The 110,663-nt window shown below is 34.1% G+C and overlaps 9 protein-coding genes across 21 annotated transcripts; 2 read left to right on the forward strand and 7 right to left on the reverse strand.

The window, feature by feature from the left end:
- The first annotated feature begins 16,191 nt into the window (after positions 1-16,191).
- Positions 16,192-17,855, forward strand: LOC110630578 (lysine-rich arabinogalactan protein 18). Its single transcript, XM_021778118.2, has 2 exons — positions 16,192-16,853; positions 17,453-17,855. Exons 1-2 carry the CDS (start codon positions 16,257-16,259, stop codon positions 17,534-17,536), a joined length of 681 nt encoding a protein of 226 aa, XP_021633810.1. The 5' UTR covers positions 16,192-16,256; the 3' UTR covers positions 17,537-17,855.
- Positions 17,856-29,099: 11,244 nt separating this feature from the next.
- LOC110629901 lies at positions 29,100-34,744 on the forward strand. Of its 4 annotated transcripts, XM_021777104.2 has the most exons (11): positions 29,100-29,319; positions 30,062-30,128; positions 30,460-30,713; positions 30,902-31,517; positions 31,620-32,267; positions 32,754-33,194; positions 33,492-33,686; positions 33,767-33,823; positions 33,949-34,123; positions 34,221-34,359; positions 34,608-34,744. In XM_021777104.2, coding segments are annotated over exons 1-11 (2,658 nt in total). In that variant the 5' UTR covers positions 29,100-29,254; the 3' UTR covers positions 34,609-34,744. The 4 variants fall into 4 exon arrangements, with proteins under 4 accessions (XP_021632796.1, XP_021632795.1, XP_021632797.1 ...); XM_021777103.2 differs by lacking the exon at positions 34,608-34,744 and having other exon boundaries at positions 34,221-34,598; XM_021777105.2 differs by lacking the exon at positions 34,608-34,744 and having other exon boundaries at positions 29,105-29,319; positions 34,061-34,123; positions 34,221-34,598.
- LOC110629902 lies at positions 34,547-35,861 on the reverse strand. The gene is made up of 4 exons (XM_021777107.2): positions 35,591-35,861; positions 35,321-35,435; positions 35,013-35,073; positions 34,547-34,890 (listed from the first exon to the last, which is right to left on the reverse strand). Exons 1-4 carry the CDS (start codon positions 35,625-35,627, stop codon positions 34,594-34,596), a joined length of 510 nt encoding a protein of 169 aa, XP_021632799.1. The 5' UTR covers positions 35,628-35,861; the 3' UTR covers positions 34,547-34,593.
- A 541-nt stretch (positions 35,862-36,402) lies between these two features.
- On the reverse strand, positions 36,403-38,998 carry LOC110629632. Of its 4 annotated transcripts, none has more exons than XM_021776694.2 (7): positions 38,767-38,998; positions 38,547-38,661; positions 38,287-38,344; positions 37,670-37,937; positions 37,438-37,580; positions 37,188-37,370; positions 36,403-37,114 (listed from the first exon to the last, which is right to left on the reverse strand). In XM_021776694.2, the coding sequence occupies exons 1-7, from the start codon at positions 38,795-38,797 to the stop codon at positions 36,500-36,502; spliced, it is 1,413 nt and encodes a 470-aa protein (XP_021632386.1). In that variant the 5' UTR covers positions 38,798-38,998; the 3' UTR covers positions 36,403-36,499. The 4 variants fall into 4 exon arrangements, with proteins under 4 accessions (XP_021632386.1, XP_021632385.1, XP_021632388.1 ...); XM_021776693.2 differs by having other exon boundaries at positions 38,287-38,347; positions 38,767-38,997; XM_021776696.2 differs by lacking the exon at positions 38,547-38,661 and having other exon boundaries at positions 38,767-38,997.
- A 1,399-nt stretch (positions 38,999-40,397) lies between these two features.
- On the reverse strand, positions 40,398-52,880 carry LOC110629905 (U-box domain-containing protein 4). 5 transcript variants are annotated; one of them, XM_021777109.2, is made up of 5 exons: positions 52,746-52,880; positions 44,535-44,815; positions 43,078-43,194; positions 40,750-42,840; positions 40,398-40,648 (listed from the first exon to the last, which is right to left on the reverse strand). In XM_021777109.2, exons 2-5 carry the CDS (start codon positions 44,808-44,810, stop codon positions 40,592-40,594), a joined length of 2,541 nt encoding a protein of 846 aa, XP_021632801.1. In that variant the 5' UTR covers positions 44,811-44,815; positions 52,746-52,880; the 3' UTR covers positions 40,398-40,591. The 5 variants fall into 5 exon arrangements, with proteins under 5 accessions (XP_021632801.1, XP_021632803.1, XP_021632804.1 ...); XM_021777111.2 differs by lacking the exon at positions 52,746-52,880 and adding an exon at positions 52,641-52,739; XM_021777112.2 differs by lacking the exon at positions 52,746-52,880 and adding an exon at positions 51,465-52,619.
- A 2,757-nt stretch (positions 52,881-55,637) lies between these two features.
- LOC110630262 (aspartic proteinase nepenthesin-1) lies at positions 55,638-77,538 on the reverse strand. 2 transcript variants are annotated; one of them, XM_021777673.2, is made up of 12 exons: positions 77,108-77,538; positions 76,878-76,998; positions 75,904-76,331; positions 75,638-75,794; positions 65,164-65,246; positions 64,967-65,063; positions 63,785-63,857; positions 63,413-63,619; positions 62,612-62,736; positions 57,210-57,311; positions 57,029-57,126; positions 55,638-56,139 (listed from the first exon to the last, which is right to left on the reverse strand). In XM_021777673.2, the coding sequence occupies exons 1-12, from the start codon at positions 77,374-77,376 to the stop codon at positions 55,971-55,973; spliced, it is 1,929 nt and encodes a 642-aa protein (XP_021633365.1). In that variant the 5' UTR covers positions 77,377-77,538; the 3' UTR covers positions 55,638-55,970. The 2 variants fall into 2 exon arrangements, with proteins under 2 accessions (XP_021633365.1, XP_021633364.1); XM_021777672.2 differs by having other exon boundaries at positions 63,407-63,619.
- A 501-nt stretch (positions 77,539-78,039) lies between these two features.
- Positions 78,040-82,666, reverse strand: LOC110629963 (FRIGIDA-like protein 3). 2 transcript variants are annotated; one of them, XM_021777204.2, is made up of 5 exons: positions 82,375-82,666; positions 82,152-82,264; positions 79,304-80,372; positions 78,918-79,084; positions 78,040-78,838 (listed from the first exon to the last, which is right to left on the reverse strand). In XM_021777204.2, the coding sequence occupies exons 3-5, from the start codon at positions 80,340-80,342 to the stop codon at positions 78,335-78,337; spliced, it is 1,710 nt and encodes a 569-aa protein (XP_021632896.1). In that variant the 5' UTR covers positions 80,343-80,372; positions 82,152-82,264; positions 82,375-82,666; the 3' UTR covers positions 78,040-78,334. The 2 variants fall into 2 exon arrangements, with proteins under 2 accessions (XP_021632896.1, XP_021632894.1); XM_021777202.2 differs by lacking the exon at positions 82,152-82,264.
- Positions 82,667-86,360: 3,694 nt separating this feature from the next.
- Positions 86,361-90,621, reverse strand: LOC110629887 (metal transporter Nramp3). Its single transcript, XM_021777081.2, has 4 exons — positions 89,930-90,621; positions 89,101-89,237; positions 88,332-88,984; positions 86,361-86,964 (listed from the first exon to the last, which is right to left on the reverse strand). Exons 1-4 carry the CDS (start codon positions 90,451-90,453, stop codon positions 86,752-86,754), a joined length of 1,527 nt encoding a protein of 508 aa, XP_021632773.1. The 5' UTR covers positions 90,454-90,621; the 3' UTR covers positions 86,361-86,751.
- A 7,334-nt stretch (positions 90,622-97,955) lies between these two features.
- Positions 97,956-100,290, reverse strand: LOC110629542 (probable indole-3-acetic acid-amido synthetase GH3.1). Its single transcript, XM_021776561.2, has 3 exons — positions 99,885-100,290; positions 99,696-99,797; positions 97,956-99,598 (listed from the first exon to the last, which is right to left on the reverse strand). Exons 1-3 carry the CDS (start codon positions 100,202-100,204, stop codon positions 98,224-98,226), a joined length of 1,797 nt encoding a protein of 598 aa, XP_021632253.1. The 5' UTR covers positions 100,205-100,290; the 3' UTR covers positions 97,956-98,223.
- Between the last annotated feature and the right edge of the window lie 10,373 nt (positions 100,291-110,663).

Genomic DNA, 110,663 nt, shown 5'->3' on the forward strand with positions numbered 1-110,663 from the left:
AAGTCCCTTTCTAAACCGAAAGCCTAGCTTTCGGGGGCAACCTTTGGCAGCCGAACTGCCTCCACAAAGGGTTCGGCGGCCGAACCTTCCTTCGGCGGCCGAACCTGGTTTTGCCCGAAGGGCAGAACCCTGCTCTGTTTCATGCAAACTTTGCCCAAACACCTACCAACATGCAGATCAACTACTCCCAACTAGCATATACACATATATATGCACAAAGGGGTCTACAACTACCCTAAAACCCCAAACAAACATAGCACATAACACTTAAACATGCTGGAACACCACAAATCACCAAAAACCACACCTAAACCTAAACATGCATATTACCCATACAAACATCATAAAACCTTCAAAATCATCAAAGAAGCTCAGGATCTTCACTTACCTCGTCAAGAACTTGAGGATGAAGGATCCTAACGTGGAGATATGAAGAAAAGCTCTTCCAAAGCTCCAAGCTTCAAAACTTGGTTCTTTTGCTCAAAACCTTCATAAGTCACCAAAACTCTTAAAACTCTTGAAAGATTTGATGCAAATCATGGCAAACATGAAAGTCAACGTGGGGAGAGGCTGAAACTTACCTCTGGCTGCAAGTGGAGGAGAAATAACCTCCTTCCACCGACCCTTGGCCCTTTTATAGGTGGCTGGCCAGACCACCTTCGGCAGCCGAACGTGAAGCCGCAACCATGCAATGTTCGGCGGCCGAAAGTGACCTTCGGCGGCCGAACCTTTGCATTTCTCCCTTGTTGCTTTTCTTTCAAAACTCAAGTCTTTTAACATGAAAACAAGTGAAAATACCTTGGAAAACATATGTATTACCCTTCTCGAGGGTTCCGACACCCGAGATTCCACCGAACTACAGGAATGCCGATGCCGGACTCGAGCCGGGTATTACATTCTCCCCCCTTAAGAACATTCGTCCCCGAATGTCTCTAACACAACATAAACACATAGAAAAGGGGAAAACTAACCTTAAAACAGATATGGGTATTGCTGGAGCATGGACTCCCGAGTCTCCCAAGTGCACTCTTCTAGGTTGTGGTGGTTCCATAGAACTTTCACCATTGGTATCTCCTTGTTTCTCAGCTTTCTGATCTGGGTGTCAAGGATTCGCACTGGCTGTTCTATATAGGTGAGATCACTTAAGATTTCCACCTCAGGTTCACTAAGAACCTTCTCTGGATCTGACACAAACTTTCTCAACATAGAAACATGGAATACCGGGTGAATGCGTTCCATAGAAGCCGGTAAATCTAGCTTATACGATACAGGCCCGATCTTCTGCAAGATCTCAAAGGGACCAATGTACCGTGGGGCCAGTTTACCCTTCTTTCCAAACCGAACCACTCCCTTCATCGGAGACACCTTAAGCAATACCATATCCCCCTCCTGGAACTCTATCTGCTTCCTACGGATGTCTGCATAACTTTTTTGTCTGCTTACAGCTGTTCTGATCCTTTCTCTGATGATAGGCACTAACTTGCTGGTTCTCTCAACTAACTCTGGCCCTGCAAGAGTTTTCTCTCCTACCTCTTCCCAGCAAACCGGTGTTCGGCACTTCCTCCCATACAAAGCTTCATAAGGGGCCATCCCTATGCTAGCATGATGGCTGTTGTTGTAGGCAAACTCCACCAGAGGTAGATGCTGCCTCCAAGAACCGCCAAAGTCTAACACACACATTCTCAGCATATCTTCAATGGTCTGGATGGTTCTCTCAGACTGACCGTCTGTCTGTGGATGGAAAGCAGTGCTGAAATCCAACCTTGTGCCCATTTCATTTTGCAGACTCCGCCAAAACCTGGAGGTGAACTGAGGTCCTCGATCTGATACTATCGACACTGGAACTCCATGCAACCTTATTACCTCGTCTACATACACCTGCGCCAACTTGTCCACAGAGTAGTTACTCCTGACTGGAATGAAGTGAGCAGATTTAGTGAGTCTATCCACAATCACCCAGATGGAGTCTAGTCTGTTAGACGTCGCCGGTAAGCCTACTACAAAATCCATCGCTATGTTCTCCCATTTCCATTCTGGAATCGGCAGTGGGTTAAGCATTCCAGCCGGCTTCTGGTGCTCTAACTTCACCCTTTGACATGTCTCGCAGGCTGACACGAACTGTGCCACTTCTCTCTTCATTGCTGGCCACCAATACACCCTTCTCAGATCTTGATACATCTTGGTGGCTCCCGGGTGAATGCTATACCTCGCATTATGAGCTTCCCTCATAATGTCTGCCTTCAACCTGCTATCATCTGGTACACATAACCTCTTACCGTGCCGAAGAATCCCCTCACTATCAAATCTGAACTCTGCACTGTTGCCCGACTGAACAGTCCTGGCAATCTTCACTAACTCGGGGTCTTCGTGCTGTTTCAGAGCCACTTGCTCTAGAAATACTGGTGTCACTCTCATCTGTGCGAGCAAAACACCTGTACCAGATAACTGTAACTGTAACCCTTCTTCCACGAGCTTGTAGAAATCCTTCACCACCGGTCTTCTCTCTACTGCAATGTGGGATAAACTGCCAAGTGACTTTCGGCTTAAGGCATCAGCTACAACATTCGCCTTGCCCGGATGATACTGGATCTTGCAATCGTAATCACTGAGCAATTCTACCCACCGTCTCTGCCTCAAGTTTAACTCTCTCTGACTTAAGATGTGCTGCAGGCTCTTATGATCTGTATAGATCTCACATTTTACCCCATAGAGGTAATGCCTCCACATCTTAAGTGCAAAGATAACAGCTGCCATCTCCAGATCGTGTATCGGGTAATTCAGCTCGTGCTTCTTCAGCTGTCTAGAAGCATAAGCTATCACTCGGTCATTTTGCATCAACACACAACCTAATCCCACTCGGGATGCATCACAGAACACTGTGAAATCTTCATCACTAATCGGCAGAGCTAACACCGGTGCTGAAGTTAACCGTCTCTTCAACTCTGCAAAACTCTCCTCACATTCCTCTGACCACACAAACTTCTGATTCTTTCTGGTTAGTCTGGTCATAGGAGCAGCTATCTTCGAAAAGTCCTGAACGAACCTCCGATAGTAGCCTGCCAAACCCAGAAAACTCTTGATCTCGGTCACCGTGGTGGGTGTAGGCCAGTTGGCTACTGCCTCTACCTTTTTGGGATCTACTGCGATACCTTCCTCTGATACAACATGTCCCAAAAAGGAAATGCTCCTTAGCCAGAACTCGCACTTGGAGAACTTGGCATACAAGCCATGCTCTCTCAAGGTTTGCAGCACTATCCGCAGATGATGGGCATGCTCCTCTGCATTCCTGGAGTACACCAAGATATCATCAATAAAGACGATCACAAAACGATCCAAGTACTCCCTGAAAACCCTGTTCATGAGATCCATGAATGCTGCAGGGGCGTTAGTCAACCCGAACGGCATCACAAGGAACTCATAATGCCCATATCTGGTTCTCAAAGCAGTCTTGGATACATCTCCTTCCCTGATCTTCAACTGGTGGTATCCGGATCTCAGATCTATTTTAGAAAAACAACCTGCTCCTGCCAGCTGGTCGAATAGATCATCGATCCTGGGTAAAGGATACTTGTTTTTGATAGTGACTTTGTTCAACTGTCTGTAGTCGACACAAAGTCTCAGAGGTCCATCCTTCTTTCTGACAAACAATACTGGAGCACCCCAGGGTGAGGTACTCGGGCGGATGAAACCCTTAGCTACCAAATCCTGTAACTGCTCTTTCAACTCTCGCAACTCTGCTGGTGCCATCCTGTAGGGAGGAATAGAGATCGGTCTGGCAGTGGGCATCAACTCAATCTCGAACTCTATTTCCCTATCCGGTGGTAGTCCTGGAAGCTCTTCAGGAAACAAATCTGGGAAGTCTCTAACAACTGGTACTGAGGATGGTTCCCTAACCTGACTGTCTAGCTCTCTCACAGAAGCTAGGAACCCCTGACACCCCTTCCTTAACATTCTACGAGCCTGGAGGGCTGATATCAAACCCCTAGGTGTCCCTCTCCTGTCTCCTCTGAAGACACACTCTGACCCATCCTGGTCTCTGACACTGACCACTTTGTCTCTACAGTTCAGGGTAGCATCATACGTAGATAACCAATCCATCCCTAGAATGACATCAAAATCTGTCAACTCTAGAACCACCAGGTCAGCTGGAAGGTATCTACCCTCTATGCACACTGGACTGAACCGACAGACTGACTCTGCCAAAGATGGATCACATTTGGGTCCACTGACCCATAGAGGACACTCTAACTCAGACACTATCAAACCCAACCTCTCTGCAGCTCTAGAAGAAATGAAAGAGTGAGAAGCACCGGGGTCCATTAAAGCATACACCTCTGAACACCCAATGATGAGATTACCTGACACCACCGTGTTCGACGTGTCTGCCTCCTGCTGAGTCAGGGTGAAAATCCGTGCTGGGGCTGACGGCCCTGCACCTTGGGAACCCATCCCTGATGAAGAGGCTGCCCCTCTTCCTCTTCCTCTGCCACTACTTGGTGGTATGGCTGAAGCTACTGGCTGTACTACACTGCCCGTACTCATCTGCTGGGATGGTGCAACAAAAGTCGCCTGAGGACATTCCCGTGCATAATGTCCCTCCTGCCCACATCTATAGCAGGCTGTGGATCCCAACTGACAAGCTCCTCTATGCTGTTTGCCACACCTCTTGCACACTGGAAAATCTGCGCCAGAACTGGAGCCACTACTCATTCCCAGACCTGACTTAAGCCTGTTCCAGAACTTGCCTCTCTTTCCTCTGAATTTCTCCCATCTCTTCTTACTTGCACTTACTGTACCCTGTGAGGAGGAACCTGGTTTAACACCAGAAGACTGTGCCTTGACTACACCTTGACTTATGGCACTGGCCTCCATCTTTCTAGCAGCATCCACAATAGAGTGGAAACTTTCCTTCTCCGCATGAAGAATCAAAGAGAAATACCTGGGATGAAGCCTTGTGGCATATCTCTTTGCCTTCTTCTGATCTGTATCATATGCCTGACCGACATATGGCAACAATTCCAGGAACTTATCTGTATAGTCATCAACACTCATCTCCTCCGCCTGTCGCAACTGCTCAAACTCCACAACCTTTAGTTCCCTGGAACTGTCAGGAAAAGCCCATCCAGCAAATTCGTTGGCGAACTCTTCCCATGTCATACTCTCAAGTCTCGGGTCCACATAGTTCTTGAACCATTCTCTAGCTTTCTTACACTTTAACGTGAACCCTGCCATCTCAATGGCTCTACCGTCATCAGCTCCTAACTCACTTGTTATCATTCTGACTGCACTGAGATACTCAAAGGGATCATCTCCTGTATTGAATTTTGGAGCATCCAACTTTAAGTACTCGGTCATCTTCACCTTACTTCCCCCTGACGAACTGGGTTGCTGTGCTTCCACAACAGGGGCTACTGGTTCAGGAGGTGGTGGTGGAGGAACTGATTCCCTCATTTCAGGTTGTACTGGACTTGGATGAACAGGTGGGGGTGGATACATGTGATATGGTGGATAAAAGGAAGGATAGGGCATATAAGGCATGTAGGGTGGATATGGGGCAAAACTGGAGTAATCCGACGTGCCTCCCATCGGATACTCTGGGCCCTGTGGAAAGGGTGGATAGCCAAACCCCGAGGCCTGCATGCCTCCCTGGGACTCCCCCATCCCTTCTTCTGACCTTCCTACACCCATGCTTGCATCTCTACTCTGATCCTCTTCCCTCACACCTCTTTCTTCTACTGACCTTCCCCCTCTGCTTACTCCTCTCCTGCTCTCGTCAGAAGACCTTCTAGGGTCTCGTGACGTTCCTTCCCTGCTTGACCTGTGAGATCTTGCCCTTGGCAAGGCAGGTGGACGAGCAGCTGTACCCTCACTAACAGGTGGGACTCCAGTCAATCTCGCGGATCGACGAGTTCCTCGCATCTTCACTCTCTGGAAAACAACAAATCACATAACACATAAGCAACACATCAAAAACATGCACATGCATAACTCAGGGCATTGCACATCAGCATAACATCCTATCCTCGTGGACATGTTTTTCCTATGGTGCTTGACCTGCTAAACCTCTCTATGAGCCCAACTCTCTCTATAGGTCCGACCATGTGAACCTAGGGCTCTGATACCAATCTGTAACAGCCCGGAAACCGAACTGCCACCGGCACTAGGATCCAGATCGACTTAAGGTCGCCGGGACCCGTAGTAAGCCTGCTATCCTGTCTGTATACCTGTGACATCCCATACATGATCATACATTTGCTGTAACAACATAAAACTTTTCTTCATTCTCAGGCTTAACCTGTGCATGCACATTCTCTGTTCTATACTAATCCCTACTAGAGCTCCTCATGGCTCTAGGCGGATCACACTCATAATGTTAAGCCTGGTTTTGCTCATAAACATACAACAATATATGTAAACATAAACTGATCATGTGAAAAGAACAAGGGATTACAACTCTTATAGTCAAGCACCATTCTATACACTGTACATATACATTATCTCTATACATATACATGTCCACACTAGCTATTACAAGACTCTGTACTCTTCCTGTACCCTGCTGAGTTCTCTCTGATCTCTGAACCTGCACAACTGAAGTTAGGGGAGAGGGATGAGCTACGATAGCCCAGTGAGTAGAATAGGCAAATACAGGTGATAAAACATGCTCTCATGGAATGCAACACATAATCACATAACCTCGGCCGGACGGATCAAAACTCCCTCTATCTCATCTGGGGTACCTAAGTACCATGTGCCTGGTCCCCGTAGGGCTGTTCCAGGTCTTTATGCCTGGTCCTCGTAAGGCTGTTCCAGGTCTTTCCTCTGAGGGCTAATGAATCCTCACGAAGTCCGTGCCGTCTCACATAAGCAATGTACAAGGAGCAGTGCCAAGTACAAGGATACATGCAATGCATCATCTTTGTGTACACTAATGCACTCACCCTAGAGCATATTCATGATGCATGAAGCATGATAAAATATCAGTTCTCATATTAAAACATTCAGTTAAATTCCACTCACCTGGTTATCTCTGAACTGACTCTGCAGGTTCTGACACTGGACTCACTGCTGACTTCCCTGATTCCTCTGGTCCGTACCTACACAGGTGGACTCAAATGAGGGACTAAACTCACTCAAGAACATCTCTACGAAACTCTCCCAAAACCCCTCTAAACAATCCTCAAACCATCACATAAAACATGCAAAGGAAAGCTGGACAGGGCACTTTCGGCGGCAGGTTCGGCGGCCGAAACCCCACTCCAGAGACGAAACTCATGCATGTTCGGCGGCACCTTCGGCGGCCGAAGGTCTCGTCCAGAGACGAAACTCACACACTTTCGGCGGCCGAACTCCCTCTTTCGGCGGCCGAAAGTCCCTTTCTAAACTGAAAGCCTAGCTTTCGGGGGCAACCTTTGGCAGCCGAACTGCCTCCACAAAGGGTTCGGCGGCCGAACCTTCCTTCGGCGGCCGAACCTGGTTTTGCCCGAAGGGCAGAACCCTGCTCTGTTTCATGCAAACTTTGCCCAAACACCTACCAACATGCAGATCAACTACTCCCAACTAGCATATACACATATATATGCACAAAGGGGTCTACAACTACCCTAAAACCCTAAACAAACATAGCACATAACACTTAAACATGCTGGAACACCACAAATCACCAAAAACCACACCTAAACCTAAACATGCATATTACCCATACAAACATCATAAAACCTTCAAAATCATCAAAGAAGCTCAGGATCTTCACTTACCTCGTCAAGAACTTGAGGATGAAGGATCCTAACGTGGAGATATGAAGAAAAGCTCTTCCAAAGCTCCAAGCTTCAAAACTTGGTTCTTTTGCTCAAAACCTTCATAAGTCACCAAAACTCTTAAAACTCTTGAAAGATTTGATGCAAATCATGGCAAACATGAAAGTCAACGTGGGGAGAGGCTGAAACTTACCTCTGGCTGCAAGTGGAGGAGAAATAACCTCCTTCCACCGACCCTTGGCCCTTTTATAGGTGGCTGGCCATACCACCTTCGGCAGCCGAACGTGAAGCCGCAACCATGCAATGTTCGGCGGCCGAAAGTGACCTTCGGCGGCCGAACCTTTGCATTTCTCCCTTGTTGCTTTTCTTTCAAAACTCAAGTCTTTTAACATGAAAACAAGTGAAAATACCTTGGAAAACATATGTATTACCCTTCTCGAGGGTTCCGACACCCGAGATTCCACCGAACTACAGGAATGCCGATGCCGGACTCGAGCCGGGTATTACAAAGTCAAACTCAGGGTCCTCACTCCCCCAGCATTCCCAGCCTTGGACAGAGTACTTCCCTGGCTAGAGATTAGGGTATTTTTCTTTTTGCCTTCTTTTAGATTTCAAACTAGCTTACTTACTTACTTACTTTTCAATTTTATACAGATATGGCTGGCAAGAAGTAAATTTGCTAAAGCTACATGTGTTGCCCGTAAAGGCAATGTTGTTGCTAGGGTAATCAGCCCCCTTTCAAAGCGTGCTCGCCGGGCAAAAGAAGTGATTATGCTTCCTCCTCCTCTTCCCCAACCTATAATAGAAGAGTCGGCTCTCTTGCAGTCGGAGTCTTCTGCCATGGGTACCTCTGCATCTGTCCCAATTCCTGAGCCTTCTATTACAGTCCCCACTTCTACTAAGCCCGTACCTATGTTTGTGGGGGTTGATTCCTTGTGGCTTCCTAGCATCCAATGCCTGTCACTGGTGATAACTTGAACGCTTTCTCTCCTTGAGGATCCCAGGCTAACTATCCTACTAACTAAGAATGCTCTAAGGCCCGGGGACCGTCGTCGCCTGAACAAGGTCGAGACAAATGAGCTTTTTGACAACATTATGCATTCTACTCTGGAGAGTGTCCTCTGTGCCTATATGGCCAACGAGAGTAATAGGGTCTTAAGATGAGAATTCGGTGCTCAAGAAACAAATAGGAGAATCCTAATTGAGGAATACTCGAGACTGAAGACTCGAGTTGACGAGGTGGAAGGCACAATGAAAGAGACTCTAGAGTCAATAGACAAACTCCAAGCAAACCTAGATGAGGCTAATGCTTCCAAACTTGCCCTGAGAATTGGACTAAAAGTGTTGAGGATCAAGTGGTCATACTTCAGCGCCAAGTTCAGGAACTGCAATTTCAGGTTGAGGAGAACCAGGCCGCCTCCAACAGAATTGCTGAACTAGAGGCCGAGCTTCAAGAGACGATGGCCTGGGAAGGAGAGATGTTGATCGAGGGCCAAGATTCTGTGAAGAATGAGCTAATGAAGCGGTTTCCTTTTGAGGACTTTGCTTGGATAGACGATATCCTTCCAGACGAGGAGGACAAGAACGAACATGAGAAGGGGAGGATTGATGAGGATGACCAAGCCCCTGTAGAAAATATAATAGATGTAGGGAGTGCTGATGTATTAGAGACTCCTGAAGCCATCTCTCTCCCTTTGTAATCTTTCAAAGTTTTTAATGAAAAATATTTTGTCATATCTTTATTATCTCTACGTGCTTTGTATGATCGATACTTGTCTGTAACCCTCTTTCATTTATTTATCAATCCAGACTTGAATAATTGATACAAATTGCTAAGGGGTCAACACCCGATCGTAATACTAGATCTTTTGATTTAACAACTGGTCATAAAATAGTTCATCCTTTTTGTAGAACGGGATCGACACCCAGACCTGTGGCATGGCAGATACCCGCCTTTTGGCATGAAATGGCTTGAAGAAATCTTCATATGGGATTATCACCCAATTGTTGAGCCTAGCTGATACCCGCCTTGTGTGTGGTCAGACAATGCCTTAGAAATATTTATATTGGACTAACACCCAATCATGGAGCCTGGTGGATACCAGCCTTATGTGTGGGCATCCAATGCCTTAGAAACATTTATATGGGACTAACACTCAGTCATTGAGCCTGGTGGATACCCGGCTTGTGGACATGGTCATCAAATGCCTTAGAACTTTTTATAAAGGACTAACACCCAGCCGTTGAGCCTGGCGAGACCTACCTTGTGGCTCTGCATGAACGCCTTGATTAGTAGGACTAATGCCGGATCTTCTGGCTTGTTAAAACCCGCCTTTTGGCCTTGTGACCTGGCCTGGCGAAACCCATCTTGTGGCCTTGATTAGTGGGACCAACGCTCATATTGTGGTCTAGCAGAACCCGCCTTGTGGCCTTAATTAGTGAGATCAATGTTCAGATTGTGGTCTGGTAGAACCTGCCTTGTGATCTGGCCTGGAGGAACCTGCCTTATGGCCTTGATTAGCGGGAACGACGCCCGGATTGTCATGAATGCTCCTTAAATTTTTGAGGAAGGCAACCCCATTGTTCCTAGTTACTGAAGAACACAATATATGAAAAAAATACATTGTTAACTATTATTCATAAAATTTCTTCAGGTTATAAGTATTATATGACTCAGCCATCTAATTTAGTCAGCCTATAAGATCCTACGCGAATAACCTTCGAGACCCTAAATAGTCCTTTTCAGTTTTCGCCGAGCTTACTAGACCGGCTGTTACATCTCTTGTGGCTTGCTTATTTTCCTTGATCATCACTATGTCCTTCCACATTTACATGAATAATCCCCACAAAATCCCTGTCAGGGGTGGTTTCAGGGATCGTTGTCTCGAGTTCAGGTCTCCTCTCTTCTCTACCCTGTTTTGGCGAGCTTTCAAAGAGTTTTGTCCCTTATCAACCTTTCGATCTCATTTTTCAGTTGCTGACACTCCTCTATTGTATGACCGTGATCTTCATGAAAACGACAGTACTTGGTCCTGTCTTGTCTTTCTACTTTCTTGGGGTTGAGATTGGGCGGCCACCTGACTTTCTTATTTCTTTCTAATCCACATTAGAATACATGTATGTGAGTCATTCAATAGAGTATAATTCTTATACTTACTTTGGTCATCCCTCTTTCGGGAGATGGGATTACTCTTGTGGTTTCCTTCACATCCTTATCTCTCCGATTTTTTATTTTATTTTTTATTCGCCCTCTTGTTCTCCCTCAATGCTTGGATTTCGTCCAGCTTGATATACTTCTGGACTTTGTCTATCAACTGTTTTTATGTTGTGGTTGGATTTTTTATCAAAAAATCCATGAACTTGACATTGTGTGTTCTTTTCTTTAGTACTTCATACGTTATCTCATTATTTAACTCCTCCACCTGTATTGCTTTAGCATTTAACCGTAAGATAAAGCTCTTTAAAGACTCGCCCTCTCCTTGGTGAATCTTCCGTAAGTTAGAGGAGAGTTTTTTAGAAGGTATATAAGTAATATATATGGATTTAAATAATATAGCGAACTGCATAAAGTTTTGAATTAAACTTGAGTTCAGATGTTGGTACTATTTCTTAATAAAACTTGTTAGTATTGATGGAAACACTCGGCACAATACAAAGTCATTGACGTCCTGAAACTGCATGGTCGTCCTAAAGATCGCTAAGTGACTTCTAGAATTTGTTGTTCCATTATATTTGTCCAAGCTAGGTAGCTTGAACTTGGTTGGAAAAGTTTCTGTCAAAATTTCTTTTGAATAGGGCAAGGCATCCTCCATGCCAATTTTCTCCTCTTATTTCTTCGGGTACCTTTGAACAGCCCGTACCAGCTTCCAGTCTATACCTTATGGAGCATCGTCTGATTCATCTTCTTCGACCTCGGCCTTCTCTTCGAACTGTCTCTTAATTGCCTCTATACGAGTCCTTGGAGTGTTAATAAGGGCTTCTTCCTTTCCCTTGGGAACTGTAACTGACGTCCCCCTCTGAGCCTTATACTGCTTGAGAGTAGCTTGCAACTTCTGGATGTATTGAAGCATCTGCTTGTTGGTCAAGTTGTTGAGATCTGCTTCATTGATCATTGAGGGCATGTTTTACCCACAACCAGGGGTGGAAGAGATGATGGTGCCCTCATTGATCACAATCTTAGCAGCATATCATGAACTACCGGCCATTTCGAGAGAAAAGAGAGAAATTTCTTTTTAATAGAAAACGAATAAGAGACTGGTTTTAATCTAAATGAACATGAATGATTTAATGAAACTCCTAGCAGTGGAACCAAATGATGCGATCGGAAAACAGAACTATGCTGTGATTGGCTAAATCTGTAAGAAAGAGAATGTGAGATGGTGGGTGTCCACAGTAGTCATTCCGACGTTTAAATCAGTAAACTGGAAAATAGGTTGACTATAAGGAATTACTTAGAATTCAAGTGTAGTTATTTAAAAATCAAGTATCTTTACCTTTATGATTGTTTCCCTTTTATACTGTAAGAAAATGAAGATAATATAATATTTTCCTAATAATCCGGCGATGATGTGGCTGGCTGCTTGATAAAGGATCTCACCGGATTAACTGGTCAGTGATCCCATAATTACAGACGCAACGAAAGTCTGTTGAATTGTGTCTGCTAACGGTAACTTTATGCTGAGACTCGACCTATTCAGAAGAGGACGAGTCTTGATGATAAATCAGAGTTAAGTTGTCTGAATTTTACTTTTCTCGGATGAAATCACATTATCTATACGTGATTCATGCCACATGATTTTGTTATACAGTAACAGTTTATAATTTATTTTGGACGATAATTTAGTAGCATAAAAAATAATTTAATATTTTTTATTCATAAAATTGTATTATTTCGCCCACTTAATATTTTCATATATTTTATTTTGTCGCTATTTCAATATAAATTATTATATAGTATTTGAATATTGCAACTAATTATAAAATTAATGAAAAAAATATAAATAATTTAATAACTAATAGTAAAAATAACGAAATAATTTAAAATAATATTTAGTATCACATAATCAAATATGTAATAAATCGTGATTACAATACAAATTTAACTACTCTGTCTGATAATGCAAATCAAATTATAATGTATTAATAATTATATAATGTAATCCATTACACTTTAAATAATCTCATGATAATTATATATACAAATGAATATAATTATAGTTACTTATTTTCATTTATTTTATTTATTATTAATTATTATTTTCATAGTCATAATAATTACTACTATTTATCACTCTTACCATTATTATTATCGTTATTACTATTATTACTATCGTGTCACTGTCTATTACGTTTAACATCACCGCCACTTAGCGATTTACTATTACTATCATCACTAACATTGTCACCGTCAAACTCTAATAGTTATTATTATTATTATTATTATTATTATTTTAATTAAAAATTAAAAATAAAAAAAAAAAATTAAAATTTCACAAATTTATTTAAATATATTTATCACTAAATTAAATATTTAAATACATTACTATTATCATTATCATTATCACTACTAATTATCACTAATATCACCGTCACATCAACAACCATAAAATTGTAATTATTATTGAATTTATTATTACATTATATTTTTATTTTTTTCAATATAATATTAATATTTACATTTATTAAATATAGCCTAATTGTGTGATATAAATAAAATTAATGGAATAAATAGTCTAATTTTTAAAATATAAAAAAAATTAAAACATGCAAAATTTCCTTAATTTTTATAATGTAATTTGTAAATTTCTTTTTAATTTTTTACGATACTAGAAAAATAATAATTTAATGTGTAAAAAAAAAAAGAGAAACAATAATTTAAGATTCTTTTGGATAAATAAAAAATAATAGTTATCCATAATTATCTTTGTTTTCTTATGTAAAACACTTGTTAGCTGTCTCAACTCTATTTTGTTAATATCCACTATATTTATCTCTTTCAATTTTATAAATCTTATCTAATTCAATTAATTATTTTCTTAAAATAGAGGTTTCTCACAGTCTCCGAAAGTGACAAAATATAATTTTTTTTTAAAAAAAATTTGAAGAAATACAATTTTGTTTTGTGCCTAATTTTTAGCCTTTTTGAAAATTGATACTGTAGATAATTATTTGAATGACTAAAATTCATTGAGATTAATATTTATTTTTTATTTATGTCCTTGTCATTTGGATTATTTAAATATTAATTTTTTAACCATTTAATAAGTCTAAAAGATTATCCAATAAAAAGAAACGAATCTAAATATATAACGAAAATTATCTTAAAATATTCTAATTACATATCTCTTATCTAATTTTTTTATGTCAATTTTAATATCTCTAAACTTTTTAATACCTTATCTTTTATTCATTTGAGGGTTAAAAAGGTCATGGTTTAAGTGTCTTAACCCACTCTTTTTTTTTCCTTCTTCTAAGATTAGTCATGTAAGTACCAAGGTGTCATTATGGATAACGGCTCATAGACAACATCATGAGTTAAAAAAAGTAAATTGTTTCTCTTACCATAGAAAAGTGAGACAGATAAGTGAAGTTTAATACTTTCTAAAACTTTAAATTTGTTAAACATTCATAAGATTTTAAAATTTTATTAATTAATTATTTTATTAATTTTAATTATTAAATATTTTATAATTTAATTAATTTTTATAATTAGAAGAAAAAATATTTAATTAGTTTTTAATTTTATAAAAAATTTATTAATTAATATTTCATATTAAATATATTTTAAATTTTTTTTATAATATTCAACAACTAAAATTAACGATGAGATTAAGTATTAAATTTTTTTTAAACGTAAGATATTTGAATATATTTTTTAAAATTGAAAATTAACTAATAAATTTTTATATATTATATGAACAGAATAATAATTTTTTTAAATTTTTTAAAAAATTTTATTTTTTAATTAAGAATATTAAAAAATAAAAAAATATTTTTTTCATTCTTAGTATAAAACATAATTAGCATAATTAACAGATTTGTCTCTTTATTTTTAAAATTTAATATTTCCATCCTGAGATTTGATTCGTTCAATTTCAAGATCCCACTGTTAAATTTTTTTTTATGCAATAATTTAGACCTAATAAAAAAAAATAAAATATTATCTCAAAAATACTCATATTCTCCTTTCTTTTTTCTTCTATCCTTTTTATTCTCCTGTTTCTCTTCTTTCTCTCAAATTAATTTCTCCTTCTTCTCCCGTACTCGTCGTCGGCTTATCATTACCATCAGCGAAGGAGAAGCCTTTGTTATTGCCACCACCAAAGGAACATTCCTCTTCGTCGCTGAGAAAAAACACCTATTCTCATTTTGACTGTCTTCATCGTAGCCGTGAAAAATCTCTTATTATTGTCATTATTATTACCATCAACGCTTCAAGAAACACCTTATTGTCTTGTTGTTTTTATTAAAATCGCGAAGTCCCATCGTCGTCACTCCCTAGTAGAAAGCGATGGAACCAATGGCAGGCAATGAAAACAATAAGTAACGAGTGATAGTGCAATGATAGTGGATGTAAGACGATGGGGAGATAATAAAATCAAATAGATAAACAAGCATTCAGATAAATATCATTGAGTAAGGATTATATGAGAAATTTTTGAATTTGGTATAATTAAATTTTAAAAATTAAAATATTAGATTTTAAAAATATTAATTTAATTATTTTTATGTCATTAATATATGTTTGATAAAAAGACATTTAATTTTAATAAATTTAAATTTTAAAGTTTAAAATATTAAATTTTAAAAATAAAAAAATAAATTTATTAGTTATGCTACATTTCAACAACAGAAAAAGTTATTTTTCTTTAAAAAAAAATACAAAGTACTGCCAAGAAAACAAAAGCTGGGGTTTGCGAGTCACGCACATCGAGACAGCTTTCCAATAGGTCCCACTTTTATGACGGTGGAACCAAAATCCAACTAAAGTTACCATACTTCCACAACAATTATTGTCAATATCCCACGTGGGCTTCAATTATTGGTTTGTCAAAATGGCATCGTCCCCACCAAAATCATCACAGCTGTATCAATTCCCCTTCGCCAAAATAACACCACACCTAAACCATCACACAGAATCCTTTTGACGCCAATGTGTGTGATAAAGCCACAGCCAAAGTATATTACTAACGTGTATCCCCTCTAATCAAATTACTCCTTAATCACATGGTACTTTCTACTGTGTCGGGCGTCACATTACTAGCTTCTCGTTTGATATTACTATTTTACGTGGGGTCCATATGTTTATGCGTTAATCAAACGGCTACTAGTGTGGTGGGTCCCTTTGATTTTAATCCATCTAGATCAATCAAACCCGTCCGTTACTCTTATTTTCTTAGCTTAAAACGGGCCTATATATACAATACCGTCACTTATGCTGAGTGTTAGCTCTCTAACTTGCTCTCACTTGGTTTCCTCTCTCTGTTTCTCTCTCTAAAAATGGATCGTAAAAGCGTGTTTACTGTAGCATTAATGTGTGTCATTGTCGCTGGTGTCGGTGGCCAAGCTCCCACGTCGGCTCCTACTGCTACTCCGGTGACCCCTGAAGCGCCTGTTGCTGCACCAGCTAAGGCTCCTGCAAAACCTAAATCACCTGCTCCAGTTACCGCTCCTGTATCTTCACCACCGGCTGCTTCACCTACTAAACAAACCGTGCCAGCTCCGGCTCAGACTCCATTGGCTACACCACCACCTGCCGCCGCTCCTGTTAGCTCGCCACCTGCCGTCACTCCGGTTAGCTCGCCACCTGCTCCAGTTCCCGTGAGCTCTCCGCCAGCTAAATCTCCAGCCAAATCTCCTCCTGCACCTGCACCAGTTACTCCACCAACAAGCTCCCCTCCTGAAACTGCTCCTTCTGTTCCGGTGGTTGCACCTACAGCAGAGGTTCCTGCACCGACTCCAAGCAAAAAGAAGCCGAAGAAGAAGCACACTGCTCCAGCTCCTGCTCCTGAGTTGTCGAGCCCACCTGCTCCACCAACCGAGTCACCTGGACCTAGCGCTGAAGCCAACTCACCTGGACCCTCTGTGGCTGATGAGGTACATTTTTGTGCCTTTTTTAATTAATTTATGCTTAGGCCACTGTATAACATGCTCTGGAGCGCAATGCACTCCCGGATCTAAAGAGATCCGCGGCGTATAATAGTGAAAACTGATTAAGTTTTCTAAAGATGAGCCGATCATTGTGCTTCGAGTTAAGCCATTGCCGAAAGGCTATAATGTCGGTCGGTGCTACATTGTCACTGAGAAATGTGAAGCATGCTTAGTGCTTCTCAAATCTCATGCTTAGTGCTTCTCAAATCTAATTTACTGGTTCTGGTAAGAGTTTGTTTGTAACGCGATTATTGATGAACGCGGCATTTCAGCGAGTGAGATGCACGCTTCTGTAATGAGGTGTTGACCATAGTCAATTCCATTGTGAATGTTGGTTCTGCATAATATGAACCCGGGTCCACTGAGTTCCCTGTGATGCGCCCGATTGTACGAGGTGATTGAAACAAAATTGACCGTTTCAGATTTCAGATCAACTATGATTAGTATTTTCCTAAATACAAATTAGAAATTCAGATGAGCTCAATTTTAATTTGGATTGCTTTTGGGTAAAATTGAAATATTGAATTTGTTGAACCAAATTGTAGAGCGGAGCAGAGACGATTAAGAGCCTGCAGAAGATGGTAGGAGGATTGGCAGCGGGATTGGCGTTGATGGCTTTGATATTCTAGAGAGAGAGATGTTTATCATGTGACACTGCTACTGCTGCTGCAGCTCCGCCTGCTGTATCATTTTAATCTCCCCCCCCCCCCCCCCCCCCCATGTTCTCTTATTTAGCACGGGACCCACATTTGATATATTTTTTATTTTATTTTACCATTGTTTGGTATAAATTATTATTATTGTGATTTTAGCGGACAGTGGTTTGTTGATTTCTGCCTGGGGATAACCACATTTGCTTTGTATTCAGTATTCTTTGAGAGTTCGTGGGGAAACTCTGTATTTTTGTAGTTTTCTTTCTATTCATCACTGTCATTTTGGATTCTTCTAGTCGGATGCTTCTCTTGTGTTTCCTTCTTTTTTTACTTCCCTCGTTCTTTTTCTTGGCAGCCTCTTCTCTTTTCTTCCCCAGTTTGTCTTTATTCCTTGATTGTTTCACAATCTTGAATTTAATAAGTGTGCTACTCTTTTTTCCACAACTCCGAAATAAAGAAAGCAAGTCACCATAAAGAAGTTGGACTTAGCACCATGTTTAAGCTAAGTCATTGCTTAATTAGGAAGGAATTTCAGACTTCACTGAACTCTTGTTACGCAATATACAATAGTAAAGTGTAGAATTATGTAATGTAGTTTGGTCTTATTTAAATATGTATTAATTTTATATATTAGAACCGCGATTATAGATATGGTCATTAATAAATAAAGTAAAATGTTGAATAAAGTAAAATGGAAAAGCTAGGATATGTTCACTTATAGAAAATTGCCAACTTTCTGAAAAATTTTTCTAAAAAAATTAGAAAAGAGAGTTTTGTATTTACATATGGAGAACTGGAAAACTTTTTTCCAGTTTTCTAACATTTAACTATGATTTAGAAAATAGTTTTAAGTTGTTCTCCACAGTTTTCCTTTATAATAAAAAAAAAAAATCAGTTATTTTAGAAAACAATAACTATTTTTATAGTAAAAAATAGTTATAATATTTCTATAACTAAAAGTAAATAATAGTTATTAAAAAATATAAAATTAGTTATATTATTTGAAAATAAATTATTTGTACATTAAAAAAAATAAAAGTAAAACTAATTTATTTTTTAAAAAAATAAATAATTTATTTTTTCATTATGAAAGTTATGAGTATTTTTTATTATTTTACTTATTAATAACATGTGAACATGTTTTCCATATCATTATTTTTCATAAAAAAATGAAAACTAGTTATATTAGAATTTAAAATATGAAAAATTGCAAATTATTTTCTATAAGTAGACATACCTTATGCTTCTTTCAAATAATAATAATAATAATAATAATAATAATAATAATAATAATAATAACTTAAGATTTAAGAGAGATTATTTAGTGTTTTATATGCTTTCTCTATATAAACGCATAAATCTTATTTTCTATAACTAAGGAGACATTAAAATTTTGTGCCTAAGGAGACAACTTAAGGTTTATTCACCAAAACTACTAAAATTAATTAATAGCCTTAGATTTTAGAAAAGTTAAATAGTCATAAATTTTAAATGATTTGAGAGCCAATAAGGATATATCCCTTCTTTTCTTTTCTTTTCTTTTTAAAATTATTATTCATTTTTCCTTTTAACATTATAGTAATATATAAATTAATTATTATAATTCTATTTATTTTATTTTATTTTTAAAATAGTATTTTATTAATTATTATTTTTCAAATGAGCATTTAAAATATTTTTAAATATTTAATAAAATTTAATGTATTTAAAATAAATATAATTAAAAAATTAATAAAAAAATTATTTTTTAATATATATAAAAAAGTAAAGTGAATAAAGAATGAAATATATAAAAAATAAAAATTAATATTACCTTAAAATTCTTAAATAATAATTAATTTAAAATAAAAAATCTCTAAAATAACAATTATTACAAGACAGATACAATATTATTTTAAAAAACATTATGATTGCTAACTTATGTAGCCAATAATAATTATTGATACACAAGAACTCGTAAACTCTTGAGTTCTATTTTTTTTTTTTTTTCTGTTTTTACCTTACTTGAAGCCTCTCTTTATAATAGAATAAATTTAATGATTTGACTATTAAGTTTAAAAGTCTAAAAAGTGTTTTTTTTTTTAAAAAAAAAAAATAATTTCAAATGTTGTTAAGAAAAGTAATTTCGAAAAATCTGTTTTGTTATTTCAGTATTTTTATAAATAAATTATATAAAAAATAATTTAAAATTGTTTTTAAATATTTTTTAAATAATATATTTAGGAATGTTTTTTTTTTCAACAACATTTCAGCTGTAATGTTAAACAAACTTTCTATGTAAATGTTTTCAGTGGTAAATTTACAAATATTTACTAGTGAAGCAATATATGCGAGTACAGAAACAAGATTAATTTGAAAGAACATTAAATATCTAATGATATAGAATTGATTAAATTTTATGAGAAATTTTAATTAATAATATTTAGTTAAAATGAAATAATAAAAATTTAAAGTTAAAAGCTGAAAAATTTTATTAAAACTTTTAAAAATATTAAAAAGTACTTTTAAAAAAAGTATTCATCATAAAAATATTTTAATACATAAAATTATAAAAATATTTAAAAAAATAATTAAAATATAAAATTTACTTTTTTAAACAGTAAAACTTTTGTCCCTAATCTTGTGATAGATTTTTGTCACTAATCTTGTGATAAATTTCTGTTTTTTTTTTATATTTTTAAAAGTTACGTGTTTTAAAATTATTTTTTTAAATATTTTTATCTCACTATCTGTTATAAAATTTAAAATTAATTAATTTGTATTATTTAATAACATAAAATTAATATTTTAATAACTGTAAAATACTATTAGAACAAAATATGTAATTAAATAAATGGGGTCAATGAATTAGATTATATTAAATGGAAACAAATCGAATAAAAATCTAAAAAGATAAGTGGGTCAGTGAGAGCACTTGCGTATTGCCCCCCACTGCCCATTGTAGATCCACCTCAGCATGTCATAGAGAACTGGGGACGAGCTCTCGTGAAGAACCCCACAACCCGCAATGTCCGACTTAGACATGATTTATTTTATGAAAAAATTATTTAAATAAATTATTATTAAATTATATAAAAAAATTTTAATTTAATAAAAAATAAATTAAATAAATTAAATTCTTACGGAAAAAAAATTATTCTAAATAGAGAGTCTCTGTTTCTATAGTTTATGATTTATCAACAGACTGCTGATGTAGGATCGAAACGGTTTGTACGAATTCAAGATTAGTATTATTATAGTTTTAAAAAATTCAAAGATCGAAATGGAATTGAAATCTCTTTAAACTGTGATAATTTTGGAACGGAAACCGTTTAGAATCGGAAGCATCTCGAATGAAAACTGTTTTGATCTGAAACATCTGTGAACCAATGATTTTAACCCGAAACCGGCTCGTGGCTGGGCCTACGTTGTCTACTGCCAAATTGGGCGAGACTTGGGTTGATTGCCAGAAGTGGACTAGGCCCAATAGGATCAAAGACAAAAGGATATCCTGTAACAGATATTCAAACACCAAATGGAAAATCATATATTTAAAATTTGAAAATTATTGTTTTATTTTTTTTTGTAAAGAGTAAATAAATTTGATCCTAAATTAAAACTTTTAAATAATTAGACAACAAAACTTAATTTTGGATAAAATAGAACATCACCTCTAAATTTGAAGGATAAAAATAAAATTTCATTCAATCTAATTATTCTACATTAATGGGTTTTGCATTTTAATTAAGAAAAATAGGAATAACAAATTTCTTGTACTTAATATAAAAACTCAATTAAAAAGAAAAATAAGAAAGCTATTTAAACCTAGGGAAACGTAAAAAAAAACTTCTTAGCATTATCTAAACACAATTATTGATTTTATAAATAGTTTGAAAATAATAAAATAATTATCTATAATTGTATAGATTTTCATTCATATATATATATATAATAATAAAATTAAATATTATTTAAAAATATTAGTCTGATCGTACGTATATAAGAATAAATAGATATCAGATTCAACTCTTTCAATTTTCGATTCCCATCTCAAAAAATAAAATTTTTTTAATGTTTTTAAATAAATCTATATTAAATTAAATAATAAAATCATTATCCATAATTGTATAGATTTTCATTCATATATATATATATTTTATAATTAAAACAATTGAAATTTTTGAGATAAGATTATTAACTAACAAACTTAAAAAATTATAAAATATATAATTAATTTTAAATATGAATTATTTTAATATTATTTTATATACTTAAAAAAATTATCATATTGTTTAAATTTTTTAACTATAAGATATATTGAAGCAACAAAAAACTTAATAGAACGCTAATTTTGTATATTTAGAAATTTTTAATAAATATATTTAAAATATTTAATTAGTATATGTAAATACTAAAAATTTAAATTTATTTCTCTAAAAAAATCAAATTTATAGCATAAAATTATTGAAATAACACATTTAGACACTAAATAATATTAAAAGAATAAAAACTAATATCTAAAATTTTTAGATAATAATTATATATATACATAAAATAAATATATACTTATAAATACAATTTGCTAGTATTATAAACTTTTTTTTAAAAATTAATATAGATTTATAAATATAATTTATTTATATTATAACCACTATTAAATATGGAACATTGTTCAATTAAAATTAATTGCACTTAGAAGTTTAATCCAATAATAAGTGTATCTGAGTAAATTTAAGAAATTTCAAATTTTATTCCTCTGATCTTCAATTTTCAAATTTAAAAAAAATTAATTAATTTCTATATTTAGATTTTGTCAATGCTTATCTAAAGCACAATTTCAATATTCAATAATAGAGATTTTGAAATTTAGGTACGCACTTAATTATTGGATATGATATTAGTAAGGCTTTAAACAATTGCAAATTGGCTAATTTAGGTCTAATATGGAGGCATTGCCTAACTATTTTATTTTATTAAATTATGCAATTTACTAATTCAACTCTTAATTTTAAGTCATCACACAACCTTATTTCTCATTTATTAAAAGAGAAATTTATAATTTAATTTTTGAATATTGCTATTATTAACAAGTCAGTCCTTATATTTTTAAAAATCTATTAAAATGTTCTTATTTTTTCTTTCCATCAACGAAATAGTATTTCCGTCTATTTCTATCATTACAAATATAGCAAAAAACCGAATTACCCTCTCTCTTCTCCTTCTCCTCTTCATTTTCATTCTCCTTTTCCTTCTTCGATTCTTCCTCTTCTTCTTTTTCGATTTTCTATTTTTTTTTTATTCTTTAAGGAAGAGGAGGAGGAGAAGTAGAAGTAGGCAATTCTTCTTCTTCATTACCATCATCTTCTTCTCTTTCTTCTTTTTTTTTTCCATCATCATCTTCGATACTTCCTCTTCTTCTTTTTCAATTTTCTATTTTTTTTTTCTTTAAGAAAGAGGAGGAGGAGAAGTAGGCAATTCTTCTTCTTCATTATCATCTTCTTCTTCTCTTTCTTCTTTTTTTTTTTTTTTTTCTTTTCTATCATCATCTTCATTTTCTTATTCTTCTTCTTTTTCTTATTCTTTTATTTTTCTTCTCTTTTGAGGAAGAAAAACTATTTAGTTGACGGAAAAAAATGATAATGACATTTTAATAGAACTGATAAAAGATAAGAAGGTTTTAATATATATGAAAAAAATAAAGACGTTTTAATATATATGAAAAAAGATAAGGGCATTTTAATAGATTTCTGAAAATATAGGAACTGATTTGTTAATAATAATAATATCTAGAGACTAAATAAAGAGTTTTATTTGAGAGCAAAATTAGATTTTAAAAATTTTCTCTTTTATTACTTATCTATTTTTAATAAAAAAAGGATGAAAAGACTATTTCGTTGGCGGAGAGAAAAGATAAGAATATTTTAATATATTTTTAAAAATATAGAGACTGATTTATTAATAATGACAATACACAGAGACTAAATAGTAAATATTCTATTATTAAATAATATTACTTTTCAACCAAACTGAGGTATGGTGTGTTCAATATTATTATTTTTTCTAGGAAAAATTATTTAAAAACTAAAAACTATTTTTAATTTTTTTTATTAATGGTTATATGTTTAAAATATGAAAAATGTAAATGTATTAAAATTGTGAGAATTAAATAGTTAATTAACAAAATAAAACGTATCAATGATTACATTAAATTTAATGTGAAAATAGAAAATTAAATTCAAAATTCATCATAAATTAAGAAGAATATGAAGAAAGAAAGATTGTGTGAAGAAAATAATTAAAGAAAAATAAAAGAAGATAAAGATTAGAAACTTTTTTTATTATGTTTAAATAAAGGAAAAACTATTAAATGAAAATTGTTTCTTAAATGATGAAAACAATTTTATTCTTAAATATTTAAAATACTTTAGAAAATAAAAAATATGTTGAAAAATAAATTTATTATTTGATTATATTAATTATATATTTTAAATTATATAATAATAAAAATAAAAATTACTAATATATATATATATATATATATATTTATTTATATATACAGTGAGATCTCGGAATTTATATTACAACTTTATAATATATATATAGGGGCGAGCAGTATTCGGTTCAAACTGAAAAAATCGATCGAACCGAATTGATTTGAAAATTTAATTCGGTTTTTTATATATTTCGATTTGGTTCGATTTTTAATTTCAGATATTTTAGTTATTTCGGTTCGGTTCGGTTTTGATCAGAAAAAAACTGAAAAAATCGAACTGAACCGATTAGTAGGGGTGAGCAGTATTCGGTTCAAACCGAAAAAACCGACCGAACCGATTTAAAAATTTAGTTCGGTTTTTTATATATTTTGGTTCGGTTTTTAATTTTAAAAATTTTGGTTATTTCGTTTCGATTCGGTTTTGATCAGAAAAAACCAAAAAAATCGAACCGAACCGATTAGTAATAATAATATGTTTTTTCAATAATATATAGAAATTAAATCATATTAAGATTAAAATATTTTAATTAAATTTTAAAATATTAAAAATAAAGTGTAAAAAATAAAAAAATTATTAAAAATCGAAATCGATTAAACCGAACCGAACCGAATCAGACCGGTTCGGTTCGATTCGGGTTCTGACCAAAATCGGTTCGGTTCAGTTTTCATAAACACTCAAATTTCGGTTTTTGGTTTATTCGGTTCGGTTCGGTTTTGAACCGAACCGACCGAATGCTCACCCCTACCGATTAGTGATAATAATATATTTTTTCAATAATATAGAGAAATTAAATCATATTAAAATTAAAATATTTTAATTAAATTTTAAAATATTAAAAATAAAATATAAAAAATAAAAAATTATTAAAAATCGAAATCGATTAAATCGAACCAAACCGAACCGAATCAGACCGGTTCAGTTCGATTCGATTTCTGACCAAAATCAGTTCGGTTCGATTTTTATAAATACTAAAATTTCAAATTTTGATTTATTCGGTACGGTTTGATTTTGAACCGAACCGACCGAATGTTCACCCTATATAGAGTGATAAAAAATAAATTTTATTTTTTATTGGGCAATAAATATTATATTATTGATTTATAAGGGATTTCTTTCTGTACTTCCATCCTGGATGGCACCACATAAGGATTGGGTAGACATCTTTAATGTTATCCAAATTTCTCTGAATATGTCCCCACATAGTAAATAAATAAATAAATAAATATTAAAATTTAGAGCTAATGGTTACGTGTAATTTTTAAAAAGAGAAATTAAATATCCAATCCCTCAATTATTGGTAAAATGTCATAGTCAACCAGCTCCAATTATTGGACCATCAATCAATTCTACTCTGGGTAAATTTTTAATAGATTTAAAATTAAATTAAATTAAAAATTTAATATTTATAGAAATTAAATTGATTTTGAATAAAAATTAATAAAAATAGAATAAAGTAATTTTTCCATCTATGGAAAAAATAAAATAGGAAAGAAAGAAATTCTGATAAATTTATCATTTTGCACTGTATATTTTAAAATAGACTTAAAAAGAAATAATAAATTTAATTTTATTATGAAAAACAATTTCTCTCCAAATTAAAGATTAATAATCAAAAGTAAATAAACATTTTTTTAATAAAAATAAAATAAATTTTATTTTCCTTCTTCCCCTAATAAGAAACTAGAAAATAATTTTCAAATATTTAACTAATATTTCAAAAACAACTTTAAGATGTTTTCCAATACTTTATTTTATAATAAAATATTGTTTTCTAATTTTTTTAAATGAAAATTAATGAATCTTTTAATAAAAAATATATTATAATATTTTTATAACTAAAACTAAATAATTATTTTGAAAATATTTAAAATTAATTATATTAGTAAAACTAATTAAGTGTTAAATAAATTTTTAAATAACTTATTTTTCAATTATAAAAGTGATGAGTATTTTTTTATTATTTTAAATTTAAAAACGGTTTTTTATTATTTTTCAGGTGAATGTGTTTTCCTTGTTTTTGTTTATTTTTCATGCAAAAATGAAAACTCCAATTTTCTTAAAAAATAAAAATAAAAAACAAAAAATGTTTTTTCACAAGTAAACAAAAAGTGAATTATAAGATTAAATTCTCTTTTTTTATTTGCCACACATTTAAACATATATAGGATAAATGTTAGCTAGGAAATTATAGGTTTTCTTTTTTCTTTTTTCTAATTTTTATAATTGCTTCACAAAAATTTTGTATATAGATAAAAAAATAATTTCTGTTCTTGAACAATTCAACCTGAAAATTTGTTTACATAATAAAAAATCTTAATTATTCAAAGATTCTAATTATATTTTATTTAATTCACTTTATATTTTATATTTTTATTAATATAATTTTAAATTAGAATCACAATTTAATCTTATAATTCACATAATAAATGACTCAGTCCCAATATTCTTCTCTTATTATTTATTTTTTCAATATTTTGATAATTTAGAAGAATAAATTTAACTAAAATGACAAATTAAATATTTTATTTCAAATTTAATTTCTTTAAGCAAAACTAATCTTCGGTTTTCTCCTCTAATTACATATTTTTTTTAAAAATTTTTAAAAAATACTATAATTATATATTTTAAAAGCTAAATTATATATATTTTTTATAATATTAATGGAGCTTTTTGTTGGATGGACAGTGACTGGCTGGAATAAATCATTTTACCGCTAATAGAGACCACATACATAACCCTTTTCTTTGAAATTTGAGGAAAAAATAAATTGAATATTAGCAAATTTGTATTCACAATCGATCGGGATAAATTAATTAATATTTTTTTTTGTTAATTTGCTGATATTTAATTTAGGAAAAATTACTTTTTAGTTTATGAGGTATAGCGTAATTAACATATTCGTCTCTCTATTTTTAGAACCCAACGTTCGTCCTGAGATTTAATTCCGTCAAAATTAGAGATCCCTCCGTCAAAAATGCCGTTAGTGATAGGAAAAATGACCGAATTACCCTTTCTAGAACTCAATACTTTAGTCCCTGAAATTTAATTCCTACAAATTTATAGGTCCCTCTCTCAAAGAATTGAAGAAAAAAATACATTTTTGTCCCTAAGATATTACATAATTAACATATTTGTCCCTCTATTTTTTTGAATTCAACATTTTAGTCCCTAAAGTTTAATTTCGTCAAAATTCAAGGAAGAAAATCTCAAACTCAATCTCCATAAACAAATAAAAATTTTAATAAATTTAAGATTCAAATTCAGTAAAAATAATAAAAATCAAAATATATAAAATTTAAATTATTAAAAATAAAAAGTTAAAACTCAATATAAATATTTTTGTGATGCTGTTCGTCATCGATCACTGCTCGCCATTTTAAAAATTTATTAAAATGTCTCTAATATTTTAAAAAATTTACTAGTTAGTCTTTCCATTAATTTTAGTCGTTAAGTGTTATAAAAAAAATTTAAAATTTCCATGATATGGAGTGACTAATTAGTAAATTTTTTAATAATTTGAGGGACTAATTAATTTCTTTTTCTAAATTATAGGGACTAAATAATAAAATATTTAGTGATAAAATTAATAGAGGAACTAACTAGTAGACTTTTTAAAATGTTAGGGACATTTTAATATATTTTTCAAAATTGAGGGACTACGTAACGAGTTTTTCCATACTATAGAGACTAAATAATATTTTTTTCATTTTATTATTGATAAGGGTATTTTTGGGATTATATTTATTTTCTTTCCTTTGACCAGATGAAAATCATTGACTTAACAGAAATTTTTGATGGAAGGATCTTGAATTTTGACGGAATTAAATTTCAGGATGAAAGTGTTGGGTTCTAAAAATAGAGGGACGAATCCGTTAATTACGCTATACCTCAGGGACTAAAAAGTAATTTTCCCTTTAATTTATTATACCCTGAGACTTTGGGGATGGTGAGAACGTGCTTATCTAACGGTCAGCTTTCCTTTTCCAGCAGCTTTGTTAGAGCGATTTCTGTATAAGTATATTTTATTTTGGTATCCACATGTTTCAAACAATTTGGCTTGTCTGTCCTTGTGCTCATAAATCTAATCATGTGAATTTTTTTCAGTTTTCTTGTAATGATGCTAAACTTTGTGGGATAGATTTCAGCCTATTGACTTTAGTCCATTACCATAGCATGCGTAAACATGATCAATTTGATTTAAAATAAATTAAAAATTAAAATTTTAATATTTATAAAAATTAAATTAAATTAATTTTAATAAAAATTAAATCGAATTAAATTAAATTAATTTGATTTAATTTAATTTCTTAAGTTTAAACTTTTAATAAATTTTTTATTTTTTATATTTTATTTTTATTTTTAATATTTTAAATTTTAATTAAGATATTTTAATTTTGATATAATTTAATCTATTTATATTATTATAAATAATATATTATAATAAGTTAATCGATTCAGTTCGATTTAATTTTTTATTAAAATTAAATTAAATTAAAATAATTAAATTTTTTAAAATTAAAAATTTAATAGAATCAAATTAAAATGAATAAAAAATTAAATCAATTTAATTCAATTGATTTTTTAATGTGACTCTTAATTTATAAGGTTTTTTATTTTATATATATATATATATATATTGTGATGTGTGAAAAATTTATTTCACTAAACGCTGAAGTCTTGCAAGAAGAATTTATATTTTCTAATAATTTTTTTATTTTATCACCACATCCCATAGGAGTATCTTAAATTAAAAATCGCAATTCATCACTAGAAAAAATGTTAAAGAACATTTTATTAATATTAACAAATTGATTTTAATAAAATAATCCTGGACGAAAAAGTCTCCCTTTGGCCTTAATATTAATAATTTGATTGTATTTTACCAAAAAAAAAAACAATTTGATTGTGTATTCGTCGAGGAAACAATTTAAAAATTTAAAATACTGAATTTTTTTTGTTCATTTTCAATTATAAATTATAATCTCTGACGCAAGAAACTTCCGTTTTCTTCCAGGGGCCATATGGAAACAGACAGACACTTAACTGATATGAGCACTCGGTGCTTATCCATCCGACATCTGTTTTTGTCACTGAAAACACACTTCGCTTATATTATTACATTCAATACCAACCCTCCCTCCTCCTTCAGCCGTGTCCTACTAAAATTTTCCAACTTTACCAAGTTTCTCCTCCATTGACCATTCCCAATGATGCTCCTCTGATGGGAAGAGCAGGAAGCTCCGGTACAGCTCCATCTTGCATGGATCTCTCCAGCTTAGAGTCTCGGTATCTCTCTCTAACCATTCTGTTTCTCTGGTTTTCTTTTTCTCTTCTGAGTTCTTCTTGCTTTGTCTCTTTCTGTTGGGTTCCTATTGAATCATGGAACAAAATGTGAGAAGGGACAGTGGAATTATTGGAACTTGTTTATAATGGGAAATGATTGATTTTAGTTAAAGAAAGTTCCTTTATGGAAACCCACAAGCAAAAGCATTTTTTTTATTATGCTTGATTCAATCCTCAATGACATCTTTGTATAAATTAATGAACTCAAAGCTCACTCTTTTCTTTTTATTCTCTAATTTTCTGGCTTTCTCTTGCTATTTACCTGTTAGTTGCATTGGTTAACAAGTGAACCTCCCATAAAGTTTTTCACAATTTCTGAAGATTTTTTTTTGTCCCTTCTTACGGGTCAATGAAGTCTGATTTGGAAACTTACGGAAATTTTTATCCCCAAAAAGAAAATCTCTTCTTGTGCTTCCATTGATGGTAAACTAATATTGTCTTCAATGAAATTGCTTCTCTGATATCTTGCAAAATTAAATTTGTGGAATTAGTACTATGCAAGCTTCAAATACTTGAGCTTCTGTTTGTTCAGTTATAGAACATTTCGTGATTGGACATATTCCATTGGTTGATAGTTGGAAGTACTTTCAAAGGCTTGATGCATGTTGAATTATGGTTCTAATACTCTAAATTATGTTAATTGCCGATGCATTGATTACTGAAACATTTTCTTTTTTGATGCTAGCTATCTTGATTCCTGCTGTAGGCATGAAGTGCCACCCAATTCTGAAGTGCTATCATGTTTCTCCAAGGTATTTTAGATTAATTTTGTACCATAAAATTTTTTTTCCTGCTTTTGATTATATGTATGTTCAAGTTGGAAATTTTCTTCGTTTAGGATTTTTTTTTATTTTTTTATTTTTTAAACTTTCCTTTTCTCTTTGGGTTTGGGAGAATCAAACTCATGAGCACCCTTCTTTTCTAAAATGATACGAATGGTCCTATTGAATAGAAGAGAAGTTAAATTCCTACTCCATACTGTTATGGCTTCTCAATCTTGTATATTGCTCTTGTAATGTTTTATAATTTCACATAGTAAAGCATTGGACGATGCTGCACTGTTAACTTCTTCTTTTTATCTAGGCCAAAACACAAAAGTGTTGCCGGAGGAAGTGTAGCATTGTGGTTTCATTAAATCAGCTTAAGGATGATGATATTTCTCCTCTGATTGATGCATTCCTGGCAGTAGACTCTTCTGATATTGATGCTGTTGACATACTTCATGAATCACCGTGCAATTTGAACGAAGAACATATTATGTCCTTGTTGCATGCAATTAATCTAAAACTCAGAATTGTTGATCTCCAGGACATGTCATTGGAGCAGGATTTATTGTGGTTTGTATCAGCACCTAAATCTGTCTTTTGCAGTAATGCATTATTTTCCAGTTATTTTCATTTAACTGCTAGATTTCTTGCAGTGGAAATGACATTTCTGCATTGACCAATTAACTATGCTTGATGAGGATGAAAATTAAGTAATCTCTGTCTAATATTATATGTTCTTCTTTGTGGGATCTTTTCAGGGATATATGTCAGCATGGCTTATCTTGTGAAATTTTGAACTTGAGGTCCACCCACATCCAAAAATTGAACCTTGTTGGAAATTTTACACGATTACACACTTTAAATTTGGACTTTTGTACTTCAATAACTAGTTTGCATAGTGACTGTTTTTCATGCATGCCGAATCTGATGCGTCTTTCAATGTGTGAGACAAGAGTAGTTGATCTCTGGACAACCACTGCCGCTTTATTGAAACTTCCTTCTTTGGTAGAATTACGGTTCCAGAATTGCTTGTGTTGCAAGGACACTGGGCCATGTCCTGCATCATTTGGCAAGAAGGGAAATACTGCATGCGAGAAACTTGGTTTGGCTCAATTGAATATGGGTTCACTCATTGAACCCCTACCTTTCAATGCTGAAGATACTCTTATTCAAGTTTCTCATGCTGATGGGTTACATAGCAACTTGCTTTCTCCCCCAAGTGCATTAATGATTAATGAAGTCCATACAGGAAGCAATGAGGTTTCAGTTGCTAGTGAAACTGACATTTCAAGCTGCCTTCAGAACATTGGTTTGCTAGAACTATCATCTAATGTTCTTCCCAATTTGAATGAAAAAGTGAAATTGCAAAATGAGGTAACTGTTTTAAATGCATAAGGGAGAAAATGTTTGAATTGCTAAAATTTGATGATGGATTTTTTTTAGTCTTTCTAACAGGTTTCTTTTGGCGAATGATAGATTGAAGACATACATGAGTATATTGCAAGTGGTTGCACATGGGATTTGAAGAATAGCACTACTGCATTGAAGAACTATAGTTCACACCATCCATCACCTATCTGCTTTGAGAAACATTATAGGGAGTACATAATTGTGTCATTGCCTCATTTGAAGGTTTTAGATAATTTGCCCATTGGACAGATGGACAAGAAAATGGCCAGGATCATCTTTTCAAAATACTATGAGTACTTACCCTATAACCAACAGCACAAAGAAAGTGTTGCTAGCATCCTGCAGAAACGTGAAATAGGAACATGTGGTGCCTGCTACCAAAATTTCTGCAAGCCAAAGGAGAAATATCTGTATCAAAAGAGTCAATATGTCTTTCAACGGGCTCTTACTGCTGCCAAATTTGGGTCTGCTGCATGGCCACATTTGCATCCTTTGTATAACTTAAGCAATTTGAATAAAGAAGGAAGTGAGCAGCTTCGTCCTAGGCAGTTTGAATATCATCCATCTGATCCTAGTCTTATGGTTTTTGGGACTCTAGATGGTGAAGTAGTTGTCATGAATCATGAAAATGGGAAGATTGTTGGTTTTATTCCTTCAACAGGAACAATGAACAGTGTTCTGGGTCTCTGTTGGCTCAAGATGTATCCATCAAAGGTATGTGTGACGATAAAGTATCTTATGCTTCTAATACACATCATGCACTTTACTCCCTTTTTTGGCCTATTTTAGAAGGCACTCATATATTTTAAATGTTTAGCATCGTAACTTAAATATGGTTTAACCATAAAATGTGGGTGGCCATGGATTTTTGGCTGATCTGACCCATTATCTTTCTGAACAAACCAACTTAAAGATGCCAAGGCAACATGTCCAATGGCAATATCTGTATATTTTATAGTAATTACACCTTAAACTGAGTGTGCGTGTGTTATTTGGATATGGGAAATCGGTTAATTGCATGCTTAAGCCTAATAGATTCTGGAATGGGATAAGCAAGGTGGTGATTTTATGGCTAGATCTAGTTTCTACAAGTAATTCATAAATGATATGTCAATGCCAAGAATATCAACTTTCTAGCTTCATTTCCATTGTTATGGACTCAAATTATTGCTGACAGCTTTTTTGGTATGTGGTGGACAGCTGATAGCTGGTTCTGATAATGGTAGCTTGAAGTTGTTTGACATCAAGTATATGCTACCAAAAGTTGCAGACGTAAATTGCAGCAGTGGAGTTGTCAGTTTTGATGATTTTGAGCCATTGACTTCTGTTCATGTCAATTCCACGGATGATCAGTTTCTTGCTAGCGGGTACTCAAAGGATGTTGCTCTGTATGATATCAATAGTAGAAGACGAATACAGCTGTTTACTAATATGCATCGAGAACCTATAAATGTTGCTAAATTTTCTCACCATTCTCCATTCATATTTGCTACTTCTTCATTTGACCGTGATGTCAAGCTCTGGGATTTGAGGCAAAAGCCGGAGCAGCCCTGCTATACAGCTTCAAGTTCAAGAGGAAATGTGATGGTTTGCTTTTCTCCCGATGACCAATATCTGCTTGTTTCAGCTGTTGACAACGAGGTATTTCTTTATAGATTAGCATGCACTCTGTGGTTAGGATAAAACTAATTGAATAGACACTTTTTTTTTGTGACACTATGAAGTTAGAGTCTTAAAAAGGTTTGATAAAGCTGATACATTTTCAAAGCTCCACATTGTAAATAACCCGAATGACTCTAGATGTTTTCTACTTAACATCAAGTGTAAAATTCCTGATTTATCAATTAGGATATAGGTTTGTGACTTTTATCTAGCAATAATGAAACTATTAATAAAATCACGATTTCAAGATGATAGCCAGCTGGTAACTGGTGTCAGGTTAAGCAACTTTTGACGGTAGATGGGAGGCTTCACATGAATTTTGAGATAACTTCCACCGGGAGTGCTCATAACTATACTCGATCCTACTACTTGAATGGAAGAGACCACATCATAAGTGGAAGCTGTGATGAAAACGTTGTCCGTGTCTGCTGTGCACAAACTGGAAGGCGAGTCAAGGACATTTACTTAGAGGTATAATCTTCTTGTATCCACTTTTTCTCCTTGACCAAGTCTGTGTAGAAGTGTTACATATGGTTTTTATTCTTTTGCAGGATAGCGACTCGGGAAATTCTCTGTTCGTGCAGTCCTTAAGGGGCGATCCTTTTAGGGTAAGTTTTTTCTTTTCTTTTGCAACAGATGAAGTGCATATAAACTTCTATTTTCTTAACAATATACTGTAAATCAGAAACTACATTTTTTACTTTTAATGTCTAAAATTTGCCCTTTTCTTCAGTTGCATACTAGTTTTTCTGTAAGCACCAGGAATGAAGAGAAAGTTATCAAATTTTTATGCTTCTTTACTATTCCTTTGTTTGGGAAATTGTTAATTGTGTTCTTGAAAGCAGCTATTTCACATGAGTGTCCTAGCTGCCTCCAAGCGTCCAAGCTCCAAATGCGAGATCATCAAGGTAACTTCTGTTACCACTTTTTCTTCACTTTCTTCATATCCTCGACCATGTTAAACGTTCATGTGTAGTAGCTGTAATCGGGGATTGCGATGTGCAGGTCAATTTACTCTCTTCCAGTCACTCTGCCAAAGGATATTCTTATGGTCAAAACATCCGTACTTCCTTCGGTCTGGGAGGTTGACATGGGTATCATTTCGGGAGGTTGACATGGGTATCATTTCGTTTCCCTCTTTATGGTATGTGTAGTTTGTACAAATGCGAGGATTGGAAATGTCATGTTTTGTTTTGGAAGTGTCATGGCAGAGCTGTGCTGCTGTCACTTGCGTATCGTCGGTGCTGCAACTCTCAGCTTCTTGAATGTGTAGTTAAAACTGTTCATATGCTTGGATGTAATTAGATTCATTCAACTGAAGATCCATATAAATGTCAATATAATACATCAGTGATAACTAATCTGATTCTGCATTTGATTACATATATGGAGATGCTATGCGTCGAAGAAGAATTATTCTGATCAGCTTGACAAAGAAGATTGCCAACAATGTTACTGTAGGCACAAAGACCACATCTGGCACCACCTTGATTATATCTAACTGGGGCACATTCTCGGCCGCCTTCTTGGCAGCCATGGCTGCCACTGGTGTTATCACCCCGGTGACCATGGTGGAGTCTTCTCGCCTGCAACGATCTACCCTCTTCTTCATGAAGTGGATAAATCGTTGTTTTCTTTTTGCCTCTGAAACATCTTTCAAACTAGCAAAACATGCCTGTATAAAAGATTTTATTTTATATATATATATATATATATATATATATATGCATTTTGAGAAAACGAGAGATGATAAAATTTGATGATAATTTGTAAGCTGGAAGGCAAATGTTTACTGACCTCTACTTCCTTTCTTGAGGGTGCATCATAATGCTTCCCAGGCAATGCTGAGTTCAGTGTGCTGTATATTTTGGAGATAATTAGGGTTTTTTTTTTTCACAAATAATATATATATATATATATATATTCAAATAAAATTGAGTTCTTTTACAAATAAAATCAATTTAATTAAATTTTTACATAATTCTCAAGTTTTTTTAAAAAAATAAATTTGCGTTTCATGTGAAATTGGTAGAATTCATTTTTCTATTTGGAAAGATATTTATGTTTAAATACTCTGATTAGAAAGAATTTATTTCTTATCTTACTTGAAAATGTCAAGGACAGCGATGTGGAATTCCTCAAAGTTCTTAATATCTTTATCCACAAATTGCTTGTAGAGTTTTCCCATTACAAAAGCTATTCTCCGGGCTGAAGGCAACCCTATTAAAGAAAATATATATATTAGTAATATTAAACAAATAAAAAGATGAAGAAATAAAAAAGAATAATTTTATGCTTCCATTGATGATGGAGAAAAAAAAATGGATGGAAAATTAGCAAGAAGTATAGAAAATGGCAAAAAGAAGATGACAGACCTTTGAAAATTCTCAGAAAACTGGTGGTTATCCCCATTTTACAAATCTGAACTGAATTCAATGAGGGGAATGGCTTGTAATTGGAAGTAATCCTTGGTCTGATCTTTAACAATTTACTACCTCAAATGCGATTCCTGGCTTGAAAATGTTGTTTGTTTGGTAGACGAAAGAAAGTAATCCTTGATCTAATCTTTAACAATTTACTATCTCAAATGCGATTCCTGGCTTGAAAATGTTGTCAGCTTCACATAGGAGCTTGCAGAAAGAAAGTTCGATGAATTGAGTAACAATTAATAGATTATGTAACAAGTAGTCATTTTTTTAATAATAATTATTATAAAAATGATAAACTCATAACAATAAAAATAAATTAAATAATGATCGTTTAAATTGAAATAATTAATTGAATTCAATAAAATTGAAATTTTAGTTTGATTGTTTTTTTTTATTTGGTTTAATTTAAAAAAAATTAATTATTTCAGTGCAATTAAATTTTATAAAAAAATTTGTGAATAGTTATTTTCTGATGACTTTGCATGAATGGGTATACCAACTTCAAGCTAATTTATAGTTTTCAATTTATATATTATTTAATGGTTATTATTAGAAAAAAAAATTAAAATTAAAATATTTCAATTAAATTCTAAAATAAAAATACATTAAAAACTCAACTAAAGAAACTGGAACAGTTTAATTCGATTCAATTCAGTTTTTTCTTCGATTCAATTTGATTTGATATTCACAAATTCCTAAAATTAAAGTTTTAATTTATTTGGTTGAGTTGGATTTTAATCCTGAACCAAGTCAAGTTCTGATGCATTAGCAGAAAATTTATATCAGGTTAATGTTCAAAGATTTGTTGTTGAGAAAAGGGGATGATCACAGATTACAGATTGCAGAAATGGGTACTCAAGTCAGTTGCTGCCTGTAGTTCTTAAAAACAGCTTCTACATCAGCCTTATCTTTCTTTGCCTTTTCTCTAGCATGCCATAATTTTCCCAGCTCCATTTCACATTTTGAGGCTAATTCCTTCTGAAACTTTCCACATTGAAAGCAATCATTGATCTTCCTCAAATTCTTTTCCTCAGCAGTTTTAAGACACTCAATTTCAGACTTCAATTTCCCAATTTTCTCCTTAAATTCGTCATCATTAGCCTTTAACTCTCTCAGCAGGTGATATGCTTCCTGAAAGTGTTTCTCAGCCTGTTCTTTGTTAGCTTGCAATTGTGAAGCTCTGGCCAAAACATCTGCAGCATTTCTGAACTTTGCTTCAAGCATATCAATCTCTTGCTCAAAGTTGGTGATGATAGATATCTGACCAGCAGCCAAACTATCTTCAGAAGTTTGCGTTAACAGATGCAATGATCTCTTGAGTTTCTTAACCTGTTCAGGTTCCTGGAGAATTGAAGTTCCAGTTTTAAGTGTATCACTCACATTTTGCTGTGCAACTTGAGTTTCTACAGCAGATGGAGTGAGCTCAGATTCAAATTTCTCAAAAAGAGAGAGCATTTCTTCCACCAAAGCCTAAGAAAGCAACATAGAGTTAAAAATAACACAAGTGGGAGAAAAGGGATTGAGATTTTCTTGGAGAGCTCACTGCTTGTGGCTGTTCTGAAGAGAGTTTGCTCTTGGGATTGATCGATAAGCTTGCGGAGGTAGACCTGGACGTGGCCCTTTTTCCTGGCCTTCTTAAACTTCCCTGTCGAGCTAATCCGCTTCGTTCTCGAGATTGATTTGCTTGTGCTTGATGTTTTCTTGCTGGGTATGAATCTTCTTCCACCTCAATTGAATTGTCAGAAAATGTTAGATGCTACAACACAAAGTAGAGCTTAAGTTGGAGACTTTACTTGCTGCAAGTGAGAAGGAGGCTGGCGAGGCAGATCTTCCCAAGCAACATTCTTGACCATTTTCCCTTTTCCTTGAAGTGGTTGCTCATCTGAAACGGCTTCTTCGTCGGCGTCTTCCGGGGGAATGTCGTCCAGTATAGCATCTGTGAGCAGATAATATGTCTATAAGAAGAATTATGAAAACATGGAGCTCGAATGGAGAAGAGAGTTCTTGAATCATCAAGAAACTAACTTCCTAGGAAAATCCATCTTGTGAGTTTGATAGATGCAAGTGAAAGCAGTGTCACAGAGGGCACAAAGATGAAATTTGGAATGTCATTGATTCTCTTCAACTGAGGCACAGTGTCTCCTGCCTTTTTAGCTGCCATGGCTGCTGTTACTATTCCAGTGATTAAGGCAGAGTCAACAAGTTTGCTGAAATTTATGCTTTTCTTCATAAGCCCAACAATCAATTCCTTCTTTTGGGGGTCTGGAGCTCTTTTCCAATCATTAAAACATGCCTGTGCAAAAATTATAGGGGGAATTAGTATTAGGTCTCTGTGTTTTTAGAAAATTCACTGGTTCATTATCATTTCAAAACTATTCAATTAAAACCTCCATGAATGTATTTTGTAAAATTAAATTTATGTATAATTAAAATTATAAGAATTAAACGGCATAAATAATTCAAGACAGCTAATGAATTTTTTAAGAGAAAGTCTAAAGAGTTGTATTTTGTAAAATATATGGATGTTTTAATTAATTTTGAAATAGAGATGAATTAATTCATTTCATAAAAACTTAGGGACTTAATAGTAATTTACACAAAATTGCGTTATTAAGAGAATGCAAAATAATGTGTTAACTAACCTCAAGTTCCTTCCTGGAGGGTATCTCATAATATTCAATAGGCAATTCTGAGATGAATCTGCTGCTCCAATGTTGTTTCATACAAAAATATTCAGACAAATGTGCAATTAGGACATTGGTCAACAACTTTAATTCTCTTCCATTTCAACATAAAAATCAGCTAAGCACAACTTTGTTAAGTGTTTGAATTATATGATGCAAGAATTCAAGAATTATTTTCTAGCAAATAATTTTTTTTTTTTGCTCAAATGAAGCCTTACTCGAAGATATCAAGAATACCGACTTGGAAATCCTCAAAGCTACTGATATTTTTCTCTAAAAATTGCTTGTAAAGTGTTCCCATTACAAAACTAGTGGCATGTGTTGAGGGCAACCCTATCAGAATTGAGTTGAAGACAGTTAATTAAACAGAGGAGTTCTGGCGGAGTTAAAATGAAAGTGCCCTAGAAAGGCAATGAAACAAGACAATTCAATGCGTACCTTCTCCCAAGAGACTAAAAAATATGCCCATTTTGCAGGCTTGATCCCTAAATGTTAGAAGAGATGTGTAATCCAAGGAGAAAGTGAGAAGAAGAGGAAATGGCTTATGATTGATCCAACAGTTTTCAGAATCAAATCTGATTCTTGACTTGGGAGAAGCTGTTAGCTTCAACGAGAAGCCTTTGCTTGATTGATAAGAGAACTGAAGGAGGATAAATTTGAGTTTTGAAAGTTCTCTCACTTATTTGACTAATATTTTAATGGAAAATCTGCATGAAAATGAATGAAAGAATTAAAATATTAATAAGGTGTATTAAATAAAAAAGTTTAAATATTTATAGTAATTTATATTTATATTTAATATTTTAAATATAATAAAGCCAAAATTTTTTAATTAGCTATGATTATTATTGAAAGACTAAATTAAATTTATATAAATTAATAGTAAATTATAATATAATTTTTAAAATTTTATATTATTAATAAAATATATAATCCTTTAATTTAAATTTTATGTTAAAATTATAATATGTTTTATATTTATTAAATGTATTATTACATATATAATAAATATTTATTATAGATAATTTTTTTATTATATTAAAAATCACATATAAATAATATATATTAAAATATTTTATTGAATGTTTATATTCAATATTATAAATTATGTGTATATTTTTTATATTTGAAAATGTGTACTTCAAATTAATAATATTATAAATAAAATAAAATATTATATATTTAAATAGTAAAGTTTTATTTTTTATATTTTAAATTTTTTTATTAATATTTACTATATAAAGGTGAAAATAGGATGTGAATAATAAAATTAATAAAAATTGATATAGTTATGTATTTAAGAATTATTTTATTATTTAAATAAAATTTTAAAAATTATATTATAATTTATCATTTTACTTATAACAAATTGAAAAGATTTAATTTTATCATTCAAAATTTAAAAGATATAAATATAAATTATTATAAATATTAAAATTTTTTTATTCAATACTCCTGTTAATAAAAATAAAAATAAAAATAAAAATAAAAATAAAAAATAAAAATGTTTAATGAGTTTTTTGAAAATAGAAGTAATAACTTATAAATAATAATATAAACTAAAAATTAAATTGTAAATCTCCTTTAAAATAATTAATAAATTTAGTAATTTATTATTATTTTTGTTAAATTATTAAATTACTTATACTTTACTATATTTCATACAATAGAAAATGTAAATTTTTTTTTTCTAGCATTGTCAATGGTAGTTGCCTATATTAAAACCATAGATTAATTGGGAGATTTTTCATAAAAGCCCTTAATAGAGTTTGATTAATTATATTTATAATAAATTAATCAAGATTAATATTTATACTTCAATTTAAAAAGCCACTTTTAAGAAAGATCATATTGTATCTCTTATTTATTCCAAATTAGATTGCTTTAATATCATAAACGAAATAAATAAAAAATTATTCATCACAAAGAAAATAAAACTATAAATTATTTTTAAACCTGTTTTTATAATTATAATATGATTAAAATTAATCATTAACAAAGTTTTTAAAATATAAAAATTAAATATTAAATTATGTTACTAAAATAAATTAATAAATAACCGCATAACGCGGGGCAAAACAACTAGTTCACCAGTAAAAAGGAATTTTCACAAGATGAATCAATCATGTTCTCTACAAATAAATTTTCCTCTACAAATAATGTAAAATTCAGGCAGCAAAACCTTAATATGCATATACACTGTATAGAACTCCAATCAAAACCTCTCATGGCAATGGCTGGTTAGTCTTAAAAAGCAAAAAACTCATTCCCTACCATTGCCATGTCGCTGGATTCTGAGGAACTGAAGCAATGACCGAGCCTGTAAGCAACCAACAACCAAAAAATCCCTTATTATTACCTTTTCAATGGGAGCTAAAAGAAAAGAGAAAAAGAATGGAAAACCATAATCAGACAGTATACCTTTTCTTTAGCCCTTGGGGTGCCGAACCGCGATAAAGCCACTAATGGCGGTACAGCACCTTCTTGGAGCACAATGTAGCAAAACTTCTTATCATTTATGCAAAGCTGCCAAAGTGCAGCAGCAGCATTTTCCTTCCCTCTTGCAGAACCCAACTCAACAATCTCAACCAGAAAAGGGATCCCACCCTCTTGATCAATTGCACTCCTTCCATCAGGAATTGTAGCAAGATTAGCCAAAACAGCAACTGCTTTGTCAACCATCCCAGCTGCTGGGTCCATCAACTCCACAAGGTGCTTAACAGCACCAGCTTGCACAATTTGGGCTTTGTTTTCATGAAGTATTGACAAATTAAACAAAGCTGCGGCTGCATCCTTCTTTCCCCGCGGTCTTCCATTCCCCAACAAATCAACCAGAGGTCTCACAGCCCCAGACCGTCCTATCCTGACCTTGTTATCCTCGATTACCGATAGGCTAAACAGAGTAGCAGCTGAATTCTCCTTTGCCTCCGGAGCTCCTGTTTCTAGAACATGAATAAGAGGTTCAATAGCATCAACATTGGTAATTGCTGTTTTGTTGTTATCATTAATTGACAAGTTAAGGAGTGCTGTGACAGCATTTTCTTGAATTTTCATGTCAGTTGATCGAAGCAAGTTAACTAACAAGTTAATGGCTCCACAGTTTGCTATAACAATCCTATTGTCCGTGTTGTGTTTAGCAAGTGTCCTGAGTTCAGCCGTTGCCTCTCTTTGAGAATCAACTGAATTGCTCTTCAAGTCCTCAACCAGCTTCCGAACATTGGTTTCAACACCAGAAAGATTAGCTCTTGTTCCCACAGCAGAAGAAGAAACTACTCTTGGAACAAGCCTATCTATCGGCTGCCGCCAGATTGTTTGACTTCGAGATCGTGTCTCAACCACACGGGGTGAGAACTCAGGTTCTCTATGAGGGGTGTTCAAAGTAGTAGAAGCCTGTGGCTCTGTTTCTATTTCAACAGGCTCTGTTTCTATTTCACCTGAAGTATCACTAGTGCAGGGAGCAAGATGGTTTGACATAGCTGAACACTCATTAGCATCTGCATGTACTCCTTGAGGAAAATTTCCATTAGCAATTGCACTGGAGGCTGAAGCATTTCTATGGTGGTTCTGAGTTATTGGTCCATCAGCTCTAACAGCATTCAAAACTTGCTTCCTAGATGGTGATACAGGATGGTAGACAATTGAATCCACGCTCCTTTCATCCAAGTTAGCCGACCTTTCCTCAGAACTTGTTAGTGATATTATCATGTCCAAACCCAGTTTGTTTTCTACTACACCTAATAAGGAATTCTCAGATGTAGAACAGGGATGAAGTGGAGAAGTTCCCTCTTGACAAATCCCACTAGAAGAGATCCAATTCATTCTAGGAGAACCAGTAGACTGAGTTGACTCAGGTGACATCGGTTCGTCGCCCCTGGATTGAGGAAAAACATGTGAATCCCTGGATATGGCACCAGACTCAGCATGTACAAGGAGAGGTGAGGGCTGATTGAAGCTCAATGACTTTACAGGATCACACGGCTTCACATTGTTGGACTCGCACCAATTTGCAATTAAAGCCTTTACAGTGTAATTAGGTATCAGATTGGAGCGATCAAGAGTCTGCCTTGTCTTTGGGCATACAGTGAGCCCAAGTTCAATCCAATTTTTAATGAATGCTCGCTCATAGGTTTGCCCAGATGCCACAATCACTGGATCACTCATCAATTCAAGAGAAAGAGGACAGCAAAAATCACCTGGTATTGGGACTGGGCCATTGGTCTGAGACTGTTTTATCAGAACAAGACGATCACGCATGCAGGTGACAAGAGAAATCATTTGATCGAATAACTCGGGTTCCATGGTGTTTTCCACTTGTTCAGCATTCTCCTTCAACTTCTCAAGGGCTACCACTTCAATCAGAATATCTTGATTGGATCTTAAGTTTAAACTCTCTGCGACTTTCACCAGAATCTCAGAGCTAGATTCAACACTCTCCGCTTGAATCCTAATAGCTTCTCTAACAATAGATGATGTTTGTTCATATCCCATTGGCTTAATTTTCAGTGTGCAGTACTGCAATAAGTCATGTCAATGGTCAGTTGCCATGAAAGGGATTTAGTCCGGACAAAAATTTATATTGATTCTGCCTCACTCCAAATGCATGATTCTTTGATGATTGAACAATCTGCCATGGCCTTGCCTAACTATTGGCCAAACAAAGTTGAGCCTTATGCTCTATTTACAATATAGCAGCAAAATCTTAAAAAAAAGAAAAAGGAAAAAAGGTAAAAAAAAATCAAGGATAATTACCTCAAGGGACGATGAACTTAATTCATCAGGGAAATGTTCACGGGAAGACTTCAACAGCTGAAAAAAATCCAGACCCAAGTTCCGGATCTTTGATATTAATGATTCAATTTGCAGAACCTAGACAAACAGAAAAAAGATTATTTAAAAATACTGTCCTTAAGGAAGGTTACATACATTCAGCATTATTTTATTGTCCTTTCCTCCTTTTTCCCCTTTCTTTAGTGAGTTGTGCTCATCAAGTATTCGAGCTAAAAAGACCGTGAAATTTTCATTTCTTAAGGAATAATCCATGCCAGACAGAATGATGCTTAGACAATGAATCTTAAGGCAATAACTTTTCATTTTAAAAGTTAAGAAAGAACAAACTTTAATCCCATGGTATTATACGAGCTCCACCAATTTGCAGTTAAGCTTTTCCCATTCCTGTTACTTCTCAAATGCATCTACCAGAATTTGCAAGTGTTGTGCTTCAGTTCAATTTTTTTTTTTATACATGAAATTATATTGGAGAAATGAACTGCCTCATAAACAGATCAAATTATCACAATCTAGTACAGAATACTTATTTTACTTTTTTTTTCTTTAGCAAACTTGCAGCACTCTTTTCATTAGCTAAATTGCATACCATGGTTCTTACACATACCAGTCAAAGAAATAGGAGAGAATCCACCCAGACAAAAAGAGAAACTCCACTGTAATTCATAGAGCCATTTAGTTATCCTTACAAGAATCGAACAATTTGTAAACCACACTGACAACTTTTATTCCCTCTCCTCTTCCACTCCATACCACTATTATAAGCACATCTAGCACCATATCAACACCAGATCTCACATTCAGAGCCTGCTCGCATCATTAGTTTAGCATACTTCTCCAGCAATGTAAAATTTCTAAGCACTAGCAGAACCACTGACTTAATCCGCCAGCAACGACTTAGGTAATTTCACTACCACTAATAATTAACCCACACAAATAACACATCGGCCACTTCCGCAAATATTTTAGAGTAAATCTAAACCTCCTAATCTAAGCTGTTTTAGGTTCTCTAATTAATTTGGAAGCAAAACATAGCTGGTCCCAAGCCAGCTTAAAGCTCAGTCATGCCTCATGATCCTTATGATACAAAAGTTGTACCTAATTTGAAAGCAGAGACCAGAACATATAATTTGCACACAAGTCCTTTCATTATATTTCTTAAAAGGGAGTCAGGGGGAGCAAAAAAATGGGCCATGGTACATACAGAAGTCTCCCCTTATACAAAAGACTGATAAGCATGAAAAGAACACACCACCCCCTTTTTAAGCACTTGTTCAGAAGATGTTAATGCTGACATTAAAAAGAAAATGTAAACGATAGTTCTCACATGAAAGGGAAAATATATCACCTCATAAGCATGATCTGCTTTCCCTCAAAATATATAAGCAACACAAATTAGCTATCAAAATCTTGGAACTTACAAAATAAACTTTACTTGACAATGGTTGCCAGTTTTCGAAGAGTTCCCTCAGTTCATCAACAGATTCGCACAATTCACGAAATATATTATCAAGCACTTCATCAGAAGCTATTTCAAAATCAACAAAAGCACAAAGTATTGGCTTCAACAACTTCAATATCTCTTTTGCCTTCTGGCAATACTTCTGCACTAGGTTGGAGCTGAAGTTTTCAACTGATGATAAACATAAAAAAGAGGAGATGTTATTGAGAAGTGTTCTCAACAATGATATTTCCATCACACCTGCATCACCCAAAAAAAAAAAAAATCACAAATTGCACCACCAAAGGAAAAAAGGAAAAGAAAAGAAAAAGGCAACAAATTAGTAAGTATCCACAGGGAGCTTCTTTGAACCAAAACACTGAACAAATGCAAAGGCACATATTAATGCTTATATATCTGATAATGCGAGATCCGGCAGGGTGGCCAGGTGCCTAATTCAATGAATCGATATGATGCGAGATCCGGCAGGGTGGCCAGGGGCCTAATTCAATGAATCGATTGTTGGTCCATGACTGAACTGATGAGGGGTGGATACTTTTGAAATTTTATATGGGTCCCTCCATGGCTGATCTTGAGGAAAGGGACTACAAAATATGAGAAAAATGTTAGGAGTCCACTAGGGTGCCCAAGGTGAAGACCCTCCGATGCATAACTCAGATTGGGACCCTTTAATAGTGTTGAGAGAAATAAAACAGAGAGGAGAAAAGAAGAGAAGAGTAAGCTCCCGAGAGAGGAAGGATGGGTTTTAGAGTTTCTCTCTGTGTGTCAGAGAGAGAGGGTTTTTTTCTTAGAGAATGTCTCTTTCTTTTGGGTTAGTTCAGTGATATATATATCTCTGATTATTCTAACGCCCTTTGTGTCGTGTCTCCGTCGGATTAGGCAGGGATACTTTTTGACAGGTGTGTCAAGCGGCACATTAATGATGAGCGACTAGACAATGAATGCAGAGCTAGCTAGTTCTTACATTCTGCACGCGCATTTATGATCTAGTACCATATCAAGGAGACAACTAGTGCATAGAAAATCAGCATCCTTACCCTGGCTTTGTCAAATTGTGTCTGGTTCATCGATCTATATAGAGGTGAGTTCTTTCCGGTCACTGAGGTCGGTCACGTCTACATTAAAAGTCTCATTGAAGAGGCCAGTCTGTCTGTTCCGAGCTTTGGTAAACTCAGAGGTATTGGTAATCTGATTTTTCATACTCAATAGATCGGGCTTCCTACTGCCCGGTCCAACTAAATGGAAAGGTTCGCACGATCCTTCTGAATCACGTGTACACGTGTCATAATTTTAATGGGTCCTATTCTATCAGTTGCCCTTTCGCTACTCCAATGGTTATTTATGACTGTCGAAGAAGGGAACTCGACCTGCTAACTCGGCGCCATCTATTTATTTAGTAGACGCTTATGCATTTCGAAGGGAAGTACAATAAGTTGAATGGATCAACTTAACATAGATCGAATCAAGAGAGCAAATTTCACATCTTGATAATCTTCCCTTTGGGAGATCCAATCTCGGTGGTCTTCTTCATGAAAAGTCTGACCTTGGTAGTTTTCCTTTTAGAAGGTCTAATCTCGATGGTCTGCCTTTCCAGCCTTGCCTTTCTGACCTGACCTTATTGGTCTATCTTTTTGGATCTTCTTCCGAGCATTTTGCTCTGAAGCATTTTACGGGCTTTAAGCCCTAGGTCTTTTTAATGAGCGTTTCAGTTGGTTAGCTTTACGAGCATTTTAGCTCTTTCGGACTCTTTAGTCGTGAACGTTCATCCGAACTCTCTATATTACTCCAAACTCTTTAGTTTTGATTCTTGTTCTAAGCATTTTTGCTCTTGTATTTATTATGGGCATTTAGCCCTGAGTTTTCTTTCGGACATTTCTGCTCTCGTGCTTCCTTTGGGCACTTAACCCTGAATCTGCTTTCGAGCATTTTGTTCTTGCATTTCTTCCGGACTCTTTTGTCATTAGTTTGCCTCCAAGCATTTTTGCTTTTGAGTTGCTTTCGGGCTCTTAGCCCTGAGACTTTTTCCGAACATTTTACTCTTTAAGCATCTTCCAGACACTTAGCCCTGATTCTTTATCTGAGCACTTTAGCTCTCTATTATCTTTTGGGATTTTGTACTTTTGAGCGTTTTTGCTCTCGCACTTCTTCCAAGCTTTTGCTCTTAAGCATTTTCCGGACTTCTAGCCCTGATCCGAGCATTTTTGCTCTTGTGCTTCTTTCGGGCTTTTTCCCTTAACCGTTTTCTGAGCTTTTAGCCCTGATTCTTCTTTCATGCCTTACCCTTCTTTGAGGGTTATTTATGAGCCGAAGGGAATCCACTTCCAGCATTTCGCTCTTGCGTTTCTTCCCAGCATTTAGTCTTGAATCCGCTTTCGAGCATTTTTGCCCTTAAGCATTTCTTAGGCTATTTGCCTTTAAGCATTATTCTGGACTTTTTAGCTTCGATTATTCATCTGAGCTCTTTGGCTCTTTGTATCTTCCGGACATTTTGCCTTTAAGCGCTTCCTGGGCTTTTTTCTCTCAAGCATCTTCCGCACTGGTTGGACTTTTCTTTTATTTTGTTCCTCAACTCGGCTTACCTGGTACCAAGGGTCAATTTTTGAGGCCGACACCTGCCGCGGTTGGATCTTCTTCATTTAATTCCTCAACTCGACTTAGTGATGCCAGAGGTCTATTTCCGAAACCGGCACCTGCCGTGGTTTGACTTCTTCATTAGTTGAGCCTCAACTTGGCTTAGTGGTGCCAGGGTCTATTTCCAAGGCCGGCACCTGCCGTGTTTGGGTTTCTTCATTTGATTCCCTCAATTCGACTTATTGGTGTCAGGGGGTCTATTTCCGAGACTGGCACCTGCCATGGTTGGGCTTCTTCATTTCATTCCTCAACTCGACTTATTGGTGTCAGGGGTCTATTTCTGAGGCCGGCACCTGCCGTGGTTGGGCTTTTTTCTTTGTTGGGTCCTCAAATCGGCTTAGTGGTGTCAGAGTTCTATTTTCAAGGCCGACACCTGCCACGGTTAGGATCTTCACTTTCTCAACTCAGCTTAGTGGTGCCAGGGGTCTATTTCCGAGCCCGGCACCTGTCGTGATTGGGATCTTCACTTCCTCAACTCGGCTTAGTGGTGCCAAGGGTCTATTTCCAAGCTCGACACCTGTTGCGGTTAGGATCTTCACTTCCTTAACTCAGCTTAGTGGTGCCAGGGGTCTATTTTCGAGGCCGGCACCTACCGTGGTTGGGGTCTTCACTTCCTCAACTCGGCTTAGTGGTGCTAGGGGTCTATTTTCGAGGCCTATACCTGCTATAGTTGGGGTCTTCACTTCTTCAACTCAGTTTAGTGGTGCCAGAAGTCTATTTCCGAGGCTGGCATCTGCTGTGGTTGGGGTCTCCATTTCCTCAACTCGGCTTATCTGGTGCCAGAGGTCTATTTTCCGAGGCCGGAACCTACCGTAGTTAGGTTTTTCTTCATTTTGTGGTCGTGGCTTCCAGGCTTATTAGCCTTGCTCTTACTTTTAAAATTTATCTGCAAAATAAAAGCTTGTACAAAGTATATGTAACGAGAATGCTCATTGTTGATTGAATAATATTGATCAAAGAATATTGTGGCATGCAAGATACTTAAGTTCACATTTCAAATGAATTCAGATATTAATTTTGACCAACTACATCATCTCATACGATTCAAAGAATCCAATAAATAATGTTTCTCATGCATAAATCATTTCACAGTTTCCACATCACATAGCAACATGCTTAAACAAATAATCCTTTTCTCAGTGTATTCATGCTAATATTAATCACCGATGGCTTTTTAAGCTACTTCAGTATACTATCATGTTCAGGTTCATATACACAGGGCTTTCGTCTAAGATTGTAAATTTTATAACTAGTTTATGATAGCAAAAATACTTTGAGCTAAAAAGTAATTGTACAAATTAGGTAACTCGTACACGTCACCTCTCTTCCATGATTGGTGAATCGCTCTTGTGTTGCTCTTCTTCTTATATCAACATCTTCCTCTATCTAATTTTTGCTTTTAAATGCAGTTGGTGATTTTTGGGTCTTTCACCATCTCTCTTCCCTTCGGTCTTTCTAGTTGTTTGGTTATTAGTTTTTCTTGATTTTCCATGTAGATCTCAATGGAAACTCCGGCGGCAGAATAGTCTCCTTTGTTCCCACATACAACACTACTTGATGATGCGAGATTCGGCGGGATGGCCAGATGCGTACTGTTACGTCCATAAAGTTTGAAAATGTGCAACACCATACTGGGGAAGATGTTGCCATAAAGATTGTTTGGGGAGTGCTCAGGCGGACCCTTGTGTGTGGGATTACCATTCCTGCATACACTGGTCGGAAGTTGGAGCCGCTCCCCTGATGAGCCCAAGGCAAGGCAAAACCAGTCAGCGTGACAAGACTCCTCAATCGGCTAAACTTGGTAGGCTATAACCTTGTATGGGGCTAGTCAAGTGCTGCATGGGTACAGTTCGTTAAAGGCGCCCATGATAAATAGTACCAGAGTGAAGGTGGGCTTCCGCATGGTACGCATTGCCAACCCACCTAACGATCCTGGAAGAATAGAGGAGTGGAGGAGTTGTCTTTCCTAGCGTGGGTGACCCAGCAGAATGACTAGGTGCGTAGTTGAGTTGAGCTTCCAAGGTGAAGGGGAGGAAGGATTGATGCTGCACACCGAGGTGCTATATCAGACTCACTGGTCAGGAAAGTGGTGTCCAAATCAAATTACGGGGCAAAAGTATGAGTGAGGATCGAGTTCCTTGGTTGCCTCAAGTAGGGGTGAGCAGTATTCGGTTTAAACTGAAAAAACCGATCAAACCAAATTAATTCGAAAATTTGGTTCGATTTTTTATTCATTTCATTTCGGTTCGGTTTTTAATTTAAAAATTTTCGGTTCAGTTTTGATTAGAAAAAAATAAAAAAAATTGAACCGAATCGATTTGTGATAATAGTATATTATTTTTAATGATATAGAGATATTAGATCATAATCAAAATTAAAATATTTCAATTAAATTGTAAAATACTAAAAATAAGGTGTAAATAGTAAAACTTTTATTAAAAATTCAAACCAAACCGAATCGAATCAGACCGGTTCGATTCTATTCGGTTCCGACCTGTTCGATTTTCATAAATACCAAGGTGAAGGGGAGTAAGGATTGATGTTGTGCGCACCGGTGCTATATCGGACTCACTGGTCAGGAAAGTGGTGTCCAGAGCAAGTTGCTGGGCAAAAGTATGAGTGAGGATTGGGTTCCTTGGGTGCCTCAAGGGGTGGGGTAAGGCAGATAACGCCTGCGTTCCGAAGGGACTGAGACTTCCCCTTTGGCTCGTTGCACTGGTAGCTTGAGTGGAGAAGCGTCACTTCGGAGAAACACTATTGGGATCAAACATAATATGCTTAAAAGCAGACATGCTCAAGGGCAAACATGATTTGAGTGGAGGAGAGTTGTCACATCCATAAAGTTTGGGGATGTGCAACACATGCTAGGGAAGCGAAATCAGTCAGTGTGGCAAGACTCCTCAATCGATTGAACTTGGCAGACTATAACCTCGTATGGGCCTAGTTAAGTGCCGCATGGGCGCAGTTCGTTAAAGGCGCCCGTGGCACGTGGTATCAGAGCAAAAGTAGGCTTCCACATGGCACACATTGCCAACCCGCCTGACGATCTTGGAATAACAGAGGAGTGGAGTTGTCTTTCCTAGCGTGGGTGACCCAGCAAAGTGACTATGTGCGTAGTTGAGTTGAGCTTCCAAGGTGGAGGGGAGCAAGGATTGATACTGCACACACCATTGTCTTTCCTAGCGTGGGTGACCCAGCAAAGTGACTATGTGCATAGTTGAGTTGAGCTTCTAAGGTGGAGGGGAGCAAGGATTGATATTGCACACACCGACATACTATATCGGACTCACTGGTCAGGAAAGTGGTGTCCAGAACAAGTTGTGGGGCAAAAGTATGAGTGAGGATCGAGTTCCTCGGGTACCTCAAGGGGTGGGGCAAGGAAGATAAAGCCTACATTCCGATGGGACTGGGATGTCCACTTTGGCTCGTTGCGCTCATAGCTTGAGTGTAGGAGCGTCACTTCGGAGAAACATAAATGCAAACATGCTTGAAGGCAAGCACAGTTTGAGTGGAGGAGAGTTGTCACGTTCATAAAGTTTGGGGATGTGCAACACTATGCTGGGGAAGATATTACCGTGAAGATTGGTTGGAGAGTGCTCAGGAGCACCCTTGTGAGTGGGATTACCATTCTTGCATACATTGGTCGGGGGTTGGAGCCGCTCCCCTAATGAGTCCAAGGTAGGGCGAAACCAGTCAGTGTGGCAAGACTCCTCAATCGGCTGAACTTAGTAGGCTATTACCTTGTAGGGTCTTGGTCAAGTGTCGCATGGGCGCAGTTCGTTAAAGGCGCCTGTGACAGTACACCTGAATAGGGGCCCGATTCGATGGATTGATCGTTGATTTGTGACTGAATAAATGAGGGGTGGATGCTTTGGAGATTTCATATTGGTCCCTCCATGATTGATCTTGAGGAAAGGGTCTGCAAAATATGGAAAAAAGGTCAGGGGTCTACCGGGGGACCCTTCGATACTCAAGTCAGATCTTGAGACCCTTTAATAGAGTTGAGAGAAATAAAACGGAGAGGAGAAGAGCAAGCTCCCGAAAGAGGGAAGATGAGTTTTAGAGTTTCTCTCTATGTGTCAGCGAGAGAGAGAGATTTTTCCTTGGAGAAGAAGATGTCCCCTTCTTTTAGGTTATTTTGACACCCTTTGTACCGTGTCCCCATTGGGTTGAGTAGGGATATTTTTTGGTAGGTGTGTTAGGCAGCATATTAATAATGAGCAACAGAGCACTGAATGAAGAGTTAGCTAGTTCGTACCTTCTACACACGTATTTATGATCCTGATATCGTACCAAGGAGACGGCTAGTATGTAGGAGGCCAGCATCCTTACCTTGGTTTCGTCAGGTCGTGCCTGGTTTATCCGACTTATTTAGAGGTGAGTTCTTTCCGATCACTGAAATTGGCCACGTCTGCATTTAAAACCTCATTGTAATATGAGTTTTGAAGAGGTCTATCCATCCTCTCCAGGCTTTGAAGAGGCTCTGGACTTTGGTAAACTCAGAGATGTTGGTAGTTTGATTCTTCGTATTCAATAGGTCGGACTTCCTACTGCCTAGTCTGACCAGATAGAAAAGTTCGCATGACTCTTCTGAATCACGTGTACACATGTCGTGATCTTAATGGGTCCTATTTTTTATATGTTATCAATATAATATGCATGGAAACCAGCATCTATGGATTACACTTTATAGGCATTATCCTAAGGTATCTAATCACTCACTATCTTACAATAACCACAGGAAATTTGGTATCTGACTATGGAATGTTAAAGGGCGAGTTAAAAAATGGCTTAGTGAAAACATAATACTAAGCAATCAAAATTGGAAACAAACCCAAAAATAACTAATCTTTTTTACTAAAAGTTTCCTTCAATTTTTATAATCCATTTGAGAGTAACAAAAGCATGCAATGTAGATATCTACTTGAACATTGTACTATATTCCTATTTGCTACCAATAAAAAACCCAGTCATTATTTTTAAAGAAAAATTAGAAGGATTATATAATTGAAAATAAACTATTGTGGAACTAAAAGAACTAACATCAAAACAATAAGGGCATTTGATGCTCATCTTGTATGCCTATTTCACAACTACACAGAAGATGATACAGCAGATACTCAACTGAATAAATTCATATAACCATCTCAAAATCACTTCTTTCAAAACCCATAATCAGGCAACTATTATAAACCCTTGCACATTGATTCGGCAAACCAAATAATTTTGCTACAGAGCCACATATATCAGTTCATTGCAAGATTCTAAAAACCAATCACAATGATACATATATCAGTTCTAGTTTACTTCAGTGTATAGAATAATAGACCATTACATTTTAGTTGCTTATCTAAATTAAACACATACCCATCGAGAGAGAACGAATTTTACTAATAATAATAATAATAAAATATTCAACATTTTTTTTTCATACTTGATTCTGTAGACGGCAAAGCAATAAACGTATGTAAATGAGAAATTCTAGATAGATGAAATCAGAAGAACAGAAGAAGATGAAGAAGGAGGAGGAAACCAGTACCTGAGCTGACCAGAGAGAATACAACATAAAATAACCGAATTAGCAAAAAATTTTGGGGTTTTACAAAAATCACCACCCAGTTTTAGCTTATTATTCTCCTCGGCCAAAGTTGTTTCTGATTTTCCTTTTTTTCCCCCAATAGTTAGCCCGTTTCTATAGTCTTCAGCTTTATTTAAAATAATTCCATTCTTTAATTATTTTTTTTTTAACGATATAAGTCTTCTGAAAGTTTTCTATAAAAATATTATTCAAAACATAATAATAATAATAATAATTTTTAATAATTGCATCTTGAATTATTCACAATAATCTAATTGTAATCCTACGATTAATTATATTTTTTCTTTGAAATTATTAATACATTATTAAAAATTAATAGAATTACAATCTCATAAATTTCCAAGTTTATGAAAAATATACTGCATTCAATCATTATATCATAACTAAACCTAGTTATTTATATTTGAAAATATTTTCTAAAAGTGGAAACTATTTTTCAATAAAATGATTTATTTTTTATTATTTAATTTTAATTTAAAAATAAATATATTAATAAATTTATATATTAAAATCTTAATAATATTCTCAAAATATAAAAAATGATTTTATATTTTAAAAAATAAATTTTTTTAATCTAAAATGACTTAATTTTTTAATTAATTTTTTTCAATGTTCTAAACACCAGAAAATATAAAAAATATTTTTTGTAAAATAAATAAAATCTAAGTTGATATTTTTATTAATTTTTAATAGTTAAAAATAGATATAATTCTACTTTTGCCAATAATTTAAAATACTATTATTAAAAAAGTTTCGTATATAATTATAAAAATATTAATTTTCAATTATCTCAATTAAATATTTATATTAATTTTTTAAAAATAATTAACACATACAATGATATATAATTTAAAATACATTTTTTTGCAAAAAGTAATTTATAAATAAAAAGTGTTTTTCAACTAAATTATTTTTAAAAAATGATATACTTTCTTTTTTTTTTAAATTAATATATACATATATGGATAGATTGCAGTAGTGTTAATGAAAAAAATTAAATTTTAAAAGCTTCTTAATTTAATTTTTTTTATTGATCAAATTTTGTTTTTTTAAACTAATTTATTTGAGTAGATAAACATTTTTCATAAAAATATATATATATATTCTCGTATAAAACGATGCTTTCGGAATTTGTGGGTCAAATGTTTGACCAGAATTAAAAGATGGGGCCACTCTTCTACGGTCAGCACCATGGAAAATAGTAGTTAATTGACTTCTGAAACTTTTAATATCAATTTATACTTAACGAAAATTTTATATTTATCTTAAATTTTGTAATATTCCACATAGTTTGTATATGAAAATTTCAAAAGATTTATAGTAGTTAACTCATATCCATAAAAATAACATTATTAGTTTAATATAATTTCTGTATGAAAATATATTTATACATTTGAAATATTAATTTTTCGGCAAAATAATTACTTTACAAAAATAAAAAGTAAATTTATTATAAAAATATATAATTTTCATAATCTCTTTATGTAAATTTACAATAACTGTAAAATTTAATTTATTTTTATAAAAAAATAAATTTACTTTGTTTGAGACACCCAACTTTCAACAATTTTTTTATGAAAAAACAAATATTAATATCATTCTTAAAATAAAATAAAATAAAATAAAATCGATATTTTTGAAAAGTCAATAATGGTACAGTGCCTTGGGGATTCATTCATTATGATGGAATTGCGACTGGCGTCTTTGACCCACTCCACATAAAATCAATATCATGTTTTGCCTTTGAATTTTAAATTGATACCTAATTTTATTCAAATGAAAATTTTATTTAGTTTACTCAAATATTTTGATTTAGTATTAAAATTTGTTTTTCAAAAACAAATTTGAAGTAATATTTTTTTAGAAATTATTGATGTAATCTTGATTTTCTCTGCAGGTTTGATCGGTACGGAGGAGAATACTGATAGTTAGTTGTAGACAATTTCTTAAATATTTAAGTCTAAGTGATCATAATAGAGATATACTTGAGTTGCTTAGTTAAAATCCTTATGGGATTAGGTTTCCTCGTAGAATACATTTCAATGTTGAATCGTTCTCCAATTCAAAAAAAATATTGGATTGTTTTATTAGAGATAAGTTAAAAGTTTTTTTATCAGTTTGGACATGTAATTTATTTATAATTTAATGTCCGTAGTCAATAGAAGTAGTTGTATTGACGTAGAATTTCTTATTTATCAAAGTCTTTCTTAATGAATAAAGATTCCCTTAGGATATGTAAGAGATTCAGTTTAAAAAATTTATTCTAAATTTAATTCAAAATCTTTATAAAGGATCCAAATTAGATGTGAGAATTTAATGTAAAATTCAAATATAATTTTCAGATTTGATTCGGTTCAAAACTCTTGATTAAAAGTAGAATCTGATACCGAATATATTAATTATTCTTTAAATATTTTTTAGTTAAAAATAACAAATTTAATATTTAAGTCTCCAATCCATTTATTCATGAAAAATTACTTGTTCATGAAAAACTTTTCAACGAAAATTTTCTATCCATTGATTGTAATTTAAAAAAATAAATAGTATTAATAAATTTATTTATAATAGTGATAATAAAATTATAAAAGTATAGAAAAAATATTTAAATAATTTTTATTAATTAATTTTAGCGAATGCATCAAATATTTAAAAAATTGAGTCTTGCAGATTCTTCCCCGCACATATTCGTGGAATTATACCATCCATATGGAATAATACCAATCTTATACTCAGACCTCAACCATATTACATTGACTGACAAAGTCAAACAAATTCATCTTATTAAATATTCTACAGAAAATGGAAAATGGAAAATGGAAAATGGGATGTGAATTGAATTTTGAAATTTTCCAAGTACAAAAGAGGTTTATTCCATCAAAATGCCTTTCTCTAGTCAAGCAAATATTCTTCAAAAGCAACAGACAGTGCAAAAAGTAAACCAATGAAAAAATTTTCCAGCATTCCCATTATTAAGCAATACTAAAATAATAACAAGTGCAGTTGTTTCTTTACATACCTTTATAATATAAGATTTGGAAGGACAGTCTATGTGGCTTGACAAAATCTTTGGTAGAATGAAGTAGTCTTCTTGCAAATTTACGGCAGTTGGAGTAAAAAATGCCAATCTCATATAGTTGGTGTATATCACAGAAAGCCAATGAGAGTTTATAGCGGCTGTAGTTCTTGCTCAGGAGCTGGTGCACCAACAGGCTTATATACATTCGATGTTTGTCGTCCTCGACTCCAAGTGAACCAAATTCCAGAAGCTGATAATCCAACAATTAACATAATAATGGCTAAAACCACCAGTAAATAGTGTTGGTTCCACCATGTCCTGCATTATTTCACAAGAAGAAACCACTCACATACAGCAACATAGAAGCTGTGACTTATGTCAAAAAATGGAAATGTGTGACACAGGACAAAGAATCCAGTAAGAATGTGATCTGACAACTTCCATGGAGAGATTAAAAATTATAAAAGAGAGAGAGAGAGAGAGAGAGACCAATTTCTCATTAATTTGATATAGAATGCAAAGTAAAAAATACAAGAACCAGTGCTATTTGCACTCCACCCATCTATCACATTCCAGGATCATATTTTGTTTATCAGAATGACAATCTTGCCCTTGTTTGTTTAGTGGAACTTGCACCATGTTTGGATAAGGGGAAAGTAAGTGAGAAAGAAAATTTGGGAGGAAAATAATTTTATCTTTCACTGACTTCTGTTTGGATGAGAGGAAAATGGGGAGAAGGGGGAAAATAAATTTTTATAATCCACTCGCATTTTCTCTCCAAATTGGAGGGAAAGTGGGAGGAAAGTTTTAAAATAACAAATATATCCCCCCATATGTTACGTTCTTGAATATTTAGGGTTAAAATCATAATTTTGCTACTCAAAAACAAATTTCCTTCCAATATTTTCCTCTCAAAATCCAAGTACACTAATAAAAATATTATTTCCCTCCCTAATCATTACCTTCTTTTATTTTACTCTCCATATTTTCCTTCCTCCTATCCAAACATACCATTAGTGGCACCACTAGAGAATCTTCCCAAATCAATAACAAGCCCAACCATAGGACCCATATGTTCAAAAAATCTATCTCACAAATTTAACCAATCCTTTATAGCCCAATTCTCAAAGAAATTAATGGATCGCACACCCTAATTATAGTGAAATTGGGCATAATAATTTCCCAAAAGGTGATAAAAGTTACCTACCGATTTGCTGGAGGCTCAATTTTCCACTGAACCAACTCATAACTTCCAAAGGCGTCAGGAAGCCGCATTTGATGTTCTGCAACCCTGGAAATTATACTCTGCAGGTAGAACAACAAACATAAGCAAACAGTTTTGACCTTCTGCAATTTCATTAGTTGGGCTTCTATGATAGAAAACTTACAAGAGCAGTAGCATTAGAAAAGTGATCAGCAGATCCTGGAGGGAATATAGACCATACAAGATGCGAATGATTTCCTTTAGAAGTGAGATTCAGCATACTGACCTGAAATCAAGCATATGTAGTTATGATTCCCAAAAGAAGGAAATGGATAAAACATGCAAAAATTGATAAATAGTAGGCATATTTGACGAAAAAGTCCAAAGGTCTATGTTAATTCATTTATATCCAAAATCTTAGATTTTGGATAATAAAGCCAAACCTTTTTAATTAGTAACAATTTTAGCAAAAGTTCTAAAACATTAACCGTAAATTATATATTGATCAACAAAATAGTACTTTAATTTAAACTTTGTATTTAGAAAATAAATATACTTTGTATTTATTATAAATAAATTCCCATTATAATAAAATAGTACAATAAATATATACTTTTTATATTTATTATATATAAAAATATTTTATTAAGTGTTTATGTTTGTTAAATTTGAATAAGCCTAACTCACCCCAAAAGCTAGCTCAAGGGGAGGATTGCCTATAGCTCATATAAGGATACATTACCCCTTTCCACAACCGATGTGGGATTTAACACACCCCTCTCACGCCCAGAATTTTTACTAGTACGTGACACATTTATGGGAGGCCCAACATCGGATGGGGAGGCTCTAATACCATGTTAAATTTGGGTCAGGTTTAACTCACTCCAAAAGCTAGCTCAAGGGGAGGATTGCCTATGACTCATATAAGTGGCACATTACCCCTTTCCACAACTGATGTGGGATTCAACAATGTTCGACACTATTACATATTCTGTTCATATTATTGCAACATATGTATCAAGTTCATGTATAGATGTAAGAAAAGAAGTTCATTTTTTCTACCAAGATGCTTGCTGTTGACCAACATAGAAAGGAGGATTTAGATCTTTGGAATCCTAATTAGCCTTGATTATAGGGATTTTATTTTTATTGTAAATATTCTTAATTTAGGTTGATTTTTTGTGTATAAATACTAAAACCTTATAACGCTCCGGCGCGTGAGCCTTTCTCCGACGTCCTTTTTCATTGGCGCTCCTTTCCATCCCTCTTTCCGGCATAACGCACCTCTGACCGGCCCTATTCTATGACCGGATTCTCCTTTGGGTTAGGTATTTTAATAGTAACTTGGTCATTCCTGTCTTGTCTCTTTGTGTTGCTGACCCCTTTTTACCTTTAAAATGTCATCTAAGAAAGGCACTAATGGAGGTGATATATGTGTTTTTAATACTGCTCCATGGATTATTGATTTTGGTGCAAATAGATACATGATGGATTCCTCTAAAAATTTTCTTAATTACCTTCCGTATCTACAAAAGGATACAGTTAGAATAGTTGATGGTTCTTTTGTTTCTGCCTCTAGAACTAAATTGATTGTTTGTACTTTCAATATTAAGCTATCATCTGTTCTTCATATTCCTCATTTTCCTGTTAATATTTTATCTGTCAATACTTTCACCAAAATTCTTAACTGTAAAATTGAGTTTTTTTTCTGATCATTGTGTTATTCATGACTTTGACACTGGGAAGAGGATTGATTATGGTAGACTACATGATGACTTATATATATTGGAAGGGAATCTAGGTTTGAATTTACCACGAACTCTTTTTAGAAGAAATCAGGATGTCAACCAGGAAATCATACAGTGGCATTGACGGTTAGGATATCCATCCTTCTTTGTTTTAGAGAAACTTTATCATGATTTACTTTCCAAGGCTCGATGTGGTTCTTTAGTTTGTGAAGGTTGTGAGTATGCTTTATCCCTCCAGTAGCAATAGGAGTATGATCCTTTTGTGACCATTCATTCTGACGTTTGAGGACCTACTCAAACGGTTTCGCTATCTGGTAATCGTTGGTTTGTTACTTTTATTGATTCCTATACTTGTATGACTTGGGTTTATTTGATAAAAGCAAAGAGTGATGTGGTTTCTTGCTTTCAATCTTTTCATAATATAATTTGTACTTAATTACGCTAAGATAAAAGTTTTGAAAACTGATAATGGTACAGAATATATGGATAGTCGTTTTTCAGCTTATCTGGAGTCTAATGGGATACTGCATCAAATTAATTGTCCTTATACTAGTGCTCAAAATAGTGTTGCTGAAAGAATAAATAAGCATCTGTTGGAAGCAGCCTGATCTCTCCTTTTCACTATGAACCTTCCAAAAATCTATTAGGGAGATGCAGTTTTAACCGCAACTTATCTCATTAATAGAATGTCTCTCAAAGCTCTTACCTCTAAAAGCCCTTTAAAAGTGTTACAAGGGAAAATTGTTTATACTTCCACCAAAAGTATTTGGATGCATGTGTTCTGTTCATACTAAGACAGGTGGACTTGATCTGAAGGCTCTTAAATGTGTGTTTGTTGGGTACTCTCCTACACAGAAGGGTTACAAGTATTGCCACCTTTTATCTAGAAAATACTTTGTCAATATGGATATTACGTTTAGAGAATCTGAATTTTACTTCAGGACTACACCATCACCTCTTCAGGGCGAAAACAATGAGAAAGAAGAGATGTTCCTAATCCTATAACTCTATAGTATTTTACTCTAGAGGAAACTACTATAGAGAGGGAGACTATTGGTGATCAGAAAAAGATAATTGGGCGTTTAGATAAGCCAAATTTAAGGAAATACTCAAGAAGAGACAACAAAAACAGAAAAAGCCATTGCACAGCCTACTCAGTGGCATAAATCTGTCTCTTCTCTCCATCTGGTGAGTCATCCCTAAACCTTGAGCCCATTGATGATCTCAATAAACCAATTGCTTAAAGAAAAGGAGTTAGGTCTTGCACAAAGCGCTCTATTTCTAACTTTCTCTCTTATGATTTTTTGTCTCCATCCTATAAAGTCTTTGCCTTGTCTATTTTTGTTATGTCTATCCCATAAGATTGAAAGGAAGCTCTCAAAGATTCTAATTGAAAGGGAGCAATGATCGAAGAAATGAAAGTCTTAACTAAAAATGAGACATAGGAGCTGATATCTCTTCCACCTAGAAAAAAATCAGTCAGCTGCAAATGGGTGTTCACTGTGAAATACAAAGCAAATGGATTAATTGAAAAATTCAAAGCCAAAATAGTTGCCAAGGGATACACTCAAACCTATGGAATAGATTACCAGGAGACATTTGCCCCTATTGCTAAAATGAACTTAATTAGAGTATTGTTATCTTGCGCCGCCAATCTTGATTGAGACTTGCAAATGGGTGTTCACTCTGAAATACAAAGCAGATGGATTAATTGAAAAATTCAAAGCCAAACTAGTTGCCAAGGGATACACTCAAACCTATGGAATAGATTACCAGGAGACATTTGCCCCTATTGCTAAAATGAACTTAATTAGAGTATTGCTATCTTGCGCCGCCAATCTTGATTGAGACTTGCAATAATTTGATGTGAAAAATGCATTTCTCTATGGAGACTTAGAAGAAGTGTATATGGAAATCCCTCTTGAATTTGCTGATGAAAAAACATAAAAAAAGATTTGCAAGTTAAAAAAGGCTTTGTATGGGTTGAAGCAGTCACTCAAAACTTAGTTTGATCAATTCAGCAGAGCTATAATTTCCTTTAGCTATCAACAGAGCAATGCTGACCATACTCTATTATCAGACATCATAACGGTAAAATTATTCTTCTCATAGTCTATGTTGATGACATAGTAACGACAAGGACGACACTGAAGAGATGATTCGACTAAAAAAGTTTTTAGTTCAAGAGTTCAAAATTAAAGATCTAGGAAAATTTTAATATTTTCTGAGAATCGAGATTGCCAGATCAAAGAAGGGAATCTTTATTTCTCAGAGAAAATACATTATGGATTTTTTGGAAAAACTGGTATGTTAGACTGCAAACCAGCAGAAACTCCCATAGAGAGAAATCACAAGCTACAAACAGAGGTTGGTGAATTAGTGAATATTGGCAGATATCAAAAGTTGGTAGGCAGATTTATTTATTTTTTGCATACTCAACCAGACATAGCATATGCAGTTAGCTTAGTCAGTTTATGCATGATCCTCGTGAGTCTCACATGCAAACTGTTTTTTGCATTTTGTGATACTTGAAATCTACTCCTAGAAAAAGTCTTCTATTCTCTAAACACGGTCATCTTCACATACACGCATTCACAGATGCAGATTGGCTGGATCCCTTGATGATAGAAGGTTGACTAGTGGTTACTGTACACTTGTGGGAGGAAACCTTGTCACTTGGAGAAGCAAAAAGCAAAGTATTGTTGCTCGATCAAGTACTGAGGCAGAATATAGAGCGATGGTACTAGGTGTTTGTAAATTTCTATGGTTGAAAAGATTGTTGGAGGAATTGAAATTGTTGGTGAGGGACAAACTCCTTTTATACTGTGACAATATAGCTGCCATCAGTATAGCTCACAATCCGGTTCAACATGACCGAATGAAATACATAGAGATTGATTGATATTTCATTAAAGAGAAGTTAATAAATGGTATCTTGATGTTAGATCATGTGACTTCCGATAATAAGCTAGCTAATGTGTTTACCAAAAGGCTCAGTAACAAGACTTATCACTCCTTGTTTTGCAAGTTGGGCATGTGTGATATCTATGCACCAACTTGGAAGGGAGTGTTGACCAACATAGAAAGGAGGATTCAGATCTTTGATATCCTAATTAGGCTTAATTATAGGGCTTGATTAAAGGAATTTTATTCTTATTGTAAATATTTCTAATTTAGGTTGATTCTTTGTGTATAAATTCTCAAACCTTGTAAAGATCAATTTAATTGGAATAAAATTAAAAATTCTTTCCAAAATTCTTCACTTGCAAATATTAAAATGGATTTCAAGAGAAGCCACCTTTGTCAATCATTAAGGTATGAAAAGAGACATGAAAAAGCATAGAATATCACATAATTAATAGTGTTAAGCATAAACGTTTAATGGAGTATTTTTACATATAATAAAATAACTAGGAGTTCATTTATCATAAATATTTATTTTATAAAATATTTACATTACTATATTTATTATATATAATAATCATAAAATATATTTACTTTAAATATAAATTTTAAATCAATGTACTACTTTATTAATCAAATAAAATCTCATAAACTATAGTCTATAGTGTATATACCATCAACAACTTTTAGAAATTCACTTTAGTACTTTGACACAATTAATTGAAAAGATTTGGCTTTATTATTAAAAAAATTTTTGCCTATAAATGTGAATCAACACAAATGTTTGGACTTTTTCATCCAATAGTCCTAAATAGCATTAATTAGAAAAAGAAGCTTTAAGGTCCATTTTTATGGTCAATAATACAGTAGTGAATAATTGCTCTAGTTCCACTTAAATGCAGAAAAAAACCTTTCAATATAGTAGTTGTCTAACCTGCAAGGCATTAACACCTAACCCCTGAGAAATGAATCCAATAAGTTCTGTAATGTGCGGCTCCAAATCCGACGAGTTGACATTCATTGAAATTTCAAATGTTATTTGTCCAATTTGGAGTTCATCTGTGCACTAAAGTTAATGAGAGACTTTTTATTATAAAGTATCTCAACCAATGTGAGGTATTAGACTAAAGACGCAACATAATATGTTGATGATGCCAGTATGTTGAATAACTTCAGTATCAAGTAGCTAGAACTTGTCTCAACTTAAAAGTCCAAGACAGTAGAATATCAACAGTACATGGTCTGGACTTCAGGATAGTACATTTCCTACTAATGTTCTTTAATCTTTGTCTTTCACAATTGGCCTACTTCCACTAAAATTGATTTCCATTATTCACTCATTTTTCTTTTATTTTTTGCATTGCCACTATTATTGATATAAGTTGGATAACTTGAAAAGTCATCACCGGAAATTTTTAGTTCTCTTGTGATCCAGTCACTAGAACCTGTGCATATATTAGGATGTGTGATCCAAGAACCCTATCATTAAAATCATGATACTTAATCCACAAGAACTTGAACCAACGAATGTTGGAATGAGAATGAGAATGAAATAAATACTCGTTGGGAGCACTTTACCCCTTAATGGACTGACCTGGTGCAAATTACACAAAAAAATGCCACTAGAACTAGAGTCTTGCTCTTGCCTATCCAATATGCTGTTGACACTAAAAGGGAACACTCAAGAAATGATTTCAAATAAGATGTAACGCAAGAATTCCTCAAATACCAGAACCTGGGAGAATATATTGCAGTTGGTTACTAGGAGCCAATGTAGGTGGCATTCCTATGGTTGAGTTAGTTCGATTTGAAGCTGAGGATGATGGTGCTGGAGCACCAGTTCTGTGAAGTCTTTCCCACAACTCAGAACAATTGGTCTTCCAGAAACCCATCTTTGAATTTTCACGATCATACATCACAAGAGTGTTGCGGGCAATGATTCCTTTTATAAACAAACATTTGCAAAAAAAAAAATAATTACTAGAAAATACATTAGAAAAAAATTTGGCAGTTAAATCATATGCACAATTGAAAAGAGTATTTTGAAAATAGAGCACAAATGATTAAAAAAATCTTGGAATGCATGCCAAAATAAAGTTTTACATACCTCCTAGAAGAGTAGTTGGATCATGCCCATTTTGGAATACACCTAGACAGTATGCACCACGCACTTTGGAATGCTTCATAAAACAAACATAAACGGAGAAGAAAATATTTCATCAGGATGCCTCATCAAAAATAAGAGTTGCAACCAGTCCTCAATCCCATAAAAAATAAATGTCCTAATCATTAAGGCTCAAATTTATGTACAGCAATATTGCTTAGGCCTAATGGTTAAAAAAATCTTATATTTGCAGGAATTTGCAATTTGTATTCAATTCTTCTAGTTTCACCAATTTATTTATTATTCTTTAGCACTTAAATTGATAGGAACATGCTATGTGGCGTGTGTCTATGTTAAGCAACCAACCAATCAGGATGTTGATGCAGTTGGGCATGCCAAGTAGGATATCAACTTGTTGAGATTATTTCTATATATTGAGATTATTTCTGTAAATAGCCTAGATTTATAGTGATAATTAGGGATATGATTGTGTAATATGATTGTGATATGATTAGGCTATAATTAGGGAATTAATTTATTTTCTTACCTAGTATGTACTCTTGTAAGTAGTATATATACCCCAATTGGCTTGATGGGAATTATCAAGCATTTTCTCTCAAATCTTCTACTCTCTTTTTCTTCTTTTCATCAAAGTTTCACAACTATTAACTAGAGCCCACCTGAAACTCTTAAAGCCCCTAAACTGCTGCCATTTTGCACATAAAGAGAGAGAGAGAGAGAGAGAGATTTAGAAGGGGCCTTAATCAATAATTGAAATCTTAGTCAACCTGCCAACTATGACAATAAGCTGACTCAAGCTTAAAACAGGCGGACACCTCATGTCATGATCTCCTTGGATGCAACTGATCCAACTTAAAGGTCTATCTGGCATTATTATTGTAGCTTTTACCAAAAGAGCATATTTTTTTAATATATTGATCAAAAAGCAATTAATATATTTTTTAAGAAAGTAGATTTGACATATTTTGGTCATAAACAGAAAAAATGCCAAAAAAAACAAGTTTGAAACCACATTTCTGCAACATTTAATCAGATGCTGTTTAAGAAAAAAAATTTTGAACTTTAATACCAAAGTTATGCTTATAAAGTACAATGTATAAATTGATGCAAATATCAGGATCTGTATCTTGTCCTCTCAAAAATGATAAAAAGTGAATTACATACCCGGAATAAGTAATTTTCAGGTGATAATGACAACAGTTTCCCATTACCAAATACCATATCGATTGGTGGAAATGTATTTGAGAGTTGGGAAACATCACTAAAAGAAAAATCGAATTTGAACTGTTAATCACATGATAATAACAAGTAAATATATTTTAAGAATTCACTTTGTGTCCTTTTGTGCTATAGACAAATACCTTGGAGCACCAGAAAAGCAAATATCATTATAATTTGGATCAGGACCACGGATCTGCTTTAAGGCATTAAGTTCCTTCATAAACTGTAAAGATTTAAAAGATGAAACAGAAAACAATATATTAGGCACAGCATGAAGAAGAACAAAGAATGATAAATTGGTATACTGCATTAAGAAGTTAATACAGTATAAATTTTCAAATTAAAGATAATGTATGAAAGAACTTTTAACATGGAAAAAGGGAAGAAGCAAGATAGCATATAAGAGAATTAAGTAAACTTTTAAGAATTGGAACAGAGAGAAGAATTTTGAGCATAATTAAACTATATATTCAATGAATAAATATAATAGAGAAACTACTGTTTGCTTTTGCTTAGCAGATCCTCCATGTGAGGTACAGTTCAAACATATTGCATTATTTTTTATATTTATTAGTGTTGACTTGTTTGCTGATCCTAACTGATTCTAGGGATATAATTTGATTTGATTTGATTTGATTAGGATCCTTAATTATCTCTATAATTATTATTTGATTATTTGCATCCTGTTTAGATATAATTCTTTGTGTATAAATAGTCGTATAAACCAATTGTAAAGTTTAAGAGTGAAATACAAGAATTCTCTAAATTTTTCCAAAATTCTTCTTGGTATCAGAGCCTTTTCCTGATTTTGGAGTTCAAATTTAATTTTTTCCTCTTTAGGGTTTCAAAACCCTAGATCTACCTTTTTTGGTACTAACCCATCTAGGAGCCTTTCCTCCTCCCACCGCCAGCACCAGGACTGTCGCCGGCCGATCGCCCAGCTCCAACGCTGAAAAAGCCCGCACGTGAGGCTCACGCGCCTCCCTTTCCTAGCGCGTGACCAATCACCTGACGCTGCTTCATGGCTCCGATCACTTCGGCGACGATTCCGACCATCTTTCCGGCCTTCCCGTGCCGCTACCCGGTCTTTTGGTGAATCGGTTGGGCTCTCTTGTGTGTACAACCTTGGGTACCTCCTATTCTTTCACGGTTCACAAATCTTTACCATGGTAGAAGGTAAAAGGGTCTCGATTCCTAACTCTGATTCATCATCCTCCGGTGCCACATCTAACTTTGTAAAGTCAGGTAATGCTTCCTCTCTTAATAATATTCCATGGATTATCGATTCTGATGCGAATAGACACATGACAGGCTCTTCTAAAAGCTTTATCAATTGTTTTCCTTCTCTAACCAAAGATAGTGTCAGAATTGCTGATGGCTCTTGTACTCCCATATCCAGAACAAGTTCTGTTATTTACACATCCAACATTAAATTATCATCTGTCCTTCATGTTCCCCACTTTCCTGTCAACCTTTTATCTGTTAGTGCTATTACCAATGCCCTTAATTGTAAAATTGAATTCTTTCCTGATAATTGTGTTATTCAGGATCTTCGCACAGGAAAGAAGATTGGCAATGGTAGGCTATATGATGGCTTATATATGTTGGAGGGTGATCCAAGCTCTTCGATATCTCAAGCCTGTTTTGGAGAAAATAAGGATGTCAATCAAGAAATAATACAGTGGCACAGACGGTTAGGGCATCCATCATTTTTTGCCTTAGAAAAACTTTATCCTAATTTGTTTGCAAGAACTCAGTTTGATTCTCTATTTTGTGATACTTGTGAGTATGCTAAACACACTAGAACATCCTATCCTTTGAGTCATAATAAAAGTCAAATTCCTTTTGCGACTATTCATTCTGATGTTTAGGGGCTTACTCAAACTGTCTCCTTGTCTGGTAATCGATGGTTTGTCACCTTTATTGATTGTTGCACTCGAATGACTTTGTGATGTCTTTTCTTGTTTTCAATCCTTTCATAAGATGGTTTATACTCAATTTGATACTAAGATGAAAATTTTGAGAACTGACAATGGAAGAGAATACATGGATAGTAGCTTTTCTGCTTATTTGGAGAGTAATGGAATAGTACACCAGACTAGTTGTCCTTATACTAGTGCTCAAAATGGCGTTGATGAGAGGAAAAATAGGCATCTATTGGAGGTAGCTCGATCTTTTATATTCACCATGAATCTACCCAAAGCATATTGGGGAGATGCAATTCTTGCATCTGCTTATCTTATTAATAGAATGCCTCTCAAGACCCTTGACTTTATGAGTCCTTCGGCAGCTCTACAAGGAAAAAATTCATACGTTGTTCCACCAAAAGTATTTGGGTGTGTTTGCTTTGTCCATACTAGGACGGCAGGAAAATTGGATCCCAAGGCTCTTAAATGTGTGTTTGTTGGGTATTCTCCAATACAGAAGGGATACAAGTGTTATCATCCTCCCTCTAGGAAATACTTAGTTAGTATAGATGTTACCTTCCGAGAAACTGAACCTTACTTCAGTACCACCCACTCACCTCTTCAGGGGGAGAATAATGAGCAAGAAGAGGTGATCCCGAATTCTGTGATTCTGAATGATATGGTTCAACTAGAAAGTTTGAGTTCTAGTAGACAGGGGCAGATGTCCAATCAGGGAGAGAGAACTGGTCGTTTGGACAAGCCAGATTTGAAAAGGTATTCGAGGAGAGATAAGGCAGAAGAAGCCATTATGCAGTCTACTCAGAGTCAAGAATCTTCTCCTGATGAGTTATCCAATCATGAATCTTCTTCTGGTGAGTTACCCACAACTCTTGAATATTTCAATGACTTAGATAAACCTATTGCACAAAGAAAAAGGGGTCAAATCTTGTACTAAACACCCTATTTCTAACTTTGTTTCTTATGAATCCTTATCTCCTTCCTATAGAGCCTTTGCCTTGTCTATTTCCTCTGTGTCTATTCCACAGGATTGGAAGAAAGCTCTTGCAGATCCTAAATGGAAGAAAGCAATGATTGAAGAAATGAAAGCATTGGTTAAAAATGAGACTTGGGAGCTTGTCACTCTCCCATCTGGGAAGAAACTCGTTGGCTGTAAATGGGTGTTTACAGTGAAACACAAAGCTGATGGCATAATTGAACGGTTTAAGGCCAGATTGGTTGCTAAAGGATTCACCCAAACCTATGGAGTGGATTACCAAGAGATATTGGCCCCAGTTGCAAAAATGAACTCAATTAGGGTTTTGTTATCCTGTGCAGCCAACTTGGACTGGGACTTGCAACAGTTTGATGTGAAGAATGCTTTCCTCCATGGAGATTTAGAGGAAGAAATGTTCATGGAAATTCCTCTTGGGTTCGCTGATGAAAAGACACAAGGAATGGTGTGCAGGTTAAAAAAGGGTTTGTATGGGCTAAAACAATCTCTTAGAGCTTGGTTTGACAAGTTTAGCAGAGCCATGATGTCCTTTGGTTTCCAACAAAACAATGCTGATCATACTCTGTTTATCAAACATCACAAAGGTAAGATCACCCTTTATGTTGATGATATAGTGGTGACAGGCAATGACAAAGAGAAAATGACTCAACTAAAGAGATTGTTAGCTCAGGAATTTGAAATCAAAGATTTAGAAAAACTGCAATATTTCCTAGGTACCGAGGTGGCTAGATCAGAAAAAGAAATTTTCATATCCCAAAAAAAGTACATTCTGAATCTGTTGGAATAAACCGGTATGATGGGGTGTAAACCAGCAGAATCTCCCATTGAAAGTAATCACAAGTTGGAAGCAGGAACGGGTGAGTCCGTGGATATTGGAAGATACCAGAGATTGGTAGGAAGGTTGATTTATCTCTCACACACTCGACCGGATATAGCCTATGCTGTTAGCTTAGTCAACCAATTCATGCATGACCCTCGCAAGACTCATATGCAAGCTGTACTTCGCATCTTAAGATACTTAAAGTTTGTGCCAGGGAAAGGGCTTCTTTACTCCAAACATAGTCACCTCCGAGTTGAAGCTTTTACAGATGCAGATTGGGTAGGATCTCTTGATGACAGGAGATCCACCTCTGGCTACTACACAGTTGTGGGAGGGAACCTTGTCACCTGGAGAAGCAAAAAACAAAGTGTTGTTGCTCGGTCAAGTGCTGAAGCAAAATACAGAGCAATGGCCCAAGGTGTGTGTGAACTCTTATGGTTACAGAAGTTATTAGAGGAGTTGAGGTTGCTCGAGAGAGACAAGATAACTTTATATTGTGACAATAAAGCTGCTATAAGTATAGCACAAAATCTAGTCCAACATGACCGGATGAAACACATTGAAATTGATCGGCACTTCATTAAAGAAAAATTAACAGATGGTGTCTTGAGACTAGTTCATGCGACTTCTACTGAGCAACTTGTGGATGTGTTTACTAAAGGGCTCAACAACAAGATCTACCATAATCTGATTTGCAAGTTGGGCATGTGTGACATCTTTGCACTAACTTGAGGGGGAGTGTTGACTTGTTGGCTAATCCTAACTGATTCTAGGGATATGATTTGATTTGATTTGATTTGATTAGGATCCTTAATTTTTTCTGTAATTATTATTTGATTATTTGCTTCCTGTTTAGATATAATTCTTTGTGTATAAATAGTCATATAAACCAATTGTAAAGATTAAGAGTGAAATACAAGAATTCTCTAAATTTTTTCAAAATTCTTCAATTAGAATGTATAACCTTGTAGCATTAAACTAGAATTTGAATTCACATTAAATGATCACTATTAAGGAAAAATTGTAATATGATAATTTAAGACTGATTTTACATGAATGAACAAATTATTGCCCAGAGACAAACTGCTAAAAAAAATATAAGAATTACTAATTAAAAAAATTCCTTCATAATTAATTGCCCAAAGGGAGAACAAAAAGGCATGAAAGTAAAAAAAAAATGGAGCTTAGAGCATCCTTAACCCCTTGTTTGGAATAAAAAATTTCACAAGAATCAATTTAATTCAATTCTTTTCTATCAATTTTCTTGTTTGGAATAGAAAGTTTCATTCTTTTTTAACTTACAAAATTTTCATTTTTAAAGAAAATGAAATGCAAGAATTCATTTGATTTCTTTTATTGCAAAATGAATCATGCTGGAGGGTAAATGTTGCTGCTGGTAAGTTAAGCTACCACCAAATTGCTCTTTTATCAATGAGATTGTGCTTTTGGAAAGCTACAAACATAAAGTCAAAAAGATCCTTTAAGTGGTATCAGTTAGGTCCAAGCCCAAGGTGATCATGACATGAGGTGTGTGCCTATATTAATCTTGAGTAGGCATTTTGTCATAATTGGCAGGTTGAGTAAGACATTAAGATTTCAATTATTGATTGAGAGTTTGGGATCCTACCTAAATATATCTAATCTAATATCTTTATTTTATCTCTCTCTCTATATATATATGCAAAATGGCAGCAATTTAGAGCGTTTGACAGTTTCAGATGGGCCTGGTTATAGTTGACATCCTACTTGGCCTGACCAGCTGTGTCAACATACCAAATGGGTGGTAGCTTAACATAGAATTGTAAATAAACACAAAATAATAACAAGTACAATAGAAACTACAATTTTCAATTTTGCCCAGCGCAAATCCTCCATGTGACATATTGTTCAAACATGTGCATGATTCTGTATATTTCTCAGAATACATCACTCCTTAAGTCATTAAGCTAAAACTTGAAATGAATGTTGTAGGATCATCATTGAGGAAAATTTGTAACATGTTAATTTAGGCCTGTTATAGGTTATAAGAAGTAAATATGTTAATATAGAAATAAATATTGATAGATGGGTTAGTTACTTAATCTTAGAGATTGTATACTCATATGCTTGATTTTCCTTCCTGTTTAGATATCGTCTCTCATGTATAAATAGGTTGTAATCTCTATTGGGGTATACAACAACAAATATTATCTTTCTACATGATATCAGAGCCATTCTCGTAGAGATTTTTTTCTTTTCTCTCTCGTCAAGTTTTAAAATTTTTTTTGGAGACTTAGGGCTCCGTTCATTTAGGTTATCCATAAAGGGTAACATTTGGATTTCACCATTGCTAGAGTCGCCACACCGACCTCTTGTTAGATCTAAGGTTTGTTTGCCGTTCGGGTGTCAGGTGGAGGTGTTTTTTGGTACTATTCATCGGCACTGTTCACAGGTACTATTCACGGGTACTGTTCTTCTGATCCTTTGTTATTTTGATTGTTTTGGGTTGGTTGTCCTAATGGCTGAAGTTAAAACCACCGTAACTGATGTGATTCCTGTGATGACTAAAATCACGGAACACAAATTAAATGGATCTAATTTTTTAGATTGGAGTAAGACTATCCGTATTTATTTACGAAGTATTGCAATGGATGATCATTTTACCAAGGATCCTCCAACTGATGAAACTCGTAGAGATTGGATGAGGGATGATGCTCGTTTGTTTCTGTAGATTCGAAATTCTATTCATAGTGAGGTGATTAGTTTTATTAATCACTGTGAATTTGTTAAAGAATTAATAGAGTATTTGGAATTTTCCGTATTTATGATGTGTGTAAGGCATTTTACTGAGTTGAGAAAAATGATAGAACTTTGACATCCTATTTTATGGATTTTAAAAGAGTTTATGAAGAACTTAATGTATTGATGCCCTTTAGTACAGATGTGAAAACTCAACAAGAGCAAATGGCTGTTATGAGCTTTCTTGCAGATCTCCCTCCAGAGTTTGAGATAGCTAAATCTCATATTCTTTCTGACTCTGAAATATCATCGTTACATGATGTGTTCACTAGGGTATGGCGTACAGAATCTCCAATTCCTTCACACCCCACTAGTGCCCTTGTTAGCCGCAATGACAGTGGCAGACAGAATAATAGAGGTGGGCAAAGGGGAGGTTTTAATGGTGGTAAAAGATCTCAGCATTCTGGGGAAACAGGTTATACTTTTGACTCAGGAGGAATCATTTGTTATTACTGCCGCGAACCTGGACATACTAAGAAGACATGTTAAAAACTACAGAATAAGAATCAGCGCACACAAATGGCGCATGTGGCAGTTGAGGCCCCTTCAGATCAGGGGATTTTGATATCTGAAGATGAGTATGCACAATTCACCCAATACCAGGCATCTCTGAAATCCTCTAATTCCTCCTCTATTACTGCAATTGCCGAGTCAGGTAACTCTACTGCATGTCTTGTGTCTTCATCCTCCAAATGGGTTATTGATTCTGGTGCTACCGATCATATGTCAGGTAATTCTACCCTTTTGTCCAATCTTGAGTCTCATGCATCGACTTCTAATGTTACTCTTGCTGATGGTACTAAATCTTTTGTCATGGATTCTGGTCATGTCAACTTAACCCCTTCTCTTTCTGTATCCTCTGTGTTATGTCTCCCTAAGTTCGCATTTAATTTGCTTTCTGTTAGTAAACTCACTCGTGCATTGAATTGTTGTGTCTCATTCTTTCCCGATCACTGTATTTTTCAGGATCTTTCGACGAAGCAGATTATTGGTAGAGGGCATGAGTTAAAGGGTCTCTACGTCTTGGATTAGCAACTACCTAGATCACTTGCATGTTCCACGCGTTTAACACCTTTTGATGTTCATTGTCGTTTGGGGCATCCTTCTCTCTCAGCTTTGAAGAAGTTATATCCACAGTTTCATTCTTTGTCTGTTTTAGATTGTGAGTCTTGTCAATTTGCCAAACATCATCATTTGCCTTCAGTATCTCGAGTCAATAAACGGGCTCCATCCCCCTTTGAGTTAGTACATTCAGATGTTTGGGGTCCTTCTCCTACTGTGTCTAAGTCTGGCTTTAAGTACTTTGTTACTTTTGTTGATGACTTCTCTCATACTACTTGGTTATTTTTAATGAAGAGTCGTTCAGAATTATTTTCTATCTTTTATGCATTTTATGCTGAAATCCAAACCCAATTCAATTTTCTCATTCGTATATTGCAAAGTGATAATGCTAAAGAGTATCTCTCTGGGGAATTTCAATCTTATTTGTTACAAAAAGAGATTCTTCATCAGTCCTCTTGTGTTGACACTCCTTCACAAAATGGAGTTGCCGAAAGAAAAAATCGACATCTTCTTGAAGTAGCCAGAGCCCTCTTATTCCAAATGAAAGTACCTAAATGTTTTTGGGCTGATGTTGTATCCATGGCTTATTTTTTGATCAATCGCACTTCCTTCATCATTCATGGTGATATCCCTTATAATATTTTATTTCCCACTAAATCTTTGTTTCCTATTGAGCCACGTATCTTTGGGTGTACTTGTTTTGTTCGTGATGTTCGTCCACAGGTTACTAAATTGGATCCCAAATCACTCAAATGTGTCTTCCTTAGCTACTCTCGACGTCAGAAAGGGTATCGTTGTTTTTCTCCTGATCTGAATCGGTATCTTGTGCCTGTGGATGTAACATTCTTTGAGTCCACTTCGTTTTTTCCGCCATCATCTGTTTATAACACTCAAGGGGAGGAAGATGACCTTTTGTTATACACTGTTCTCTCTCTGTCTCCTCAGACTACTCCTACACCTTTCGCTCATGTGCTAGGTCGCCCTCCCCTCTTTCATGTGTATTCCAGACGCTTAGAGGACTCTGACTCCGCTCCGCTACCGGCTTTTTCGTCGACAGATCCTGCTCCCACTGATCCTTCACTGTCTGATTTGGATTTGCCCATTGCTCTTCGCAAAGATAAACTTACTTGCACTTATCCTATTTCAGCTTGTCTCTTATGATCAATTATCCTCTTCTTCTCGTTATTTTGCCACTGCTTTAGATTCTATTTCAGTTCCCAAAACTGTTATTGAGGCTTTGTCCCATCCTGGTTGGCGTGCTGCAATGGAAGAGAAAATGATGGCCCTTGACACTAATGGTACTTGGGAGTTGATGTTCTTGCCCCCAGGAAAGCGGGCTATTGAGTGCAAATGGGTGTTTGCTGTGAAAGTAAATCCTGATGGATCTGTTGCTCGCCTCAAGGCTCATTTAGTGGCCAAAGGTTATGCACAAACTTATGGAGTTGACTATTCTGATACATTTTCCCCAGTTGCCAAGCTCGCATCTGTTCGATTGTTTATTTTCTTAGCAGCTACACATGATTGGCCTTTGCATCAATTGGATATTAAAAATGTTTTTCTTCATGGTGATCTTCAGGAGGAGGTTTATATTGAGCAACCACCTGGTTTTGTTGCTCAGGGGGAGTCAGGCAAGGTTTGTAGACTTCGAAAATCCCTTTATGGCTTGAAACAGAGTCCTCGGCCATGGTTTGGCAGGTTTAGTAAGGTGGTCCAACAGTTTGGAATGAAGATGAGTAAGTGTGATCACTCAGTGTTTTATAGAAATTCTGATAGTGGAGTAATTCTGCTTGTAGTATATGTGGATGATATCGTTATCACAGGAAGTGACATTGCTAGCATCACATCCCTAAAAGAATTTCTTAAAACACAGTTTCATACAAAGGATTTGGGTTCATTGAAATATTTCTTGGGAATCGAAGTTATGCGGTGTAAGAAAGGCATCTTCTTGTCTCAAAGAAAATATGTTCTTAATTTGTTAGCAGAAACAGGAAAATCGGGTGCTAAGCCTTGTAGTGCCCCAATGACCTCTAACCTTCAACTTACACTCGTCCTGATATTGCATATTCAGTGAGTGTGGTAAGTCAGTTTACGTCCTCTCCTACTGTTGCCCAGTGGAATGCTTTGGGACATATTCTTTGTTACCTTAAAGAGGCCCCAGGGCGAAGGCTATTCTATGGTAACCATGGGCACTCAAATATTGAATGTTTTTCTAATGCTGATTGGGCAGGCTCGAAGGTTGATAGGAGGTCAACTACTGGGTATTGTGTTTTTGTGGGAGGTAACTTGGTCTCATGGAAAAGTAAGAAGCAAAATGTGGTCTCCCATTCTAGTGCTGAATCTGAATATCGAGCCATGGCACAAGCTATTTGTGAAGTCTTGTGGATACATCAACTATTAGAAGAAGTTGGGTTCACAAATTCGGTGCCTGCCAAGTTGTGGTGTGATAATCAAGCAGCTATCCACATTGCCTCTAATCCAGTATTTCACAAGAGAACTAAACACATCGAGATTGATTTTTATTTTGTTCGTGAAAAGATCCAACAAAAGATAATATCAACAGGACATATCGGAATTGGAGAACAATTAGGAGATATCTTCACTAAAGCTCTAAATGGAACTCAAGTTGAGTATATATGTAACAAGTTGGGCATGATTAACATTTTATGCTCCAACTTGAGGGGGAGTGTTATAGGTTATAGAAAGTAAATATATTAATATAGGAAGTAAATATTGATAGATGAGTTAGTTACTTAATCTTAGGAATTGTATACTCACAGGCTTGATTTTCCTTCCTGTTTAGATACCGTTTCTCATGCATAAATAGGTTATAATCTCTATTGGGGTATACAACAACAAATATTATCTTTCTACAAGACCAAAGTTGTAGTGTAAGAGAATGAACAAATTATTTCCCAGAGACAAACTGCTAAAAAAAGAAGATGCTAATAATAATTAATCATAAAAGAAGTTCCTTCATAATTAATTGCAAAAAGGAGGGGAAAAAAGACATGAAAATCAAAGAAGCTGGAGCTTACAGCATCCTTAAATGCTGCAAATGCCGTTTCTGGTAGGTAAGCATATGTCGTACCACTATCCAGGACAGTACCGTGTCTTCCATCAAATACACTTGGGTTTAAAGGCAACCGCTTCCCCGCCACATGTATCTCCTTCAAATCAATGTTATAGTATGGACTGTTGCCATCCCGAAACTAGAGTAAATGTGTGAAAGGTACCAAATGTAATTGTTAGGGAAGTTCAAGACATATGATGTCTAAGAGAGAGAAAATTTTTAACAACACACCTGCGCACAGGATCTGAATCTGTAAAGACCATGTCTGAAGGAGGAGATATACCACCAAGAACCATTGCACCCCCACCAATATCCATTCCACCATAACACAATGAGAATGAGTCACTTATTACACCTTTTTCAACAAGTTGATCAACAATACTGAGATCACCTCGGCCCAATCCCATTATGCCGTCGGCGTGTTGACTGTAAATGTCACCAGTTTCCAGATTCTCACAACCAAAAACAGCACGCTGGGGTGCCAGTTCACTCTGATTCCCAAAGGATATGATGTCCTCACCAAGAACACCACTGCTAGCGCTCATCTCAGCATACTGTCTATCATAAACACACTGTACATTTTCATCATCACAGGTGCAATCAATGTTGCACTTTACAGGTTGATAGGAGACTGACAATTCTGGCTGAAATTTCGGATCCTGGTGTATGTAAGAAGACGGAAAAAAAAGGAGATTATTTCCGATTCTGCAATGCAAATAGTTTGGACAAACACAAAATATAAACTCAAACTACTCATTTTCCCGCTCCAAATCTTTGCACTTAAAGGCGTGGACCTGATCAAGAGATTTCAAAACTAGACTTCCTGACAACAATATTCGTCCATTCTCTCTGTTTCATTCTCTTTCTTTTATCACTCTTAGAAAAATCTACAAATTGAGAACCTTTTCTACTGTTCAACTATCTTTTAGCTCCCAACCTAAGGAAGCAAAAACGGATTCATCTAAGGCGATAACCTGAATGGCTCAAACACAAAATCACCTATAATACATTCAAAATTAGCTGTTCCTGAAACAGTAAAATTGATTCTTCAGGCCAGAATGCAATAGCCAATTTCAACTGGAAAACTTAGGTCTTTTCCCATTTCTTTACTGCTGATAATGTAATTCAAATGATATTCATAAATCTAATGCATATAAAGCCACTATCGCTGAAAATCTGCAATATTTTGAATATAAAGTAACTACCTGGTGCTTGCCGCATTGCTCACAAGAAGAGCACGGGACATACGTAATAGTACTGCCTGTATCAACGATAACAGCAAATTTCTGAGGTGGCGTCCCGATCCAAAGCCGCGTAGTGTAGTACCTTTTAATTAACAAATCACAATTCTCATAAGCAGAACCAAGGAAAATACAGGATAACAAATCAAATCATAACCAAAACAACACAACGTGCACAGAAATAATGCCACTACCCATTGAGGAGAAGATCGTCGTAGAGTCCCATGCGAGCGTAGGGACGTTTGCTGGCATTGGATCCCTGGAGATGGCGATGCAGATTCGACAACGTTTTGGAAGAATTGGAAGGAGATAGAAAGAGCGGCAATACCATGGCAGGTCGGGCTCCATCTAGGAGTGTGTTGGTGGAATCGGCGGAGACGCCGTGCACGGTGGCGGCATCCAGTTGGAAGAAGAAGAAGAAGAAGAAGGTGGTTAGCTGAATCGATGACGGTGTCAATGCCATGACTGAGTTGGCGGTGGTTCAGGCGAGAGGAAGATAATTATTTAGATGGGTAAATGATACATTGGCGAGAAGAAAAGAGAAGAGGAGAGTACATCAGCTTAGAGAGAGAGAGAGAAATAGCTAAAACGGGTACAACGGAGCTATCAAAGCTGGAAGTTGGATTTCTGTTTCAACGATGGATTTATAATTAATATTAATTTAATTAAACCCAATGTAAGTCTTGACTACACTAATTAATAGGTATTATATTATTTAAAATTTATTAAAGTTCTAATAAATTAATTTTCTATTTGTCGAGAGATTGAATATGATAAAACATTTCCAATTATAATATATACTGAACAATCTATTATATTTGTTTTATCATTTCAGACCATACCTAACAATATCTTAGAGAACAATTAATAATTATCTATGATCAATCACAAGCTATAGAACCATCATATAACAAATCTTGAAATTTACTGATTTTAATGTAAAAATAATTTATCAAAACACAAGTGACAAGCCAATTTATCCATATCAATATTAATATATTATTTCCAAAATCTAAAGCAATCCCAGAGAAGTTTGAACTGCCCCATTTTTTTTGACAATAAACTTTTTTGGCATCCAAATTTCTAATCAATTAGATAAGACTGGAATTGCAGCAGAGGTTAGATATACTCAAATGACTGAACTGAACTGAACTCAACAGGATTGGATTTTTTACAAAATTTCTCTTTGCAACTTCCTTATACTCTAGCGAGTACCAAGAATGAGATGCGGCCTTCTGTTCAATGCAGGTATTGAATGAATACAACAGAAGCAATTCTTACATGGTTGAGAGTTTCATTTCAAGCTAGCACTACATCGTTAACAAGCGGCATTGCTCACATAACCATGAGAATGTGATACTCCGCTACAATGGACAGCATCTCTAACAAGCTTTCTTACAAAACTAGCATTCAAGACTTTTTTACATGTATGGCTGGTGGGAGGATCGCATTCCAGTACCCATATAATTGCCGTAATTAGAAGGAGCTGCATCATACGACCCAGACCCAGTAGTAACTCTCTCATTCTGAGGATAGTAGTACATTCTTTGATCAGTAGCTGGCTGGCCAAAACCGGACTGCCCAGGAACTTGATAATCATAAGGATTTGGTCCAGCATGAGGATACCTTTCTGGCATTCCTGTATATGGTATCCTCTCGGCAAAAACAGGTGGAGCTTGTCTCCCAGTAGCAGGGCCAGGGGGAGCACCTCCACGAAATCCTCGATATCCTCCATTAGCTCTTGGCTTCTTTGACTGATGATATTTGCCAAAATCCCCATTCCTCTTCTTATCAGACTTTGACTTCACCAACTGAGCAACCCTTTTCCGAAGTGGGTCAAGTGGGTAGTCAGCTTCAAGCTTATACTCTTCAACACACCGAATAACAGCCTTCAGCGCTGCAAGCTCTTGAGCGTTTGCATCACCCTGAACAGAAAAAGGAAGCTAGTAAGCAATTTAAAGCTTTCAGATCACTATTTATGCTAGCAGTGGAAGAGAAATGCACCTGTCCACCACCAGGGTTTCCACCCTTTCCTTGGGAGTTTCTCCTGGAATCCTTCAAGTATGTCTTTAGTAGAGGAACAGGAGAAAAACTTTCAGCAAGCTGGAATGCATGAATAAATCGTACAGCTTCAATTTGTTTCCCACAGTTAATCAATGACTCAACCACACCTGTACAAACATAAGAGGCAAAGTAAGGTCTAAGCAAGTCTAGCTCAGTAAGCACTAGCAAGTCTATTTAGCATGAAAGAGTTATAATAGACTGCAAGAGTCCATATATTAGGAGTAATTTAAAGTACCACCAGTCTTAAAGGAATCAAACATAAGACACCCCATGGAAGCAATGGTCTAGGCTCCAGTCTCAGGTCAGTTAATTAGAAGAACACCAACCTGGCATTTTGTGTGTTAACCCAAGAGAACGGCAGAGTTCAGGTGCTAGCCTGCGGCGAGCAACTACAAGGACAAGCTTGCAGAGTTCTTCTTCATCAAACTCCGAAGCAATTCTAAAAGTAGAGAGAAGCTGCAAGAAAGCGTCTGCTTCCAATGAATTTCCATTGGTAGCATCAATGCCTGCACTAGCCAACTTAGGCTTCCACTCATCAGCAATTGCCTTGGCTTGCTGCTTTATTTCAGGGTTTAGAAGGTGATCAGCACCTGGGTCAATTCTGGCCAACAAGGCAGCCAAGGCTTCCATAAACATAATACAGGATTTGCGCATGCCCTGAAGGGCAGCGTCCTTTTTATCCATGGATTGAGTGGTTTCGGAAGGAGGATAAAATGCCTCCAGTGAATCCAACACCAAACGTGCTGGTTCATTTGCACTTTCTAGTGCAACAGAAAGTTTATCACGAATGGCATATAGAATTTTTTGGTTCTCCATAGTAAAAGCCAGTAGCCCTTTCGCATCCATCTGCTCGCAAAATTGCGTCAGCTCTGGACTTGGCTTAATGCCAACAGCCACAGTTTCAGCATTTTCACCCATTTTAGGAGGAGAGTCCTCTGGGGAATTTATGTCACCAATAGAGCTGCTTACCTTGTTGTCTTTGTTGTCACCACCATCAATTGACTCAGACATAGTTGGCTGGTGATTAGCTCGTGCCTCTGCAATGACAGCAACAGCAGCATCCTTTAGTTCCTGCACTCGATCTAAGAATTCTTGCTCTTTAGCAACAACGGCTGCCTCTCTTTCAGCAAGCAGTGCATGAGTTTCAGCTTCTTTCTCCATGTACTCTCTTTCCCTAGCTTCTAACACTTCAAATTTTTTCTTTAATGTTGCATCAAGATTGCGGAAGTGAAGTTCAATTTCCATCCACTGAACTCGGTCCTCAGATGCATTCTTGAGGGATTCCAGCTCATTTAAAGCTCTTGCAAGCTGTTCTATTAAAGAGGATGCTGTATTGTTTTCCACACCTTGCTCTGAATTAGTCATGGATGTTCAAAACCCAGGTACTACAGACCTCTGTCCAATTCACCAAAATATCATAAAGCCATAAGCTAAAGAAAAATAAGATAAGCAATGCAAACAGAACATAAATTGTTTCAGTCACAAGGCAGCAAGCAACCTGGCCTTCCAGAAAATGAACAATATTGTTGAATCCCACATCGGTTGTGGAAAGGGGTAATGTGCCCCTTATATGGACCATAGGCACTCCTCCCCTTTGAGCTAGCTTTTAGGGTGAGTTAGGCCTGACCCAAATTTAACATGGTATCAGAGCCTCCCCATCCGACGTTGGGCGCCCCATAAATGTGCCACGCACCAATAAAAATTCTGGGCGTGAGGGGGTGTGTTGAATCCCACATCGGTTGTGGAAAGGGGTAATGTGCCCCTTATATGGGCCATAGGCACTCCTCCCCTTTGAGCTAGCTTTTGGGGTGAGTTAGCCTGGCCCAAATTTAACAAATATAATTAGAATAAGCACTCAAACTACACTCACGTTCTAGAGTTTAGAGCTAAAATTTAAACCATCCTTAACTTACAATCAATGAGTAATAGAAGAATTGAACAAGTTTCTTCTTTTCGGGGCCAGTTCTAGACTTGAGATTTTAGGTTCCTAGGCATTCAAACTCTGAGCTCCTCATGACTTTATAGATGTTATAGTCATTTGACATTGTGGTTTGAGAGTCAAAACAGCTTTTCAGGCAAAAGAAAATCACCGTGTGCTGTTGAAAAATGTTGTTTTGTTATTTTAGTGTTCTTAAAGCTAAAACTTACCTAATTTAATTGTAAACCATTTTTGTAATACTTTCTAACTAATATAGTTAAGAAAGTGTTTTTCTCAACAGCAACTCCAATAACAATAGCAAAGAAATCCATAGTGTATTATCAAGTTATACTGATACTATAGCTAAAAGGAATGCTACAAACTGCAAATTATGTTCAACGCAAGTATTTCCTATTGCATGTTGCAGAACTCACCTTGTTCAGTATAAGAGTGTTGAGATTTAAACGAATACAAGGGGGGTAAAAGCAAGGGACTATGCGTGTTAATGAATAAAAATGGTGTGTTTAGTAAATAAATAAAATGTCGCATGTTGATAAATAATGAAGGAGCAGCTATCAATAATATGGTGTGTGTTGGTAAAATGAAGAACAACATATTTCAGTTGTCCTCTTCATGGAAGCCCAAGAAGCAACGGTTGTTATGGGAGACAATAGGGAAGGTTGGGTTGTTATCTCACATGATCAGGATTAGCAACTTGGGCGGGAAATGTAAATTGCTATTGTCGTTTAGCTATAAAAGCTGTAATTGTAACTCATTGATTCATCTTGATTCTAATAAGAAGTTGATGAGATTGAGTTTCCTTGCTTGCTTGTTTTATTACAACAGACTTTTAACACAAACATTCTCATTAGAATTAAAGAAACTTACATATCTCCTACAAAACAATTTATATTCCAAACCCTAATGAAATCATTATCAAGGAGGTTCAACCGTAGAAATGAAAAAGATAAATATTCCAAAGCATCCATCTACACTGAATAAGAAGACGACCATCCAGCCATCAAAACAGTGTGTATATCATCGAATGCATCTACAAATTCAAAGCTCATTGTTTTCCTATTTCATATTTCCTCAAGCGAAACCCACAAAATACTCAATTAACATACTAATAACAAAAATAATTGAGATTCTTCCTCTACTTCATTTCCATATCTTGGGAAAATTTCAAAACATTTTCTCGAATTGCAATAAATCCCTAGGCTTTACAACGCTAAGATTCCATTAGAAACATTTACCATTCATCGAAAAACCTCTTCACGAATTAACATTCCCCTCCAAACCCAAATCCATGTACAATTTGAATATCAGCACAACTTCCTTCCACAATCATTAAGCTAGAGCCATTCATCTTAACCCATTTAAAGACAAAGAAAACAAGCCAAGAAAACAGAGAATAAGATTCGCTTTAAAAACGAAAAAGCCCTAGAATTGAACGAGAAAAATTCATATGCAAAGTACCTCAACAACAACAAGCACAATCAAGCGAGTACAAGACCGTAGATATTACAGAGTGCGATTTGCTGCAGATGACGAGCGTAGACAGACGAAGTGACAGGAAATTAATTCCCTTGTTTTAGCTCTTCAGTTGCAGATAAACAAAAAAAAAATAGGGATTTTTTTCACTGTTTCCTAAATTATCTAATTTTAGGAAGGTCAAAAGTCTGAAAAACTAAAGCTCTGATCCTGATAAGAAGTAGCTAGGAACCCTATACTTCTGGGTTTGATTTTGGATTTGGTGAATTTTAATGGAAACGCTTCATACACTCTGCTATGCATATCCAATTCATTTTAAAATAGGTAAATTACATTTTAGTCCTAAATTATATTATAATTAATAAATCAATCCAAATATTTTTAAAATTAAATATTTAAATCCTTTATTTTCATTATGTACAAATGATTAAATTTTTAAAAATTATTTTTTTTCACAGTACCTTATGGTACCATATAATATATATATAAAAAAAAGTTCTACATTTAAAAATCTAAATTTTCCTTCCTTTCTCATTCTCCAAAGGTCAATGACAAGTTGATAAATGTCTATTTTAAGCCGCATTTTACGATGTGAAATTATAAAATGTTAACTATATATATAAAAAAAGAATTAAAATTCATATTTCAGAATCTACAGATAATCCAAATAAATTCTATTATTACGGTAGAAATAATGTTTGTAGTAGTTTTCGTAACTAGTGTGCGCTTTTGAATACAATAGTAAATATTAGTTCAGATGAGTGAAAAATTAATTTAGTAGTTTTGTTTAAAGGGATAAAAGAATGAGGTGAAAAGAGTGAATAAATTTATGTTAAAAAATTATGATTGAATGTGTATTTGGAAATTTAAAAATTTTATTGTTAATTTGTATATTTTTATTATTTCTGGGAGTAATAAAAATGATTTAGTTCTATGAAGTGTTTGAACGAATGAAAATGTTTATTTTATAATGTTTGTTTTGGTCATAAAAATAAGAGAAATTAAAAATGGTGGAAATTTTGAAAAAATAATCTATGGATTAATCTGGTTTAATATATAAAAATTGAAGAATTTAAGTATTTATCGTCAATTGAATTCTATATTTAGAAAATTTATAAAATGTTAACAAGTTAAAAAATTTCAAATTATTTTATATTTGTATATAAAAAAAAGAGTTAATGGTATATATTTAGTTTTATTTTATGTTAAAAAAATTTAAAATGGTGAACTTTGAAAAAAATATAGATTTTTAATAAAACGACTGATATGCGTTTAATACATAAAAATTGAGAAACTTAAATATTTATAATTATTTAAATTTTATATAAAAAATTCGAGAAATGATAGCAAGTCTGAAAATTTTAAATTATTTTGTGTTTGTACATATAAAGAAAGTTAAAATTAGATATTTAGTTTGATTTTATACTAAAAAAATAAAAAATAGTAAAAATTTAAAAAAAAATACAGATTTTGAATCAGAAACTGATCTGTTTTAATGTATAAAAACGGTAGAATGAGAAAGGAAGAAGCAGGATTTAGATTTCTAAATGTAAAAAATTTGTTATGTGTTATATGGTATAATAAGGATATTGTAAAAAAAAAAAGATAATTTTCAGAGGTTTGATTAATTATTCACGAGAAATGGACGGAGAGATTGTATATTTAGACGGAATGAAAATAGAAAAATTTAAGTATTCAATTTTAAAAGTATAGAAACTGATCCGTTAATTATAATATAACTTAAAGATTAAAATATAATTTATCTTTAAAAATATTATACCTTCCTCACTTTTTTAATAAATCTATCTGTATTTAATTAAATTTTTATATAAATAATTTTTTTAAAATTAAAAAAATTGAATAAATTGAATTATTATAATTTAATTTAACTAGATTTATGTGCTAAAAGAGTATAACTTTTATTTATCAAAAATAAAATATTAAATTAAATAGAATAAGCAAATATATGCAGACTACTCATATGAACAACTTTATAAAAAATACATGAAGCACATCATGAGTTAACTGAGACTTTTTAGGTGAATTCATTTTTAAAAAAAATTAGGTGAAAAAATCGAATTAATTGTCAATAACTATCTAATCTCCAAAATGATAGCATCCAATTTCTATAGAACTGAAATTTGATCATGTACAATAAGATGAGCTAACTGTTGCGAATTAACTTTAAAAGAAAAGAAATATTATTGACAAGTTGCAAAAAAAAAAAAATATTGTTGACAAGTTGCAAATTGAATTGTTGCTCTTAACCCAACACCTTTCGCCATCGGAGAGGAGGAGCAAGAAAATGTAGCAGCCCTACCATCACCAATAGTACATATCTAATTGCGAACTAAAAAACTAAAGTTAGTTTGAAAAGAACGAGAATAAAAAGAAGTATCAACATTCACTTTGAAACACCCAACAACATGAGGAGACCAAAAACTTAGAAAACTAGCAGAGGATAAGGATGGCAGACTCGGAGAATAAATCTGTGTAAACCAAATGTTGCCATTCTGCAACACCATTTTTAGCTTTGATACCAATAAAGATAAACAAGCAATCTAAACTCTCAACTATTATAAGCCAATAAGTCAAGCATAACTTGCCACCACAAAATGAAACTATTCAGACTTTGAAGTGAGAGATTTTGAGAAGTTTTTTGAAGATAAAATAAAATAAAATAAAATAATAATAGTCAATTTATATGTTCGTATAATATAAAAAATAGATAGTAATTTTGAGATAATTAATACAATTACAAATAAGTCTTTCGAAAAAAGAAGTACAAATAAAAACCAAACAATATTCATAAGAGAATATGCTAAGCTCAGAACAAAGAAAAACCTAATTAGTTAAAGCACAGATACAAAGGGCACTGGGAGCTCCGATCTATCCAAGGCTATTGAAGAAAAAAAAATAACAAAGCACAAATCCACTAGAAACTGTCAATACTGACAAGGGGCCGGAGAAAAAAAAACGAAAAGAGAGCGAAAAAAAACTCAAACGAATGATCTCATATAGGTAAAAAAGGATCGAGAGCTCGACGAAAAATTGGCATTGTTACATCTTTGGATATGTCCGGTACAAATGAAAAAGCAGAACCCGTGAGAATCAACCTTGCAACAACTAAAAACTTCAAAGACAAGTAAGGTCTCTATCATCCTTAAATTTGCATAAAATATAAGAAATAAAAGAAATCCAACATGCTGGAGGAAAAACACTAACCAGACAATACCAATTACACAAATCGAAGAAAAACTTTTGCGATGAAGCACAAATCTATCAAGAAAATCCAATAAAAAAAAATTATTTATAATCCTCTAGTGGAGGGAGAGTAAAGCCGCACAACTGGAAAGAGAATAAGCTAGAGATCCCCGCTCAAAAAAAAAAATATAAGTAGTAGAAATCACATCGGTATTAAAAAAAAATTCGCACTGATACTAAAACAAAAACCTTCAGAAAAAACCAAAAAGAAACCTCTGAAACCTTGCAGCCTAAATGTTAGTGAAATGTATAGATTGCCTCCCACGCATAGATTGTATTGCAATTTCTATTTTTTTAGATATGCATATTTTTAGTAAAGTTTGTTTTAGTAAAGAGATATGAAAATATTTTATTTCATTTGGAAGTAAAATTCAACTTAATCTTTAAGATTCAGTAAAACTATAGTTTAATCTCTATATTTAAGTATTAGTAATGATCACTAAATATTAATTGTACTAATCTCTCCATGTTCTTAAATATTAATATGTTACATTTAAAAAAAGTAGTTAATGAAAAATTAAATCAAGAATATCACAACTACTTCTTGCTAAGTATGAAAAAAGTTGAAAAGGGAAGGGAGATTATTTGGACTAAAATTTAAAATGCAAGGAATAAACTGTAGAATTCATTAAAGCTTTAAGATTAAATTATAATTCACTAGTAATATTTAAAAATATAATAAAAAGGAAAAACAAGCAAAAACCAAGTGGTTGAATGCACTGATATTCTACTTTCATTAATGTTCAAAGCTTTCTCCTACTGACACTTACTAACATAAGCTACACTAGCAACTACAGCAGAAGGAAAAAAAAAAAAAGCAAGCTTAATTAACAGGCTATGCTTTTTCCAGCCACTGGAGGGATCATAGAAGTTCTATGGTACAGGAAAAAAAACCCAGAAGCACAATAACTGAACTTTGTACACAGCTAGCCCCACAAGGATGAAAGAGAAATTCTATGGTTGACAAGGTAAAGGATCATTCAACTGAAATTGTAATTTGAATCAATCCAGTATGTGTAGCCTCCAATAGATAGTATATGATTGAAATATCTTGTAACTGTGGTTTGATATTGAAAAATCTTGGAACTGTGGTTTGATTTACTCGATTCCCTCTGCATGTTTTGGTGGACAGCACCATGAAGAAAAGTTGATCCCCCTGGAAACAAGGTAAACTATGAATGCTACATATGCACCAGTGAAAATGCATATCCCAGTGATGAAAATTACTCCTTTCGCTTCGTTAGAGAAAAAGTCGACCAATAGGTAACCATTGATTACTATTACCAGACAGGCCACGAGCCATGATATCATCTGCATAGAGAAAAAGATGTTGAGATAATGCATATAATTTGGGGAGGAAACATAGACTGCGCAGCAACCAAAGCGAGCTAAAAAATGAGAGACAAGGTGAATGTCATCTACGCAGTATGAAAGAAAGAAGCAGAAGAGCATGCATTATAAGATAAAAGTTTCAGAAATTATAACTTAGACACACTTCTTTCAAAAGGAAAGATGAAAAAGAAAGATGAAGATCTAATTACTAGGCTTAACCTTCAATGAAGGTAAATAAACAAGACTAATCAGAATGCCTAGACTGGTATCAAATTGACAACTCTATATTCACTGAGATTTTACAGCTTCAACTTTAATGTGGTTATGGCATTCAACCAAGCATACAAGAAAGTACTTGGAAAAGCTATCAGAAAGAAACGTCGTCAAACTTGTTTAAAAGGTGTCACGTTTGCAATATCATGCACGCATGATATATTGATGAAGTACAAATCACTAGTTTGACAAAGGAAAGCTACGTAACCACCAGAGCTATGAGCAAGAATGAGTTATGCAGCACTTGGATTTTTCACAGAAACAAGTGAAAAGCTTCATCGATAGGAAAGTTACAACAGATCATCAAATCATTGCACTATAGGGCAGAAAAAAAATTAACTTTTGAAAATCTAAAGTGGCAATTTATTTTTTAAGTATTGCTCTAGAACAAGCAAAAGCCCTTTTACTTTCCAGATTACCTGAAGTTAATAATACCTAGTTTCAAGTTACACATCCTAACAAACGGGAGTTCTATTAAACTGATTCCTCCATTGCCACTGATAAATCCTAAAAGTATATCATGATATATATTCAACAAGATACTAAAATTGATCAACGTTAACAATGTAAAAGTAATTGATACCATAACCTATCAGAATCCAATGCTGATGCTGGATAGATAATATGATGTCAAAGATATCACTTATAACTTGGTGACACAAGAAGGATCTCTCGGGAAACAAACTGATCATTGAGACAATTTGTAAATAAAGCACTTTTGTGTTTCTTGGGATTGTGGTGTGTTAATAGTTTCCTCAAATACCCAAATCACTTGCAGATTTTCCACAAGTTGCCATTTTCACAAGCATACAAGTCAGACAAGTCATTTGCTGATGTCAATAATGGCACCCAAATAATGATTTCACATCAAAGGCATATTACTACATGTAGAGGATTTTTCTGAATTTGGTTTCTGAGATACAAATACAAAATTTCTGAATTCATTGTACATTCGACTCTCAAAGAACAAGACAATGAATGGTTATAAGATATGCCCCAGTTACTTGACAGCGATTTAATGGTCATGTAGAGATTCTTGACCAAAACAAAAATTATGGGAATCATCAACATACCTTGAGAACAGTACCAATTTTGAAAGTGCCCATGATTTGTTCCTTGGAGACCAAACAAAGAAGAGGAATAAGTGCAAAAGGAATCTGAATTGATTGAAGCACATTTAGCCATTCATTTAGAACATCCAGTGTGTCCTCAGAGGTATCAAAAACAAGTGCTACAATCATAGTAGGGACGATTGCAAAGCTTCGAGTGATCAATGCCCTGAGCCATTTTTTCAATCTCAAGTTCAGGAAACCTCCCATGATAAACTGCCCTGCATAAGTGCCAGTAATGGTGCTACTCTGGCCAGCTGCTAATAACCCAATACCCCATATGTACAAAATTGGGAAAAGTCCACCTCCATATTTCTCTTGAAGGTATCGCCCAGCATTCACAAGGCCAATACTATTCGCCAGTTCTGTACCATAAAAACCTTTTGCAAACACGGTTGTGACAAATAAATTGATAATGAATGATACCATAAGCGCAATAGTAGATTCTATAGAGTAATATCTGAGAGCTTCTGCAACCCGGCCTTTCTTAGTGTGGTCAACATCCCTTGACTGGACAAGAGCAGAATGCAAAAATATATTGTGAGGCATGATAATGCAACCCACAACTCCAACAGCCTGCTGTATAGTTTTAGAGCTAAGTTTTGGAACTAGGATACCTGCAATACAAAATTTATTTGGCAGAATCTTAATCTTAGATGGAAGCAAAGTAGTTGACAAATACAGAGAGAAGAAGAGTGTCTCAAATTGATATTTCTACACAGGTATTACTAACCCAGAAGAAGCTCCTTGCCACTGGGTTTTGCGTCACCAAACATCCAAGCAAATGAGAGTGCCATTGTTGCAATCAAAACAGCAAAAACTGCTTCCAATTTCCTCACGCCATAATTCTCAAGAAATAGGAAGATAAAACTGCAATAAGACAATGCCACAATTACATCAACATAATGAACTCAATTTATCCATAAACAAAGTGTTGGCAAACCAAGAGAATACATATAAAATTTTCCATTTAGTTACTGAGAAAATGAGGAGAGAGAAAAAGACAGCACTTGAATTGAGAAAATAAGTTCCACTAATTTGAAGGGGAAAAACTGTTTTGTTTTTTATTAGCCATCAAAGGAGTTTTTCATCCCTTCAATGTCCACCAATCTTGCCTCCAGTTTCCTTGCAATCAACAAAAAGTTTCATATATGATTCTGAGGATAATAATACCAAATTCAAGAAAGAACAAGAAATGATCCTTTAATTATGTTTTGAATTTGTTGTACAGCACTCTAATGAGTGAAAAAAAAAAATCATAGAAATGCCCAGAGTCTTCAATTCAGAAGTCAAAACCTTTTTTTGTATATAAAAAGCCAAAATGTATACTTTTTTCCAAAAAAAAAAAAAATAATAATAATAATAATAAAGTAAAGGCTGAGAACTTAAATAAAACGGATTCAGAGACCATAAATCTCAGAAGCCAGGAACACTTCAAATTAGTAAAAGCTTCAAGTGAAAAACAAAATCCCAAGAAAATAAGGACTTTTAAACCCCAATACACAGAATTCAATAAAAACTATCCAAAACCGCATAATTGTAAGGGGAGTTTAGAAAATTACCAATCACAAGCGGTGATAACAACACCAGACCATAAAGGCAAAACCCCATTACTCAAAATCTTAATAGCAATAGCACTTCCAATAACCTCTTGTATATCAGCCCCTATCAAAGCCAACTCAGCCATAACCCACAGCACCATTCGAGCCCACGATGGATACTCCTCTCTGCACAGCTCAGCCAAATGCCTCCCAGTCGCCACGCCAAGCCGAGCCGCCAGGAGCTGAACGAGAAGCCCCATAGCCGTGGCCCACAAGAGAAGCCAGAGTAACGAATACCCAGCAATTGCTCCAGCCTGAAGATCCCCTTCCAAATTGCCAGGATCAAGAAACGCAATGGACATTAAGAATCCAGGACCAGTGAAGAGCCAAAGCTTTCTCCATGAGAACGGAGGTGTGTACTCGGAGTCGTAGCCGGCATCGATTCCGATGATAACTTTCTCGTCGGAATCATAAGCGGTTTCTTGCTCTGCTTTTGCTTCCTCTCCACGGTTGAGCAATAGAGGTTGCCGGTGGTGATCTTGCATGGTTTGATGTTGAGATTAGAGAGCTTCAGTTGCAGTGTTTGTTCTGGTTTTGCTTCTGATTTTCCTTTATAGATTCATCCATTCTATCTTTTTTCGCTTTTTTTTGGGTTTCTTAAGTTGGATAAGAGCTTGGACCAGGGGAAGAAAAACTACATGTCGTCGACATCGGCTGCTCTTTCCTCTCCTGGCTTTTTTTTTATTTTATTATTTTTTAATAGAAACTGCCACGTCGGAAACGAGTGGGATTGTTTGGGTGGAAACGTAGGGGTATTATCGTCATCTGGATTATTCTCCAACAACCAATCACGCATTGCATTTGCATGGCTTTCAGATAAGGCACTGGTTGAAATTAATAATGAAGCTCAAACTAAATCATAATCTATTAAATACTTTAAATTAAAAAAATTAAATATAAATTAATTATATTATCAATATTTTATTAAAAATTTATAACATATATTATTAATGCACTATTAAATTTACTCTAAATTTTTATATATTAAAAAAATAGATGATGATAATAATTTTATTATTTTATAAAAATTAAAAAAATAAGTTTCAAATTGAATAAAAGAAATTTCTTGAAGGAGTACCCATTTAACATAAACAAAACAAGAAGAGATGAAGAGAGGGCAATGTCCTAATTAATCAACTGGTAGATCAGTTTGGTAATTTTTGGCCATCAATCCAACGTCTCATCATAAAAACGTCTTCGATGAGTCCGCTGTCCATTCAGTTGTGAGAAGGATCGGAGGGTGACTGGGACAGCCACGAAACCACGGGCATTGACAAGTAGGATGTTGCCATGTGTGTGGTACTGGTTGCAACAAGCCAGCTGATGTTATTGTCGTGCTTGGCTCGTGATTCCACGGGTGTCACTTTCCCCGTATGATATTTTCAAATGGGGAAAGGAAGATAAAATATATATATATTTATATTAATTTATTTTTCTTTCTCTTTTTGTTGAGATGAATGAAAAATTAAAAGTGTAATAAATACACTTATTTTCTAAATTTTAAAATGAAAATACTTTTAAATAATATTACATCCAATGAATTCCGAGGTCAACGGAAAAAGTCTAAGTAGAAAAAAAATAAAATTATAAAAAATATGTGTTCATATAAAAGTTAATTTTTTAAAATTTTTAATTATTAATTATATAACTAATCATAAATAATGAATAAGTATAAAATTACTGTTTGTATAAATACGTGTTTTACTTAATTTCATTTAGAAATGTTAATATTGTGGGGAGTTATGGAATTAATAACTATTAAAATAAATATATATTTTATTTAATTGTATGATATAAATATAATTATTAAATTCTTTTTCACTTATAGATTTAATCTAGTAAAAATTACATTCGATTAAATTTAAAAAATTTTAAATTTTATTTTTTTATTTTTCAATTTTTGATTTAAAAAAAAATCTTTTTTTAATATAATTTTTTTAAAAAACAAGACGAGATTTGCAATTGTGAGATTTTTTGTAATTCATATATAATTAAAAAATAATTTATTAATTCATATAAAATTTTAAAAAAATTTAAATTTTATATGTTAATAGAGTATATTTAATAATATATTGTGGAATATGCTCGTTCGACACTATTAATATCGAATAATGGGTTATTTGGTACTAATAGAGTACAGCCATTTGTTTAATACTAATAGTATTGAACAAGTTATTTTATAACACGTAAGCATTCTCAAGCTGTATGACATTAATTGTATCGAATAAGTTGTTTTATGACACGTAAGCATTCTCAAGCTGTAGAGGTGGCATGTTCGGCATTATAGATGCCAAACATGCCTGTTCTAATACTTAAAATATTGGACAAGTCATCTCTTCATCAGAAGTGCAACGAAGAGAGGAGGTAATTGATCGAGAGTCAATTTCTATCCTATAAAAAGTGTCCACCATTATAAGTGTTTTTAAATTTATAGTATTTTTAATATTTAATATGATAGAAAATTACCTGCAATTCATTTATTTGCAGAAAAATATTTTATAAAAATTTATTTCATATTTTAAATATTTAATAGGATAGAAAAATTAAATAATGAAAAATATTTTTTAATTAAAAAAAATCCTATTTAATGAAATCACTTTCTATTTTTAAAAAATAAAGACATTTTTATGATTTTTAAAATTTATAATTACATTATTATATGTAAATTTATTAATATTTTTTATTTTTAAATTACAATTAAAAATAAAAAATAAATGATTTTATTAAAAAATATTTTTAATGAAAACTATTTTTATCATAAAATATTTTTTATAAAAAATATTTTTTAAATACAAACTATTTTCTATAAATAAATAAAATTTAAAATTAAAAAATTAAACATAAATTTTAATTTAAATCTTTTAACAAAAGCTAATACCCTTTATCATCATATTTTCCTTAATTTAAATTACAAGTCACTTAAAAAAATTATTATTATTATTATTACTATTATTAACCTTTTCAATATGAAATTTAAAATTTTCATTATTCCTCTGCTTAAGAATACAACCCGTTTTTTTAATTTTATTGGACCAAGAAAATAAAAATAAATTTAGTTTTATTAATTTTTTTTTGAAATTATTTAGTTTTATTAATTATATATACCTTGGGTCCAATTTTTAGCTGGGCCTTTCTTTTTAAAATCTGGGAATTTTGTGAGTCTTGCTTGTGTGATCTGCCAAGTATATGGTAAGCCTGGCCCAAACAGGAATTTCTCCTCCTGCCTCAGCCCAAATTTTCCTTAATGCTTTTTAACCCTTTTTTTCTTTTAAAAAAACTGAAAATTTAATATCGTGGACATTTTAAAAATTATTAAAATATTTTTAATATTTTAAAAATTTTACTAAGTATCTACTATTTTTAGCAATTAAATATTATAAAAAAAATTAAAATTGCTAAAATATTATAAAAAAATTAAAATGTCTATAATACCAAAGAACTAATTAGTAAATTTTTTAAAAATTTAAAAAATTTGATGACCGCTGGGCTTCTCCACCCATCATGAGGCCGGGCCGACAGTAGCAGCCCACAACCCGGAGGCTCCTAAACCCTCGAATAAGTCGGACTCAATCCGTTTATCCTCCAGACTGGATTTCTATTTAAGTCACTTAATCAGACCGGTTCAGTCCAGTTCAGCCTTAAAGCCAGACCTTCCTGGGTTCAGGTCTTTTTTCCTCAAACCTGGACACGGAAAGAAATGATTGCGGGTCCAGTCATTTCGCAGTTTTGTCCACTCACGCGTCGAAAGGAATTAAATGCTTGCCTGACACAGGGATGATTCTGAGGTCACCTATACGTAATAAGGGGTAGGGAGTCCTGTAGCGGAATTGGCATCTCGCGTGAGGAAATGAAAGAGTATAAAAGGGAGGAGATACCCTCTTCTAGGATTAAGTTTTTTCTAAGTTCACAAACCCATTGTAAAATTCTATTTTCTGAATATCAGATTATCAGAATTAAATAATAAATTTTTTAAAATGTAAAAATATTTTAATGTATATTTTAAAATTAAAAAATTAGTTAGTAAATTTTTTTATATTATAAAAAATAAATAATAATTTTTTTTTCCTGGAAAAGCCAAAAAGAGTTAAAGATTTAATTGCATGGTGGACCCAAAAAGAGAAAAAGAGCAACTTTGTTTACTGATTGCTGTTTAGAAAATAGAAATCATGAAGCAATTTGAGAACACAGGAATATTGCTTTCCAAAAGAAAGAGAGCAGTGGGCTTCTCACTTGTCAACAAAGCTCGTCAGCTTTCATTTTTTTTTTTTTTTTCTTTTCAGTTTTTATACGTAAACGTAATTTATTTTTTGGATTTATAAATAAAATATATTAGATTTTAAATTAACAAAGTTAAACTTATTTACTAGAAAATAAATTCTTTGAAAATAAATAAAAGAGTAATGTGTTTAATTGAAACATGAAAACAAAAATTTCTAAATTTTATCTTATATAATTAAAATAATTAGAGTAAAAAAATATTTTTATAAGACATTCGCCTCTCGATGTTTAATTTATAATAAAAAAAATTATGTGATTTTATTCTATTAGTAAAGTTAGATTTTTTTCCGTTTAATTCTCTCTTAAGAATGATTTATTTTTTATTTAATTAGAATAAAAAGAAAATAATAGATTTATTATTTGAGTTTCATGTTATTATTTTTCACATATCAGATTTATTCGAGAGATTAATTTATAAATATAATAATTTATTAATAACTACAATATTTAGAACCAATTAATAGAAAAATAAAAATTAATTTTAATTAAAAATATAAAATTTAAATTAAAGAATTATTTTTATTAATCAAATAAAACTTAAAGTACTAAATTATAATTTATCAGTAATATTTTATTAAAAAATAAATTTATTTTATTAACGGCATAAAAATATAAAAATCTTTTTATTATAAATTAAAATATAATATCCTACTTAAAAATACATTAATCACATTACAGTTTTTTAATAATTATCATTAATTTATAATAATTGATAAAATATTTAATGAACACCCTTTAACATGCAATTTTTTTTTTCAGATTTAAAAATTTATCATTTGGGGTTGGACATAATGATTAGCAATAAAGATGATTAAGGGTAATAATTAAGTTTTTTTTTTAATTATGGTTTGATTAGACAAGATGACAAAGTGACATTCAAAGATTTACTTTAAGCAGGTAGAATTGCTTTTAAGAGACATAACCTACCTCCAAATTTTCACTTTGAAATTCAATTACCTTTAAGCTATATTTTTGCTTAGTTTACTTCAAAAGGCTACATTAATTTCTGTCTCAAAATTAGAAAAAATTTATTTTTTTAAAAAAAATAAAAATTGAGAATTGGGATGTAACGTCAGACATCTCTCGGATCACTTATTATTAGACTAAATCTTATCTGTACAGAAAAAATCTACTCTTAAACACAATTTTAAAATTATAAATTTAAAAAATAATTTAGTCTCTATGTATTTGTAAATAATAACTTATATTTTAAAAAATATTTTATACGAAAAATATTTTATGAGATAATTTATTTTTTATTTTTTAATTTTAATTTAAAAATTAAAATTTATATATAAAACTTTAATAAATGAGAAAGTCATTTTTCTTAAGGTGGCTTATCTTTTTATTAAAAAAATATTTTTTATTAATTAAATTTTCTACGTGTTTCACATGCTAAAAAATATTTCTTTAAAAAATACTTTCCGTAAAACGAGCGTAACCTTAAACACGTCTTTAAAATTATGAATTAAATTATTAATTTAAAAAATTACTTTAAACAAAATTTTAAAATTATAAATTTAATAAATTTATATTTAACAATAATATTTTTTTTAAATTTAAATATTTATTAGATATAATTAAAATATTAAATAGAAATAGAGGTGTGTAAACATATATTTAAGCGATATTTATATATAACAAATTACATATGTAATTATTCGATTAAAGTTTGTATGGAGATATAAATAAGTACATTAATATATATATATATTTATTTATTTTTATTTAGTATAATTTATTTTATGAGAAAAATTTAAATAAATTATTATAAAATTATATAAAATTTTAATTTTTTAATTTTATTTTAATTAATATAAATATTAAAATAAAAATCAATTAAATTAAATTTTTACAATAATATTGATTCCAAACGGGATCCAACAATTATTTAACACAGATATATCTCTATTTAACTTTATTTTATTTTTAAAATAATTTTTTTATTAATTATCAAAATATAAGCAAGTTGATTTTTTTTATAAAAAATTAAATAAAATTTACTTATTTATGTCTTAAATTTGCATTAACATAAATTTAATGAAAAATAATATTAAAAAAATAAGATAGTTGTAATTAGAAAGTAGCTAATTTGTTTCAGAGTTAATAACAAAAAAAATCCATACTTTTGATTTTATTATAATTATGTTCTATATATTTTTTTATCAATTAAAATTTAATTTTTTAAAATTACTTTTAATCGTATCCCGTCTTAATATAAAAATTAACAGAATTATTATGTTATTCGCCACGTCGATTCCAGATCAACATGCCACATCAATAAATTTTAAGGTAAAATTAATAATAATTTTATAGAATTTTTTTATAAATATTTTTTATTAATATTTTTTTAATATGGTGAAATGAAAATTAAATTTATAATTTTAGATGAATGACATATCTTTTTAATTATTTAACCAATTCAGACTAGACAATTAAATATTTAATTATATATTATTAATTTTTTTAAAATTTTCACTAAATATTAATATAATTTAAAAAAAATAATGAATTAGTATTATACTTAGAGTTAAAAGAATAATTTAATGCTTTCTAAAAATTTATTTTAGTATTTTTAATATTTTTAAATTAAACTATATTAAATATTATTTTAAATTATTTTTTAATATTTTATAACTAATATATTTAATTAAAAGTAGTTTTAAAAGTAATACTAAATAGTAAGTATATTAAATAGATTAAAAAAATTGATTGATAAAGATCAAGATAAATTATTATTATAAAATTATTAATAAAAATTAAAAAAATTAAATAATAATATAAAAATAATTTTTAAATATATTTAATAATAAAAAAAGTAACTTAATAATTTTGTAAAATTTTAATTACACAAGTAATAACCGAGTACATTAAGTCAGAAATTTAAAAAAATAAAATTTAATTAATAAAAAATAAAAATATGAAGTAAAATTATAACAAAAATAAAATATATTATTTTTTTATTAATTTTAAATTTTATTGATATAATATTAATATCACAACTGATATGGTAATTTTATTAATTTTTTAATGATAAAAATAACAGCATAATATAATTAAAATAATTTTAAAAATAAAATTTTAATTGATAAAAAATAAAAAATAAAAAATATAATTATAATAAAATTAAAAATAAAAAATATAATTATAATAAAATTAAAAATACAAAATTTTTTTTCACCATTATCTCTTTATTACATGAAAGGTGCATAATATAATTGTTCTTATCAGAAACCCGAGATAAGAGGGGACCAGCGTCAGCACATTCCATTTTAAGACATTGTTTGGCTAAAGTACTAACTTTTCTGCAACTAATTCATTGTCTTATATAAATACATAATTATTTTTCAGCTCAGAAATCGAAACCACCAAACAGTCTCTGCTCACATGTACATATAATAATCTGTAATAAAACCCCACATACATGCTTCCAAACAAAAGGCTCGAATAGAAACCTAGTAATCACAAGGGATCAATACATTTATATATTAAACAAAACCCTAGCTACAGCAGAAGAATATCTAGCACGTTCACTAAAATCCATGCACATAAACCCTACATAAAGAAATTAAAAAACCCTTATTAACAAATATTAAGACAAAGAGTTATGAAACAGTAGCTGTTCATGGCTTACAACATCTTTTTCTACAAACTTTAAAGAAAGCTGAAGCAACAAAAAGGAAAAAAAAAAGATGCAGAGAGAGGGAGAGAGAGCAAAGGATTCCAATGGACAAACAAACATCAAATGGACAACTACATCATGCACAGTACAGATTATATGAACTTATTACACAAACACAATACAGACCGTTGTGCAATTTCAAAAGACGCTTTTAAAAGCTAACTTAATGAAAAAGAGACAGACATACATAGAGAGTAGTTGCTGTCACTGAGTTATCTTCCCAAGGATGGCTTTTTAATCTTTTTTTTTTTTCCCTTTTTTAATCTGCAATTCTTTTTTCTTTGCCGCCATGTACTCAACGGCGTCGTTCTGGGGTCCAATGTGGCAGTGATGGGCTAAAATGTTTTGATACTACTCTGGAGTCTAGCAGTTCCATGATGGGTGTGAAGCTGACACACCTTGGCACTTTGTACTGGTTAATGGATGCACCCCTTGAAATTGCGTAATCCATGAGCTCCTCAAAGGTGCCATTTTTTACCACTCTTATCTCCAGTGGCCCGATTGAGTTGTCAGCTACTCGCCCTTGCCTGTAGACTGAGTTCAATGACTCTTCCATGGCTAGGCAACACTGGTTCAAAACCTCCTCAGTTGGTGAATTGGCTGGATCTTTAACAAGCAACTCCCAGTATATCACGTAGTGGCCTGGGATTCTTTTGGTATCTGCGTAGCTAGTGTACTCAACAACACTGGTGTTGAACTCACGTAACAATATAGAAGCATTTTCAATACCCTTTTGCAACTCAGCCTCATCGGTTTTGTCCGAGTCAATGCTCAATAAGACATTTTTTCTCCTTACGAACCGAAATTGTGGAGCTTTGTTGTAGAAACCAGTGACTCGGAGGATGTCACCAACTCGGTACCTGTATAGACCAGAATATGTAGTGATAACCAGTTCGTATTCTTTGCCAACTTCAACGTCAGCAAGGTCCACAAGACGTGGAGGACAGTCACGGGAGGGTGCTGGAGCTGAGGGTTCATGAGGCAAGAACTCGAAGTAAGCCATATTTGGCATGATTGTGTAAGAAACCTCAGATGGCTTGCTCATTGGTTTTAAGTTTAACCCAAAGTAGCACTCAGAGGAAGCATACATGGTGCAAGCCATGGGCAACCCAGCACTGTAATATTCAAGCGTGGGAATATACTGGGCCATAGCTCCTGTAACAATGACGTCTAAATATTTTGTATTGGGCCAAATTCTTGTGATAATACCTTCCCAGTTCTCTTCTGAGCATTGATTTGTAATGAACTCAGCGAGCTCTGGGTTAGGTTTCAAGATTTTGGTCATGCATTCCCTTACTGAAGGGTCAGTTATTTTAGGGTTTAATGTGCCGGAGGAGATATCTCCGACGAGTTGCTTCCAGTTGATCTGAAGGAACCTGATGGCTCTGAGAAGGCCAGAGGCGAAAACTGCACCAACTCGGAGGACTTCTTCTCGCATAATGAGTCCACAGAGCATTTGTGTGTACATGCTCTGGAAGGAGTCAGCGCAGAGAATGGTCTCGTTGGGGCTGGTGTAAACGTTGTAAGGGTCGTATGGCCTGTTCTTAAAGTGCTCACTCTTGTAGTAGCTTGTGAGTACCGGACGTGCCAAGAGCCCACCAGGAGTCTTTGTCTCAGCCTTCACAAACAAGAAATACAGACCCTTCCCTTTGTCCAAACCTGGCACATATCTGCCACAAAATACAGCAGGAACATTTTTTCAAATTGGAGACTTAACCCCAAACATAGAAATATAGGAAAACGAACATTTTTGCTTTATATACATACAGATTCATGACAGGCATGAGAAGACTGTACAATAACTGGCGACGATCCAACTCTTCTTGAATTGTTGGCATCAGTTTTCTCTCACCAGCAGAAGTACCAGAGCTGCAAGACCCATTTTTTTTTTTCATTAGATAACTAAAAACGACCCAGCAAATTAGTGTTAATTGTGCAGTTTCTGATAAAGCTCACCTAGTGAGAAACTCAGAGACAGGATGAGCAGAAAAGATGGCAGAGCGGTCACCGTTGGCTATACGCTGAATCTCAGGCTGTATGTCCTCGTAAGTGACCACAGGGATTTTGGCCTTGAAGTTGTCTCGATCAGTTGCTCCTTGGAGCTGAAATCGCTTAAGATATTCAGTCTCAGAGTTCCTACGCAGTATCTCTGCGAGATTCCTCTCCTGTACCGAGTCTACATTCCTTGTCATCTCTTCAATGAACTGAAGAGCCTTTGCGTCCTTCTCACATGCAGGGGGACCCAGTGGGGATGATAGACCTGAATCAACGGCCATGATCAAAACAAAATCAAAGAGAGCTATAGAGAGATGGGTATAACAAGCAAGGAGAAGAGGAGATGCTGTGTTGTTGTTTTGGTCTTGGCTGTGAAAGGTAGCGATGCAGCGAAGGGTATATATATAGGGGAAGGCCAGGTAAGCTTTCCACGTGTACAAAGGGAGCCAATAGGGATGTTTTGGAGGGACGTTGACGGACTTTCCTTAGCAAAAACTTTTAGTATTATTTTAGTTTCAGAGCTTGGCCAGGCGACCAGAGGACACGTAGGGTCCACTACACGTCACTTTTGCTATCTAGGACCCGACACATGGGGTCCACATGTCTTGCCAGGTAAGCTGAAGTTTGTCTCTACCCAGGCGTCAGGCGGACCACGCGGCATCTATATGGTGAGTTTGTTGGTCTCGTATAGCGATAGCTGCCGGCTATATACCAATTACCAATTCCTTCTTCTCTTCTCTGACCTCTTTTCATTTTTATTTTTTCTTAAAATTTTTCCTTTGTATATATATGAAATCCTTTTTTTTTTCCATGCTTACCCTTCTTTTTATTCTAATTTTAATGTCTATGTTGCTGATTAATGCCTTCTTCAAGTTGTCATTAATATGATATATTCAACACAAAATTTTTTTTTTCTCTTTTTTTTTAATAAAAATTAAAGATTAAAAAAATAAAATTTAAAATCTCCCAGATTTTTCTATTTATATTTTAAAAAATATCGTTTTATTCATTTAATAAGACACTTGAGGAAACCCTAAATTAAGAGATGGTAGGCATGATTCTTGTTTGGCAAGTGGGAAAAGGGAGGTGACATTATATATAGTTAATAATTATTAGAATTATGGAGGAAAAAAAAAAGAAGATTATAAGGTGCAGTGATCACGTGGATGAGATGTGGTGTCAAATTTATGTGGTAACGAATTTAATTTTGTAAGAGAAAGGGGTAGGTAAACTTTTTGCATTGTTTTTTCATCAAATGTCAGTCTGCATTTATATATAAAAGAAAGCCATTGTTTTCTTCGCCACTCTTTCGGGAATATGATTATTAATAAATCATTTAATTATAATGACGATTAATTTGGTGATTAAAATAAATATTAGGGATAAAGTTTTTAATGTTCCTTTAACATTGACGTCGAAGGAATCCTAAGGCCAAATCTAAATAATATATATTTATCTTTTTATTTAAATTGCTAGATTGAGACCATGCATGTCTACATATCATAGCAATCTCATTGGATTCACATATAATAATAATAATAATAATAATAATAATAATAATACATACAAATATGCATTTAAAGTCTATTTATATATTCGTACGTACAGACTTAATTTAATAACTTAATTTGATAATAATGAAAATCTGAGTAAATCCGAGAGATTTTAATCTCTTCAATTTTATTAAAATAAAATAAAAACAAAGATTAAAATCCCCACACTACGGCTAACTAATCAATTCCTTATTTTGCTATACAGTTGTTATCAATGCTAATTGCTGTATTACTCTAATCTTAATTAATAAATAATTAATTAATTATATGCTTTCAAAATAAAATTATTAATTAATAATTAATTATAAAAAAAGAATGATAGATATTGTTGCTTCACATGCCACGGCAACTCAACAAATTCAACAATTATTTTCATGCCAACATGCTGATTTCATTGATAAGCTAATTCATCAAAAATAATTATTTTTTATTCTGCTGCAATTAACGTAGCTAATTATTTTAAATTACATGTTTATTATATTCATAATTAAGTCTGTCGTATTAACTGCCAACCAACCGATGAAAAACGCCTATATCTTTTGAAAAGAGTCCTCAATCAACCATAGCTAATTGAAATATTTGAACCAATAATCAAAATCAACACAATCTAACATATTCTTTTCATATTTGAAATTTAATTATTCATACAATTAATTAATAACATACCCTTTAAAAAATAAAAATTCGCTCTCAAATTTTAAAATTATTCTATAGTAATACTGTTAAGATTATATAAAAATTACTAATTTAGTTTCGGGTAACGATCAAATCACCATGTTATTTAAGTTAAAGAGTGATAATCGAGTCATACCCATTTTATTATTAAGAGCGAATTAAATTTAATTAAAATTTTTTTATAAAATGACGAGATATGAATTATATCATACGCATAAGATTCGAATTCGAAACCAAATATTACCGGAAAAGGAATTGTCAGGATTAATTGATATATTAATTTAATGAAGCCATTCTTTTAGCCGATGTCATATGATTACATATACATGTATGGAGAGGTAGACCTCTCAACTACCATATATATATAATATAGATTAAGCATGCATTTGTGACGTGTGTAATTAATCAACGATTATTGAAAAGACTAATTAATAATTATAATATTAATCTCCTGAGCTGTGCTTGAGTTGAAAATAAACAGAGTTTAGCAATTAGGGGTTAAACAAAAAAGCAAGAAATTCTTCATCTCTTATCCACTCAACTGGTCTCCTGTTAGGAAATTCAACAATACAGAAATTAAAAATTAGTGTTAAAGTAATTGACTTATACTTTTCAAAGAAACAATATGGTCAATTTGTTTGGCAGATTAACTGGTTATTACACTAGAAGTTTCTTGCAGTCGTGTTTGGTGATTTCAAGAAATTCTGCAACTTGGATAAAAAGTTTCCTTCTTGCAGGTTACCAATATGTCCATAATTTTCTTTACTGCTACAGTTTCATACGGAAGTGTATTTGAAATTTGGTTTGTGTTTTGTAACCTAAGGATGAAGTGTGGTCCTAAGTTAGGCACGTAAGGTAGAAACTGACATTAGTACTTCACCTTTCAATGTTTCCCTACTCTGATATTAAGTCATACAAAGTTAGGTCAATCTTTGCACACACAACTTCTAAAAGCTGCCAAAAAAAAAAAAAGTAAGGAATTTTCTCCATGATGATCCATGACTCGGTCAAAGAAACATCGAGATCTCGCCCAGTACTTGTGTATCCTAGAGACGATCACCCAGTTATTATATGTATTCACTAGCTACAAAACATTGCATATTTGCTCAGAATCATCGTCTCCCAGCTGGTTCCATCTTTGAGCTGCCTGAAGCTAACTGATCAGCTTCATGACCAACCATGCATGAAATTTTTTCAAACAATACCCATATGGGTTCCACGTTATATTCCTCTTTCAACAAACTGAACATTCTCATCATTAATCAATTAGGTTTCAGTAATCAATAGCCAGCTACATATGTGTATATAAACATATAATCATATATCAATGTGACTCGATACTCGTTCAAAAGTTTTAACTTGTTAATTGTTCTTCATTGGCTCTCAATAGTGATGCAATCCTAAGCATTCAAGCTATTTCATATTTTACATCGATATTTACAATATATTAATTTAAAGTCGAAATGGTTGCTAACAAGATACTAACCATCTCATGTTCTCTCTTTTATGGATTACCAAATCATAAAAAACGTGATTTAAGCAACATTTTTATCGGAATCCATATAATTTCAGCACTTCATTTAGAGAATCCGGCTCCCACTCCTACTATACTTTAATAACTCATGTGTCAAAATCTGCTCTAATCAGACCTGTCTTTATGGCTATCTCTATACTAATCATCTTATGTTCTCTATTTTATAGATTGTTAAATTATAAAAAGATTTGATTTAGACGATATCATATACAAAGAATAAGAGGACAAGAAACTTGAATAAGCTTTTACTTCAATTGGCATGAGGATTGAAGAAAATGCTGTCTCTTATATTATGGCAACTGAAAAAGATTCGTCAGCATACGTACAGTGTACTGATCGATCTTTTTTCTCTTTTTCTTAGTTTCTTTTTTCAGTTCACATAGATGAGTTCTTCATATTCATTGAAGGTTTCCAATTCTCTATTCCTATTATTGTCTCTGTCACGTCTTTAATATAATAATCTTCCTCTTTAGCTTGGAACTCTCTTTCTTTCACGAAAGATTTTCTTTTTTTTTTTTTAAGCCTTCTTTTTCTTGAGATCATCTGCACATTTTGCCATTTCTAGTTGAACAAGAACAAGACCCAACTAGTCTTTTTTTGAAGATCAGTTGCATCATATTCTATTTTTAGGGTAACAAAGATTATATAATTAGCCAAATATTATTTTCAACTTGTCTCCTCTATCAGCCTTGTGGTCCTCTCTTCTACTGTATGTACTATTCTCCATAAAGTAACAAAGACAAGTGCATGCATTCAATTCTCCATCTTTTTCATTTGCTTGTCCATTTCTTATATACTCCTCTCATTTCCTCTTTCCCTATAGTTTTTTTTTTTTTTCTTGTGAAATTTAAATTCTATTAATTAGGTATGATTAATTGTAGAGTACAACAGTCAGGCATCAAGTTTTCCGTTACCATATATCCTTCGTTAGAAAAAAAATTATAATTCAAGAGAAAAAAATCAAAATGTAAGTTGAACCAATACCATAGAATCATGAAGAGGGAGACCATAAATTGATTAAGAAGAAAAACATATATAGATTGTGAATGAAGATGTCAAAGACATAGATAAGAATAAGAACATTATATTTCCAATACAGAAATAATATTGTCGGCAAGGAAGATCGAGATCATGAGTTGACATTAATTAAATCTAGAGATCAATCCAACAACTACATGCGCATGCCAGCCCAATTAAATTGTCAAATCTTATAACACAAGTGTTGAAACAAAATCAAGAATTTCCTGCCCTAAATTAAGATTTTTTTTAACAAGAGATTTGGCGTTGACCCGTATACTCATAATCCTGAAAATTGGTCTAATTAATACTCATATCAATAAAATAATGATAAGCTATAAAATTTTTATAAATTAAGTTCCAACTATTAAAATAATTTTGATTAGCCATTCATCATTATAAATAAAAATAAATTTAAAACAACGAGTATAAATTGTTATATATTTAATCTGTAAGTAAGTCATATCGATTTACAAACTAATGTCCTAAAATTTAGAAAGAGGTAGACTTGTATATTTTGGTAAGATTAGTCTGGTTTGTCTCTCTCTTTCTTCCTTTATTTCTTTTTCCCTTTGTCATCTAGTGAAATATAACCGCCGTCCTGCGTCTGTACCCTCCTACCACAGCCACGCTAGCCGTACACACGGATGTACTGTATTTTTTTCCATCGTCAGACGACCATTTAATTTCATCCGGCACCGTGGGGACACTATCCCGAGCGTCACGAGATTTGTTATCTCATGGGTCAGAGGGATAAACAGGGTTAGGCCTCCTGCGCATAGGCTTGAGCTCGGTCTGACTCCTCAACGCGAGTTCTAGGCTTATATATGTGGGAGACCTGACTGTTGGGTCTTAATAGAGTTAAGTTTTGGCCTTTCCAACACGGGTCTAGCCTGAATTGGGGTGTCTAGGATACAATTATCATCAAGTACCCCTTTACCTACTAATTAATTATTTTATGATTAATGAGGGGTAAATTCTGAAACTCCAATTATGACTGCGCGGCTCTAGGGGAGTTCTTATCAAAACGTCTCTTCTTTGCCTTTACTCATTTCAAACTTGTGCTTTTGATTTCACTGGTAGCTCTGCCTCTTGTGCTGCTTCTGCTATTTTGCCCTTTCTCTTTCTTGTGATTCCTGTCTTTCTGATTCGAGGTACGTCCAACTCTTTTTATGGCTTCTGTTAAGATTCCTAACGTAGTGGGTCTAGTGTCCTCCATCACTTCTTCCTCTCTTTCTCATTACTTCTCCTTTGACTATTCTAACACCACCATCTATAAGATTAGAACACCCCTTTCGAATGAGACGATTATTCTTTCCTACTCATCGCCAGCGGGTCTAATAGACACCCAACAAGGGCGCAAACTGGTCTTTTTTGTCAAATAACGCAATTTCAGACTGACCTTCCTTGTTACCCCTTTCTTCATTGAGGACTTTTATCATTTCAGGGTGACTCCTTGGATGTTGTCCCCCAATTCCATTTTGTTCATATGTTGTTTCGAGTCCGTTTACCTGTAATGGGGTTTGACCCCTTCTATTGAGCTGTTCTGCACCTTTTTTCAACTCGTTAGATCTACTCATGGGTTCTACTATTTTAGTTCTCGGGCTAGGTTGTCTATATTTACCAAGTATAAGGACTCAATAAAAGGCTGAGCCGAGGCTTTCGTGGTCGTCGAGTTAAAAGAGAGTTCAGAGATCAATTGGAATATCGACCTCTCCTGGAAGGAGGTCCCACAAGGCTGTAATAGCTTTTCTAGGTTAAGCCTAATGGATCAAGTTTGCCTTCTCTGACTGACCTCTGTAAAGAAGAAGTATGACATCGAGAAGTGCATGTTTATGTCCAACCTGCGGGATTGTCAGGAAGCTGATATTCTTTTTTAATTTTTTCCCTTTATGCTTTCCTTTTGTTGTTTTGGGCTCTAACTAAATTGACATTTTCTTTTCAGTTTCTACAATGTCAATGGACTCCATTAAGCTCCCGAAGAATTTCACTCTGTCCTAAGAGAGCATAAAGGCGACTCTAGTGCCTTTAAGGCTAATAAGACTGTAGCTGATGTTACTTGGAAAGTCTTCCAGGCCGCGTCTCCTACTTCTGTAGCTCATCGTTCTGTCCCTGCCCCTGCACCTTCTTTGGCTTTGGTGCTTGCGGTAGGGGGCTCTTGCTCTGCCGCCTCGAGAACGTCAGTCCCTTCTAAAGTGCCAGCTTTTGCCAAGACTTTTATTGCTTCCAAGGAGACTCCTAAGGAGCCCATTGCGCTTAGCGAGTCAGCTGAGAGCAGCTCGGAAGAGGGCACCAAGACTGCTTCTCTGGATGTCCCACCAATCCAAGCTATAGAGGCTGTCGTGATTGGGGGTAGGCCTGCCAAGTAGGCTCGGACTTCAGAACCTATAATGGAGAGCAGGACTGCTAAGTGTGCCCGTACCTCAGGGCCTGCAAGGATAGACACTTCCCCTTTAGTTGATAAGGGAAAGAAAGCGATGGAGCACCTATCATCTGCTCCAAACAATGAATTGTTAAACGCCGCCGAGGTGAATGTTGAGTCCATGCCGGCTTCTACAGCCAAGATGTTATTCGAGAGGATGTTCGGGGGGGTCCTGGATGCTTCTGATCCTCGCTTCCCAGCCTTCGTCAGCCATCTCGCCTGCTCCACCAAGCAATAGGCGGTCTTCAGCTCATGGTCCTTGGAGGACCTTGGGGACAGCTTGAGGGAGATGTTCCTCATGGTAAGTCATTGTAACAACCCGGAAACCGGACCATTACTGGGGCTAGGATTCAGATCGACTTAAAGTTGCCGGAACCCGTAGCAAGCCTAACATACATCCTATACATCTGATAAAATTCCATACATGATCAAACATTTTCATAAAAACTTAAACTTTTCATATACCAAGCTTGACCTGTGCATGCATCATAACTGTATAAATAAAACCCCTTACTGGAGCCCTCATCAAATGCTCCAGTTGGATCAACATCTCATATGTCAAGCCTGGTTCAACATATCTCATCATTAAAAACATTTCATAAAGATCATGTACCAAAAGGGATTAACCATACCTTAGGGCCAAGCACAATACTAATCCTCATTACATTCCTGTACAATACCTTACATTACATTACATGTCATATCTTGTCCACTACTATACTATTGCATATACAACGCCTTTACCCTTGCTGACTTCTTATGCTATCTCTGACCCTGCAACCTGGAGGGTTAGGGGAAAGGGGTGAGCTACTAAAGCCCAGTGAGCAGAACAATAATACAATTTATAAACATATACTTTTATGAAATGCATCACAACACAAATAATTCGCATCACGGATGAACTTGTCACCAATAACCCTCTACATAATCCAATGTGCCCGGCCTTCGACGGAGCTCCCCAGGACTTCCTCTTAAACATAACAAAATGCCAGGACGCGTGGAATGGGCAGCCCTGGACTTTCTTACATGGTGCCAGGACACGTGGCATGGGCAGCCTTGGACTTGCTTACATTATGCCAGGACGCGTGGCATGGGCAGCCCTTGACTTGCTTATCATACCATATCATATCATACCGAGGGCTAGTGGGTCATCTAATATCCATCCACATCAACAATAAATTATGCAATGCATCATATTCGTGAATTCTAATGCAACAACCTAATACATAAACATGGTATCCATGATGCATGAGCATGCTTAAAAGTTTGATTGCTTTAAAAATGAAAGAGTTACGTTCTACTCACCTTTGGCTGATACTCAACTGACTCTAAAGCAGCTAACTCACTGCTGATCACCTCGGTTCCTCAGGTCCGATCCTACACAGGTGGACTCAAATGAGGGACTAAACATACTCTATAAGGACTCTAAACATCTCCCCAAAACCCCCCTAAAACATCATAAAACATGCATAAGAAACAAGCAAAGGAAGGCTGGGCAGAGGACTTTCGGCGGCAGGTTCGGTGGCCGAAGGTCCCTACAGATCCGAAAGTCAGGCACTTTCGGGGGCAGGTTCGGCGGCCGAAAGCCTTCACAGACCCGAAAGTCACTAACCTTCGGGGGCAGGTTCGGCGGTCGAAACTCCCCTCCAGAGCCGAAAGTCCAACTTTCGAGGGCGAGTTTAGGCAGCCAAAACTGCCTCCCCTGGTAGGTTCGGCGGTCAAACCCTGCTTCGGCGGCTGAACCTGGGTCTTCCTGGGTGACATAACTCGATTCTGCCTCGCCCATCCAGCCACCAAAACTTTCACAACATGCATCCAACTATTCTAAAACATGCATAAACACTTTATCAAGCATATAGGGGCATAAAACTAGTCTATACCCCAATAAACATCACATTTCTCATTAATCTAATATAAACCCTAACATTATAGATCTACTCTAAACATACATTAAACACCCTTAAAACCCCTTAAAACTTACTTAAAACATAAAAGAAGGTATGGATCTACACTTACCTCTTGAAGATCGAGAGGAGATGCGATCCAAACTTGGAGATTGAGAGAAATCGAGCTCCGGGGGTCTTTAAGCTTCAAAACTTTGATCTTAGCTTAAAATCTTCAAAACAAAGGTAAAAACTCATCAAAACTTGAAGGAAATGAAGGAAAACACAAAATCAACCAAAGGAGGGTGAAATTGCACCTATGCCCAAAAATAGAGAGAGAAAACTCGCCCATTTTCGGACAAGAGGCCTTTTATAGGTGGGTGGCCAGACCACCTTCGGGGGCCAAAGGTGCTCCCGCAAGAGCCCAATGTTCAGCGGCCGAACCTGACTTTTCCCTCCTTGGTCTTTTCTTTCAAAAATCAAATTCTTTCTTTATTAAAACCATAAAAACATATAAAAACATTTTAGAAAACCTTTATTTTACCCTTCTGAGAATTCCGGATTTCAACGGAGATTTCACCGGAAGGTAGGAATTTCGATGCCGGAGTCTAGCCGGGTATTAGAGTCATCTGCTCTTTTTAGGGTATTTTTGATTTCTTAGGTGTCTTAATCTTGTTTTTGCTTTTCAGTAGTAGGCTTTTGGGGTGTTCATGGAAATTGACGCCCAAAACCGGTCTTTCTAAAGCTCAGTGGAGCTGCATATTACTGAGGAGTGCCGAGATGAAATCATAGTTGCCACTGGTGAGGCCCGCGGGCACTCATCGAATTCCAAGGGCAAATCGAGAACCTCACCAAGCAACTAGAGGAGATGAGAGAGAAAGTTACCAGTGCTTCCCAACGGACTTCTACAGCATAGTCTCGGCGAGACGAGGTCTTAGCACAGCTGTCTGCTTTGGAGGAGTCCTGCCACTAGTGCGACGAGGCTTTAGCTCGTGCTATTATCCTCCAGCAGGAGCTTAATAAATACATTGAGGACCTGAAAGGTCAGTCCTTCCAAGTAGCTTGTCTTTCTTTCTACAGGGACCCCAACGATGAATCTACTGATGAACACGTTAGCCAAGTCAATGAAACTCTTAATACTTCCTGCCTCCAAGCTGTTAAACCATGTCCGGGCTAGTCCTGTCAAGGTGATAGGAAAAACCTTGCATATCAAGGCATCCGAGTGAGTTTGTAGTTCTATGAATGTCTTGTAATTCAAGACATGCTCCCTGGGATTTCCGTTCCATCGTAAGCCGCCATTGTTGGCATCATGAACTTCTCGGGAATAGTCTCTTTCTGAACCCGTCTCACAAACGGTGAGGAGGTTGGTAACAGGGGATTGTTGCTGTCTCGTGCCCCCAACTCCGTCAGTAGTTGTTCTTTCAGCCTTTCTAACTTCTGATCCACGTTTATGTCCTCTCTCCTAGGCCTTTTCTCCATGAAATAGTTTCTTTTTAGCTCTTCTCTCTTTGACCTTTCTGCTGGTTTGGAGAAATAACTCTCAGCCCCATCATTCTCGATGAGCTCTCTCACTACCTTGCCACTTGTTCTGGCCATCGGTTCATTCCTCAGACTGGCCTCTCCATCCATATCATCTGTTCTCCTACTGTTCTGTTG

The sequence above is a fragment of the Manihot esculenta genome, chromosome 13, assembly GCF_001659605.2.
Source record: "Manihot esculenta cultivar AM560-2 chromosome 13, M.esculenta_v8, whole genome shotgun sequence".
Classification (NCBI taxonomy): domain Eukaryota; kingdom Viridiplantae; phylum Streptophyta; class Magnoliopsida; order Malpighiales; family Euphorbiaceae; genus Manihot; species Manihot esculenta.

What these genes read in the sequence shown, in the direction of transcription:
- LOC110630578 (XM_021778118.2), top strand. Translation starts at nt 16,257, where the DNA reads ATGGATCGTAAAAGCGTGTTTACTGTAGCATTAATGTGTGTCATTGTC. An exon ending in GACCCTCTGTGGCTGATGAG is followed by an intron (nt 16,854 to 17,452) that starts GTACATTTTTGT and finishes ACCAAATTGTAG; the next exon opens with AGCGGAGCAGAGACGATTAA.
- LOC110629901 (XM_021777103.2), top strand. Translation starts at nt 29,255, where the DNA reads ATGGGAAGAGCAGGAAGCTCCGGTACAGCTCCATCTTGCATGGATCTC. An exon ending in TTTCAGCTGTTGACAACGAG is followed by an intron (nt 33,195 to 33,491) that starts GTATTTCTTTAT and finishes AACTGGTGTCAG; the next exon opens with GTTAAGCAACTTTTGACGGT. An exon ending in TAAGGGGCGATCCTTTTAGG is followed by an intron (nt 33,824 to 33,948) that starts GTAAGTTTTTTC and finishes CCTTTTCTTCAG; the next exon opens with TTGCATACTAGTTTTTCTGT.
- LOC110629902 (XM_021777107.2), bottom strand. Translation starts at nt 35,627, where the DNA reads ATGGGGATAACCACCAGTTTTCTGAGAATTTTCAAAG. An exon ending in TTTTCTGAGAATTTTCAAAG is followed by an intron (nt 35,436 to 35,590) that starts GTCTGTCATCTT and finishes TTTCTTTAATAG; the next exon opens with GGTTGCCTTCAGCCCGGAGA. An exon ending in GCTGTCCTTGACATTTTCAA is followed by an intron (nt 35,074 to 35,320) that starts GTAAGATAAGAA and finishes CAAAATATACAG; the next exon opens with CACACTGAACTCAGCATTGC.
- LOC110629632 (XM_021776693.2), bottom strand. Translation starts at nt 38,797, where the DNA reads ATGGGCATATTTTTTAGTCTCTTGGGAGAAG. An exon ending in TTTTAGTCTCTTGGGAGAAG is followed by an intron (nt 38,662 to 38,766) that starts GTACGCATTGAA and finishes CAATTCTGATAG; the next exon opens with GGTTGCCCTCAACACATGCC. An exon ending in CTTCAGAACAGCCACAAGCA is followed by an intron (nt 37,115 to 37,187) that starts GTGAGCTCTCCA and finishes TTGCTTTCTTAG; the next exon opens with GCTTTGGTGGAAGAAATGCT.
- LOC110629905 (XM_021777109.2), bottom strand. Translation starts at nt 44,810, where the DNA reads ATGGAAATATCATTGTTGAGAACACTTCTCAATAACATCTCCTCTTTT. An exon ending in TAAGTTCATCGTCCCTTGAG is followed by an intron (nt 42,841 to 43,077) that starts GTAATTATCCTT and finishes GACTTATTGCAG; the next exon opens with TACTGCACACTGAAAATTAA. An exon ending in CCCCAAGGGCTAAAGAAAAG is followed by an intron (nt 40,649 to 40,749) that starts GTATACTGTCTG and finishes GGTTGCTTACAG; the next exon opens with GCTCGGTCATTGCTTCAGTT.
- LOC110630262 (XM_021777672.2), bottom strand. Translation starts at nt 77,376, where the DNA reads ATGGCATTGACACCGTCATCGATTCAGCTAACCACCTTCTTCTTCTTC. An exon ending in TTGCAGCATTTAAGGATGCT is followed by an intron (nt 65,247 to 75,637) that starts GTAAGCTCCAGC and finishes AAATCTTTACAG; the next exon opens with TTTATGAAGGAACTTAATGC. An exon ending in TAGGTGTTAATGCCTTGCAG is followed by an intron (nt 57,312 to 62,611) that starts GTTAGACAACTA and finishes GCTTGATTTCAG; the next exon opens with GTCAGTATGCTGAATCTCAC.
- LOC110629963 (XM_021777202.2), bottom strand. Translation starts at nt 80,342, where the DNA reads ATGACTAATTCAGAGCAAGGTGTGGAAAACAATACAGCATCCTCTTTA. An exon ending in GTTAACACACAAAATGCCAG is followed by an intron (nt 79,085 to 79,303) that starts GTTGGTGTTCTT and finishes ATGTTTGTACAG; the next exon opens with GTGTGGTTGAGTCATTGATT. An exon ending in GAAACCCTGGTGGTGGACAG is followed by an intron (nt 78,839 to 78,917) that starts GTGCATTTCTCT and finishes TTTTCTGTTCAG; the next exon opens with GGTGATGCAAACGCTCAAGA.
- LOC110629887 (XM_021777081.2), bottom strand. Translation starts at nt 90,453, where the DNA reads ATGCAAGATCACCACCGGCAACCTCTATTGCTCAACCGTGGAGAGGAA. An exon ending in GTTATCACCGCTTGTGATTG is followed by an intron (nt 89,238 to 89,929) that starts GTAATTTTCTAA and finishes GTCTTATTGCAG; the next exon opens with TTTTATCTTCCTATTTCTTG. An exon ending in AAATTGGTACTGTTCTCAAG is followed by an intron (nt 86,965 to 88,331) that starts GTATGTTGATGA and finishes TTCTCTATGCAG; the next exon opens with ATGATATCATGGCTCGTGGC.
- LOC110629542 (XM_021776561.2), bottom strand. Translation starts at nt 100,204, where the DNA reads ATGGCCGTTGATTCAGGTCTATCATCCCCACTGGGTCCCCCTGCATGT. An exon ending in GTCTCTGAGTTTCTCACTAG is followed by an intron (nt 99,798 to 99,884) that starts GTGAGCTTTATC and finishes TGGGTCTTGCAG; the next exon opens with CTCTGGTACTTCTGCTGGTG. An exon ending in CTCATGCCTGTCATGAATCT is followed by an intron (nt 99,599 to 99,695) that starts GTATGTATATAA and finishes ATTTTGTGGCAG; the next exon opens with ATATGTGCCAGGTTTGGACA.